This window comes from Gymnoscopelus braueri (assembly GCF_963280865.1).
Source record: "Gymnoscopelus braueri genome assembly, chromosome: 23".
In the NCBI taxonomy this organism is placed as follows: domain Eukaryota; kingdom Metazoa; phylum Chordata; class Actinopteri; order Myctophiformes; family Myctophidae; genus Gymnoscopelus; species Gymnoscopelus braueri.
The window spans coordinates 21,667,823-21,812,001 of record NC_137625.1 but is presented as its reverse complement, the minus strand read 5'-3'; the positions used below and the strand labels follow the sequence as shown (position 1 = coordinate 21,812,001).

Below are 144,179 nucleotides of genomic sequence, written 5' to 3'. Positions count from 1 at the left end.
ATTAAATAACAGCTAGAATGCAATCATGACAGCTCAGATACATGCAGGGTAGAAAGAGGAATCAGAGAGAAAACCCCAAGAGAGAAATTACATACTGTGCAGAACTGTACTGCATCACTAGCACAGACTCTCTCTCTCTCTCTCTCTCTCACACACACACACACACACACACACACACGCACGTGCGCAAGCATGCAGTCTCTCTCTCACACACACACACACACACACGCGCGCGCGTGCGTGCGTAAGCACGCAGTCTCTCTCATACACACACACACACACACGCGCACAAGCATGCAGTCTCTAACACACACACACACACACACACACACACACACACACACACACACACACACACACACACACACACACACACACACACACACACACACACACACACACACACACACACACACACACACACACACACACACACACACACACACACACGCTCGTCTCGTCACTTTGACACTTAGGGAGAAGAAGTGTGACAAGTCATGATAAAACTGTACTTCTCTCATTATAGCCATATTTGAAGTGACCTACTTGCAGAGAAAAGACTGTCAGGAAAGGGGGAAATGCCTAGAGTGGCATCTCTGTGTCCAGTGACAGCCAAGTTTTCCTCATCTCCTAACACACCTGCACACACACACATTTTCACTTCTGTGCTTAGGGATGATAGGCCAGAGAATGATGCTGGACCATGGAAAAAACGGCCATATAGTGGATAATACTCCTTTTTCTCTCCATTTGCCAGAGCCTCTTGGACTTTCTTTGTCTTTCTCAGGTATTAACCTTATTTCCACTGAAACCCCCCATAAAGCAATGCCATTGGCTACTAAAATATGTTGTCATTTCAGAACGCAGCCCTAAATCTTCTGTGTGACTGGCTGCCCTCAAATTAAATAATGTCAAACCTCTCCAGGCACCGAGGTCTACAGTAATTTCCCTTGTTTCTACAGCGTTGCCGGTAGACTTTTATGCAGCGCAAATGTGTCACTGTCGCAGAGAAGCTCATTGAACAAACGATGAATAATTGAAATAGGTTTGTAGAAACATGGCCTCCTGATTCAAAACAGACTGTGGCAACATTAGGAGCAGGTTAAACTCCATTCAGCCATGGCAGAAAACAGGGCACAGATGAGAAAACTGGTGTGATCTAACAATAGTGTCTGTCGTTAAATCAGTCGCATTAAATTTCTGTTTAATCCATTTAGACCAGGAAGGCATCTATGTGTCATTTTTAGATTTGTTTGGCTATTCAAAAATAGCAGATCTACAAGCAGTGCGGCACCGAGTGCCGCGCTACGAGCTTGTAGATCTGCTATTTTTGGAAAAGAATCGTGAAAATGTGTGCAAATCTTTGAATATATATATACATTTTTAACTCAAATCTTTGAATCTGGGGGGTCCCTGGAACAAAATATTTTGAGATGGGGGTCTACAGCCAAATAAATACATTTTGGGGTTCCTTGACATGAAAAAAGTTTGAGAACCACTGATATTATAGCAACATACGTTTTTTCAAAAAACTGTTAGTATTTAGAAGACATTTGTAAAATCCCCCAGAAGCAAAGATTTGAGTTACAAATGTTCACTTTAAAAATATATATATATTCAAAAGATTTGCAAAAATGTTCACGATTTTTCAAAAATAGCAGATCTACAAGCTCATAGCGCGGCACTCGGTGCCGCGCTATGAGCTTGTAGATCTGCTATTTTTGAATAGCCAAAGAAATCAAAAAATGACACACAGATGCATTCCCGGTCTTAATGGGTTAAAAAGAGTTGATGAGCAAATAAATTGAGGCTGAGATCCTAATCCATGACACAGCGCGTGCAGCATTACAGGACAGGTAGGCTCTCTGCAGGGAATGTTTTATTTTTTTTACTTTAGTCAACAACTTTTAGAGCAGGAATACTAATGAGAAATGCATAGCTCGGATTGCAGCCAAAAAACAAGCTCTCTCAAAGCTTCTTTCTAATGGGCTCTGATGTCCCTGCTCGGTCTGGTAATAAGAAGCCGGAATTAAACACTGCAGGCTGAGAGTGATGTGAATTTTCAGTGCAAAAAAAAACAGTTTCTCTTTCCTATCTAGTATATGAGAGTTGATAGAGGGTTAAGTGGGCATATTAGCCAAAGAACAAATAGACGATTAAGATGTTGAAGTTACTCACTTCTAAAACTGATAGAAAAATCATGGCCATGCACTAAACGGTACAGAGCGAGGTTACCGAGGTATGAAACGATGAGCGGTTTTCAGTTCTCTTCTAAAACATCTATCTGAACAAGAAAAGGTCATCACAGCCTTTACTTTCATTCACCTCAGTTAGAGGAAGGAGGCAACATGAAATAATATTCAAAACATGTTGCTCTCAAGAGGGCATGCAATGGTGGAAAAAGTACTCACAAATATTACTTAAGTAAAAGAATCAATACTGCAATATAGAAATACTCTGTTACAAGTAAAAGTCCGGGATTTAAAATGTACTTGAGTAATAGTACAAAAGTATTGGCATCCAAATGTGTTTAAAGTACCAAAAGTAAAAGTACTCATTACGCAGAATGTCCCATTTCAAGTTTTCAAAATGTATACAAATCTTTTGAAAATAGCAGATCTACAAGCTCACAATGCGTCGCATCGTGACGCATTGTGAGCTTGTAGATCTGCTATTTTCAAATGGCTGAAATGTATGTAGGGCTGAAGTGGTTAGTGTAAGGTTTGTATTACTTGAAAGTAATAGTAACTAAAGTTTTCAAATAATTGTAGTGGAGTAAAAGTACAATATTTGCCTCTGAGATGTAGTGGAGTAGAAGTAAAAGTATTGGAAATTGGAGATACTCAAGTAAAGTACAAATACCTCAACATTTTACTTAAGTAAATGTACTTAGTTACTTTCCACCACTGAGGGCATGTGAAGTAGCACTAATGCTGTCATCTTTCATGATGCGAGCATCTTTTGTCTCATACAGCATACAGTGCCACATTGCTATGCCTCCACCTTTTTGTCATTGTGTTTCAATCACTTTGCTATTATACTGTAGTTGTATATAATTATATGTACATGTGCTCCACACCATCCTGGGAAAGGTTATAGTGAGATCCCATAATTTAAAAGCTCTTCAACACAGATACAGTAGAAATGACCTCCATCTGCTGCTACCTTCCACTCCACTCTGCTTCATCATGTTGGTTGATCTCTCTCCCTCTCTCTCTCTCCCTCTCTCTCTCTCTCTCTCTCTCTCTGTATCTCTCCCTTTCTCCGGTGAAATGAAAGAAAAATCAGTCCAGTGCATTTCCTTTCACAATCTTGTCACATTTCGGAAAAAGGTGCAGAGGTTGTGAAGAGGCTCCATGAAAGGGCACCGCGCGCTTTGAGTGTGTAGTAAGACGGAAGGAAGGAAGGAAGGAGGATGTGAGTCCAGTTCAAGTTTGCCAAGAAGTTTTCAGATGAAAGTACAGACATGATGAAGAGGAGAGATTAGATATGGCAAATACAAAAGGGCATTCACAAACAAAAGGGCAGCCCCCTATCTTGTGTGTGTGTGTGCGTGTGCGTGTGCGTGTGCATGCGTGCGTGTTCTGCATCCTCTGGCAGCTCCATGGACCACAAAAGGGATGACAGATATGTCCGTCCTTGAGTGTCAGGGCTCTGGTCTCTACATATCGTTGCCGTCTATGTCCAAATCTGTTGCTTTTCAGGAAATGGAAATGGTTTCTGCCCGAGACAATGATATGTGTGCTGATAACAAAAAAGGAAAGGACACGGAGATAGACACCTCTTTCACTCTGTCAAATATGACGTCACCCCTCCCTATGACACTTGCCAAGTCAAAATAATATGTACCTTGTGCCTACCAACTTCGGCAGCAATTACAATGGTATTGTTTCCCATAATCTTCTGATTTACCCAGCTGTTCAGTAATGCACTGTATGGCCTCATATGGCCTGTTCTCCATAGTGCTGTGGCTTTGATATTGCCTTCGTAATTAGGTTGCACCCCCTTCTCCTAACCCCACACATAAGCCATATAGCTCAAGTTAATCACCGCTGTAATATACATAGTGATGACTGAGATGGATCCCAGTATTTGTGCTGTCGGTATAGCACCAAGCTCAACTTTCTTTTTTCATTATCCCAGAGAATAAATACCTGTCTTTGCATGCAGCAAGCAAGTCCCCAATCCTGTTCGGATAGGAATATTTGACAGTGTTGTAGATCTACACTCTTTGGGATAAGGAGCTATAGGGAGGGAGTAGTGGAGAAGCATGACTCTCAAACCAAGGGAAAGAGATGATGAAAAGAAACTAATAATTGATGGTGTAATCAACCAGGCGTTCTGGGCTAAACAACAAGCTTGCTGAAAAGTAAGTGGGCCCTCATGGCACTCGCATTGGAGGAGCATTAGTATAAAGTGTGGCTACATTACTTTAATCAGTGTTCCCTTTTGCAGTCACTGCATATGTTTGTAGTTTGAACTGAGTCAAAAGGGTGCCTTAACTCCTTTTATCCTCCATCCTTATAAGAACATTTTTACACTTGGAGTTACACTGACACTCAGGACTTTGCTGTGTAAAAGTGTTGTAGAAAGAGATGGAATAGTTCTACACCGACATTCAGCAGATGCCCTTTTCCAGAGCGTGACTTACAAAAGTGTAAGTTTGGAATATAGTGTAAGTGCCAGGCTCAAAGAAGAAGCATCGACATTATTCCGGTGTTTTGGAACCCATAAAATTGAGACAAGGCTGGGTTAGCTACCCGTGGCCCGCAAACTCTGATACATGATCGACATTGTTGTTACAGACAGTGCTTGATTTGGGCCAGTACAGAGTGTCAATTCTGCTGACCTTTGCCCATGCATCTGTGCACCTTTATAACTTAAAATGATGTAACATACATTTCCTGGTGAAACTAGGTACGCAATACGCATGTTGGGGAAACCAGCGAAGGTCTTACCATATAAAAGTACTAAAATATTTGAAAATAGCAGATCTACAAGCTCACAACGCGACGCGTTGTGAGCTTGTACAGTAGATCGGCTATTTTCAAATAGCCTAGGTATAAAATAGGGCTAAAGTGGTTAATGTATGTTTTATAATGTAATTCATATCTGCAAAGTAACGTTTTCAAATAATTGTAGTGGAGTAAAAGTACAATATTTGCCTCTGAGATGTAGTGGAGTAGAAGTAAAAGTACTGAAATTTGGAAATACTCAAATAAAGTAAAAATACCTCAATATTGTACTTAAGTAGCCTACAGTACTTGAGTAAATGTACTTAGCTACTTTACACCACTGCTAATAATGGGAATTAATTCACTCTCTGTACTACTAACACAAATTTCCTGGTGAAACTAGGTACGCAATACGCATGTTGGGGAAACCAGCGAAGGCCTTACCATATGCACACAGACGCACGCACGCTTGCGCGCTCGCCCTTTTTCAACAAGGCAATGTTTCATGCATTAACACATGAGAGATTCCCAGCAGCAATTCACTCTATACTGCTTGTCCACTATGCAACTCCAAGGTTAGGATGACAGGTCCAGGCGCCTTGCTTAAAGACAATCTGTTGTCTAACCTTTAAACTGCTGCATAATGTTAAATCACACAGAAAAAGGATAGAGGGTCCAATAGTGGAAACTGCAGAAAAAGAATGCTGTGGGGGATAGCTAGGAGGGGGAGAGAGCCGATGCAGTGTCTAAATTGCTTTCAGAGGGCATTCCATATTGTTTACACAAGCTACTTCTACTTATCACAAAGTCATTACAGCCTAAAGCAGATTATAAAATGAAGCATTATCCAAACAGAAACATGTGTGTGTGAGAGTGCAAAGCGCAACAAATGGGTCTCTGTGTATTTGTGTGAGTATCAACTCGTTGACTCCCGTTATCCTCCTTCTGCGTATTTGTATGCGTCGCGCACGACTCCACGCGCACGTAACAGGGTGCAAGTGAGGTCCCCCGCTGAAGAGAATGCATGTTCTCCTCCTCGCGCTCCACTGAAGCACAAGAAACACTGGCTGGCTACTATAGCAGCCAGTGTTGGTTAAATCAACACAGTTGGGCAAACTTTAGCTTTTAACCTTCCCAACTGCACACGACCTCAAATACCTACAAAATACTAAACTAATAATGGGATCAATTCACTCTCTGTGCTTCACTTTTTCTTTTGTACATCACTTAATTTTAAGATTTATTTGGGCTATTCAAAAATAGCAGATATTCAAGCTCATAGCGCGGCTCCGAGTGCCGCTCTATGAGCTTGTAGATCTGCTATTTTCGAAAAACCGTGAAAATGTTTTTAACTCAAATCTTTGCTTTTGGGGATTCTACAAATGTCTTCTAAATCATAACGTTTTTTTGAAAAAACTTATGTTGCTATAATCAGTGGTTCTCAAACTGTTTCATGTCAAGGACCCCCAAAATTATATGTATTTGGCCGCAGACCCCCATCTCAAAATATGTTGTTCCAGGGACCCCCCCAGAAGGAAAGATTTGAGCAAAAAATCTTCGCTTAAAAATATATATATATATTCAAAGATTTGCACACATCAAAAATAATATACAAGTATATACAAAATAAGTATATAAGTATATACAAAATAGATCTACAAGTTCATAGCGCGGCACTCGGTGCCGCGCTATGAGCTTGTAGATCTGCTAAGAAATCTAAAAATGACACACACACGCGTAAACCAACTGTCATTGTTTGGCATCAAATATGCCACGGCATGTCCACAACTCATAAACATATAATGGTATATTTATACTGATAACATGTTAATTTTATATGCTGTGTGAGAACATACCCAGCCAGCATGCTCAGGTTGAGCATCCTTTTGTTTAAATTTGACTCATGGCTCAAACACTGCCCTTTAATATGCTCTGTGGAAAAACACAGGTGTTTGAACCGATGAGAAACAAACATACTTGCAGAAATATATACTGTATATAGGCAGTAGACCCCCCCCCCCCCAGTCTCACATCATGTGTAGGAGGAGGAGGAGGAGCGGTTTTACCGTTGCTGCCTGTGGGTCAGAGTGGGCGATCAAACAATAGACTGCTGGTGCTGGGATTTAGCTATAGCACTAACCAGAGGGAACCACACATAGCTCCACCTGCACTCACAACATCACCTACACACACACACACACACACACACACACACACACACACACACACACACAACTTCACCTAAACACACAGTTCTCCACCCTATATACAGTAGGTCAATGGTTCCCAAACTCGGGTCCAAATGGTCAAATAATACATCTACAATTGTGAGCTTGTAGTTCGGCTATGTTCACAATATTTGTCTGTGGAACGGAGTAAAAAAAAAAGAAGTAATCCCTCGCCTACAATTCTGTGTGCTTGTCAGGGTGGGGGGTCCCCAGTTCAAATATGATTATTTTTGGGGGGTCACGACCTGAAAAGTTTGGGAACACTTGCAGTGGGCCACACATTAATGCATTGAAGATAAACAACAGGAAGCTTCATGGGACTGATATATTTTTCTGCCGTTGTTCATTCTAGCTGTGTCGCCTAAAAAAAAAGAGTGAAGCATCCATGCTGCCATCTACTGGTACAACAGCACAGCACATGTTAGGGAGAACACAGGGTCTCCTTTCAGCCTAGGATTATGTGCCGCATCATTTCAAACTATAGCCGGTGGCAGCAATGGAACAGAAAGTAGGCAAAAAAAGCCATAATATGTACAGCAAGAGGAATAGCAGAAATGTTGGGATGAAGGAGAAGGCATCGTTGCCACACACACACACACGTTGGGAAAGGCATAGGCCCGCATTATCATAAATAATTATCATAAAATCCTTTATCAAGAGACAATGGTAAAGTAATACGTTCATGTTCATAGTAGCCTAACCCTTCTCAAGTAGGCTTAACCAGGTGAGTGGTAAATTAAGGAAAATGGCTATTCCAACTCCAAACAGCCCAAAGACACGATGCCAGCCCTATTTGACCCCACTAATTCTGAAAACAGACATAAAAAGGTCCGCGGACTGTATTCGGCATTACTGATTTGCTTGCCAGGAACTGTCCGCCCCCTTTTTCTCAGACCAGGTGAGTGGTAAATTAATAAATAATAGCTATGCCAACTCCAAGCAGCCCCAAAGGCATGATGCCAGCACTATTTGAGAGAGCCCACTGATTCCAAAAACAGAAATGAAAGGAGGTGGACTGTTTTTGTCAATACAGATTTGCTTGCCAGGAACTGTCCGCCCCCCTTTTCTCAGACCAGGTAATTGGTAAATTAATGAAAATAGCTATGCCAACTCCAACTGATTCTGAAAACAGGATTTAAAGGGGGGCACCGGGCGGACTGTATTCTGCAATACAGATTTGCTTGCCAGGAAGTGTCAACCCCCCTTTTCTCAGACCAGGTGAGTGGGTAAATTCATGAAAATGGCTATGCCAACGCCAAGCAGACCCAAAAACACGATGCCAGCATTATTTGAATTTTGACCCCACTGATACCGGAATCAGAAATGAAAGGTGCCAGAGGCTCTATGCACAGCAGCCATATTATCACTTCCTTCACAGGTGTTACCAATGATACTAATGAAGGCTCTGTTCCATTTAGTGTCGCACAGAGGTTCTCAGATTTTTCAATTTCCACGACCCCCATAACATTTGTAAGTGTACAAATGTCTTCTAAATCCTAACAGTTTTTTTTAAACCTATGTTGCTATGTCTAGTGGTTTTCAAACTTTTTCATGTCAAGGACCCCGAAATGTATATGTATTTGGCCGCGGACCCCCATCTCAAAATACTTTGTTCCAGGGACCCCCAGAAGCAAAGATTTGAGTTACAGATGTTCGCTTTAAAAATATATATATTCAAAGACTTGCTCTCGGTGCTGCGCTATGGAGCTGCGCTATGAGCTTGTAGATCTACTATTTTTGAATAGCCCAAAGTGTAAAATAATGCTTTTTAGCTCAGATCTAAAAATGACACAGATGCGTCCCAGGTCTTAATGGGTTAAGCCATCTGTCATTGTTTGGCATCAAATATGCCAGGCATGTCCACAACTCATAAACATATAATAGTATATTTATACTGATAACATTTATTTTTATATGCTGTGTGATTTTTCAATGTCCACGACCCCCATAACTCTGAGAGTGTGTCCATTTGGTTCCATTTGTACACTCTCAGAGTTACACACCCGTAAGGGGCCATTTGGAAACCCCTTAAGGAACCATGAGGGTCCCTGGCTGGACCCCAAATTTAGTCCCACTGGTGTAACAGAGAGTGTTTCCAGTGGGCCAACATGCACAATATCAGCACCATGACTCTGTTTGACCAGTATGGAGCAGAGCCTTCATTAGTATCATTGGTAACACCTGTGAAGGCTGCGCATAGAGCCTAGTGTCCGCCCCCGTTTCTCAGACCAGCCATGACTTGCCACCATTTGTAGCTCGAGCGAATCCACAATTTTAGTATCCACAAGTTTCCTAGGCTGTGTGGGCATCACTTCCTGTCGATTTCATTGGATATCATTGGATTTCATTGGATCAAATCGACAGGAAGTGATGCCCACACACACAGCCTAGGAAACTTGTGGATAGCCTAGCCTAGGATCAAATAAAAAATGAATATGACTGCCTTTCTACACCAAAGGTTAATGGAAATATATACTTGAAGAAAACAAAACTTAAACTCACCTCTTGTCGCTGAAAACCACTGGTCCTGAAACTCGCTTGTCTCTAAGGTTGCATTCACACACAGGTGATTATATTTTTAAAAGTGGAATCATTCTGAAGAGTTCTCTGGTCCTCCTCAGCCTTTTAGTGTCCCTCTGCTGGAGGAAATAGACCTCTTTCTAGTTTACCACAGTGTTTTTTTTATTTGGATATTTGAACATAATGTGCATTGTATTTTTGGTGTGTAGTGTCCATGTTTCAACCATAAAATGGTTCAACCACTTAAAGGTATAGGTTAAGTGATATTTTTTGGTTACATCTTTTTTATTTTTTTTAAGGTTAAAGCACTATTATGATAGCAATAATTGCTATAGACCATATTCACACGGCGGCCATATTGCCATTAAGTCAATGAAATGCCACCCCAGTTGCCACAGCAACGCAATGTTAAATTCCAAAATGGCCGCCGTGTCAATATGGACTATAGAGTGGAATCTCCCCATCTCTCCTTCTCTTTAATAAACAGAAAATACAGTTTCAGGTGGGTTGACAATTTCAGCCAATCAGGGGACGTATAAGCTTAAATTATATAGTGTTCCAATTGTGTCTGCTCATTTCTTTTTTTCCATCACTGCCAATTTTACTTGTTTATCCATCCTGTTTGAGTTCTCTCCTGATTGGAAAACTTGTATCCTGGCCTGAAAATGCATTTTCTGTTTTTTAAAGGGCTGGAGAGACAGGGAGACCCGTTACTGAACAAATACACTATAGCAATGATTACTATCACAATATAGAGATATTTAACACTTATTTTAACTAAAACATATCACTTACCCTACTTTTAAACCGCAGCATATTCTGGGGAAAACTTTCGCAGAAAATAGAAGATCTACAAGCTCACAACACCTTACAGAGCGAAAATTGAAAACAGAAAAAACAGAAAAGTGACTAGTAGGCCTATAGAGCCCTGAGGAACTCCGCTTAACAAAGTATAGGGCTTAAGTGGTTAAAGAACATTTTCTCTCAAACTCAAAAGCATGATGTGGGAATCTGGGAATCTCAAGTTCAAGCAACATGACACACTATTCAACACAATGAATTGCTGTAACTAACTTTTGGAAACACAACGTTATTGATTTAGAGAAGGTTCACACGCACACCAATGCTGCGGATTCACGCTTTAGTTTGTTTCTCCTATTGATTCCCGTCCCCCATCATACATCCCAGTGATCGGCTTATCAGCAAACTGATGAAAGATTATTCCTTATGGCCACAGTACTTTCCCAGGCCGAGCAAACCTTAATCCATTTATGCTTTCCAAATTACTGGAGTGCATCAATATGAATGCAATGCAGCAAAATCAAATTCATTTTTTTTTCTCAGGTGTGACCTGCATACTGAAGCAACTCCTAACACATCCCTCTATATATTCCCAAGGAGGAGATATGATATGATTTCCAATGAGCTGCTCTGTCAGAACCCAAGAAAGAACACCTGTGCAGAAAGGAAGGCAGCAGACGACAGATGTGGTATAATCCACATGAACCCCTCTGTGGGCAAACAATGGGGTGTGCTGTTTGATATAATCAGATCAGTGGGCAGAGAGGGGTGAGTTAGAACAAGCCTATCTATCATCACAGCACACAGATCGATGGCCAACGTGGCAGCTTATCTGATAACCAGTGGTGGAAGAACTTCGCGATGCGACGCGTTGTGAGCTTGTAGATTGGCTATTTTCAAATATATATATATAGATATAAAATAGGGCTAAAGTGGTTAATGTATGTTTTATGATATCATAATTTATATCAGCAAAGTAGCTAGCAAATAAAGTTTTCAAATAATTGTAGTGGAGTAAAAGTACAATATTTGCCTCCGAGATGTAGTGGAGTAGAAGTAAAAGTATTGAAAAATGGAAATACTGGAGTAAAGTAAAAAATCACACCCTGTGTGAAGTGGGCGGTGTCTTCCTAGCTAACCACAATACTGAATGGAGTCAACCAATATATATGCTTTGATCTTAAAGAGCCACTTAACATCTTGACATCAATGCTATTTGTCTCCTGCCTGAGATGGAGTTCTCGGAAGAGTGTGCAGAGTGTTCATTACATCATTGTCTTCTATGGGAATATTAATAAGTCTGTCTCGTGTAGCTGGCATTAATGAAGTGGGAAGTCTAAATATCTTTTGAAACAAAATCTTTTTGGCAATAACATTGTTTGCATTCTTGATAGCATTCTTGCTTTTCTCAAACATCTTCCATTTACCGATTATCTTGGCTACTGTGTTCCAGGAAATCTTAACTGCAGCGGCAATTATTTTGTAAGTTTGGCCAGATCTGTGCTTTGCCACAATTCTGTCTTTGAGCTCTTCTGGAATACCCTTTGATCTTACCATTATCATTTTATCCTTTTGCTTTTCCTTTTTTGGGTTCTTCTTTACGTTTCTCACCAAGTCTCGTCTCTTACATTTATGGATTATGTTGGTAACTGTGTTCTTAGAAATCTTAGGTTTGCCTGATATTCTTCTGTAACCTTGGACAGATCTATGCTTTGTCACAATTCCATCTTTAACCTTTTCTGATATATGCTTTGATCTTAAAGAGCCACTTCTAGGAAGACTTTCTATTTTCTTCTCAATATCGGTTTTCCCTTTTCTCATTTCAGCCATAGTGATCTTTGACTTCTACTTTACTGTTCTCACGAAATGGACAGTATCTAAGTAATATACTAGTGTTACATCACAGTGGTTTTAGATTAGTTTCGTCATATGTATCACTAGCCAATCACAGCATGTGTCTTGCTAGCTAATCACAATACTGAATGGAGTCGATCAATCATGTACAAAAGATAAATACATTTATTGAAACACTCTTTATGATGGACAAAACCATAACTTAAAAAAAACCAATTTATGTTTTTTTTTAAGTTATGGTTGCTTATATAGGGCTATGCACATGTGTCATGTGACACTGGCCAATCACAGTCCTGAATAGATTGTGATTGGCCAATCACAGCGCAGGATAATTGTACAAATTTCCAAACCTCACTTTTAGGGGCGGTTTCACTGCCCAAGATATTTGTACATTTTTCCAAATCTCACTTATAGGGGCGGTTTCACCGCCCAGAAATACCTCAAAGTGTACCTAAGCACAGTACTTGAGTAAATGTACTTAGTTGCTTTACACAGGAAGTCATACGCAAACTTGACTTTGAAATCTTCACTTATTCAGTCCATCAATCACAGTCTGTCTCTCCGTCTTGCTTTCTCTGTCACACGAGCCCTGAGGGACACAAGGTGAGATGAATAATTGATTCCAGAATATTGACCTGCTGATGTAATAGTCTCACAGCAAGACCCTGCTTCTCTTGCACCACTTGGTACAAGCACAACATTACATTGCAATGTAAAGTTAAGTTAAACCGCATCTGAGCCATGGAAACCTGCATCTAACTGCATGCAGTTTAAACCATTAGACTGCAGTTATGCAGTTTGAACCATTAAACTGCATCTAAGTCATGGAGCGACAGAGTATGCTGGGAAATGGGAGATGGATGACTGAACATCAAAAAACGAGTTCTGCTTCAAGAGGACATTTTCCTTACAGTACCTCTTTCTGCTTCTGAACAAGCAGATGGAGTGTTTCATTATACACGCATGTGTGAGCGCTCTCTCTCTCTCTCTCTCTCTCTCCATATATATATATATATATATATACACAGTATATATATATATAGCCTGAAAATACCCATCCAATTTCGTGCCTGGTGGCACATACAGTAAGGCCTTCACAGAGTGCTTCCACTTTTCACCATCAGCTGCTGCAGTCCTCTGCACTTCAGACCATGATTTCCCCACCAGCATCTTTTCTTTCTTTTTCAACTGTACGCCTGCAGGTTGTCTTTGGTCTTCCTTTTCTTCTCTTCCCTTCTGGAGCCCATGTCTTTGCAATGTTGCAGTCGTTGTTGGTCCTGCCTTAGTATTTGTCCAGTTATTTTCCATTCTGCCAATCACCTTCCGTTCTTCTTGTGAGAGATATATAGATGTATAGATATATATAGCTATACATATTGGTATAGATAATATAGGACTAGTGGAGAAGAGATCCAGTAGAACTAAAATACTTTGTTTGGTTGCGCTCGGGTGTTGCGCTCTGAAAATAGCCGATCTACAAGCTCACAACGCGTCGCGCTGCGACGCGTTGTGAGCTTGTAGATCGTCTATTTTCAGCATGCAACCAAGTGTAAAATCAGCCATTACGACACCATCAAGGCACCGCCAAAATACATTTTAGTCGACTAAATCAACTGTAGATTTAGTCGACTATAATCTTATGATATTTAGTCGACTAAAACTAGACAAAAACTAAAACATTTCAGAATGACTAAAATATGACTAAAACTAAATGGAATTGTATTCAAAAGACTATGACTAAAACTAAATCAAAATTTGCTGTCCAAATCAACACTGACACACACACACACACACACACACACACACACACACACACACACACACACACACACACACACACACACACACACACACACACACACACACACACACACAGTGTATAAACATCTTTTTTTCTCTATTCTTCTGACTGATGCCAACAACGCATGTCCTTGGTTGATGTACCGTTTCCAGAGCAACCGGGGTCTTATCCTCACCACACAGAGCATGGTAACAAACCTTTAAATAGCCATCTGCTGAACAGATTAGGCTACTACAGTTGTGCTCCATACAAATACCTTGAATTATTTTCTCAAACATCCAGTATCGCTCTAAACAAATGATTTTAACATTGTAAAAGTGCAGAGGGACAATTTCAATGTTCAATATGAGATATTCAGCAACACGTAGGCCTAATAGTAATTATAGGCGTAGTGCTTTGCAGTGGACATTAGCAGTGGTGGAAAGTAACTAAGTACAATACATTTACTTAAGTACTGTACTTAAGTACAATTGAGGTGTTTGTACTTTACTTGAGTATTTCCAATTTCCAATACTTTTACTTCTACTCCACTACATCTCAGAGGCAACTATTGTACTTTTACTCAGCTACAATTTGAAAACTTTAGTTACTATAGTTACTTTTCAGATATAAATTATTACATTATAAAACATGCATTAACCACTTTAGCCCTATTTTATACCTAGGCTATTTGAAAATAGCATATCTACAAGCTCACAACGGGCGACGCGTTGTGAGCTTGTAGATCTGGCTATTTTCAAACATTCGAGTACTTTTACTTTTGGTACTTTAAGTATATTTTGATACCAATACTTTTGTACTTTTACTCAAGTACATTTTGAATCCTGGACTTTTGCTTTTAACAGAGTACCAGAGTACTACAATGCAGTATTGATACTTTTACTTAAGTCAAACATTTGAGAACTTTTTCCACCTCTGGACATTAGGTAACGTACTGTAAGTTCAGACATAATGACACCATCTACAGTACAAGGTCCTTATAAGTATAGACAAAAGATTTAATGCCCTGTTATTCAGAAATGGTTATTGTACCTTTTCATTTGAACAGTGCCATAGATTAGCCATTGTCAGGCTGAATAACTGCACTGTGACACCTCTCACATTCAGGGACAAATCATGAACATTTTCAAAAATGTATTGAAAATGCGTGTTTGAAAATGTAATTCAGGCTCACAGCAAAAGGTTACAAAGGCCTTTAGAAAGATGCCATATTGAAGTAGTTTGCTTGTCCCGACTTGCAAGAGAGAAAAACAACCTGAGTGCATTTTAAACAGCGATTCTATCAATAGCTTGCTTCCTTCACAAAACAAGACGGTAATTGTGCAATTATGTATTATTAAGTAGGGTGAGAGTGTCTGAGACTAATGAGGTTGCACAACTTTACCTTGAGCTCCTGTCATATTATAGGCCTACTATACAATACAGACTGCAGTATTAGAATCACAGTGGCTGAAATGTATGCTTTTGTTGAGTTTTATTTTCATTTAATTTCTTTTCAACCCGCCTCCACCTTCCTGCTTTGATATCATGTTGTTTTTCAGTGTTCACTTTTGCTTCCCTACCTAAATTCTGACATTTTGTGAATGTGTGAGAAAAAACGAGAGGGAGAAAGCGCAAAGTTGCATAAATGTGATCTACACCTCTTTTAATTGTGAGACAGAAACACGCAAATCATGAGCTGCTTTGAGCTGCAGTGGCCGGTGTTTGTTTGGGGTCAATTTACAACCTTGTTTGGCTCACAGGAGTGGACCATGGAAAATGCTCAAGGCTTGGGATGAATTGTTGTTCTTGTGGATGGTGGTGTGAGACCTCAGTAAATTAAAGAATATTAGAATTCAGAGGAAACGAGTGGGTGGCTGATTACGTTTTAATGAATAATTTAGGGAGGGACAACACATGAAATTAACAACGGAGATCTAAGGACTTGAGAACAGTCAATCTTTGAAATAAGCAAACAAACAGATACAGGCAAGCATGTGCTTGTTTTTGGCCACACACACACACACACACACACACACACACAGTTGGTGGTGTAGTTGTGCGTGGGTTGAGACATGACTGCTGAGGAAATAAATCTATAAGGGATGCATCAGCATCAAGGTCACATAGATGACACCTGCAAAAAGAAAAAGCACGCCATCATTTTCCACTCCAATCGTCTGTGTGGTTTCAGAATATTGCAATGGTTATGAAATAATTACTCAGAGAAGTTGGTTTATTGAGAACCACCATGTTGCCTTACACAATGTACACAGATGTAGTGCCCAAACTCAGGCTCAAGGGGGAGCCATGAGTCTGGATGACCAGTAGTGAAGCTAATGTTGCATGAAGGATATTGGAAGCATATGGCCACCACGTCATAAATCATATCCTCCGTTGCATAATTATTTAGCTACGACTCAACCTTACCTCACACTCCGAACAGAACTCAGTCCTGCCACTCTGTTCTCCTAATACAGTGGTTCTCAAACTTTTTCATGTCAAGGACCCCCAAAATTATATGTATTTGGCTGCGGACCCCCATCTCAAAAATATTGTTCCAGGACCCCCAGAAGCAAAGATTTGAGTTACAAATGTTCGCTTTAAAAAAAATATATATATACAAAGGTTTGCACACATTTTCACATAATTAAAAAAAAATAGCAGATCTACAAGCTCATAGCGCGGCACTCTGTGCCGCGCTATGAGCTTGTATATCTGCTATTTTTAAATAGCCAAAGTATATAAGGTTAAAATTATTGTGACACATTTTGCTGGGGACCCCCTGGAACCCCCCCAAGGACCCCTGGGGGTCCCCGGACCCCACTTTGAGAACCAACGTCCTAATAGATAAACTGTTGTAACACTACTTTGAAAAGGGCTCACAGCAATGGCTCAATAAGCCATTATGCGGACAGTGCATGCCATGCTTAGTGTAAGTGGCCACAGGCCACTTCTGCCTCATGCGTTGGAGAGCAATTTCCAGTTCCAGAGCTGTGTGGTGGGCAGAGGAGGGGTGGGGTGCAGTAAAGGGCTGGGTGGAGTGATGAATAATAATTTTTTGAGTAAAAAAAAATAACAAACAAAAACCAGATGTGGGAACTGAAACGTTTCAGGCAGACACAGGGAGAGAGTGGACGATCATTCCGGCTGCTATTGATTTTTGTACTTTGACCTCCTCCCCTTTTTGTAATTAGGCTAAAGGTTCTAGTTTAAGTTCCTCTGAACGTGCATTTACAGAATTAAATATAGATGAACCCCCCATCCATTAACGCCAACCGAATACATCTTTATGTGTCTAAGAACAAGCCAATGAATGGAGATGGTAACTTGTATGTGTGAAAGCAGTAGTGTGGCCAATTCCATATTAACTGCCTGTACATTTGTTTATGGCTGGACATCAGTGTTGATTTCGTCGACTAAAACTATGACGGAAAATGTTGGTCGACCACCTTTTTTCACTGACGAAAACTAAATAAAAACTAAGCTATAATGACTGAAACTACAGTATGACTAAATATATTGACAATTTCGTCAACAACTAAAAACTAGACTAAAATATTAGGGACTAGTGGAGAAGAGATCCAGTAGAACTAAAAGACAAGTCATTTTATGTTTGGTTGCGCTCGGGTGTTGCGCTCTGAAAATAGCAGATCTACAAGCTCACAACGCGTCGCTCTGCGACGCGTTGTGAGCTTGTAGATCGGCTATTTTCAGCACGCAACCAAGTGTAAAATCAGCCATTACGACGCCATCACGGCACCGCCAACATACATTTTAGTCGACTAAATCAACTGTAGGTTTAGTCGACTAAAATCTTATGGTATTTAGTCGACTAAAACTAGACAAAAACTTAAATATTTCAGATGACTAAAATATGACAAAAACTAAATTGAATTTTGCTGTCAAAATCAACACTGCTGTACATTATGGCAGCTTCGACTGGGTGCTTCTGGAAAGGCTTTTGTCCAGTTGTCGTCTCCGCACGTATTCCCCCACACCGCACACAGGTACACAGGTTAGTATTCCGACAATAAGGCATTGGAATGGGGGTGACGTGCAAATAAATGAGTGTTTGCCAGAGAGCTGCTATTGTCCTACTTGTGGAAAGTAGGCCAAAACAATCATTTGTGCCATGACCTATAAATAATGAGTGATTCATTCATAAGAAAAGCAGCAGAAATCCACCCACGAACAGAGTGAGTCAGCCGGGGGGTGGGGGGGGGGGGGGGGGTGGTCTCCTCTTAGCAGAGACCTGCTCTAAGGAGGGCCAACATGAAATTATCATATCTCCTATGAGCAGTGGTGGAAGAAGTACTCAGATATTTTACTTAAGTAAAAGTAGCAATACCAGAATATAAAAATACTCTGTTACAAGTAAAAGGCCTGTGTTAGAAATTGTACTTGAGTAAAAGTACAAAAGTATTGGCATCAAAATATAATTTAAGTACCAAAAGTAAAAGCACAAAAATGTTTGAAAATAGCCGATCTACAAGCTCGCGATGCGACGCGTTGTGAGCTTGTAGATCGGCTATTTTCAAATAGCCTATATGTATAAAATAGGGCTGAAGTGGTTAATGTGTGTTTTATAACATGACAATTTATATCTGCAAAGAATCAAGTAACTAAAGTTTTCAAATAATTGTAGTGGAGTAAAAGTACAATATTTGCCTCCGAGATGTAGTGGAGTAGAAGTAAAAGTATTGAAAATTGGAAATACTCCAGTAAAGTAAGAAATACCTCAAAATGTTACTTAAGTACAGTACTTAGAGTAAATGTACTTAGTTACTTTACACCACTGCCTATGAGCAGTGAGTGAAGTCCAGATGATCTCAGGTGGGTGTTGGGAGTCTTTCACCCCTGTGAGGTCATGTGACTGGGTGGGCTGTTGGTGTGCCTCAAAGCCTGCTTATATATTAGTCATATGACGGTGTTCCCCTCCCGCACTGAAAATAGCCTATCTACAAGCACTACAATGTGTCAACGTGCAGTGATCTTGTAGATCTGCTATTTTTGGACCCAGGACACCATCGTACAACAACGCAGTCTGAATTATAGGCATCGCCAGTGGGCATAGAGGAATGTTAAGAGGGTGGAAAATTCTGTTTAATCCTGAGCAGTGTGCATCAAAGCCCACAATGCTAGAGCTCTCTCACTGGACCATTGTTCAGGGCTGTAGAGAGAGAGAGGCACAGAGGAGCCGAGAAACCTTTCTCAAAAAGCAACTGACATTTCTGGTAAGTAGGGGGGCTTCTGTGGCGATGGGCTTCACTTAGCATGGGTTTACAGTACACATACATAAAATGACAAAAAAAGTGTCAGTGGACAACCTTTCTAATTAGTGTTTCTAATTAGTGTCCTGTTTATTCAGTCTCCTGTTCCAGACAGTGAGTGTAAATGTCAATGCCACAGCTACAGTGACATTCTCTACCAGTGTTTCCCAAACATAAGGACATTTAGGAAACAAAAAAATACCCATAAAATGGATCCGCGGCCCACAAATGGGTCCCCAATCCATGGGTCGCAAGTAATTATCCCTTTATTTTTTGTTTCCAAAATTTTGTTATTAATTATTTTCAAAGATTTTGAAAAAGATTCCACATTTTCATGGGTTAAAAGAATTTCACAACGTCAGATTTCTCTTGTGGGTATTGAGCTAAAACGTTTGGGAACTACTGCTCTAGACAATTGTATGTCTCCATGTTTGTGTGGCAAAAATTTGCAGAAGGCTATTTTCCTGTTTCCAGAATGACAATCTAGCTGTTCCCCCACATAAATGGTTTGTTCTTTTGGGATCAGTGAGTAAGAACTTGACTGGCCTGCACAGAGCCCTGAAATTAAGCTTAAACACTGTTGGAAAGAATTGGAACGTCAAATGCAAGCCATGACCAGTGGTGGAAAAAGTACTCAAATGTTTTACTTAGGTAAAAGTAGCAATACTGCAATGTAGAAGTACTCTGTTACAAGTAAAAGTCCAGAATTCTAAATTTACTTGAGTAAAAGTACAAATGTATTAGCATCAAAATGTACTTAAAGTACCAAAAGTAAAAGTACTAAAATGTTTGAAAATGGCAGATCTACAAGCTCACAACGCATCGCGATGCGACGCGACGCGTTGTGAGCTTGTAGATCGGCTATTTTCATATAGCCTATGTATAAAATAGGGCTTAAGTGGTTAAGTTCTCAAATAATTGTAGTGGAGTAAAAGTACAATATTTGCCTCTGAGATGTAGTGGAGTAAAAGTAAAAGTACAGAAAATGGGAAATACTCCAGTAAAGTAAAAAAATCCTCAAAAGTGTACTTAAGTACAGTACTTGAGTAAATGTACTTAGTTACTTTACACCACTGCCCCACAGAAATGGTTTGTTCTTTTGGGATCAGTGAGTAAGAACTTGGACTGGCCTGCACAGAGCCCTGAAATTAAGCCTAAACACAGTTGGAATGAATTGGAAATGAACGTCAAATGCGAGCCAGACGCTAATGACCCAACATGAAATTGCAGAAGCAATGTTCCAACTACTGAAAAACAGCCATCCCAGAATAGTAGAGAATGCTACAGTAGCAACGGGGGAAACCAACTCAATGCACATAACAAAGGTATTTCTAATAACCAATTATCATTTACAAATTGTGAATTAAGGAGAAACTAAAAGAGTTTATCAGTAGGAAACTAAAGTAATGGTTGTTGAAAAGGCGGGGGGGGGGGGGGGGAGTTTTATGTGAATAATGATGAGTCATTATATTATGAGTCATTTCCGGCAGTAAAAGCCAGTAAAAGCCATTTGCCATTTAAATAAATGGAATGTCACCTTGGTTAATACTGAGTAAGTATCAATTTGAAAAACGTTTCACATTTCAGGGTGAGTATATATGTATACACTACATAAATACATACATAGCATATATGTAGCCTATACTACATAAATAGACAATGGCACAGTATCTCACATGCAGAGACATGCAGTTGCATTATTTGGGCAGCACAAAATAAACAAGAGCACTAGGCGGTGATAAAGAAATGAAGCAGATAAGAAAGGAGATTTGAGGACAAGAACAATAAATGGTCTGAATATAGAGGAAAATGTCAGGGAAATAATTTGTAACGTCTTTCGTTTTACAGACAGGCAGCACTCTTTGGGTGATGATCAAATCTAAAATGAATAACCAGAATAACCTGCCTATTTCTGACAAACAGCTTCCCCTAAAGGCCATGGACGATTGGCGTCATTCTTTGACTGCACGGAGGCTGCTGAGATAAATCATTTGACAGAGAGCACAATGTTCCGTTTAAAATAACCCAATAACGCCGACCCTGCCTTAGATCTACCCATCAGCCACCACTGTCGGACACTTGGAAACATCAGGCGCTATTTATAACAGCTTCATCCCCCGAGCTGAAGGCTATGCCAGTCTAGGAATATCTGAGCCCCCCCCCCCCCCCCCCTTTTTCTCTCTCTCGCTCACTGTTGCCATGGAGCCCAGAATCAATGACATCACAGCGAGGTGTGTGTGTGTCTGTGTGTGTGTGTGTCTGTCTCTGTCTGTGTGCGCATGTCTGTGTTGTGAAGATAAAAGCTGGGTTCTGAGGACTGACTAAACATGGCCAACAAAGATCAGGTGACGAACAGGCGCACATGCCACATGCATGCAGCAGACATCCAGCTGGAACACAGAGCATCCTGCACGTTACATGGCATGCACACTCTCACTCACACACACACACAAATAAACACATCATCTACTGCTCATGCAGCCACCCGCCTACACCAACATAATCTGTCAAGCACATGATGCAGATGCACACACACACCAGTGTTGATTTCGTCGACTAAAACTATGACGAAAAATGTTGGTCGACTACCTTTTTTCACTGACGAAAACTAAGTAAAAACGAAATAAAAACTAAGCTATGATGACTAAAACTATGGCTAAATTTCGTCAACAAATAAAAACTAGACTAATGTTAGGGAGGGATCTAGTGGAGAAGACACCCAGTAGAACTAAAAGACAAGTCATTTTATGTTTGGTTGCGCTCGGGTGTTGCGCTCTGAAAATAGCCGATCTATAAGCTCACAACGCGTCGCGCTGCGACCGTTGTGAGCTTGTAGATCGGCTATTTTCAGCATGCAACCAAGTGTAAAATCTGGTATTACGACGCCATCAAGGCACCGCCAAAATACATTTTTGTCGACTAAATCAACTGTAGATTTAGTCGACTATAATCTTATGGTATTTAGTCGACTAAAAGTAGACAAAAACTAAAACATTTCAGATGACTAAAATATGACTAAAACCAAATGGAATTTTATTCAAAATGTGCTGTCAAAATCAACACTGTCACTCACACACACATTGGTCAAAGATTATAACCGGACATCCATTTAGAAATGGTCGCTCCAAATGTAATGTCCCAAGACACTGTGTATACGACAGTGGTTATCAAAGTGGGTCCTTGTGGGGGGTCCCCCTGCTAAATTATTGATAGTCAGGAACCAAACGGACACTTGTAGACCTGTACCTCTGAGAGTGTACAAAATGGAACCAAATGGACCCGTCCATTTGTACACTCAGAGTTACGGGGGTCTGTGGCTTAATGGATTCGAAACTGGGGGTCCTTGAAATAAAAAAAAAGTTTGAGAACCACTGGTACCAAGGTTCAAGGTTCATTTTTATTTGCCATTTGCAAGTTTACACGTGAAACGAAAATTGTACTCAGGACCAGCAGTGTACAGTAATAGTATATGGTATACGACATAAAGAAGAGGTCGTCTGATTTGTAATTTCACAGGGAATATGATACCGTTTCAAGCTCCTCTCACCTCCACAGGTTCCATTGTGGTAATAACTTTGCACAACGCTTGGCAAATTAAAGAATGCAAATACAATTATATGCACTTGTCATTGGGATCCCCTGTATTTGTCAAAATATCGTATTTTCCGCACTATAAGGCGCATCTGAGTATAAGGCGCACCTTCAATAAATGTATTATTTTCATATATAGGGCGCACCGCATTATAAGGCGCATCCGCACTATAAGGCGCACTGACGGTGCGGCTTATAGTGCGGAAACCAAGGGGAACCAATATTGATACATATATAAGGCGCATCGGATTATAAGGCGCATCCGCACACTAGTGCGGAAAATACGGTACTTCCAAAACGTTAATGAAGTCCACGATCATAACACCAGAGGCAGCTCCACGAATCATGTTCAACACAGATTTGGCTCAACAAAGGGAAAGAAGTCGTTCTCATGCTATTCATCAAAAATGTGGAATGCCCTACTAAAAGGAGGAAAGGTGTGTAAAACCCTACTCACTTTCAAAACTGCCCTAAAGATGCACCTTCAGGAGGCTGTAATTCGAAAATGGCCCCTGTCTAAGTCTTAAATCTATTTTAGATTTGAGCTATAACCATTATTTTATACTTTGGCTATTCAAAAATAGCAGATATACAAGGTCATGAGCTTGTAGATCTGCTATTTTTGAAAAATCCTGAACATTTGTGCAAATCTTTGAATATGTGTATTTTTTTTTAAAGCATTTTTTTTTACTCAAATCTTTGCTTCTGGGGATTCTACAAAATGTCTTCTAAATCCTACAGTTTTTTGAAAAATTTAGGTTTCTATATCAGTGGTTCTCAAAGTTTTTCATGTCAAGGACCCCCAAAATTATATGCATTTTGCCACAGACCCCCATCTCAAAATGTTTTGTGCCAGGGACCCCCAGAAGCAAAGATTTGAGTCAAAAATGTTCCCTTTAAAAATATATATATATATTCAAAACATTTTCACAATTTTTGAATAGTCAAAGAAATCTTAAATTGACACATAGATGCGTTCCCGGTCTGAATGGGTTAAATGAACACTCTGGATTTGACGGTGTATTGTGTCTCACAGAACAGACACACAAGCGACTGGAAATAGAACGCAGTTATAAGGGCAGGGAATGTGTGAAAAAAAAGAACATGGTCTGTTCGACCATAAATAACACATGCACGCCTGCTCCAGAGACAGGATGCTGGCTGTCTGTGTCTGTGTGCACGTAGCCTGCTGATGGGTTTCTCCATGTTTAATGTATGTGTGAGAACCTCTCTCTCTCTGTGTGTGTGTGTGTGTGTGTGTGTGTGTGTGTGTGTGTGTGTGTGTGTGTGTGTGTGTGTGTGTGTGTGTGTGTGTGTGTGTGTGTGTGTGTGTGTTACAAGGCAGACAAATGTGTGTTTTGCTAGGCAGAAAAATGTGCTACAGAGGCTGGCCGTGTAGTTATTAGTGTCACAATGCTCCCTGTCCAACATGGCTGCAGGACTGATAAGACCGTCTTATCTCGGTTTCCAAATTGCTGCCCTCAGAGAAACCAAGACAGAAAAGCAGACAGTAAACAGCGGGACGACACTAGAATGGCTCTGTTGTTCCAATTCCCTAGTACACCCCTTCTTTCTCTCCGTCTCTCTCACAGTGTCTTCAAAAAATCCCCACCCTTTGTTCAGCTCTTTGAGAAAACCTCAGCAGTAGTTTTGCTGGCGTTGCTTTTACAGTGCAATTAAATGGCCACCCCATTCATTGTTATTTTCTCTCTTCTCTCATCTTTGAAGGTGCTAAAAATACAACTCCCTTCCCTCACACACACACACACACATCTTCCAAATGGTAGGGCCCATGGGAGCCAAATCCCTAAGCCCTGTTTCACATGAACACACATTCTCTGCTCTTACTCTCTCACACTTTTTACCCCTTTGCGAAATGGTCAGTGTAGCTAAAACATGTAAATGTTGGGTCGACATTGCTTCGCAGGCAGCTGAAAGGGCACGCACGCACGCACGCACACACGCAAATCAGTGTTGTGCATGTGCGCAGCACAACCTACCTACACATGCAATTTGTTTATTTAGTCAAAGCAAGGTAAGACCGAAGAATAAACATGGGCTGAATGGGTCAGTAGCAAGGAGTCATGTGAATTTAGGATGCAATAGTTGATGACTTAATCGAGATATATATATATATATATATATATATATATATATATATATATATTTTTTTTTTTTTAAAGTGTTGTGCATTAAGATGTGTGATACAAAATGCAAGCTTATCATATAAACACAGTCATTGTTTAGTTGACTGTTGACTTCCATCCTACGTTCATGGACTTCTGGAGAAACTAAACTTTTCAGTTTGTGCACTAGGGGAGGGACAGTCCATTATTATAGTAACATATAGTAAGAAGGGGGATATAATGTTTTTTGTGTCCGATTATTAGTAATTATTTCTAGTCTCGAGTACTTGTGATATCTACAGATAATGTTTGATTGGTATAAAATACATCGACATAATATACATCCAATGCTGTTTGTACGTCTTTCGGGATCACTTCTCCATTTTTCAACCTAAATTCACTTTATTGGTCCTCACTAATGCTAATTCTAAGATGGTCCATTTTCTGTCTACTCACTCTGTCTCAAAGGAGGGCTGCGGACAGTTCAGACACCTGCCTACAAATGACATCATCGGTAGGCAGGTTTAGTCATTTCAAAGATTTCAAACATATTTAATTCTTTATTGATGCAAGAACAATGGCTTCTATTTCAGTTAACGTTCCAGGAGGATAAAAGGCTGTAGTTTCTAAAAGCTTGGAATCCCCATCGATGAGGTCACTGGTAGGCAGGTTTCTGAACCGTGTGTAGCCAGCTAATGAGACAGAGTGAGTAAATGGAAATTGTGGCATCTTATTATGAGCATTAGAGAGGACCAATTACCTGAAGAGAAGGCTTAAAATGGCTGAAGTGCTCTTTTTAATACAGTAGCACATACATGGGCAACTGGCGGCCCCCACCTTCACTTAATGCGGCCCGCAGGTTCAGCTGTTCCAATTCCAAACATGCAAACATGACCCGCTTTAATTACTTCAGTTTATATTAGTAGCTTAATTACTAGTATTAAAATGCTATTGTCTTTTTTACATCCAATGTATTTGTATTTAAGTTCATAAAGTTAACATAAGTATACCTTGAATGCATTTGAAATTAAATAAAAATGTTACTTTCAGGATTCCAATAAAAAAATTGCAAAAATAGCAGATCTGCAAGTTCAAAACGCGTCGCACTGTGATGCATTTTGAGGTTGTAGATCGGCTATTTTTGCTACTTTTGTGTGACATAGTATGTGCAATGTGGCCCTCTGGAGTGAGTGAGGAAATATAGTGGCCCCTCTCCATCATCAAAGTTGCCGTACCCCTGCAGTAGCATAAATGAGGACCAGAAATTCAAATAGGACTGAAAATAGTACATTGGACTAATTGATTAGGTCTATTATAAAAAACAAACAAGTAAAAAAGGTGCTTCAATTATTTGATTCATCTATAAAAGTATCACTAAGACAACAATTGATAGCTTCAGCCCTGATGAACAGAGACATGGCTTCAAGCTAACATGCTGGTGTGCCATAATGGTTCTCATGACAGAAACCCATGGACATGCTGTCACAGGAGAGGACACCAATGGCACATGTACAGTACTGTATGTAACCCATATTTACACTGCAAATAGTCTTAGCTGGGATGACATTTAAAAATATATTTCATAATATACATTTGTCTGAGCATGCAAATGGTTTGTATTTAAGCATTTAAGCGTTAACCATTACAACTGCACAGAAACAGGTTTGAATTTGCTCTCCTTTCAGGCAAATTTTAGCGTGTGACCAAACATGCTAGTGTGACCAAACTCAATTTCTCTGTGCACAAGTCCCTCACTGTGAAGTACTGCCAGGAGTAATTTAACCCATTAAGACCGGGAAAGAATCTGTGTCATTTTTAGATTTCTTTGGGCTATTAAAAAATAGCAGATATACAAGCTACGAGCTTGTAGATCTGCTGTTTTTATTTATTTATCGTGAAACATGTGTGCACATTTTAATATATATATTTTTAAAGCGAACATTTTTAACTCAAATCTTTGCTTCTGGGGGGTCCCTGGAACAACATATTTTGAGATAGGGGTCCGTGGCCATTTTGGGGGTCCTTGACATGAAATAGTTTGATAACCACTGATTATAGCAACATACGTTTTTTTCCAAAAAAAACTGTTAGGATTTAGAAGACATTTGTAGAATCCCCCAGAAGCAAAGATTTGAGTTACAAAACTTCGCTTTGAAAAATACATATTCAAAGATTTGCACAAATGTTCACGATTTAAAAAAAAAATAGCAGATCTACAGCTTGTATAACTGCTATTTTTGAATAGCACAAAGAAATCTTAAAATGACACAGAGATGCGTTCCCGGTCTCAATGGGTTAACTTCAAAAACAATCGAGGAAGTAATTGACTTCAAAAACTATCGGGGGTATACAAGTATAGCCTGAGGCTTGTGTGTAGAACTGATTGCAATATCTTTCAACTTTGTCTCAGGCTGTAGGGAGAATTGATACCGAGAGAGATAATATTCATTGCAGATGCAACCATAATTGTACAGTAGCCTGCACTGGACTGCAAGTTGATCTGTATGAGCATGTGAACTGGCATGCAGTCAGTCTGCACCTATTGAGATAAAGACCTATGAGTGTTCTACGCAGACATCATTTTTAAAAGATAACTCTCACATCAAGAAGGCAAACATTACAATGACTCGGAGGTATTTGAGCAGAGCCTGTGACATTTATATCGCAGGTTCCAGAACTCCAAATGAAGAGCAGACGAATGATGGCTATATTCATGCAGTTACACCATGTCAGCTAATTATGCTAACATTGCAATAATTTTTAACATTAACCACTTAAACCCTATATACTTAGTTGACCAGGGTCCCCCACGGTTCTATATTAGATCCTCTAGCATTTCCCTATACACAAAATCTCTTTGCCGAAAACAGCCAACAAGCTTACAACTAGAATAGATCTGCGATTAACATTTTAGTGAGCTTGTAGATCTGCCATTTTCGGCAGATGTTAGCGCCTGAATAATTAGGGACGCTAGGGTTCAAGTGGTCAACAGACCTTGATTAATGACGTGCCTGGTGAGAATACATATAACGATACACCAATTTTGTGCGATTTGTAAATGGTTTTTATTAGCAAAATAAGGGAGATGAGTCTACAAAGATTCTCCATCCATGGAGAATACACACATAAACAGTTGTGGCAGTTTCTTTAGGTTTACAGACCAAGGCCCACATTTATCACCCCTTTCTGGCATAGCAGTCCTGAAATCACCGACCAGGTCAGTAGTAACAACCAGATGAACATTTGCTCCTACGCCAGCAGTCCTAGTCCGAAAGGCTTGATAAATAGAGGCCCTAAGAACCGTGTTTGAACCCCAAACCGTTTCTCACCTCCTGCTTCGCCTCTTTTACAACCGTCTCTTCAGAGGTTCAGTCTTTCTGTCGGAAGCCGAAAGGCTCCGTAATAACGCTCCTCCAAATACATTAAAATATACAGTAAAATGTGCCTATTCTGGCCTTTGTAGTTCATTGAGCGCATGAGCGTAATATAAGCCCGGCGACTCTGCAAAAAACATTTCTCTCCGAACGGTTGAATAGAATGATACATTAGTGTACAGTTTAAAAACCAGAATCCCTGACAGGCTAAATGTATACGACATACATCTCCGTTTGTACTGTGGGACCGGCCGCCAAGTGAGGCCTTCCATCGTCATGGGGGGGGGGGGGGGTTATATGGATATATGGAGAGGGGCGTGGCTACATGATGGTCACCATGGAGACCCATGTACCTTTTTAGACCAATGGGAACGGTCCTCCCACCAGCACAGTGGTTGTGCATACACATAAGATAAGCAGGGACATCAACATGTGACGGGGGGTTTTACCTCTTATGTTTGGAACGATTCAGCAGGCAAAAGAACAAACAAGCATTTGGGCTACGACGACCACAGTAAAAACGCATGCGAAGGCACAAGTACCGACAACCCCCCCTACCGCCCACCCCCACTGTTGTAGGAAGGGAGAAAAGAAGAAAAAAAGTGTGTTCCCCCCCGCTGACGGCAATGCTTCTTTTTTTCTCCAAGAGAGGGAGGTGAAAAGAAACCGGGAAATACAGGAGCTCCTTTGTCGCTTTTTTCTTCTTCTCACCAATAAAAAGAGAAAGAAATATGTGCGGGAGGGGGGTGGGGGGGTAATGGTGTAACGCTAGTTCAAAATGTTCCAAGACGAAAAAAATTAAAAAACAAAAAAAACATAAATAAAGCAGGTTAAAAGTGGCGTATAGTACAGCACCGGTCCGTCCGTGACGTGGTCCTCCAGACTCTTCCCCACCGAAAAAAGAAAACGCACGTTGCGCTGGCTCCGTTTTTTTCCTGGGGGAAGAAAGGAGGGTGGGGGGGGAGAGGGAGAGAGAGAGAGTGTAAGATGCAGATAAAGAAAGAAAAGGAGTCAAAGGGAGGGAGGGGTGGGGATACGGGGTCATTTTTAATGAGGGGAGCAGGAAATCTCGACCTTGTCGCTATCATTTCACAAACCTCTATAAATGGGGTAGAAAATCTAATTAAACCTCCAATAAAAGAAGGCAGTGATTTTGGCAGATTTGATTATGTAAAGCGTCCGATTGTGATGATTGTGCAGTGTCTCTGTGGTCAACTTCAGCCACGCCACAACTAGTAGCGGGCATAAAGTAACTGGCATAAAAGCATTCATATGGTTTTTGCATGCCAAATTTAACTGATTTACTTGAGCATGAATTCATGTTTAACCCATTAAGACCTGAGACAGATTAAAACATATTTTTTTCCTAAATCCTAACGCTTAAAAAAAAATGTTTTCAAAGATTTTCACAATTTTTCACAATTTTTCAAAAATAGCAGATCTACAAGCTCATAGCTTGTAGATCTGCTATTTTTGAATAGCCAAAGAAATCAAAAAATGTCCCCCCTCCTGTTTTCCGTACACTAAATATCTTCACCGAAAATGGCCGATCTACCAGCTCGCAGATCTACTACATGCTGTGTGAGCTGGTATATCCGATGTTTTCGCTGACTGTTCAACCCAGAATAGGGACGCTATAGGGTTCAAATGGTTAAACATAAATTAGCCTCAAAGCTTCCTGAGAGACTCCGCTGTGTCTTTTGACCATAGATCTTTGTATGCCATGGTGAGTGCACGCACATGGTTGCCATGCAGATTGCAAAATGTGCCCTTATATACACAAACACACACACACGTGATGCAGGCTGTGGATGAGCACACTGGCTGTGGGCTGAAGTCAGCAGGAAGGACCACCCCTTACCAGGACATCAGGACATCTCTGTCACCATTCGTCTGCTTCTCAGAAGAGACCGCAGTCCTTCAGGTTGTTCTTGATGATGACGTCGGTGACGGCGTCGAAGACGAACTGCACGTTCTTGGTGTCGGTGGCGCAGGTGAAGTGCGTGTAGATCTCCTTCGTGTCCTTCCTCTTGTTCAGGTCCTCGAACTGACACTGAATGTAGGCGGCCGCTTCCTCGTACGTGTTAGAGCCTGACCAAAAGAAACAGCAAAAAAAATACACCTCGTACATGTTAGAACCTGACCCGAAGAATCAACTAAAAACACTCCATACATGTGTTAGAGCCTGACCAAAGACACAGCAAAGAAAACACCTGGTACGTGTTAGAACCTGACCCGAAGAAACAGCTAAAAACACCCCATACACACGTGTTAACACATTGGGTGCCAGCATTTTTTCATAACAACTTACGTTGGGTGCCAGCATTCTCCCCATTGACTGCGCTTTGATGTTTAAAGCTCTAAACTCCACGAGGAGCAAATCCATGTAAAAAAAAGCATCCATTCATGTAGCGCGATGACCCTGGCTACAGCCTGGAACGATAACATTTCACTTGCGAGTTACAATGGGGGGGATCGCGCATCGCGCATGACCGGTTTTCCCCACCGGAAACAGATTCGGAGATATAGGCGTTTTAAAGAAGGAAATAGACAGGAAGTGGATGGGAGCCATGTTTTTGTTTCCGGTGATCTATCTGGCCGATCCTTCTCAAGATCACAATGGGTACTCCCAGAGCTGCTCTAGCCCCGCCCGTGTGGAGAAAAATGAAAAAAACAAAAAGACATATTTCACGGTCTGGACCGTGTTCGGCACCAATGCGCTACTCTGTGAAAACACGGTCCAGACCGTGTTCGGCACCCGATGTGTTAAGAGCCTGAACCAAAGAAACATCTAAAACCACAGGACGTCACTGCATAGGAAAAACGTTGAAAATGGATATGCTTGCAGATGTGACTAAAGGACACTGGGCAGACAACATCCTGCTACAATGCTCTTTCCTTCCTTTGTTCTCATAAAATAGATTTTTTAAAAAAAGGAACAAACAATTGCCTGAAGTTCTTGAGATTTCGATTCCATATGTTTAAAGTTTAAAGTTTCTGGGGCAGATGGCTGATTCCATCCACTTCAAGGCAATACATAATATATAGCTTTCATACGGTCAATTTCTCATATTAGTTTAATGATTGCGATGAGTTTCAGTAGACAATTTCCATGCAAACTTTTGGTGGACAGGTGTCGTCAGCCTCACCGGCATATTCTGGGTAGCAGATGGTGAGGGGGCTCTTCTTGATTTTCTCCTCGAACAGGTCCTTCTTGTTGAGGAAGAGGATGATGGAGGTATCCGTGAACCACTTGTTGTTGCAGATGGAGTCAAACAGCTTCATGCTCTCATGCATTCGGTTCTGGTGAAAGAGGGAGCAAAAGAACACAACGCTTTTAGTGCTGGAAAGGCATGTCGTGAATGAGTGCTGACCTTTCATTTGAACTTTAACGGATAGACTAACCAAGCACAATGCTCCTGTATTCTCAATGCCTGTTTAGGCATCACAGCCTAGAGCCTACTGAGCTGCATTGAAAGAGGAAGCACCCACAGACAAGAGGAGCAATTAAATAAATACTTTATTACTTCTTTTTTTTTAGAGTACCCAATTATGTTTACCCTCTTTTCTCTCCCAATTCAGTTGTTATGCCAATTAAGTCTGCTTATTAAAATTTCCCCCCCAAGATTTTATTTGAAAATAGCAGATCTACAAGATCACAAAGCGTCGCGATACGACGCTTTGTGATCTTGTAGATCTGCTATTTTCAAATGGCTGATGTATATGTCTAAAGTGCACATGTGGCCCATAGTCGCTTCTTTTGGGCTTGTTTTCCTAGACCTGGCTGCTTGTTTCTCTCACAGAATCTGGCAACACTGTCTGCCACTGCTTGCCGCTGATGTAGTATCCTACACGGTGAGAAGCCCCCACCTGGAGGATGTAGACCCTCCATCCTGCTCCTCCCGTTCAACATTCCCCGCTGACAGGTGCTGCCCCAGCCCGCTAGGAGTATGTGGCGAGCAGCGACAAAGACCGCCATTGCCGCCCAGCTTCTCTCCCGCGAACACGGCAAATTGCATTCGTACAGATGCTCTGTCAAGTTCCACGGTTCCAAGTACTCAAATTATTTACTTAAGTAAAAGTACCAATACTGCAATATAGAAATACTCTGTTACAAGTAAAAGTCCAGAATAAGAAATTGACTTGAGTAAAAGTACAAAAGTATTGGCATCAAAATGCACTTAATGTACCAAAAGTAAAAGTACTAAATGTTTGAAAATAGCAGATCTACAAGCTCACAACGATGCGACGCGTTGTGAGCTTGCAGATCTGCTATTTTCAAATAGCCTAGGTATAAAATAGGGCTAAAGTGGTTTATGTATGTTTTATAATGTAATACATTTATATCTGCAAAGTAACTAAAGTTTTCAAATATTTGTAATGGAGTAAAAGTACAATATTTTGCCTCTGAGATGTAGTGGAGTAGAAGTAAAAGTATTGAAAATTAGAAATACTCCAGTAAAGCAAAAGTATCTCAAAATTGTACTTAGGTACAGTACTTGAGTAAATGTACTTAGTTACTTTACACCACTGGTGGGCAGGTACTTGACCACTGCGCCGCCCCCAAGCACCTTTAATCTTTGGTAACATCTGAATGGCTCACCATTTCCTCGTCCTCTGCCAGCACCAGGTCGTAGTCGCTGAGGGCGACGCAGAAGATGATGGCGGTGACGCCCTCAAAGCAGTGGATCCACTTCTTCCTCTCGGACCGCTGACCGCCAACGTCAAACATTCTGGTGAGGGAAAAAACAAGCAGCAGGGTTAGCTCAATGTAAACTCAGCACGTTTCCCAGCTAGCAGAAACAAGTGCATGATTAGTCCCTAAACGCGTGTGTGTGTGTGTGTGTGTGTGTGTGTGTGTGTGTGTGTGTGTGTGTGAGTGAGAGAGTATCAGTGCTGGAAAGTAAAAGTATCAATACTGCAATGTAGAAATACTCTGTTACAAGTAAAAGTCCGGAATTCAAAATGTACTTGAGTAAAAAGTACAAAAGTATTGTACTCATTATGCACAATGTCCCATTTCACAAGTTTTCAAATGTATGAATTGTATACAAATCTTTTGAAAATAGCAGATCATTGTGAGCTTGTAGATCTGCTATTTTCAAATGGCCAAAATGTATATAGGGCTGAAGTGGTTAATGTATGTTTAGTAATAATAATCAAAATCTACAAAGTAACTAGTAACACATTTTTTCAAATAATTGTAATGGAGTAAAAGTACAATATTTTCCTCTGAGATGTAGTGGAGTAGAAGTAAAAGTATTGGAAATTGGAAATACTCAAGTAAAGTACAAATACCTCAAAATTGTACTTAAGTGCAGTACTTAAGTAAATGCACTTAGTTACTTTCCACCACTGGTGTGTATACACCTTTGTAGGGGGCAGGGGGGGGTTAACATTTCTACGATAAATATTTGTATCAACAGCCTTGTATTTTTTTGCTCACTGAATTATGCGCTGTAGCGTAGAAAAAGCATTTTCAGGAAAGGAGACGGCAACTAATGGTTTTTAAGTAGAGAACACACTAGTTAAAGCTTCTGTATTGTATTGTGCACAGAGAGAATTGTGTCACAAAATGTTCAGAACAGATGGGGCTTACTTTCTTACTTTCCGTTCCCCATTTGCTTGGCATGAAGTCGGGGGTATTTTGTCGCCTGCTTTGGAATGCTTAAAGGGATATTTCACTTTCAAAAAAACTTTTGGTATTTTTGTCATCTACTCAGGCCTTTGTGAGCCCCCCAGACAGTTTTTAAGTTGCTCGATTCAGTATTTAGATATTTGATATTCATTTTATCAGACACGCCCCCTTCCTATACAAACCCATTGTAACTTCAAACTCCATTTTAACCATGTTAGAATCATCGAAACACCCGTCCTTGGTTCTGGTGACTCACCCTGCCCTCCTAATGTGTGAGGGGGCCGTGTTCTTCCGATATTTATTTTCATTTATTTTATTAATTTTTTTTATTGAATTCAAAATTATTATTTTTTTCAAAAGAAATATCAAAAATAAATGAAAAAAGTAATTGAAAAAACACGGCCCCCTCGCGTATTAGGGTGGCGGTATGAGTCACCAGAACCAAGGACGGGTGTTTTTGATGAATCTAACATGGTTAAAATGGAGTTTGAAGTTACAATGGGTTTGTATAGGAAGGGGGCATGTCTGATAAAATAAATATCAAATATCTAAATACTGAATCGAGCAACTTAAAAACTGTCTGGGGGGCTCACAAAGGCCTGAGTAGATGATACAATGACCAAAAGTTTTTTTGAAAGTGAAATATCCCTTTAACGTACGTATCACAGTAATGTAACACAGAGCCCAGCTAAGGACCATAGATTTGCATTAAAGCATGATTTACATTTGGATGTGGATCACACAGGTTTTTCAGAGGCGCACTCCACCGATTGAGCAAGAGTCTACGACGGAAATCAGATTTCCGTAAGAACACTGTGTGAAGAAGGAACAACCGTAAATGCTCAAAGTCATACACTTCCCGTCTACTTTAAGCCGACTGAAGGTCACACACGATACTGAATGAGTCATCACTGATGTCGTCACTCCTGTACACATAGCTCTGTCGCAGACATTATCACAATGCATCACTGCTGGATGCATTTGTACCGTACAATGGGAATCTCCACAGCTGCAAACAGGAAGGTAAACTAATTGAGTCACGGTGGAAGTTTCTCACTTGAAATGCAGGTCCTTGAATGTGAAGTGTGTCTCCACAATGCCCGTGGTCTTCACTCGGGTCCTCAGGACATCCTGCTGAGTGGGGATATAGGTGGCCTGGGATATCCTGTCCAGGTCGTTTAAGTAGCTAGAGAGAGAGAGAGGGGGCGCACAAAGAGACAAGCAGCAAAGAAAGGGGGAGGAAGAAAGAAGGGGGGGGGATAAATAAGAGGGAGAGGATGCAAGTGGGAGAGAGAGAGAGAGAGAGAGAGAGGGTGTGAGAGTGTCAAGGTCAAGTGTTTAGCTGCCAGTAAAAACTAATAACTCTCAACACATTCTCAATGTGTTGATGAAACAATAGGGCCACACAAAGTCAGATAAAGTCTGTTGGATTCCCTCGTCTCTGTTGGATTCCACATCTCAAACTGAACAACTGAGCATTTATCAAATCCCCTGTGACAGTGGTTCTCAACCAGTGGTCCCCGGGGACCACCAGTGGTCCTTGAGGGGGTTCCAGGTGGTCCCCAGCTAAAATGATGGAAGAGTTGGTAACCAAATGGACCCTTAAGATAGATCTTTAACTCTTGAGAGTGTAAGATGAAACCATACCAAATGGACCCTTAGATAGATCTATCTAAGGGTCCAAATGGACCATTAGATCCAATTGAACTCCTGAGAGCGTAAAATGAAACCAAATGGACCCTTACGGGTCCATTTGGTTTCATTTTACGTTCAATTATTGTTAAACATCTGTATTACTTAATGAAAGAATTGTTATTTTCAACGTTTTGCCTGTTATCTCTCCTATGGTACCAAGATCAATACAGCATGGAATTGTGGACACAATCTTATCCAATGATAACAAAAATATTCTAAGTCTTGGGGTCTGAGAGTCTAAATCTCATACAAAATGGTGGTCCGTGCCTCAAATGCTGAATAAATAATGGACCTTGATATGAAATGGGGTTGAAAAACACTCCCCTATGAGATGATGCTATTTTACAGCAGATAGAAATAGTAAAGAAACAGATCTACAAGCTACGAGCTTGTAGATCTGCTATTTTTGAAAAAGGTTGAAGATTTATTTATTTTTTTCTCTTTTTTTTAACTGTTAGGACTTAGAAAACATTTTTAAGAATCGCCTCAGGTCTTAATGGGTTAATGACCCCCCGCCCCCTGGAAACCATTTGTATAGCGTAATCCCTGGCACAACAAACTGCAGTTCTCTGTGCCAACAGGGGAAATGGTGACGTTTCTTCTTTCGCTGCAAAACAAGGCAAAGGGGGGGGGGGGTTCCACCAAACAAACACAGGAGCTAACCCTGTGATGACATAATTTGTTCTAACACCAAAGACCCTTGCACAAAACACAACATTCTAAATGTTTCAACGAATAAATGAGGCGTTTAGCAGGAGGGAGGTTAAGAGGGGGGGAAAAGGCTCCAATTTCGCCACCGATCTTGCTAGCCTTGAAAACATTCCAAACGTTGAGGTCAAAGACTTAAGCGCTCTCTCTCTCGCAAGCTACCATTCTATGAGGCTTGGTGGTGCGAGAGTGCAAGTATTGACGGTTCGAGTTCACGAGTCAAAGTTCAGACGTTAGACGGTCGCATGGCAGCCGTCAAGCTCCCCGAATGTTTGTTGAGGTAGACGAATGTTTGACTGAGGTGCAGTAGGTGAGTAGGAGTCCTGCGAGGTGTCTGACTGGGGACACACAGCCTATCTAAGCAGCACCTTTGCTTTGGGATCTATTGGTCTGCAGAAGGCCCTGGACAGACCTTCAGCATATCATTAAAAGCAGTGTGACTCAGACAGGGTTGTGTGAGCAGTGGTGGAAAAGTACTCAATTGTTTTACTTAAGTAAAAGTATCAATACTGCAATGTAGAAATACTCCGTTACAAGTTAAAGTCCGGGATTCACAATTTACTTGAGTAAAAGTACAAAAGTATTGGTATCAAAATGTACTTAAAGTACCAAAAGTAAAAGTACTATTTAATGTTTGAGAATAGCAGATCTACAGGCTCGCGACGCGTTGTGAACTTGTAGATCGGCTATCAGGTATAAGATAGGGCTAAAGTGGTTAATGTATGTTTCATAATATAATAATTTATATCTGCAAAGTAACTAGTAACTAAAGTTTTCAAATAATTGTAGTGGAGTCAAAGTACAAAATTTGCTTCTGAAATGTAGTGGAGTAGAAGTAAAAGTTATAGACAATTGGAAATACTCCAGTAAAGTAAAAGTACCTCAAAATTGTACTTAAGTACAGTACTTGAGTAAATGTATTTAGTTACTTTACATGCATTGGGGATCTATTAGTCTATTGCAGAAGGCCCTGGACAGACCTTCAGCATAACATTAAAAGCAAGAGTGACTCAGCGCTGTGTGAGGGAGGTCAGGACGGCTGCCATGTCTGGGATTGTGGCGTTTCTGGATGTGTGGATCTTATGTGTGAATAGACTGAAAGAACGAGCCCAATCGATGGTCTTGAAGGGCGGATCCAAACCCAGGCGCCCGGATTCGTGCGGCGCTTCCCATTGCTTCACCAATCTAGGTCCCCGCCTCCCCTCCCCTCCCCCCCGGCCTGTGCACGGAGCACGCTGACGTCACCAAATTTAGAGCGACGCCCCTCTGCACTCTGATTGGTTAGGAGATAACAAGGTCCTAAGACCATCGTTCCTGCATCATGGTTCGCCCAGGCTTTTTTTCTTTTGTAACAAAAAAAAAGGCATGGGTTTCCGAGGCTAATGTGTGAATGACTCACTGTCATGGTGAGTCTTGACACTGTTGTCTAAATTGTCTCTGCGTGTGTGTGTGTGTGTGTGTGTGTGTGTGTGACTCACTATGCTGCCGAGTCATTGAGCTGGTACTCTCGGGAGCGGCCGAAGCAGGCGTGAACCCCTCCATCCTTCCACAAGCGCTTAATGACCCCGGCCAGCTCTGCCGTCATGAAGCCCTCCTCCGCCGAGCCGGCCAGCACAAACAGCTGCCTCGCATCGTCCTGTGAGAGAAGAGTGTGTGGAGGGGTGAGAGTGTTCATTTAACTCTGAAACACCTGTCAAATGGTCCCATAACAGCCCATTTTTAACTCCTGTCAAATGGACCAATGCGAGTCCATTTTTAACACATTAACTGCCAAGACCGTAGTCCTACGGGCCGTTAAATCCAACTGTTAAGCGCCGAGACCGTAGCCCTACGGGCTGCGGTCTTTTCGCGCATGCGCGGTCCGGGTGCACTTTCGGAATTTTTTTGATCCACTTCCGTTTCCGGTTTGATGACAGGAAATAGAATTATTTGGGATCCGGTTTTCACGATCACGCCCGCTCCCATTCTACAGACGAAACTGAAACTCAATTCTCTTCCTGTAGTTTTTTCTCCTCGCATTTCACTGTTTAACGTAATCCGCTCTAACTCAAACATGGATGCCCCGTTTGACACGTGGTTTTCACTGGGAGATACAGGGAGATCTCGCGGATGTAAACAGACTGTGTAGCGCTCAATCTTAAGGATTTTAACAAGATCTATGGCGACATGAAAAAAACAAAAAAACAACAAAAACACCTTGGCACTGGTGAGTACATTATGAGATTAGCCCTTGGCAGTGGATGTGTTAAAGTAACACTTGGGATTTTGCACCGTAGCCAACGCTGGCATGACATTAAACTGAAAATGCGCCAACCATGTCATTTTGTCAACACATTTTGGAGGCTGTTTATTACCGGAGACGACGCGTGGGGGGGTCAAATTATCCTAATTATTGTTCCTCATACTTCCTTGTGTTCAACAGCAGGAGGCAACAGCAAAAACAAACTCTGTCGTGTTCACATTAGGACGCTGAGCATACACTAGTATGCCCCCCCCTGCCCTCCCAAGGAAAGATTCCTGGCGATGTCACACTGAATATCCCATTAAGACCTGAAGCCGATTCTACAAATGTCTTCTAAATCCCAACAGTTTTCTGAAAAAAACGTATGTTTCTAGATCAGTGGTGCTCAAACCTTTTCATGTCAAGAAAATTATATGTATTTGGCCACCGACCTCCATCTCAAAATGTGTTGTTCCAGGGACCCCCCCAGAAGCAAAGAATAGAGTTAAAATGTTTGCTTTAAGCAATATATATTCAAAGGTTTGCACTAGGGGTGTGCCGATTATTATTTATTTTTTAAAGAAAAAAAGAAATGTCTTTAACGCTATTTTATTTGCCCAAAACGATACATATCATCATGAAAACGTATCGCGATATATCGCGGGACGATATATCGGCACACCCCTAGTTGCACACTTTTTCACGATTTTTCAAAAATAGCAGATCTACAAGCTCGTAGCGCGGCACTCGGTGCCGCGCTATGAGCTTGTATATCTGCTATTTTCGAATAGCCAAAGTGTACAATAATGCTTTTTTTAGCTCAAATGAAAAGGTGACACAGATGCGTTCCGGGTCTTAATGGGATATACAGTATAGTAGTAGGTATTCAAAAGGGCCCGCAAGTCTAGGTTTCAGTTGAGTTTATACTCACGGCTCTGGCAGCGTCTCCAAAGTCGATCTTGAGGCGGCCCATGGCTCTGATGATGGCAATAATAGACTGGATGGTGTTGCTGTAGACCACAGCTTTGTACTGCTTGCACTCTTCCTCCGAGTAACCGGCCTCATGAATGATTCTGAAGAGAGAGGAGAGCGTTCATTTTAAAAAGGAACTTATTCCAGGGGAATACAACGTTATTTTTGACCAACCTGTACGTTAATACAAAATAACTAGCTCAACTGCAGTGGTTGGAGGTGGACTCCACTACTCTTCTATTGAGAAGCAGTGGTGGTTGGTTGGTGCAGGTCTCCGCCATTCCACAGAGGAATTTAGAACCTGATGTCAGTAGTAGTACTACCTGAAGTTCATATGCACAATATCTCCCATGCCCAAGGAGGGTGTCTGCCTGTAAGGTAGACGTTATGAGACCTGGGTAGGACTGTGAAACGTATGGACTGCAACTTTAACTCAGTACAAATGCAACCAAATTTCAATTGTTAGAAAAGTCAAAAACTAAACAAATAAAAAAATCACACCCAGTGTGAAGAGAGTGGTGCCTTTCATGAGTTCATTTCATTAGTTGCTTTTACAGACTTTGATGACTTCAAAGTATTTTTACTCATTTTAAGTACTTGAAATGTTTTTACAGATTTGTACGTGTTTTTACTCATTTTTACATCTTTTAAGTATTTTTACTCATTTTAAGTATTTTTACTCATTTAAAGTATTTTTACTCAGTTTAGGAACTTTAAAGTATCTTTACTAATATTTAAGTATTTTTAATCACTTTAAGTATTTTTACTCACTTTATGTATTTTTACTCATTTTAAGTATTTTTACTCAAAGGTGTGTGTGTGTGTGTGTGTGTGTGTGTGTGTGTGTGTGTGTGTGTGTGTGTGTGTGTGTGTGTGTGTAATTAGTGTAACTGGTTGCATCTTTGTGTTGCAATCAGCCGCAGCTGTTGAGGCTGTGCTCAAACATACAGAGAGGCCGTGCTCACACAGACGGACGGACGGACACACACCAGGACAAAGTCAAGCGTAGGAGTGGTTGGCACCACTCAAAAAATCACACCCTGTGTGAAGTGGGCGGTGTCTTGCTAGCTAATCACAATACTGAATGGAGTCAACCAATCATGTACAAAAAATAAATACATTTATTGAAACACTCTTTATGATGGACGAAACCATAACTTAAAAAAAACAAATGTATGGGTTTTTTAAAGTTATGGTTTCTTATATAGGGCTATGCACATGTGTCATGTGACACTGGCCAATCACAGTCCTGAATAGACTGTGATTGGCCAATCACGGTGCAGGGTTAGGCGGGGTACTTTTTGGCCAATCACAGCGCAGGATAATTGTACAAATATCCAAACCTCACTTATAGGGGCGGTTTCACCGCCCAAAAATAAGACAGCAAAATCGGAGCTACTGCGATTATATTTTTATTGATTGGTACCGACTGGTGGATGGATACTAAAGCTTTGAATCACATAGACGAAGGGAGGCTTGTCAGACAGTGCAGCATGCGAGTGCGGCGAGCCTGAGCAGTCTGCCAAACGCATAATGAACACCTGCCCCCTGTACCAGGGGCGCCGACTTATGTGCGCGCTACTGGGGGCGCAACGCACACGCGCACAGCACGCGTGCATGCGCGGCCGGGTTTGTTACTTTCTTGTTTTTTTTGTTGGTACTTTAATACAGTTAATTCGGTTACTTTAGTACAAAATAATTTACTCCATGAAGTGTAGATGTCGGATTTTTTTTCTTTTTCTTGGATGAGTTTGTGATGGGTGCTCGACTGCTCGTAATTTCTCCTGGGGGCTTTAGCTCAGTTCCAATTGGGCTCAGTTCCAGCTCAGTTCCAATTGGGCCCAGAGACACGGGCGTGGCTACACTATACTGAGTTGGACATTTGAGGATGATACACGAAAGAAGATGATCAGCTATTTTCAGACTTGTCAGTTAATGCGTTTATTTTTGTAGTCTTTTGGCGACGGCAGTAGTACCGTAGTCATCTGGTATGTTGAAAGAGAACTGCGATTCCCAGAAGTCTTTTTCGAAATGAAACCAAAACAAACACAGCATGGTTTGAGCTGTGGGGCCATACAGCTATAAAATCACTTATACTGTATGGAGATGCTCACTTAGCACATACTCCCCTTTTCACCCCTTCTTCTGTATTTGTTGATGGTGACGTGGTGGGGCTTATCTGTGTCATTTTGCGTCGCCTCGCATGCACAGTAGTGTCACCTCCGTGCGCAACCCGATGCGCAAGCTCCTACGTCTAACAGTAAGAGCGTTTTATTCATTGTCATATAACCTGTACACACAATGCACTGCTGCGTTCACAGTTTAGTGCTAAAGCCTAATTTAGACTCTGTAGACGTGCGTGCATGTGAGCGAGTGTGTGCAGTGAACAAGCAAACTGAAAACATTTTACGTACTTAAATTGAGAGATTATTTTTTTTATTCCACAGATTTAAATTGTCACATTTTAATCAGGTTTTTTTACCGTCACATGATGAATTGTTACAGCACTAGCTGCCAGCCTATTTAGAGTGCTGTCTATTCTACTGCATTGTGGTGTGCCCTGTATAACTCATGATTCATCATTCTCGTTTGTATTGTGACTCATTCTCGCTTGCGTTGAGATTCAAAGACCATAACAACGCCGTTCATATGCATATCCATCGAAAAGGACTATCTTGTACCATACTGTTACTCATATCTGATGGCAATAGTCTTGATGGATCGGTGCAAAAAGGATGGATGGAGAAAAAAAAGTTGTTTTAATTTACATAGCAGCAAAATGGACTCACTTCATCTGCTTGACAATTGTGCTCTTCCCCGATTCACCGGCACCTAAGAAACGGAGAGAGGAAGAGAGGTAGAAGGGGTTGGAGAGAACACAAAGAGGAGGAGAAGAAAGGAGAAGTGAGTTGATGGACATAATTAACTATACATACATGGGGACCGGGGTCCCTCAGGAGTCTATATTTGGCCCATTAGTTTTTTCCCTCTACACCAATTCATGTGGTTAAGCACATAAAAGACGCGTTCAGAGTGGAAAACTGGGTCTCCAATACATTGATGGAATCTAACATGTGACACAAAGCTATCAGTGGTGAAAGGTAAGCCATTGGCTTATTTCCACGCCCCCGTTGGCAATGTTACGATGTCCTGTTTGTTACTCCGATCTGCGATTGGCTCGGGATGATCGAGTGGCGGAACTACATCCCAGTTACACCATATTTGTTTACCCATCGAATTCAGTTTACTTCCCGTTGTGTCCTGCCAACTGCACTGAAGACAGGTCACAGAATCGGACGACTTAACACATTTGGTGTAACACCAACCAGTAATTTTAAGAACGTGTTGCTGTCGTCTATACTAAGGAGGGAATTAGCGCCGTTTTTTTTTGTTAAGCGTGCGTTGGTAAAAAGAAAATGTCTGGCGCACCAAAACCAAAACAGTAACCAAAACACTTCACACTGACACAGAGACAGTTATAAGATGCACATCTTTGTCCAGCTCGCTGTGATGCGTTTGTATGGTAAATACAACCGTTGCAAACTAGGCTTTCATCAGTCAGCTCAAAATAGTTGACCAGCACAGTTGTCCTAAAGTTACGATAGCCTGCTCACTCGCAAATATTACAGCAGCCTACACTGAATGTCACATGACAGAACAGCAGCATAAAAACAAATAGATCTAATGCAGTTGGATGACAGATGGATAATGAACGTGCACACACGGATTAGGCCGACGAAAAAGCCATCAGCGCATGATCTCTACTGTCTCTGTCTCCGATGTGCGGGCCAGGCTCTAGTTATTTTACCATAACCATACAGCTCAGAGTTGATTAATCAGTTATACAGTACATGGCTACTTATTACCAACAATTAAATATTAGCAGTGTTTGTTCATATGTTGGGGTAAGAAACTCTTCATAAACCTGGGAATAAACATTACAGCACTACTCCAGCAAGTGGGTAAATGTTGGATAACAACCCTTTCTTGTGGCAAGCCCTCTGCTTTTATTGGCAGTGCAGTGCTTTAAACATCCTAATGCAGACCCTCAGTGGTGGAAAAAGTACTCAAATTCTTTACTTAAGTAAAAGTACCAATATAGAAGTCCAGAATTACAAATTTACTTGAGTTAAAGTACAAGAGTATTGGTATCAAAATGTACTTAAGTACCAAAAGTAAAAGTACTAAAATATTTGAAAATAGCCGATCTACAAGCTCACTCGTCGCGTTGTGAGCTTGTAGAGTTGCTATTTTCAAATAGCCTAGGTATAAAATAGGGCTAAAGTGGTTAATGCATGCTTCATAATATAATAATCTATATCTGCAAAGTAACTAGTAACTAAAGTTTTAAAATAATTGTAGTGGAGTAAAAGTACAATATTTGCCTCTGAGATGTAGTGGAGTAGAAGTAAAAGTATTGGAAATTGGAAATACTCAAGTAAAGTACAAATACCTCGATATTGTACTTAAGTACAGTACTTAAGTAAATGTACTTCGTTACTTTACACCACTGAATGCAGTCAAATGATTATTTTGAGCATAACAGCCCCTGGATCAGATTGAACTGAGACAATTGCATTTTAGAGCATTGAGAATGATTTGAAGCCATGTCCGTATTATGTATAGGTCACACACCGGGTCACAGAGAGGCCTCATTATCAGTCATCATGTCACTCACATTCCCTTCTGTCATGTCCTAGTAAGGACATGGGTTATTCACTCTGGCTCGTTTCACTTCAAGCCATCTGACTTAGGTCAAATGGCTCGTTTCTGTATTGTGTTTGCGTGTTCGCACTGGCCATTTCCTAAAGGAGAACGTGGCCTTTGGAACTGAATCAATTGGCAAACGAAACTTTAAATGAACAGCACTCCTTTTTTTTGCCTTCATGGGCTTCCGTCTTTAAGTACCACGCAATTGACTCGATGATTAAATAGGTTACTAGTGACAATGCTACGAGCCACCTCAGGAAGCGAGACACACCACTAAATGGATTGGATATGCGTAACTCTACTTTAATGACATGCAAAACCCTGCAATGGGAGGACAGAGTGAGCGATTAGGGAGGATCCTGCCTTTACATGGCGACTTGAGGCTCACTCTCTCTCCCTCAAACGTCACACTTCCATGGCAACGACTAGCGTGGCTGAGTGTGAGGGAAACATTTAGATTTGGAAGTCTATATTTACTACTGCATCTACACTACAGTACACAGCATCTCTGTGACTGGTAATATGGATGCGATTGTGCCCTTAAGGAAATATTTCTGTAATCCAATTTTCTTTTCTCTACTTCAATGTATGCTCTTGTTAACCACATGCATTATCCTCATATCCCACGTGCCCTAATGGCTGTTTCCATAAACTATATTAGATCTGCTAATGCGCACTCATTGTGCTCATATTACAGGGGAGCAGACTCGGTCATAGGGAGCCAATGAACATTTCCCCAGTGACGTAAAACGCACTCCAAATAGGGAGCTGTTTTTAAGCCACTGGGAAACGGATAGTCCCCCAAGTAAACAACAACAGTCCTCCTGACGCGCACGTAATTATTTCCATTTTCCAGTGGACCTCCTAAAATGACCCTAAACGGCTTTTCCCCCGGTTTATAAAGCCTGGAAGAGAGAGAGGAAGAGGAAACACTCATTATAAAAATGTGGCACCATTTGTTTCCCCCCGTGATACACTTAGCAGAGCCGCGGTGGCCTGGTCTTGCATAATGAAATCACCTCCCTAATCTAGTTCCGTCTCGTCTCGGTGTTACTGAACAAATAACCTGTGATAGTAACGTCCTTGACACATGCCACAAAAAAAGGTCTTGAGGGCTTGCTCCATGTCACAAATCCAACATGGCACCCCCCCCGCCCCCCTGCATACTTTTCTCTAAGACGAATCAGAGATGAAACAGGGAAGCGATGAAGCCAGTAGGAGACAGAGAGAGGGTATAGTTGGAATTCCTATGAACAGCCTCCAGGGGCCCTGAGCAGCAGCGACTGCATGCTGACACCAGAGCACTGGCACCTCACCTTGGGTATAATTGGATGAGATGCACCTGAGGACACATCGTTTTAATTAAGTGCCAATGTTGTGTCGCCGGAGTGGTCCCAGGAGGTGGTGGTGGTGGTGGGGTGGGGGGGCATTACTGCCAGCAGACATGCTGTTAACCCTTTAAGACCTGAAGCCGATTCTACAAAATGTCTTCTAAATCACCAACAGTATTCAAACTTTTTCATGTCAAGGACCCCCAAAATGATATGTATTTGGCCGCGGACCCCCATCTCAAAATATTTTGTTCCAGGGACTCCCAGAAGCAAAGATTTGAGTTAAAATGTTCGCTTTCAAAGAATATATATATATATATTCAAAGATTTGCACACATTTTCACAATTTTTCAAAAATAGCAGATCTACAAGCTTGTAGATCTGCTATTTTTTAATAGCCAAAGTGTAAAATAATGCTTTTTTAGCTCAAATAAAAAAGTGACACAGATGCGTTCCAGGTCTTAATGGGTTAAAGTGAGATGGAGCATGGCCGGGGCAGTGGGCCGGCGGGCACGGGCACAGCAGGATCCCTGACTCTACCCGCCACTACTCCATGAACACCGCGGCCACTTCAGTTCACATACCCACACAGCGGCTCTCGAGGCCATGTGGAGCTCATGATGAAAATCCACTTCAGACAAAGCTATGAGCTCACTCTTGAGAGTTAAGACCCCCGCCCTAGGAAAGTTTGAGCTAACTGATCAAAACTTGTCTTCTTGGAGGCAGTGTTGATTTTGTCGACTAAAACTATGACGAAAATGTCGACCATCTTTTTTCACTGACGAAAACTAAATAAAAACTAAATAAAAACTAAGCCACAATGACAAAAAACTAAATATATTGACAATTTTGTCAACAAATAAAAACTAGACTAAAATATTAGTGGAGAAGAGATGCAGTAGAACTAAAAGACAAGTCATTTTATGTTTGGTTGCGCTCGGGTGTTAAGGAAATAGCAGATCTACAAGCTCACAACGTGTCACGCTGTGACGCGTTGTGAGCTTGTAGATCTGTTATTTTCAGCATGCAACCAAGTGTAAAATCAGCCATTACGACACCATCAAGGCACCGCCCATATACATTTTAGTCGACTAAATCATCTGTAGATTTAGTCGACTATAATCTTATGATATTTAGTCGACTAAAACTAGACTAAAACTAAAACATTTAAGATGACTAAAATATGACTAAAACTAAATGGAATTTTATTCAAAAGACTATGACTAAAACTAAATCAAAATGTGTTGACAAAAACAACACTGCTTGGAGGAACTTGGGAATCTTGTCAAAGATTCAGTTTTATTTTCTGATTGTTGATTATATTTTCAAAGTAGTTCACTCCCACATTATTGAGAATACATAGTAAATGGTGTAAAAATCGAAAGGAAAAGTGTTTCACGCAGTGATTCATCAGATCTCATTCATCGTCATTCATCGTGTTCAGAATGAGATGAATCACAAAGGATTGTGATCAATGCACAGACAGGATGACTTGATGTAGGAGGCAACAAATATAGGATTTGTCAAAAGGTATCAGGCTGTCGTTCACCTATACCTGTACCCCTACCAGCGTTGCCAGATTCTGTGAGAGAAACAAGCAACCAGGTCTAGGAAAACCAGCCCAAAAGAAGCGACTATGGGCCAGATGATTACTTTAACATATACATCAGCTATAATAGCAGATCTACAAGCTCACAACGCATCGCGATGCGGCGCGTTGTGAGTTATCTTCAGAACAGCAAATAACGCACATCCTCCGTTCTTTGGTGCTGAGCTTTAACTGTAAATAAACAGTAATATAGAAACAAAACGAGGCTCTCGCAGTAATATAGAAACAAAACGAGGCTCTCGCAACTCACTTTATGCTCCAAGGTTTATTAACAAACAGCAGATACTTGTATCTGCTGTTTGTTAATACAGGCAGTTATCTTGGTCATGGATTACTAAAATGAACTATCAAACAGTTCAAGTTGGGTTCAAGTTCTGTAAAAGCATTGTGTTCAATGCGGTTGGAGGAGTTCAGGCCTGTGGCGTGTGACCCGCCTTGGGTCTATTCCCAAGTTTGTGACATCACAGGGGCGTGGCCCCAGCCAGCACCTTCAAAGCCTCCTGCTCTCTGGCCTGGGGTATAGTGCAGAGTTCCCCTGATTCAGCACACATGGCCTTTTATAGGATATATGGAACCACACAGTCCTCCTGACCCGGTGGCCTTCATGCAGAGTCATGTTACACACGCCCACTCCTTTGATACCCCCCAAAAAAAAAAGCCTCTGACCAAAAACCACTGGACCAGCTGTTTTCTGTTTCTGGTGATCTGCTGAATTTTTTGAGACGATCCCAGCCAACCCCCTCCATTGAATATGTAGCCTTTTTTCTTGGCCTTCTTTCCCCCCCCCCTTTCAAACAGAACAGAGCTGCTTCTATCGCTTGCCACCAACGCATCATTCCTCCTGGAACTCCTCCTGGGTGATTTTCCTCTCAGCGGAGAGAGGAAGGGAGGGAGTGAGGGAGAGGAGAGTGAGGAATGCGTGATGACAACAGCGGAATGCTAGCATAGGCCACAAACGTGATTAAAATGGCTACCGAGTCTACTCTGTATTATAGATTAGCCGCGCCGCGAATGCCAAGTCATTCGAAGCGTTTATGTAATGCTGGCAGGGCCGCCGGCCGGCCCCGCCGCCCCACATTTTAACACATTACAGGTTCTCTTTTTGTTTGGGACCCGGTGTTCACATTCCAGCTCACGGTCGATAAAAGGGGGTCAGACTGAGGGCTCGTCCCTCGTCTGGGTCAGCAGATTCAGGTTGCAGGGGTTGTGGCTGGAGGGGAGGGGAGAGGGGGGGGGGGGTTGCTGGACTAGCGCAGTGTTGATTTTGACAGCAAATTTTGATTTAGTTTTAGTCATAGTCTTTTGAATAAAATTCCATTTAGTTTTAGTCATATTTCAGTCATCTGAAATGTTTTAGTTTTTGTCTAGTTTTAGTCTACTAAATATCTTAAGATTCTAGTCGACTAAATCTACAGTTGATTTAGTCGACAAAAATGTATTTTTGGCGGTGCCTTGATGGCGTCGTAATACCCGATTTTACACTTGGTTGCATGCAGAACATAGCCGATCTACAAGCTCACAACGCGTCGCAGCGCGACGCGTTGTGAGTTTGTAGATCTGCTATTTTCAGAGCGCAACACCCGAGCCAAACCAAACATAAAATGACTACTGGATCTCTTCTCCACTAGTCCCTCACTAACATTTTAGTCTAGTTTTTATTTGTTGACGAAATTGTCAATATATATAGTCTTAATTTTAGTCATCATAGCTTAGTTTTTATTTAGTTTGACATTTTTCGTCATAGTTTTAGTCGACGAAATCAACACTAGTCTAGCGCAGGGGTTTTCAACTGAACCAGGGACCACCACCCTGTCTAAGAATCAACCTGGGGACCACCATTGTATTGTGTTGGAAGGGGTGATATGGGTGTGAATTAAATCAAGTCGTTAACGGCAACTTATGTATGAGCGAGCAGACACAAGCGATTGATTATGAGCACATTTCCTAATAATGGTGACACAACCAGACAATCCGGTACAGTTTCCCTTGAGATTCTAACTCCCATTTCTGTGGAAGTTCTTCACATCAGATTTCCCATTAACTGATAACATTGACGCGTCATTATACGTACCGCGCTGTTTCTCAACAAGTGGTCGATAAAATGAAATACAAATCTTCACTAACTAAACTGACTAAATGCATGGTCAGGGACCACATGCACTACCTTCACGGACCACCAGTGGTCCACGGACCACCAGTTGAAAACCCATGGTCTAGCGCATGCTGTCCACGGGGCGCTTCGATATGGCAGGTTTAAGGACTGAGGAGGATGGCATGTGCTTTGGCCCCCAAAGAGCCACACAGCCACATTAGTAATGCCACATTAGCACCCTGACTGAGCTGGCACCATCCATCCCAGGGTTGACTCTTTGTAGTGAGAGGGTAATGACGACGGGCAGTTTACTCCTCACTGTTGTGAATATCACTCTTCCCCCTTGTACAGTTATATTCCCTTACTTTAGTTTTTTTGCTTTCAGTCATACTTTCATTTCCCCATCATGATTCATTTTCTCCTCCTCCACTCACTATCAAATTCCTCTTTTCTTTTCCTTTCAGTCCCGCTGGGGGACTTAAGTATGAGTCACTTAGAGGATTCCAGGATCTGGTTGGCAGCACTACCCCAGTGAGGAAACAATCAGACTAAATCACTGGCATTGATCTGCAAACAAGCACAAAAAGCACATCAATGGCTAATAGATTGTTTCCAGCTCGCGTTGGCACAGACCGATCTACTCTGAGTGAGGTAGCTAGTGATGGGACAGTGACCAAGGCATGCAGGTTGTTTCCATGTTTAATCTTCAATGTGAGAAACTACTGCTGTAAAGTAATGTCAGTGGCACTCAGTATGAACCATAAAACAGCAGGATGAAATGCTAGGGATAGGTCTATTTCATCTAAGACTATTCACAAAAACCTTTCTACAATGTCCCACTAAGACAATTATAGCTAGATTAATTAGGCTGGGGAGATTATGATCCATTTTAGACACTAATAGTAGGGAAACTGAGGCTTGGAGATGATGAGATAAAATTAGTGTCAATTAAAAGTTTGACAGTTAGCCTAAATTGGAAATAATCCAGTTTTTCAGTAGAAATGTCAGGTTTTCCGTAAGAAATACCAGGTTCACCAACTGCAGAGAGAGGACCTGAGGCTGTCAAGCCTGTTCAAACTTTAAGGTGTGTTTACATGCGTGTACACACACACAAATCACTTTTCATGCAAATGAAGGCTTCAATGTCAGTGTGATGATTTCATGTTGCTACTGGTACAGACAGCAGCTCACTCCTTAAGGCTCATTTATACTTCTTCGCTCGCTGACAATCAACTGAAATATTCTTTCTATTTTCGGTTGAAAATCCGTTATTCTACGCGAGTGACACAGTTGAACAACGGCGTATAAAATGAGGCTTCAGGTCTGAACCCATAACAGGCAGTTCTGCAGAACCAGCTGTCCCACCACATAAAACACCCGCTGCCACAACCACCCCTACCATACCAAGCCTTTACTTTAAACAGACACATTGCCACAAACTGACTGGGTGACCACCCTGAGTCGACTAGAAAAAGCTGAAGGTTTTCAAACAGTAGTTTGACTCCTTTCTGCGGTCATGCTTACCCTTGTTGCTAACAAATACCAACCGATTTTTTATAGACATGGGATCGTAAAAGAGGAGACATTCATATTTCAGGGAGAAGCAGCTATATTTGTGCTGCAAACGGAACGAGAACACTTAATGTTTACCGTCAAGGTAAATAAAGCGGATTCCCACTCCGGGGTCTGCTCTCTGGCTTCACTGCAGCAGTGTGGAGCTTTTCCATTTTTAATGCTTTAGTCATTAGCAGCACGCTCATCTTACTGGGTACTGTGTTTCCTTTCTCCTGGAGTCGCTGGCTGCCTGTTACATCACTTCTCTGCCAGTAACCTGAACAGGCTGTGTGTGGCTGTGCGTTACCTGGCTACCAACTGAATGGATAAAAGACAAACGGCATGCCGTGGTGCCAAAATGTCCACCCATAGCTACACATCATAGCATACAACTTAAAAAGGGCATCAGGACTTGACACGCAGTCTGCGATACGTTGTATGCGTAAAGTGTGTGTGTGTGTGTGTGTATATATATATTCATTAATTCATAAATGAAGACAAATTCCCTCTACACACAAACACACAACACTAGAATGTCAGGTATTTTGTGTCTGCAAAATCTATGTCATCTGTATGATGGGTGATAATAATAACCCATGTTCCTCCCTGCAGCAAGGCAGCTAAAACTTGACCCAACTTGCTTGCTTTGAATTGACTAGCCCCATCTGTCCTACAAGAACCTGAGGAATGCATTGGAGCTATTAAAGAAAAATGTATGGGTGCTCACCGCTCGCACAAACCCAGTACACAGAACACTCATACAGTTGTTTCCAACAACTGATCAATGTTGTACAATATGCCTTATAGTTTCCCAAATCGGATTAAAGTGGAGAGGAAAATGGTTACATGAAACCGTGAAAAGAATACAAATTAATTCTGATTAACAAACTATGTTGGCTCTAAAAAGCCACAGCCATGGCCTCTCTGTTGGCCATTTAGTTGTAGTGGATTGAGAGCATTCGTCCTGGTAACCCACATACCATGTGTGTGTGCATGTCAACAGTTCCTAAGGCGGTCTTACTGAGAGCCTGATGGAAAAGTTTTTCACCCAATCTATATCGTCAAGGGGAAAAATTTTCCTCATGCAAGCAAGTATGAGCAATAAGTTTACAGCACTGGCCTGTAAAATCTCATGCATAATATTAAAGACACACACACACAAGACATGGTCTGCAGTTTCCTAAGAAGTAAACCTAAAAAAAATAACGCTTCCTAAAGTACACACTAATTGATAACCCATTTCCATGGCATGTTTATGTAGCATTTTCAAATTAAAGTTGTAGTACTTTTTGAGTGTGTGTTGTTGTAACATTACACCATTCACTTTCTGTGTTAGGCCATTCCCCTACGTTAATTAAGCATAGGCCAGTGGTGGATAAAGTACTCAAATTGTTTACTTGAGTAAAAGTATCAATACCACAATGTAGAAATACTCTGTCACAAGTAAAAGTCTGGTATTTAGAATTTACTTTAGTAAAAGTACAAAAGTATTGCCATTGGTACCAAAAGTAAAAGTAGGCTACTCATTATGCAGTGTCCCAATTCAAGTTTTCAAAATGTATACAAATCTTTTTAAAATAGCAGATCTACAAGCTCACAACGCGTCGTGATGCGTTGTGAGCTTGTAGATCTGCGAAAATATATAGAGAAATATATATAGAGCTTAAATGGTTAATGTATGTTAAGTAATACAAATCTAAAAAGTAACAAGTAACTTAAGTTTTCAAATAATTGTAGTGGAGTCAAAAGTACAATATGTGTCTCTGGGATGTAGTGGAGAGTAGAGGTAAAAATATTGAAAATTTGAAACACTTCAGTTAAGTAAAAACACCTCAAAAGTGTACCTAAGTACAGTACTTGAGTAAATGTACTTAGTTACTTTCCACCACTGAGCATAGGCCTCTACAGAATACAGATGGTGATGTTCACTTGATTTGAGCTAAAAAGTATTATTTTACACTTTAGCTATTCAAAAATAGCAGATATATGAGCTTGTAGATCTGCTATTTTTGAAAAATCGTGAAAATGTGCAAATCTTTGAATATATATTGTTTAAAGAGAACATTTTTAACTAAAATCTTTGCTACTGGGGGTCCCTGGAACAACATATTTTGAGATGGGGGTCGGCGGCCAAATACATATTATTTTGGGGGTCCTTGACATGAAAAAAGATTGAACACCACTGATATACAAACATACGTTTTTTTCAGAATACTGTTGGGATTCAGGAGAGATGTAGAATCGGCTTCGGGTCTTAAAGGGGTTAACAAACTATGTTAACCCTTTAAGAATACAGATGGTGATGTTCACTTAGCTCTATGGGCTGCACAGAGAGGAAATGTAACCATTGTTGAGAGGGTTTTAGTCGATGACAATGATCCATTATGCGACCATTTGTTGCAGAGACAAAGCAGGATACTTTGTATCGAGCTGATGTCAACGCAACGGGGCAAAAGTCATGACGGTGAATGTGGATTAAAAAGCCTGGGATGGTTTGTTAATGTCGCTTGTTGCCGAAAAGAACAGATCTACAAGCCGATCTGTCCTTTGCAGCAGTGGTGGAAAGGAAAGTAACGAGAGTAACTAAAGTACTGTACTTAAGTACAATTTTGAGGTTTTTTTTTGTTTTACTTTACTTGGAGTATTTCCTATTTTCTGTACTTTTACTTCTACTCCACTCTCAGAGGCAAATATTGTACTTTTACTCCACTACAATTATTAGAAAACTTGAGTCACTGGTTACTTTTTACATTTAGATTACTATTACAAAACACACATTACAACTTCAGCTTGATATATACTTGTAGATCGGCTATTTTCAAAGCATTTTTAAATTTTTTATACATTTGGAAACTTGTGAAATGGGACATTTTGATGCCAATACTTTCGTACTTTTTTTTTACTCAAGTACATTTTAAATTCTTGACTTTTTACTTGTACCAAGAGTATTTCTACAGTGCAGTATTGATACTTTTACTTAAAACATGAGTACTTTTTTTCCACCACTGCTTGTGCCTTGTAGATCTGCTCTTTAAGGCATTAACCCATTGATGTCACTCATTGTGTCACTTTATATGTCTTTGGCTATTCAAAAATAGCAGATATACAAGCTCATAGCGCGGCACCGAGTGCCGCGCTATGAACTTGTAGATCTGCTATTTTTGAAAAATCTTGAAAAAATTATGTTAGGAAAAACTGTTAGGATTTAGATTTTTTTTAAAGAATCGCCTCAGGTCTTGATGGGTTAAAACATGAGTACTTTTTTCCACCACTGCTTGTGCCTTGTACTTGTAGATCTGCTCTTTTAAAGGCATTAACATGGTGAAGTTCATGTACCTAGGAGCAGCAGCTTGACCTCCCTGGCCGCCTTCTCTCCGTCGTCCCGCAGGTTCCTGTCGATCATCTTGCTGCGCTCCACCGCCGCCTTGTCCTCCGTGCTCAGCGTGCACCCCATGATCCTCACGGTGGGTGCTCCTCACTCACAGTGGGTGATCGATCCTCACAGTGGGTGATCCTCACCAGTGGGTGCTTTTGAAAATCAAATAAAAATCCGATAAAATTGACTAAAATACCCACATTCAAGGGTTTAAAAAAATGCTCCCCGAATGAGACCCGCGCGCACGCCCTTTTTATGACAGAAATGTGGCTCTTTTTCTAGGAAAGAAAAGAAAAGAAAGAAAAGGCTGAAAACCGGTGGATCTTTTCTTCTAAACACCTCCCAAAAAATAAGATCAGTGTAATCTCGGTCGTTGCATCGGAAGCAGCTCTTTGATTGATGATTAAAATGCAATTAGAAATCCCTCGGCAGATCGCTGTGTCTCTCTCCTTACAGAGCGTTAAAAGCCTCCATTCGCTGCAACGCTGGATACTGTGCTTCTGCTGCTGCTGCTGCTGCTGCCGTGCGCGTTGTGAGAGCTGTCGATCAGTGTTGCCACGTTTTGCAAGAGAAATAAGCCAGTGGTTCTCAAACTTTTTCATGTCAAGGACCCCCAAAATGTGTTCTCAAATGTGTTGTTCCAGGGACCCCCCCGGAAGCAAAGATTTGAGTTACGAATGTTCGCTTAAAAATATATATTAAAGGTTTGCATATATTTTCACGATTTTTCAAAAATAGCAGATCTACAAGCTCATAGCGCGGCACTCGGTGCCGCGCTATGAGCTTGTAGATCTGCTATTTTTGAATAGCCAAAGTATAAAAGGTTAAAATTATTGTGACGCTATAATATGTTAACACATTTTGCTGGGGACCCCCTGGTACCCCCCCAAGGACCCCTGGAATAAGCAACCAGGTCATTGAAAGCAAGCCCAAAAGAAGCGAGCCCTTCGCTTTTTGATTGATTGATTGATTGAATACTTTGTTAATGTTAACAGTTTCCCAAAAATATGCATAGAAGGTACAGTTCTATACAAGGTCTGCTAAGAGGATTAAAACCCAAGAAAGCACTATGGCTTGTTTCCATTGGGGTCTGTGTAGGGCAGGGTATTCAATTCATCGAAACATTTAATGACAGACTGATAAATATAGGCCTACAATATTATGCAAAAACACAGTAAAAAAAAAGTAAAACAAAGAAGCAACTATATGCCACATGAGGATTTTAAAATCTATATACGATCTACAAGCTCACAAGTGAGCTTGTAGATCACAAGTGAAGTGAGCTTGTAGATCTGCTATTTTCAAAGAAGAATCTAGAAAGAAAGTGGAATATTTTACAAATAGGCCTACATATTAAATATATGGGGGGTCCTTGACATGAACATGTTTATGAACCACTAGTTTAAACGACATTAGGAAACAAGCCCAAATAAGCAACTACACTTTAGAAACAAGCCAAAAAAAAAGGCAACCCGCAACTACCAATATTTACAAGCAACTTTACAAGCCCAATGTCGCTTATAATAAGCCGACATGGCAACACTGGCTGTCGATACAACCACCCTAATAGCTGCTGTATTTACACTTCCTGTTGCATTTTCTGTTTTCACAATAAAAGTATTTATCTGATTTATTTAGGCACCATAATAGCACTTGATGAAGCTGTTTTAAAAGATGTATCATTTAAACACCACTTTCACAATAAAAGTATCTGAGGTAGTATCATCCCTCTTCACAAACTGTGGCTCCCAAGTAAGTGAACTGGTCTACCTCTTCAATATCTTGTCCATTGATCTGAATTATTTCCTGGTTTCTTGCATTAATCCTCATTGTTTTTGTCTTTTGTATATTAATCCTGAGTCCTACTCGCATCGCCTGGCTTCTTCATCCATTTGTACATTTATATTTATATTTATTGATAGGTTGGACTGTACATTATTTTAACTCAGTCAATCAGAGACCCAGTGCAAATATCTTACGTCTGACTAAGCTTAACAGTTCTGTTTTATTTGATTTGATTGTATTAATAAATTTCTTACTGCTTTTATGACACCTGAATTTCCTCACAGGGATCGATAAAGTTGTATCTTCTCTGATCTGATCTTAGGTTTATCTTATCTGATCTCTTATCTTATTTAAACAACATATAAAACGTATATAGCAGGGGTCTTTAATGTTAAGGACAGGACCCCTTAGCTGAGACAGACATGAAGCAGGGAACCCCACTACATATTTTATTGCAGATTAAACCTTTTCATAGATTTCATAGATAGCTTCATAAACTTGTTTGACAGCACCATCATCAGTGTTGTGTAAATTCATGTTTTTGTTTGTTTGTTTACACATATGTTTTTCTAATAATAGGCATGTAAATTAGTGGTCACAAGTCCTATTCTAATCCTGTCATTCTAATTCCTCTCTTTGTCATGCAGGTCAGATGCATGGGAGCAGCCCAGCGTACTATCCCTAGGCAAATTAGGTGTCTGTCAGTTTATTTAATGTAGGAACCCCTCTAGAGCAGTGGTTCTCAACCAGTGGTCCGGGGACCACCAGTGGTTGAGTAAATGTACTTAGTTACTTTCCACCACTGAGCATAGGCCTCTACAGAATACAGATGGTGATGTTCACCCGCGGCTGCACAGAGAGGAAATGTAACCAAATGGACCCTTATAGATCTTTAACTCTTGAGAGTGTAAAATGAAACTAAATGGACACTGACGGGTCCATTTAGTTTCATTTTACGCTCTCAAGAGTGAAATTATTGTTAAACATCTGCAATACAGGCAGTATAGGTGGTGCCATGGTTTTGCATGGTTTTGCACTTTTTCTGTTTTTCATGTGTCTATGAGGTTGATAGAACTTCATTAAGCCCCCTGGGTGGTGTTTTTATGGTGTTTTATGTCTTCTCTGACTATTTTGAGTTTCTACCTGGAGGCTGAAACCTTGAGGGTCAAACATGCCAATAGAAAAACAGCACTTTAATGACAGTACAATTATACCCTCCCCCTCATTATCATAACACAACAGGTGTGGGCATGAGGAGGAGGAGGGACTAGGACAGGTGGGTGGTGCTAAGGTGGTGTAGGAGGTGCTAAGGTGAGAACCAGGCAGGTATACTTAATGAACTGGAGGCGTGTCCACATAAAAACATAATTTTAACAATTTCTGTACACTTTTTTGAAAAACATCTTCCTCCTAGTATAACCATAATACCTGATGATTATGTTTTAGGTGGGGGGGGAATCACTGAAAATCACGGCACCCCGTCTTTAATTAAATAAATGTTATTTTGATCAACGTTTGCCTGTTATCTCTCCTATGGTATACCACATCAATACAGCATGTGGAATTGTGGACAAAATCTTATCCAACGATAACAAAATATTCTAAGTTTTAGGTCTGAGAGTCTAAATCTCATCAAACGGTGGTCCGTGGCCCAAATGCCGAATAAATAATGGACCTTGATATGAAAAGGGTTGAAAACCACTGCTCTAGAGATAAAGGCACACTGGTGATCAATCATATAAAGTAAAAATACTTCAAAAGTACAGTACTTGAGTAAATGCCTTTACACCACTGGTAGCGGACAACCAAGAGTGCTGATCCAATGGTCCTATGGGACTGAGGAAGCTGCCATATGGATGGCACTGGCACCAGCTCAGCGGCCTTGTGGTTAGAGTGTCCTCTCTTAATTTGGGAGGTTGGGGGTTCAATCCCTGGCAGAGTCATCCCAAAGATGATAAAAGGAGGTACCCGATGCCTGCTTGGCACACAGCATCAAGGGTTGGATTGGGAGTAAGTCCCCGAGATATGCTAGTGTCATGTCCATGGGGTTGTACTAGTACATCCAGCTGTACATCACGCTAAGGAAACAGGAGATAAGCTCCTGACCTATGCCATGGGCCACATGGCCCGGGAACCATCGATTCCCAAGGATACTTACTGGCACAAGTCCCTGTGAGAAGGAGGCAGCTTTTATTTTGTTGACAAGTAGAGATACTGTACTGTAGAATAGTCTTTAGAAAAACCTAATTAGAAAAATATTCATGCATAACATGACCAGTCCTGCAGTCTCCTTCACAGTGTGACTTTCCATAAAAAGATCCACTTCAAAACGATGATACACACAAGGGTACACAGTTAATTTATTATTTACAGTATGATGTTAAAATGATCCTACGTTCTGTTAGAGAGAAGCCGGGTAACATGAACAATCTCTGCTTAGCTCCTCACAAATTCAGCTACTGCTATAACGACCGAGTCCTGTGCTTACACAAGGATGAAGCATTGGAGATGTGTATCCAATAACTACAAAGTAAAGCCATTAAGGTCACACGTATTCTCTTTTAATAAGAATATAGAAAAAATAGTGACATTTATGCATGCTGCGATGTGTGAACTAGGCCTTTCTGGCCCTGAGATGATGAGGATGATTATGATGATGTTGATGATGATGATGTGAGTGCTGCCCTCATGTGGTTTGAAAAGGACCTCTGCAGTGCCACAGAGGAGGTAGTCTCACATTGACTCTCACAGCTCCGCCTAGTTGGCACCAGTGGTGGAAAAAAAGTATTGACGCTATTTGAAATTCCTGAATCTAAGGGGCAAATATTGTACTTGTACTCCACTGCAATTATTTGAAAACTTTAGTTACTAGTTACTTTGTAGATTTGGATTATTATTACAAAATATACATTAACCACTTCACAGCCCTGTATACATTTCAGCCATTTGAAAATAGCAGATCTACAAGCTCACAATGAGCTTGTAGATCTGCTATTTTCAAATAATTTGTTTACATTTCAAAACTTGAAATGGGAAGTTCTGCAATGCATAATGAGTGCTTTTACTTTTGGTACTAATTAATACTACTACTACTAATAATAATAATCATCATTATCATTATCATTATCATTATTATTATTACCCTTATTATTATTAATTAGTACCAAAAGTAAAAGTATCAATACCACAATGTAGTACTTGTACAAGTACTCTGTTACAAGTAAAAGGCCTGTGTTCAAAATGTTACTTGAGTAAAAGTACAAAAGTATTGGCATCAAAATATACCTAAAGTACCAAAAGTAAAAGTAATAAAATGTTTTAAAATAGCAGATCTACAAGCTCACAACGTGTTGCATCGCGATGCGTTGTGAGCTTGTAGATCGGCTATTTTCAAATAGCCTAGGTATAAAATAGGGCTAAATTGGTTAATGTATGTTTTATAATATAATAAATTATATCTGCAAAGTAACTAGTAACTAAAGTTTTAAAATAATTGTAGTGGAGTAAAAGTACAATATTTGCCTCTGAGATGTAGTGGAGTAGAAGTAAAAGTATTGAAAATAGGAAATACTCCAGTAAAGTAAAAATTTCTCAAAAGTGTACTTAAGTACAGTACTTGAGTAAATGTATTTATATACACCACTGGTTGGCACAGCTCTCTGAAAGTCTATGCTGGACTGGTAAAACCCAGTTATGGTAATTGTGCCGTACAGCGCTACATTCATGCTGTAACTTTTGCAAGTGGGGTTGGGAGATCAGAGAGGACATAGTTCATGAAAATGAGACCAATAATTTGCTGCCAAACAGACCTGGCGTGCAACTTGTATACAATATATATTTATTACAGATCATTTGTAGTTTTATTATTGGGAAGTGGAGGAATCTAAGGACTTTGTCAAAGAACATGTGTAACACTGCAATAGTGATTCCATGGCAAAATAGGGAGCATGCCAGTATACGTTGTGATTTAGTAATCCTCTTTGGTGAGCCTAGAATGGACATGGTCGTTTGAATTCCCCTTCTGCAAGCAAGTGTGAGCTCAGAGAACAAGATGACAACAAGGTAGAGTCACATGACATGTTGAGTGCCATTGACGTGTTTCATGTGTTTTACCGCAATGGCGCAACGTGCCAATGACGTGTTTGACGTGTTTTTGAAAAAAAAAAATGTAAAAAAAAAAATTTGCTGCTCCATTCACTTCTTGTTTAACTTATTACTGAAAAAGGCTATATCTCGGCTCCTGAGCACTTTTTTTTTACTATGTATTTTTGGCCCAGACATGTTATTTTCAAAGGCAGACAATTAATGTCAACAAGGTCGCGATGACCTCGTTGACATTTGTGAAACCACACAGTGCAACCCTCAGTGATTAGCACCTATCAGGGGATCGATTATACTGGAGATAAATATTCTGTGACTACTTGGAAAATTGTAAGAAAATTGAAAAATTGCTGGCACAAACATATTTTCTTATTTGACATTGGCACTGAATGAGTTAAGATTATTAACACAGACAGAAAAATACATACATACATTTGCACAAAGCCACATTACGTGACCGCAAGACATGCATGTAAGCCATAACATTGAGAAACACGAAGTTCTGGCAAGCAGATGCCTTGTTGTGACATCCTGTATCCTTGGATCTGCAGTATCGTGATAAAGAAGAGCACATGGTGTCAGAAACACATATCAATGTGCTTTACACAGTCTACGAGTGAGTAAGTATATAAGATTATGTACAGATACTGTGATTTTTACGACACAGTATATGACCCACCTTTTATGTTGGAATTACAGTACATGATAAAGAACAGCTCGAATAACCAGCAAAGGGTTTAACTCATCTAACCCCTGCTCGCTTTGCTAGGGTCGGATGGCTCAGGATATAGAGGACAGAGTACAGCAACTCGCAACTTGATGACGTCCACAATCACAACACCAGAGGGAGCTCCACTAATCACGTCCAACCCAGATTTGGCTCTAATAAGGGGTTACATTTGTTCTCCTGCTATGCAACTAAAATGTGGAACGCCCTGCCAACAGTCATAAAGGAGTGTAAAACCCTACCCTCCTTCAAAACTGCTCTAAAAGAGCATGTACAGGTGGCTGCAGTTCGAAACTGGCCCCTGTGAAAGTCAAAGCCTACCCCCCCCCCCCCTCGAACTGTTTACTGTACATATTTGTGTTTGATGTTTGATATTGTTTTCAAACTGTTTATATGTTTTGCATAGTAGCCTATATTTATCTGTCACTAAATGTTTCTATGAATTGAGTACAAAGGACCCCATTGGAAACAAGCCATAGGCTTTCTTGGGTTTAAAATCCTCTTCGCAGACCTTGTATTGAACTGTACCTTCCTATGCTTTTTTTTTTTGGCAAACTGCTAATAAAGTATTCAATCACACAGGGTGGTGGACTAGCGGTGGTGTTGGGATGTTTTTGTCAGGAATGGTGATGGGGGTTTCACTTTACAGTTTACCAAGAAAAGTGACATTATTATATATAATAATATTTAGTGGCATAGACACAAAATCTTGCAGATCCTTTAATATAGTCATATCACCTTCATAATCTTATTTCCTATCTCCTCCTGAATCCTCAGATAGCAAAGATTCTGACGTTCCAGCCTTTCTCCCGGCCCCCCGTTATCAGGTGTACTGATAACCAGAGGAGGAGGAGGAGTAGGAGGAGGAGGGGGAAGGGGGCACGTGGGAGCTCCTTCCCTCGCCAACCTTCAACCCTTTAATGTCATTAACTTCCATATCAGAAGAGTCCCTTGGCTGCTGCCAGGGGTGTCTGTACCTTTACCTGGCCTCCTCCGACGGTACTGCCTCTCCTCCTGATCCCAACACACACACACACACACACACACACACACACACACACACACACACACACACACACACACACACACACACACACACACACACACACACACACACACACACACACACACACACACACACACACACACACACACACACACACACACACACACACACACACACACGTACATACACACACACAGGCCACACATAGAGGCACACACCGACAGAAGGAGTACAGGAGCAGACGGACGGACAGAAGGACGGAGCAAGACACACCGCCATGGGCTGCTGTAACAAGGAGTGTGGGCTTATAGCTGGCGCTGTGATTGGGGCAGTGGTAGCGGTCCTAGGAGGCATACTCATCCCACTGGGTAACGGCGTCATTGAGGGGACAGTGGAGAAGGTACGGTGCTCAGTTTCACCCCGGGAGTGTGTGTGTGTGTGTGCATGTGTGTGTTTTTTGTGTGTGTGAGTGCATGCGCGCATAATATGCATGCATCCGCGTGCAGTGCCAGTGATCAAGGTGAACCCGGAGAAATAGAGGGAGAGGTGCGCCTCTTGGAATGCCGTCAACTTGCTGGTAAACAGGAGACCGACCACCGTGCACGAGGGAAGTGTGTGGTGTTTATTTACCGTCAGCGTGCATGAATGTGAGTCTGTCTTGTGTCAGTGCAAGAGAGATGACAAAGAGCGCACATGATGGTTTTAGCCGGTGTTATTTGATGTTCTGCAATAAAAAGAGAGCCAACCTTGTTCAGATGCCGGGCAGCGGGGGGCATGCTGACCTGCTGGCAGCCTTGGAAGCTGGTTTTAAAAATAGATTGTCTGTGTTGTCTGGCTGCGAACAGGAAGCTGTCATTGAGAACGGTACGACGGCTTATGACAACTGGGTGTCCACGGGGGGAGCGGTGTACAGGCAGTTCTGGCTCTTTGATGTGCAAAACCCCACGGACGTGTGGAGAAATGGCTCCACGCCGGTGGTGATAGAGAAAGGACCTTACACGTACAGGTACAGCATACATAGCAATTATTTTGTATCTTATTTCAGCGACATTTATAACCGTGTTTCAGTAATTGTGTTTTGTTAGAATGTTTTCTTTTTCTGGGAAGTTTTGCAAGGAAGTTTATTACCTGATATGATTAGAGAAGTAGGCGATAACCCAGGTTAGTGGTACAAATCGTTCTCTGCATGTTACACATAGATAAGAGTGGAGAGCTGTAATCATACTGTAACAATAAACATCAGGCCAGCATGCAGTATATAATATATACTATAATATTCAGATTGTTAGGACAATTATTATATTTCATATCATAAGGTCAAAGATGAATAACTACCTCATATCCATGCTTATTACAAGACACACAACCGCACACAACAGTGTCATTCACCCTGAGCACTATAACTATAAAAACATAGTTTTAAAAATCGTAAAAGTCAAGTGGATGTCACAGTTCACACTGACTATTACAAAAATATATAGTGCTCAGTGAATGGCACTTTAAGTGGCACTTTAATTGCCATTCACACTATAACTATACAACTATACAAAATTCAATGGATAAACAATATAGTTAATGGCACTTTCCCTTTTTGCACATGTTCCCTTAACAATGAATTGAGAAATGATTCACACAGACTGTCAGACAGACTGTCAGACAGACAGTCAGACAGAGACAGACAGACAGACAGACAGACAGACAGAGACAGACAGACAGACAGACGGCCATAAATTCAATAGTATGTGGTGATGATAAATCTATATCCATATGTCTCTTCCTCAGAACAAGGTATCTCGCGAAAGAAAACATAACGGCCAACCCCAACCACACCATATCCTTCTTGCTACCCGCGGGCGCCATCTTTGAGCGGTCCTTGTCAGTGGGACCAGAGGAGGATGAAATCACGTCCCTGAACCTGGCTGTGGCTGTAAGTGTGAGCCCCCCCCCCACACACACACACACACACACACACACACACACACACACACACACACACACAGTGCTGTGATGTCTGATGCTCACTCTGGGGGTTCTATGGCCCGCATTCAGCTGCTGTACAATTAGTAGTCAACAACAAGCTAAAAGCCACATCAAACTAGGCTGCATTGCAGTAGGTACTGTACAGTACAGTAGCTCTGGTATGCAGCCGTTTACTAAAGCAGGCTGAGAGGTATGCTGGTAAGGACTGTGTGATATGACAAAACTGCTGTGCCAGCACAGTTCAGTTCAGTGCAGAATGGCCCCAAAAAAAGAAAAGGGGGGAAGAAGTGAAAAACGGAAAGTGCGATTTGCCGTACACATTAAAATCCCCAGTGTCAATTTTCTGGGGCCATTTGGTTCAATTTGTACACTTCCAGAGTCACAAATGGATAAATGAATACTGATTAATCAACACGACTTACTTTTACCATGTCCTTAGTTTACTTTGATTTGAACTTACTGTGTAGGCTAGTATTTAACCACTTAAACCCTATTCACTTCATTGGCTGGGGCCCCCCAGGGATCCATGCTTGGTCAACTCCTTTTTCCCGATTTGACTGAAGAGACGATTTGACTGAAAGCTTGTAGATGCCCAGAAATAGTGTTCTTGTGGTTAATTCTGAATATGAACTAAATAAAAATATGAACACAAACAAGGTTTTACTGTTCGTGTAATAAAACTAGAAGCAGGAGGAAGCGAGGGGTAAAAATAGCACAGATAAAAAAGGGTATTGCTGTGAGGTTATACTGTACATATGAGCTAGTATCATGCTGTACTTTGCTTTCATTCAAAGGGTAATGTTGAGCAATTAACTGTTGACATACTGATGATAGAGCTGATGTTCGAATCATATGAAATTGGGGCTAAAAGGTCATGATTTTATAACTATAGTCCAGTTTATGGGTCTATGTACGTCGCAGGTCTGCTCTTACTGATACTGATAAGATGAAATTGTGCGTCTCCAGCATGCCATTATGCATTATCTGCTGTCATAAAGTAGCATCATTTTCCACTCTTATCTGCCAGAGCCGTGGTGCCATTTATCAGCACTTTCTTTGCAGTTTTGTTTGTGTGTTGGTGCAGAATTATATCAGTGTTTATGCTGTAGTTAACATTGGTGAAAAAAGTATTCAAACGTTTTACTTAAGTAAAAGTATCAACACTGCAATATAGAAATACTCTGCTACAAGTAAAAGTCTGGAATTCAAAATGTACTTGAGTTAAAATACAAAAGTATTGGCATCAAAATGTACTTAAAGTACCAAAAGTAAAAGTACTCATTAGGCAGAATGTCCTATTTCAAGTTTTCAAATGTATAAAAATCTTTTGAAAATATCTACAAGCTCACAATGCGTCGCATCGTGACGCATTGTTGGCTTGTAGATCGGCTATTTTTAAATGGTCAAAATATAGTATATAGGGCTGAAGTGGTTACTGTATGTTTTGTGATAATAATCAAAATCTACAAAGTAACTAGTAACTTGTAAGTTTTCAAAAACATGTAGTGAAGTAAAAGTACAATATTTGGATCCGAGATGTAGTGGAGTAGAAGTAAAAGTATTGGTAATTGGAAATACTCAAGTAAAGTACAAATACCTCAAAATTGTACTTAAGTAATTGTACTTAGTTACTTTCCACCACTGGTAGTTAAAGGTTTCATGACATTCACTTTTACACCACATTCAAAGTCTTTGTCCTGGTCCTTCAAAAGTGTACAAAAAGTTTTCCAGTGATCCATGGCAGGTGTTTTTCTCTCACATTTCTAAAGCCTTTTCAACTGCAATGAAAAAAGAAATCTTTGCCTGCGGGTGTCGCTGGTGAGGGATTTTGCCTGTCAATCATCGCCTCTGCTCCGCCCCCCCCCCCCCCCCCCCAAGGAAAGGATAGGGGAGGGTAGGGGCGAGGAGGAGAGTGGGCGGGATTAATCGACTGTGACCTCACTGTCGAAGGGCCAAGCTCAGATTACTTTTCAGCCTAATTATTCAGAAAACCCCAGACCACAGAAAATCCACTGAATGTTCTAAGTTCAGGTTTTTTGGGTGTAATTGAGGTCATAAAACCCCAAATAAAACATTGAAAATAAAAAAAGTGAAAATGAATGTCATGATACCTTTAATGGCTTCAAATATGAACATTTATATTTCTCTTATTGTTTTTTTCAGGGAGCTTATTCACTCGTTCCCAAGCTGCTGCACTTCTTACTGGAGGGGATGATCCAGAAAAGCAACTCCTCGCTGTTCCAGCGCCGTCCAGTCAAGGAGCTCCTATGGGGATACACTGACCCCATATTAAAAGACACCTTGGGCATTTTCTCACCTGTAAGCAAACAAGACTATCCTAACTAAGGAGAGTAATGCTTAATGCAGGGGTCTTCAATGTTTTTTTCAGGTCAAGGACCCCCTAGCTGCGAGAGAGATGAAACAGGGACCCACTACATATTGTAGAAAATAGTGTTGCAGAACTTTTTAATAGATTTCATCGATAGTTTCATAGACTTGTTTGACAGCGCTGTCATTGTGTAGCGTTGTATTTTCAGACAGTTAACCACTTAAACCCTCAATACTTAGAAAAGGTGTACTTGCTCTGCTCTTTTTATCCCCCTACACCAAACCTCTTTGCTGAAAATAGCCGATCTACAAGCGCATAACGCCTCGCAGCGCGAGGCGTTGTGAGCTTGTAGATCGGCTATTTTCGGCTAAGGTTCAGTGGTTAAAGGGATATTTCACTTTCAAATATACTTTGGGTCATTTTATCGTCTACTCAGGCTTTTGTGAACCCCCCAGACCGTTTTTAAGTTGCTTGATTTAGTATTTAGATATATGATAATCATTTTATCAGACACGCCCCCTTCCTATACAAACCCATTATAACTTCAAACTCCATTTTCAACCTGTTAGATTCATCAAAAACACCCGTCCTTGGTTCTGCTGACTCACCCTGCCCTCCTAATACGTGAGGGGGGCGTGTTTTTTTTATTACTTTTTTCATTTATTTTATTACATTTTTTTCATTTTCCAAAAAATATATAAAAAATAAATGAAAAAAGTTATCGAAAAAACACGGCCCCCTCGCGTATTAGGAGGGCAGGGTGAGTCACCAGAACCAAGGACGGGTGTTTTTGATGAATCTAACATGTTAAAAATTGAGTTTGAAGTTATAATGGGTTTGTATAGGAAAGGGGCGTGTCTGATAAAATGAATATCAAATATCTAAATACTGAATCAAGCAACTTAAAAATGGTCTGGGGGGCTCACAAAAGCCTGAGTAGACGATAAAATGACCAAAAGTTTTTTTGAAAGTGAAATATCCCTTTAATGTAAGAAAAAAATAATCCTATCACACAAAGATTTGGCGGCCCCCCTGTTGTAACTCTGAGGGGTCCCGGACCCCCTGTTGAAGACCCCTGGCTTAATGCATGCTGAAAAATAGCACGTCTGCAAGCTCAGTTGCGAGCTTGTACGGTAGATCGGGCTATTTTCAGCAAGCAAACTGTAGTAGGACAACGTATAAATCAGGCTTGAAACCTTTTTGTAATGGAATTTCAGTGCAAATGTAATGACTTCAGCCTCCTGTGTGTTTTCTCTAGTACAATGGCACCTATGATGGCCCCTATAATGTATTCACTGGCAAGGATGACATCTCTAAAGTGAATATCATTGACCGGTGGATGGGAATGAGGTAAGCAGTATTGAAATAACATTAATGAGGTGCTGGGGTGGTATCGGCAATTATCATTTTAAAACACCAATCCCCTGCAGGGGACAAATATTTGATGACTGAATGAAACTCTATCTCCTGGCCTTAATCACTGTTATCAACATATAAATCTTAAATGGTTTATTAGATGCTGCAACCACGTCACACCACATAATTATATTACATCACACAGATACTGTTCAGGTTATTTTGACCTTGAAGTGAAAGGCTAAAAGGGTTCAAGGTGACACTACACTATTTCCCCCCATGTTTATACCCAATCACAAACACACACATGCATGCACGCACGCACGCACACACACACACACGCACGCATGCATGCACGTAAACTATGCACGCACGCACACACAATCTCCTTTGGGAAACATGGGACACAAATACCTGCTCCCCTCTTTCTGGACAAGAGTATAACTAAACTGTATAGTAATTTACTTTTATTTTGTTCTCTGTTCTTTTTTTCTCTCCAAAAGGCAGGTACCTTTCTGGAAGGACCAGTACTGTAACCTGATCAATGGGACAGGTGAGGTTCATACATGTAGTACTGGAGAACTGTTTAATGATACAAGAAAAGCTTACATGACTCAGCTATACCAAACCACCTAGCCTATTGGCTGTAGCTCTTACGGTAGCTGTAAAACGATATCTTTCTCTCCCAGATGCCGCCTCATTCCCTCCCTTTGTGGACAAGAAGAAGCCTCTCTATTTCTTCTCTTCAGACATATGCAGGTGACGAGGAACTTTCTGTCTATAGTTTTTGTAGTAATGTAGATCAATAATCTTCAACAGGGGGTCTGGGACCCCTAGGGGGTCCTCAGAGTTACTACAGGGGTCCCCCAAATCTTTGTGTGATATGATTTTTTTTTTACATTAACCACTTGATCCCTTGTATCCCTTTTCTGAGGAGAACTTTAGCCAAAAATAGCAGATCTACAAGTGCACAACGCCTGATCTAAGAACATTTTCTTTGTTAGATATGATTTCGACCGATATGATATATGTCATTTGGCAGAATTATTTTACTGACTATGCACTGTATTGAGATAACAGTCAAACTCTGATCAAAATAGACATTATTGTACATTCTGTAGTCATATTTACTTATGCAATCATGGTGAAGATTAACATCAATCATTTAGCTGGGGACGGGACCCGACATTGCAGATCACCAGTGGTGTAAACTAACTACAAATATACATTTACTCAAGTACTGCACTTAAGTAAAAAATTTGGTATTTTTTACTTTACTGGAGTATTTCCAGCTTTCAGTACTTTTACTTCTACTCCACTACATCTCAGAGGCAAATATTTTACTTTATACTCCACTACAATTATTTGAAAACTTTAGTAGTAGTTACTTTGTAGATTTTGATTATTATTACAAAACACACATTAACTACTTCAGCCCTTTTAAAAATAGCCGATCTACAAGCTCACAATGCGTCGCGATGCAACGCATTGTGAGCTTGTAGATCTGCTACTTTCAAAATAATTTGAAACATTTTATACATTTGAAAACTTGTGAAATGGGACCTTCTGCATAATAAGTACTTTCTACATTTTTATACAAATACTTTTGTACTTTTACTCAAGTAAGTTTTTAATTCCGGACTTTTACTTCTACATTGCGTTATTGATACTTTTACTTAAGTAAAGAATGTGAGTACTTTTTCCCACCACTGAGGACCACGGCCCTCTTGACTTGACAGACACTCACTGTTCAGTAGACCTCAAATCTGAACCTGTCTTACTTGCAGTATCCACTAGAGGTCAGAGCTATCCAACAACAAAATCTCAGCCTGGGACTTGACTTAAAGGACAACTTTGTTTTTTTACAACCAAGGTTTATGTTTTAGATTGTAATTAAAGTAAATAAAAGATGAGTGTTAATTTTTTTTAATTTACTGCTTTCTATAGTTTTAGCAATTTTTGCGTCATTTTTTACAGTGGGCGGGGGCATTCTGTCCGGTGGCTAAATATGTATTTTTTTTACACAAGAACCCGGCGTTTTCTTTATTATTATTTACAGTAGCTCTTCTAGCCCCCAGTAACTCCCATCTGGCCATCAAAGACCACAGGACCTTTTTTATTGTGTAAAAAAGGCATATTTAGCCACCGGACAGAATGCCCACGCCCACTGTAAAAAAGATCGCTAAAATTGCTAAAACTATAGAAAGCAGTGAATGAAAAAAAATGAACATTCATCTTTTATTTACTTTAATTACAAGCTAAAATATAAACCTTGGTTGTAAAAAAACAAAGATGTCCTTTAAAGGGGTAGTTCACCCCCAAAATAACTTTTTTTCTATTGATTACTGACCATCTGGAGCCTTGAATTCATAGATATTTTTTTGTTTTTGTCACATTCCTAAGCCAATAATTTGATTATAATAAATGTGTCCCCATTGATTCCGGTAGGAGACACAAATGCATTTGTGTCTCCTACCGGAATCAATGGGGCTAAATTTATTATAATCAAATAATAAAGGAAGGAATGCGACAAAAACAAAAAAATATCCATGAATTCAAGGCTCCATGGGGTGAGTAATCAATAGAAAAAAAGTTATTTGGGGGGTGAACTACCCCTTTAATACTCAAATGAGTCAATCTGATTCTCAACCAAGTTATATTGTAGGTGTGGGAAAAAGAAAGATAGCAAAAAGCATTTTCATCACGTTAGAACAGGGCACATATGATGAATGCGGTTTCTTCATCAATCAACTATTTGATCCAGATCGCAGTGGTGGAAAACATACTCAAGTTTTTTACTTATAAGTAAAAGTATCAATACTGCAATGTAGAAATACTCTGTTACAAGTAAAAGTCCGGAATTAAAAATGTACTTGAGTAAAAGTACAAAAGTATTAGTATCAAAATGTCGAAAGTACTCAGTTATGCAGAATGTCCCATTTCACAAGTTTTCAAATTTTGAAAATTTGAAAATAGCAGATCTACAAGCTTGCGACGCATTGTGAACTTGTAGATCTGCTATTTTTAAATGGTCGAAATGTAGTATATAGGGCGTTAGTGGTGTGTTAGTGGTTAATGTATGTTTTGTAATAATAATCCAAATCTACAAAGTAACTAGTAACTAAAGTTCTCAAATAACTGTAGTGGAGTAAAAAGCACAATATTTTCCTCTGAGATGCAGTGGAGTAGAAGCAAAAGCACTGACAATTGGGAAATACTCCAGTAAAGTAAAAAATACCTCAAAATTGTACTTGAGTAAATGTACTGTACTTTACGCCACTGCTGTTAAGACTGGTTGACCTCTGACCTCTCTTATCCTTGTGTGTCACACAGGTCGGTGTCGGCCAGCTACGAGTCCACTATGAATCTGAAAGGGATCAAATTGTACCGCTTCACCCTCCTGAAGTCCACCATGGCCGCCCCGAACGTCAACCCAAACGACCCGGACAGACCCAACAACCCGGACAACCACTGCTACTGCATAGACCAACTGGTCACCAAAAACTGCACCTTATCTGGAGTGCTGGATGTCAGCCCATGTCGAGCGGGTCAGTATATAACTTGATAGGTGCCTATTCTTCACCTTAATCTTGGCACATCTCCGGGCAGCGCCATTGCCCTTTTCTGCTGCTTCATTCAATACCTGTCCACTTCCTCCCTATTAGGCTACAGGTGTAAAATGCAGGTAATCATTGTGTTGCCAGATTTTGCAAGAGAAACAAGCGGCCAGGTCTATGAAAACAAGCCCCCCCAAAAAGCTTTAAAGTAAAGTTTTACCACTTTACATCAGCTATTTAAAAATAGCAGATCTACAAGCTAACAACGCGTCACATTGCGACATGTTGTGAGCTTGTAGATCTGCTATTTTCAAAAGATATTGGGGGAAAAAGTTAGATTTTTTTTTTTTACATTTTAACAACAAGAATCTTGTATGGGGGTTGATATCAAATGTGTATTCTTTATTATCTGCGTGCTTTGTAATGTATTTTTTAATATAATAATAAAAATAAGTAAGAGTAGAAGTAGCAATTGTACTGTACAGTGTAGCTGATCTTTGTGACTAACTAAGTACATTTACTCAAGTACTGTACAATTTTGAGGTATTTGTACTTTACTTGAATATTTCCAATTTCCAATACTTTTACTTCTACTCCGTTACATCTCAGAGACAAATATTGTACTTACTATCTTACTCCACTGCAATTATTCAAAAACTTTAGTTACTCGTTACTTTTCAGATATAAATTATAATAACATACACTAATAATTTTAGCCCAATTTTATACCTAGGCTATTTAGACACGTTGTGAGCTTGTAGATCGGCTATTTTAAAACATTTTGAACTTTTACTTTTGTTGCTTTAAGTACATTTTGATGCCAATACTTTCGTACTTTTTGAATTCTGTACATTTTGAATTCCGGACTTTTACAGAGTATTTATACATTGCAGCATTGATACTTTTACTTGAGTAAAAAATTTGAGTACTTTTTCCACCACCGATCATTGCGCTCAGATGCTTGTCGCATTAATCGCTCATTTCTCCCTGGCCTTCTGAACAGGGTCTCCTATCTACATTTCTCTGCCTCACTTCCTCCATGGAAGCCCTGAACTGACCGAGGCTGTGTCAGGGCTCAGTCCCAGTGAAGAACATCATAAGACCTTCCTGGACGTGGAGCCTGTAAGAGCATAGGGACTTCTCACAATTATGTCCTATTTACTGCAAGTTATATAGGCCTATACCGTATGGATATGCTGGACTATAAATGATTCCTCAGACTGAGATTCATGTACAGTAGCACAGGGGTGGGCAACCTTTTTGGGCACGTGATCAAGTAGCTATTTTTCAAGGTTGGCGTGATCACCCAGTGCTAGACAGTGAAAACCACCTTTCACTTTGATCTTATCTCAGTCATAATATAGGCAATAATTTAATAATAAAACCTATAAAAGAATGTCAATAATCTTAATCTTAATTAGTAATAAAGATAAAATACCTTTGTGACGTGGCATATCAGGTACATGGTAAAATCCGGAATGTTCATTTAACTCTGAGATGTTACAATTGACCTTTATGGGTACATGTTTTATGCTCTGGATTTATAAATACTCTTATCATGCATTTTCTCCACTCTGACACCTCCCCATGCTTTCATGGACAGTTATTGTGGTGCTAATTTTATTTTTTTGATGTGGTTTTGTTTACTATCAGACAACGGGGTTCACCATGAGGTTTGCCAAAAGACTGCAGGTGAACATGATGTATGGGCCGTCACGGGTTATCACGTAAGTTATTAGTCCTTAACATCTCAACCCATCTCAAGGGACCTTAATCAGTAATCACAGATGTAATCATTCATTGAATGTACAAATAATGTACCTTTTCCCTCTAGGGTGTTGAAGAAAGTAAAGGATTACACCATATTCCCCGTTGTTTGGCTGAACGAGGTAAGACGTAATAAGTTATTGTTAGTTGAACATTTCTCCTGGGAAATGTGTGTGGTTCCATTTTCTCTGTACCACTCTCTCTGCTGCTCTCTCACCAGTGGTGGAAAGTAACCAAGTACTGTACTTAAAGACGGCGTGCCGTGATTTTCAGTTATTTCCCCCCCCCTAAAACATAATCATCAGGTATTATGGTTATACTAGGAGGAAGACTTTTTTCAAAAAAGTGTACAGAAATTGTTAAAATTATGTTTTTATGTGGACACGCCTCCATTTCATTAAGTATACCTGGTTCTCACCTTAGCACCTCCTCCACCACCTTATAGCACCACCCACCTGTCCTAGTCCCTCCTCCTCCTTATGCCCACACCTGCTGTGTAATGATAATGAGGGGGAGGGTATGTTTTTACTATGTCACTAAAGCGCTGTTTCTCTATTGGCACGTTTGATCCTCAAGGTTTCAGCCTCCAGGTAGAAACTCAAAATAGTCAGAGAAGACATAAAACACCATAAAAACACCACCAGGGGGATTAATGAAGTTCTATCAACCTCATAGACACATGAAAAACTGAAAAAGTGCAAAACCATGGCACCACCTCTTTAAAGCTGCACTATGTAATTTTCCTCGTCTACCCCGGATTTGAACCCGGTTTCCTGCGCAAGTGCTGATTTTTTTTACCATTGAGCTAATAGAGCCGGCCTGCTTGCTCAGGGGATACATTGAATTTTGACCATCAGGTCAAAATTTGTGTCAGATCCTGTGTCTAGGTCTAGGTGGGACATGACCTTTGACATGATCTAAATGTCTCAACTTATTCTGGCACAAATTACATCTCTAAAGTGGCTTATTGACCGGTGACAGGGATACAATTATTTGAATACTTGAGTTACTAGTTACTTTGTAGATTTAGATTAATATTACAAAACATAACAGTAACCACTTGTTTTTATGCTTAAGCTATTCGAAATATAATCTTTTTACTCAAGTAAAATTTTTAGTACAGACCTTTTACTTACAACATAGTATTTGTATATTGTGGTATTCATTCATACTCATTCTGTCTCTCTCTCTCTGCCCCCTTCCCCCTCTCCATCTATGTGAATCAGACGGCCTCTTTGGACGATGCGACGGCGGACATGTTTAAGGCAGAGCTCACCTCGCGTATACAACTGCTGGAGACGGTACAGCAGGCATTGTTAGGCATGGGGCTGGCCACCTTCGCCGGCTGTCTAATAGCCTACCTGTGTGTGAAGAGGAACGCAAAGAAAAGCATTGCATGAGTTAGTTCACGTGTGGTGTGGAGCACAAAGCGCGTTCACGCTGCTATAGCCTATTGGACCTCGGATCTTTTGATATCTTATCGACCTGCACTTTATTTTATAATGTTAGGATTTTATTTGATACCAAGGGAGGGGGGAGGGGGGGGGGGGGGGTACTGTGATTTTGTTAAGTCTGAGAGTTGTATTACTTTGGCAAATTATGACTTCATACTTTGTTCCTTTTGATTGCTGTCTTCACTGCTATGACCACATCCCCGTTGGGGATGTTGAAAGCGAGAGGAATCCCTTTATGACCATAGTGTAATTCATTTGAGATCTTCACACACAGAGAGAGAGAGAGGAGTGAGTTTGTTATCCATCCCATACATAAAATGTACACAAACAGTAATTTATTTTTTATCTTGAAACTCATTATTTCTATTCTGGGCTGGACTTGAGCCTTCAGACTGAATAAAACGTGAATGAATGACATTTTGTATTTCTATTGCATGCAAGGGAGTGCTCTCAAGGGAATAGTCACTTTAGTCATGACACAGCATGGGTTTGTCAAAACTGATCCACATTCCCTGTGGCCTAAAAAAAATGAAAAAACAGTCACAGGCTCTCTTGCCGCTGAAACAAACCTCTCTATTGTGCACTTTAATACCCAATTATTCAGTTTCCTTTTCACCTCAAGTGGCCCGTAAATCAAAATAAGAGTAAAATATGGTCTCAGGGATGATTACGCTGCGGTTGTGTGTGGTACTTGGGTTTGTTTAGTGAGAAAGCAGTATTTCTGCCCAGCAGGAGCCCTCTCTTGAGTTTTATGGCTTTTAAATGACCCTCTGTAGGCTCCTGGGGCCTTTAAAGTTAAATCTGGAGGGTACAGGTCAGACACACCAGGAAGTATTTAATTGCGATTACAGGAGTCTGCTGACTTTCTCTGAACATGATATTTGTCAATCTGAGGTATTGCAGGTACCGAACACTTTGGTTTTACTTTTGTGGAAATTAATTTCCCCTTTAACCCATTAAGACCGGGAACGCATCTGTGTCATTTTTTGATTTGAGCTAAAAAAGCGTTATTTTACACTTTGGCTATTCAAAAATCATGAAAATGGGTGCAAATCTTTGAATATATATATTTTTTTAAAGCAAAGACTTGTAACTCAAATATTTGCTTCTAGGGGTCCCTGGAACAAAAGTATTTTGAGATGGGGTCCGTGGCCAAATACATATACATTTTGGGGTCCTTGAGATGAAAAGGTTTGATAACCACTGACATAGTAACATACGTTTTTTTTTTAAAACTGTTAGGATTTAGAAGACATTTGTAGAATCGGAACCTCAGGCCTTAATGGGTTAAATTAATCTGGTCTAATGCCAGAACAATACTGATATTACACTACATGACATAGTCGGACAATGAATTCCGCAATCAGATCCAATTCATTTAATCGTTTTATTCAGGCTGTCATGACATTAATAAATAGATATACACACGCAGGTTTCATAATAACACTGAAATGACACCGACCTGGACTTTACATAATGCTGGTCTCGCTTGTTTCTCAAAAAGGGACATGGGGACCTGTCATAGGAAAGGTTACACTGGAAAGCCATTTGCATTTCAGAATGAAAACTTACCTCTGCAATTTGCAGATACGGTCATGGTTATTTGGTAGACTAGGTTGAAATTCTATGTACACGAGGCTCACAATGTAAACAAAAAAGAAAGAGAGGACGTGACATTAAGTTAAAAGGATAAAACAAGAGAAGCACTGTACACGAACAACAAATAATATTTATCTACATTAGCTATGCTTACAAAAAAAAACAGGATTCTATTCACATAAAATGGGGAAAGCCAACCCTGCAATATCGCAAACTATGAGTACAGTTCATTATTTCATTAATACCATCGATGAAGTATTCATCACTAGAAAATATGATTCTCCAGAGATATTCTTCTCTTTCAGCGTCAATCGAGAGTACTCCGATGTTCAGGTACTACTAGCATACATTTACCCGAAGAAGAAAAACTAAAATGTGCGTGTCTGCCAGCTGAACTGTTCAAAGGGCTTAAAATAGCCTGTTCTGTTGTCAATGATGCGTTTCATACACATACTGTGTAAACATGCATCTGTGCTGGAAACAAGAGGGTATATTACAGTATGGATGGATAAAAGGGGATGCTGCTATGTACAGAGATGATGATGTAAGGCGTATGCAACAGAACAGAATGAATTGTTCAAAGTGGTGATTCTGGTCAACATCTGAGTTAGAGACGTGGACTTTGGCCTACCCTGATGTTTGAATTTCTCAGCTATTATTTTATTGAGGCCACTTATCAGGCAATCTGTGTCTTGTAAAGACAGAGCTAGTCTAAGTATATGGTGCAGGAGGAAAGACTAGAATGACAAATGTTTCTCAGGAATGGAACGCTCTGCATAATGTTAAATATGCCCACAACGGTCATGACTGACCCTGTTAAGTTTTGCTGAGAAAACATACTGTACAGTATTGTTGCTACAGTATAATGCAAATGTCTGTAGAAACTAGTGAAGCACAATGTAGCGCTTGGCGTAAAAATCAATAACATTCATCGTAAAACATGCATCTCTCGCTATCTCTTTCATTTCCCTTAAAATATCCATAACTTATTTATTTGCAGGGTTTCAACTTACCTCGCTTTATTGGATATTAACTTGTTTAGGACATTGGCTCAAAAATGACGACAACATGTCCACGTCGTGCCAATTTCCTGTTGGCCCAATTTCTTTTCCATTGCCTATCATACTCTGATCATCAACCACACCCATGTCTTAAAGGGATAGTTCACCCCCAAAATGACTTTTTTTTCCTATCGATTAGTCACCCCATGGAGACTTGAATGAATGGATATTCTTTTGTTTTTGTCGCATTCCTAAGCCAATAATTTGATGACGGTTCCGGTAGGAGACACAAAGAGTCTCGTTTGTGTCTCCTACCGGAAGCGCTGCCTACCGGTCCGATGGTCATCAAATTATTGGCTCAGGAATGCGACAAAAACTAAAAAATATCCATAAATTCAAGTCTCCATGGGGTGACTAATCGATAGTAATAAAAATCTTTTTGGGGTGAACTATCCCTTTTAAGGTGTATTATCGTTAGTTATATCAGCTGAGACCACACAGTTTGTTAGTATCATCACCTATAAACCGACAGGGTCACTTCAGTTTGCCTTGTGACCGCAACAGGACACCGACATTAAAAAGGATTGTGTGTGCGTGCGTGCGTCTGTGTGGAAGTGTGTGTGTGTGTATCTCACAGTCTTTCAGGTCAAAGTACGTCATGCATACAGAATGAGATAAGCGAGGAGATAATCTCAGAATTCTCTTCTGACTTCCGGCAAGTACAGCACAGTGGGGTCAGGGAGCTGGCTGGCTGATCGAGGTTCCTGTAAATGTCCTTTAGAAATCATCAGAGGAATATGTGGTTATCAGTCTGTCTCTGTGCCAGCTTTTTGCTTGTCCTTCCTGTCAGACATCTGGGAGGTGGTTGCGTCGGTTCCGACTCCTGCGGTCCAGCAGGGGCTTGAGCTTGGCCAGGTCCCCCCGCAGGGGTCCCGGGGCCTGGCTGGTCTTCTGCTGAAGCTGCTGGAGGTTCTGGAGCTGCTTCCTCTCCTTGCAGTACTGCTGCACGGCCAGGCTCTCGGCGGGGCTGAACGCGGCCAGCAGGGACTTGGGGTGCAGCGAGGTGGCCCACGCCCAGGGCGACTGCTGCTTGTCCGTCAGCACGCTGACCATGGCCTCGCTCAGCACGCGCAGGCGGATCTTGGCCACGGTGCGCTTGAAGCCGTTCTCCGTGGTCAGACAGTAGTACAGGCCCTGGTCAGACAGCTGGACGGAGCGGACGAGGAGGCCGTGCTCGGTGGAGACGACGCGGTCGCCTAGCTTCACCTTGCGGAGGGAAGACACGGTTGGGTTATTGGCGCCCTGAACCTCTATAAATGATCATTCTGATTTATTTTCAAAAATTCAAAATGATGTGCAAACGTTCATCTTCAGTAGCCTCTGACTAACAACTCCATGACCAGCAACATGATGCCATCAGCATTCAACACCTGAAGCCAATTTACTGGCTACAAATAATATTAAAAGAAATGAATTGCCCCTGTGCGGTCCATGTTTAAAAAGATTTGCGAAATTCCTTGGGATCCTTTACCGAGAAAAGGTTGACTGCAGAAGCAATTGTTACTCAAGTCTGTCAACTAAATACTACTTAACTAAATATGTGAGACTTAGACTTGATTGTGACCTAAAAATATGCACTCATTTATTCAGACCAATGTTTCCCAAACATAGGGCAGTGACCGATTTTGGGTAGCAAACCCGTTTGTATGGGTCGTGGGTAAATATCCCAGTTTCTTTTTTATTATCCCAAAACAATTGCTTCCAAAGACTATATTTTCAAATAAACCGAACCATTTCCCCCCCCACATTTTCAAAAATGTTCTACAATATAGAAAATAGCTGATCGTTGTGAGTTTGCACATGGGCTACTTTCACTATTTTTGAAATAGGGTTTAAGAGGTTATTTCGTTTGGGAACCCCTTTACACAATAAAAACATTGGGAAATCAGTCATGAAAGAACTTGAACAGCATTGTGCCACAAAACTATAATAATGCACAGTAAGTAGGTCAGCGAGACTTAATGTCAGTATTGGCTGAGAACGAGGGCGTCTATCCCCTTCAACGCACAAGAGCGCAACACCTTCCATGAGCTCCCGATACTTACCTCACGACTGTGCTACTCATACACAGAGTTGGCTGTTGCCCAGGATCCAACCCAGAGACACAACAGTACACACAGTATTTCAAGGCGAAATCCTACACTTTAGGCTACGATCCATCAAAGCACTGATGGCCAAGTCTATATCATTTAGGTGCTCTGTTTGCACACTTTCAAGGACTCAAGCTGTTTAAGGGGTGTCAAATATTTATGAAACGTCTCCCTGCTGAGAATCCCCTCGTTAGTCGAGGTCCATATCACATTTTATCTGTATCAACACTCATTAGAATATGCTGCAGCCAATAAAACACTCCCAATGTCATTCCCCAGGCAATGCGAGTCCAGATCAGATTCAAGGCAGTAGGCTCATGTGATCGGTATGACATACTTGATGTTTGATGTAATAATGTGTGGATGGATCGCTGTGATGGATGAAAAACAGATACCTGCTATAACTGATACCATTTATCACCAGGGATTTTCATATTGAGCTCCGCGCGCGCTCATTACTTTGTGATAGATCAGAACTCAGGCAGCTGTTAGTGTTGCGCGTTAAGACCTTGAACCGACCTCTTTCCTCCTGTCATTGTCCCTCTGGATGAGCCAGCGAATGGAGGCCTGGGGGGACTTGGGTAGACACTCCAGGAAAGTGGTGTTGTTTCTCACACCGTATTGCGTCATCTCCACCGCATTTCTGTAAGCTGACGCACACACACGAACACCGCACGCACACGCACACGCACACACACACACACACACACACACACACACACACACACAAAGAGTACATCACTTGCTGACAGACAGAAAAGCCACAGATGTCCCAACAGTGAGGGTGGAAAGCTGACCTTAAGGTTTAACCTAACCTCCACCTGCACCAAAACCCCCAGCTGCTACACCGTTGCCAAAACGACCCTAATTATTCAAGTATCGGACAGTAGCTGCTTTCGCTGTCAATTATGTCATTTGTTGTATCACTTAAGAGCCACATGGTTCTTCACTCAGCAGGATGAATGACAGGAAGACTCAGTAGTGGCGATGGCCATATGGCTGCTTCCACCAGGCTGGTGTTCATTTAGAGATGCCAACTGTTTGCGGAGATAGAACTCTCTCTGGGACAAGAGCTCCTCCTTGCATTAAACTACACCGGATATTCATAGTCAAGTACTGTAAGTCGCAGCCTTAATTGCCAGGTGCCAGCAGTGCCCACGCATGTGCACGAGTTCACGTACACACACACACACACACGCACGCACACACACACACACACACACACACGCACACACGCACAGTTGCTGTGCTATTAGCTTTTACATAAACACATATAATCTCTGTTATAGCCTTTCACTAGGTGAATAACTAATCCCACCAGCTGTGTATTGTTTTACAATGAGAGGATGTAATGGTGACGTGAGAATGTGAGGGTCTTGGTTTTCATGTGAATTAAAGTCTCTCAAGCCAGACTATCTTTTCCACAATCGAAGAATTGTGGAATTACAGTCTGTAATTCCGCCTCGGAAACGTGGACAGGAAGCTGTCATCACCTCTTCAAAGGTATGCCATCAATCACAACATTCTGTTCACAAAAATGTATTTTAAAATATCGTTGGAATACATTTCTTTCTTTTTTATTTCTGCTAGATGTGACTGAAATGACAAGACATTAGCTTTATTTTCTACACATTTTCAGAGCTTCCAAATTACACACTGTTAAAACGACTGAAAATTGTGGGAGACAACACGTCTGTCTTGAGAGACTAATGTGAATCAGTGGGAATAAGCGCAATGCCTTGCCAATAATACAATGCTTTGCCAATAAAACAATGCCTTGCCAATAATACAATGCTTTGCCAATAATACAATGCCTTGCCAATGAAGGCTCGTTCGCCGAGTTTGTGAAATGCAGTGGCTTTGTAATTGCATACCTTTCAGATTGAAACCTCTGCACTGCGTGAGGGGATTGCCATGCATGATGTCCTGTCTCCTGCTTCTCCTAAAAAAAAAAAAAGAAGACAGATAATATTATATATTATTATTACTGAAGGGCAATTTCATTGTTATTTCACTCAGCATGGAGGACACTCATACTGCATGCATCAGGCAAGGGGAAAATACTAACATAAGCAAGATCATGTTTTTGTGCAGGAAATTGGGTGGCTTTGTGTTTTGGCTCTACGACCCAAGCTAAACCTGACCTGTGGCTGACAGGAATGTGGAGACTCACACTCACACAGCTGCTTTTAAAGCAGAGCAGAGAGGTGTCATGTGTAAAATGAGGGCTGTCACTCAAACCTCGTTGTCTGTGTTATGTCTACCGGGGGAGAGGATATGCCAGGGAGAATAAAATGTTCGTTTTGGTGACAGAGATTAACATTAAAGTGCACGCTTGGAAAGAGTGCCAGGACTTTCAATATTTTTGCCCTCCTCACCCTCATGCTGACGTCTAATTTAGATGCTACCTTGTGTCGACGTGTTAAACGTGTCTTTTCCGCTGAGAAAGGTTTGTTGAGGTATCATTTAGCCTCAAGAGCTGTCAGTTGCTATTTTCATATCGTCTGCGTACATGCTTGCAGTGGTGGGAAAAGTACTTAAATGTTTTACTTAAGTAAAAGTACCAATGGTGCAATGTAGAAGTACTCTGTTACAAGTAAAAGTCCGGAATTCAAAATTTACTTGAGTAAAAGTACAAAAGTATTGGTATCAAAATGTACTTAAAGTACCAAAAGTAAAAGTACTATAATGTTTGAAAATAGCAGATCTAAAAGCTCACAACGCGCGTTGTGAGCTTGTAGATCGGCTATTTTCAAATAGCCTAGGTATAAAATAGGGCTAAAGTGGTTCATGTATGTTTTATAATGTAATACATTTATATCTGCAAAGTAACTAGTGACTAAAGTTTTCAAATAATTGTAATGGAGTAAAAGTACAACATTTGCCTCTGAGATGTAGTGGAGTAGAAGTAAAAAGTATAGAAAATTGGAAATACTCCAGTAAAGCAAAAGTATCTCAAAATTGTACTTAAGTACAGTACTTGAGTAAATGTACTTAGTTATTTTACACCACTGCATGCTTGTTCAAAAGGATATTATGTAACAGTATATATAGCCTGTTTTTGCTAGCTTACAACAGAACCAACCTAGGGTTGCCAGTTATGCCTTGAAAAATGAGCCTTACAAATGTGGTGCATTGGTTTGAAATCCACGTGGTATACCTTTTACCCGTGGGGTAGAAACGGGAGCAACTGAGTCCGTCCCAGGCACAGTAGGGGTCTCGTGCCAGGCAGCAGTCGGCGCAAGCCGAGCCGTAGGCCTGACAACGGTGCAGCGAGACCTGGGAGACCCCGTACTCCGAGCTCACGTACAGCTGTTGCTGCAATGTAAACACAGGTCAAAATGTCAGCAGGCCCCATTTAGTCCTGTATAATGAGTGGAACGGCTGACAGGAAAAAAAACAGGCCAGTCGCTCAGCAATTATGGCTTATTATGCTTCATTTATACTCAGTTGTACAATAAATAGCAGATATACAAGCTCATATAGCATTGCATCGCGATGCGTTGTGAGCTTGTAGATTGGCCATTTTCAGCACGGGAAACTAAAGTATGACATGGTATCAGGCCTGTCCACGACTAAGGATTTCTATAGTCGAATCTGATTGGCCAATAGTTGCCTATAGTCGACTAATAGTCGACTAATGCAACACAAAAAAAACTCTCAGTCGAATCATGCCAAAAATATGTTATGCAATAGAGGAACTTTCCATTTGGGCTGTAGGGGTGCTTAATGTCTGATTTAACATATACTTGCATGATGTATATCCTATTTTTGGCAAAATATTAGTGAATTAAAAAATCTTTTTTTCCATAATTCGATTAAGAGATTGGCAGTCGACTCAGACCCCCCTCGACTGATTAGTCGACTATTCGAATAATCGAGGTCAGGCCTACAAGGTATAAATCAGATTCCAGCATTCCTGCTTTTTTCAGCAGTTTCATCAGCAGCCAAAGATATTTCTGCACAGTAGGCATAATAGAATCTGGACGGAAAGTCACAAAAGAATGCATGAACTCTTACTTTTTTTGAGGAAATCCTGAGGTTTGTTATGTAAGCTTGGTCCTGAAAAACAAACAACAATACCATGTCAGGTTTTCATCAACGGTATTTACTAGTCAGAGACAATCTGTCTTTCTCACACATTTATCTCATTCAGTGGCACAAACATCTCGATCTCTGGCTTTCTTTGAATAACAGCTGGCTAGTCATTGTAAACAGATCGTCATGGAGGACCAAACAACCATGAGAAAGCTGCAGAAACAACATTGTCCTCTGTTGCCCAGATGTCCATTCTGGCTCCGCTGTAGAACCAGACTCGTCTGCCCGACGTGTACCAGTATGAGTCCAGGTGTGTATGTGAAGATTAAAGCCTTCTGACCATGACCGTGTCTCTCTCTTAAGGCAACAAGGCTGAGCTGGAATCGGCGGGCAAAGAAGATAAAATGGCGTGCCGGTGATAGTTCACCGGGGTCAGAGCCAAGGCGCTCGCAGGGCTGTTCGGTATGTTTCCCCATCACCCCTCGCTTCAAATCATCCACCTCCTGAATTTCTCTCTCTCTCTCTCTCTCTCTCTCTCTCTCTCTCTCTCTCTCTCTCTCTCTCTGTGGTGTAAAGTAACTAAGTACATTTACTCAAGTAGTGTACTTAAGTATGATTTTTAGGTATTTTTACTTTACCGGAGTATTTCCAACGTTCAGTACTTTTACTTCTACTCCACTACATCTCAGAGGGAAATATTATACTTTTACTCCACAGCAATTATTTGAAAACTTTACTAGTTAGTTTGTAGATTTTTATTATTATTATTACAAAACATACATTACCCACTTCAGCCCTATATACATTTCGGCCATTTGAAAATAGCCGATCTACAAGCTCACAATGCGTTGCGATGCGACGCATTGTGAGCTTGTAGATCTGCTATTTTCTAAAGATTTGTATACATTTTGAAAACTTGAAATGGGACATTCTGCATAATGAGTACTTTCTACTTTTGGTACTTTAAGTACATTTTGATACCAATACTTTTGTACTTTTACTCGATTACACTTTGAATTTAGGACTTTTACTCGTGACAGTATTTCTACATTGCAGTATTAATACTTTTACTTAAGTAAAGAAATCGAGTTATTTTTCCACCACTGCTCCCTCCCTCTCTTTCTCTCTCTCTCTCTCTCTCCTGTGCCAGAGGCCTGTGTGTTGTGGCCAGGCTCGCTCGCCCCGCTCTCTGCTTTTGATGTGAGGTGTGCTGGGAAAGGAAAGGAATGAGAGACAGACCGACACGTAGACAGAAAGGCCGACATACCTTAAACACTTCCAGCTCCTCTAAGATCAGATCTTCATCCAAGGAACGATTGGAGGGCAGTACGATGACCTTCTGCACTGTGCCTTTATCTGGGGGATTGGAGAAAGGACACACACACACAAAGATTGAAATAAAATACACAAAAACTCATTTGGAGACGGTCATTTTAACCACATGAGACGCATACCTATACCCTCATGACCGCGGTCGAGAGAGAGACCTCGAGATGTGGTCACTGAAATATATTAGAACGCGACTCAGAAACCACCCGGGGAAAAAAAATAAACTCTGCCCAGTCTGTTTTCCTTTTCTCGCCCGTGTTTGCTTATGAATTAGACATGATAGCCACGACCGACCGGCATCCGCAGCAAAGTCAGCTGTGGTGGAGAAAGAGGGGGGGAGGGCGGGGGGGTAGTTAACCCATTAAGACCGGGAACGCATCTGTGTGTCCTTTTTAGATTTGTTTGGGCTATTCAAAAATAGCAGATCTACATGCTCATAGCGCGGCACCGAGTGCCGCGCTATGAGCTTGTAGATCTGCTATATATTTTTTTTTTATCGTGAAAATGTGTGCAAATCTTGGACTTTTTTTTTTTTTAAGCGAACATTTTTTACTCAAATCTTTGCTTCTGGGGGTCCCTGGAACAACATATTTTGAGATGGGGGTCTGCAAATATTTAATTTTGGGGTCCTTAACATGAAAAAGTTTGAAAACCACTGATAGTGTATATACAGTACTGTAGCAACATAAGTTTTTTCTTAGGATTTTTGTTGCGATTTAGAAGACATTTGTAGAATCCCCCAGAAGCAAAGATTTAAGTTACAAATGTTACAAATGTTTAAAGATATATATTCAAAGATTTGCACACATTTTCACGATAAAAAAAGCTCATAGCAGATCTACAAGCTATGAGCTTGTAGATCTGCTATTTTTGAATAGCCAAAATAAATCTTAAAACGACACACAGATGCGTTCCCGGTCTTAAAGGGTTAAGGGGTGGAAGTGCTTAACTCCACACAGGGGAAGGACAAGGGCCACGGGGAGGGCAAACAAAACGTAACACCAGCATCATCATCAATAACTCCAACTGTCCCTGGGAATGGGGAACACAAAGAGGGACGGAGGAGGAGGAGGAGTTGCAGAGAACAGCAGCTCCTGGAAACATCTTCATAATAAGAGTCTCTCGCATCCCGAAGATAACCCCCCCCCCCCCCCCCAGCCTCCTGGTTAGACAGACGGTCCTCCTGGCATCCGTTCAGTGGTGTAAAGTAACTAAGTGCATTTACTCAAGTACTGTACTTTAAAGTACAATTTTGAGGTACTTTTACTTTACTGGAGTATTTCCAATTGTCTATACTTCTACTCCACTACATCTCAAGAGGCAAATATTGTACTTTTACTCCACTACAATTATTTGAAAACTGTAGTTACTAGTTACTTTGCAGATATAAATTATGATATTATGAAACATACATTAAACCACTTTAGCCCTATTTCATACATAGGCTATTTGAAAATAGCCTATGTATGCGACGCGTTGTGAGCTTGTAGTTCTGCTATTTTCAAACATTTTAGCACTTTTACTTTTGGTACTTTAAGTACATTTGGATACCAATACTTTTGTACTTTTACTCAAGTAAATTTAGAATTCCGGACTTTTACTTGTAACAGAGTACTTCTACATTGCAGTATTGATACTTTTACTTAAGTAAAACATTTGAGTACTTTTCCCCACCACTGTTCGGTTAGACAGACGGTCCTGGCATCCGTTCAGGAACCCAGGCAGGAGAGAGCAGAATCAGAAAGGAGAGGCTGGCCCCGATAAACACAAGCAGCTGTGAGAGAGATAGAGACTCCCTGGCTGCGTACCGACTGACAAACATGTTGACGCACACAGCACACACACACACACACACACAGGTGCACTCACGCTAGCAGATCTACAAGCTCATAGCGCGGCACTCGGTGCCGTACTGTAAATGTGCACATTTGTAAAGCGCACACACGCAAAAGGGCACACCAGCTCAAAACAACACAGTGAAATCCTTGGTGTTAAAGCCATACTTAGTAAGTCCAAAAATAAAGATTTTTAGCAACCTCTGCTGGTCACTACTGTCATTGCAGGTCTTTAGCGGATTCCTGCATTACCCAGAATTCCATTTGTTTTCACCGGAAGGCGGAAGCGTTTCAAAAAGCGCTCTTTTAGTTGTTTTATACTATCTGCGGATTGTTTCTCTTAGCGAGTGGAGCTCCATCTTCAAATCCTATAATGCCATAAAAACAGCGTGAAATTCCTTTTTGTTACTAGCGCGGTAGTTCCGGGCCAAACAGGAAACGTATGACGTCATTTTCATGGGAAAGACGCCCCTGTCCTTTCAATAGAAAATATGTTTATAAAAGGCTTTCGGGGGTGAAATTCATGGAATGGGTGTTGTGAAAAATTAGCCACTCACAAAAGATAAAAATTGTACTTTTGTTTTTTTGAAAAAGTTACCTAGTATTACAGTAGGCCTACTTTAATTTAAGTCAGAAGAGCGTACAAAGTCCGAAACGTGTACAAATGGAACCATGTCATTTGTACACACTGGAGTTTAAGTAATTTACATGAATTCTAGTTTTTGTCATCTCTGAATGACCTCTCCCTATCTGTGACCCAACAATATTGTTCTACTTACCAACTTAGTGTGTCTGTCACACAATTCACTGTTCCACCCACTATGCAAACCCTCCTCTGTTAGCTCTTCATCAGCTAGCCCCGCTATAGCTGTGGGACTTAGGATCCCTCTGCAGTCATTTTGCTCGTTAAATGCCTCATAAAAAACAAGGATTATATTGTAGTAATATATCATATTACAGCGAAGAGCAGCTGCCTCCGGGATGACACTGTAAATTACAAATTGGTTTTCAAATGACCTCTAATTAGAAGAAAAAAAATGAAGCCACTGCATTCAATTAAGTGGAGAAGGAGGGTCATTATATTTCAATTTGCTGGGTGGTTCACAGTAGAACAGATCGGCCAATGGGTCATTATGATTAAAATCGCTCATGTAAACACTTTATAATTAAAGCAGCAGTATAGCAGCAGTCGATGTAAGAAGAAGAATATAAATATATATTAAGAGTCAGGGCCGTACAGTGACAAAATTGACAGTGCTGATTATTTTGCTGAATGATTTAATCACGATTATTAATTATGATTATTGATGACTAGGCTGGTGCCAGTTGCGCATCGGCCTCCTCAGGAACGATGCAAGTCAGGAACGCATCGGAATACCCGTTGTACCCGTCTGTCTGTCCCTGTCCCTTTGATGCCCATATATGGAGATCTCTGTATCTGAATGTCTACCTGCCATTGTCCCTTTTACGCCCAGATATAGAGTTTTGTGTCAGGTGTCAGCCATGCCCAAATATGTCCAGTCCAGACTATGACGTCAATACTATGATGTCATATTGATCATAAGGATCATAAGTCCCATAGCTATGGCGGGGCTAGCTGATGCAGAGCTAACAGAGGAGGGTTTGCATAGTGGGTGGGAAAGTGATTTATGGGACGGACATTTGGAAAGTTGGACAGTAGAACAATATTGTTGGGTCACAGAGACAATTCAGAGATAACAAAAACTAGAATGTAATAAGTATATACTTCTACTCCAAAGTGTGTACAAATGACATGGTTCCATTTATCCTCTCGCTTCTCATGGAATACTACAAAAATGTGTGCGCACGAAGAAAAAAAATTCAACCGCCACACCTAGGTGATGTGAAAATAAAGCTGATAAAGTCTGAATTAACTGCCAAGTTTCGCGATTACATAATAATTATGTAATGTGAAACCTAAAATCACAACTTTAGATTACTTTTTTTTGTGTGTGCACCCATAACCAGAAATATACAGTATGTAGACTATTTCCTGATTGTAGAGTCCCATCAAATAAATCCACATCTAAAGTACTAGCAGGTCTAAACACAAATTTGAAATAGTAGCTGAACCCTGAAGTAAACAAGTAGGCTATAGTAGAATTGAGAAATAGAGACATTGTGAGGACCAGTGTGTGTGTGTGCGTGTGCGTGTGCGTGTGTGTGTGTGTGTGTGTGTGTGTGTGTGTGTGTGTGTGTGTGCGTGCGTGTCAGTGTTGATTTTGACAGCATATTTTGATTTAGTTTTAGTCATACTCTTTTGAATAAAATTCCATTTAATTTCAGTCATATTTTAGTCATCAGAAATGTTTTACTGTTAGTCTAGTTTTAGTTGACTAAATATCATAAGATTTTAGTCGACTAAATCTACAGTTGATTTAGTCGACTAAAATGTATTTTGGCGGTGCCTTGATGGCGTCTTAAAGGCTGATTTTACACTTGGGCTGAAAATAGCCAATCTACAAGCTCACAACGCGTCGCGCTGCGACGCGTTGTGAGCTTGTAGATCTGCTATTTTCAGAGCGCAACACCCGAGCGCCTTTTAGTTCTACTGGATCTCTTCTCCACTCGTCCCTCACTAACATTTTAGTCTAGTTATTATTTGTTGACGAAATTGTCAATATATTTAGTCATAGTTTTAGTCATCATAGCTTAGTTTTCTTTTTATTAAGTTTTCGTCAGTGAAAAAAGGTAGTTGACTAACATTTTTCGGCATAGTTTTAGTCGTCGAAATCAACACTGGTGCGTGTGTGTGTGTGTGTGTGTGTGTGTGTGTGTGTGTGTGTGTGTGTTTGGGGGGAGGTCCATACCTGTGCCGAGGAAGAGGACTTGGTAGTTTCCGTCTGCGGCCATGACCTGGTCCACGGCCACGGTGGTGTATTTGTAGTCGGCGTTAGTGCGGACCACCAGGGGTCTCCTGCCCATGGGGTAGATGGGGTTGAACATCACCGGATGGTTCCTCACGAACGTCACCACGTCGTCCGGGAACTCCTTGGTCGTGTGGATGTCTGGGGTGAACGCTCCACCGGGACACTGGGGAAAGACAGTCACAGACTTTATCCTGATATAGGGTTAAGATAGGATTTAAACGATCATATCGCTGCTGTGGGGCAGAAACCTTCCAATGGATCCAATGTAGTTATTATTTAAATCACAAGCTCTTTTTAACACTTTTCATTGGTTATACACGTTTATAAAACCAATACACACTTAACCCATTCAAACCGGGAAATAATCCGTGTCATTTTAAGATTTCTTTGGGCTATTCAAAAAAAAGCAGATCTACAATTTTTCTAAAAAACTATCTTGAAAATGTGTGCAAATTAGGGGTGTGCCGATATATCGTCCCGCGATATGTCGCGCTACTTTTTTGTGACGATATGTATCGTTTTGGGGGAAAAAAATATCGTTTTGAAAAAAAATAAACCCTTTTTTTTTTTTTTTTTACAATAATGCAAACAGCCCCGAGGTGAAAAGGGTGACAACATGTTTTTTTTTTTGGGGTCAGGTGTCACACTATTGCCCTATTTGGATTCAAAACGGCTATTGTAGCTGAAAAGCTACAAGTTTGCATGTCTGAATAATGCAAAAACAGAATTATTTGTTTGCATTTTTACTTTTTTTTCTCCCCCCTATATATTTTCATAATAAAAAAGTGCGTATCGTATCGTATCGAAATCGTATCGAAGTTGTGAGCCCAATATCGTATCGTTTCGTGAAATTAGGCACACCCCTAGTGCAAATCTTTGAATATGTTTTTAACTCAAATCTTTGCTTCTGGGGGTCCCTGTAACAAAATATTTTCAGATGGGGGTCCGTGACCAAATACATATCATTTTGGGAGGTCCTAGACATGAAAAAGTTTAAGAACCACTGATATATAGCAACATAAGTAAAAAAAAAAAAATGATTTAGAAGACATTTGTAGAATCCCCAGAAGCAATAAGATTTGAGTTACAAATGTTAACTTTAAAAAATATATATATATTGAAAGATTTTCACAATAATTAAGAAATAGCAGATCTACAAGCTCATAGCGCGACACCAAGTGCCGCGCTATGAGCTTGTATATCTGCTATTTTTGAATAGCCAAAGGAAGCTAAAAATGACACACAGATGTGTTCCCGGTCTTAAAGGACGTTATAAAATGGCTTTTTCGCTAACAGATTTGGTATAGAGGGGGGAAAAAAGGAGGGGGCCTAGTATAGATCCCTGGGGGAGTCCAGTAAATGAAGTATAGGATGTAAGTGCTATAATGTCATTACATGCATGATGACCCTGAAGTGAACTCACCGTTCCGGGCCTGGGATAAGGGATACGGCCCTGGAAGGCTGCCCACTGGAAGTTGGGCCCCTCTCTGTGAGCGAAGGGCCCGTTAAAGACGGTCAGGATCTCAGCCATGTTGTACACACACACTGCTGATCCTTTAAAGACGGAGCTGAGGACATGAGACACACACACACACACACACACAAAATGTCAGGTTTCCGTACTTATGGGGACATGTTGAGAATAAGAGGGAGCAGCTAAGTGGTGGCCTCCTAAAGTACTGCTACTGTACGTGTTGTCCTCATAATGTGGGTAGCTAAACAGATAAAAACACACAGCGGGCCAGAATCTGTATCTCCCCCCTGCCCTATTTTTTCCGTGGACCGAGGACGCCGGATTAGACCCGGGGGCGAGGGTGTTTTAGGACGACGGTTCTTCTTCTATTCCATTTCTGAATGGAGAGAGGTGCGCGTCTCTGCGCGATGGAGAGAAGGACAGACGATGTTTCCTTTTTGCTTGATATTGTTTGATGGGCGAAAAAAACAATCATGACTGATACACATGAAAGAAGAGTAGACCCTTCACGGCTAATAGAGAATTTCGAATTTTAAGAATGGGTTCAGAAAGGAATGAGTACGGCTATAGTTAAATGTGAAGCTCTTTCTGCTATAAATATGCATCCATGCGTTCTGCGCGCCTGTCGGCGGCCAAACCCCGTTTTCAAATGGTCCTCATTTACAATTCGGCCGCAAATGAGGGCCATTTGAAAACAAAGGCGACTTGCTGTGGTTGGCTACAACAGAAGAGGGTGAGGCTGCTAATGTTTTTTTTTCTCCCCTGGCGAATCTTGTCCTGCAGTTTGAGCAGACGGGGCAGGGTTTTTTTTTTTTACTGACCGGGCCGTGGCCCCAAAATTGGCCCTCATGACGCTACGCCTCTGACACACACACACATACCATGATACACACAGGAGAGAACCCAGCATGCACAACATCCCGGACCCCACCCAGCTCAAAACAGCATAGTTCTTGCCGGACCCCGCTGTTTGCTGCGGATACGTCCCGAGCCATACAATCTGGGCGGACCCCGCTGCCACGCTCTAGAGGGGACACTTCGGCCGGGGGTTCCCAGGGAAGTGGGAATCCAATGTGGTTTTGGCTCGGTCATTTAAAACCGCGCCACGTTAGCACATAACAGAGGCTTTTGTTGCCGGGGTACAGGTCACCCCAAAAAAATCAGAGCGGGAGGAAGAAACAGTGTGGAGAGATAGGAATAACAAGAGTGCACTGGGACCTCAAAGACCCGACTGTTTGGTTTGGCTGTTCTTAGAGAGCCAGGCTATAGACTACTGTAGCCTTGATGTGATCCTTGGGTAACAAGTGGATCAGGGGGGCCTGTGGCTGCATCACCCTGGGTTAACCCTGACCAAACCAATTATGTTTCAGAACAGATGGATCAAATGACCGTTCCTAGAAGCCTGCCGTTCAAGCCTATAAAGGCCCGTGATAACCCGGCGTAATGTGCAGATCTGAATCCATTTGGTGTCGAGTTCCTTCATCTGGGTGATGGAGGTTGACATGATATGTAAGAAGTACATTAAAAAAAGATGAAATAGACCTAGTATTGTACTTTTTGATGAGTGCCGTCAGCTTTAACCCATTCAATCCGGCATCTCTGTCATTTTAGATTTCTTTGGCTATTCCAAAATAGCAGATCTACAAGCTCAATCAAATGTCTCATAGCGCTCATAGCGCGGCACCGAGTGCCGCGCTATGAGCGCTATGAGACATTTGATTCTACAAATGTCATCTAAATCCTAACAGTTTAAAAAAAAAAATTAGGTTGCTATAATATCAGTGGTTCTCAAACCTTTTCATGTCAAGGACCACCCAAAATGATATGCATTTGGCCGCGGACCCCCATCTCAAAATATTTTGTTCCAGGGACCCCCAGAAGCAAAGATTTGGGTTAAAAATGTTCGCTTTAAAAAGATATATATATTCAAAGATTTGCACAAAATGTCAAGATTTTTCAAAAATAGCAGATCTACAAGCTCGTAGCGTGGCACTCGGTGCCACGCTATGAGCTTGTAGGTCTGCTATTTTTGAATAGCCAAAGTATAAAATAATAGTTTAAGTGGTTACACAGATGCGTTCCCGGTCTTAATGGGTTAAGATATCACACTCGAGCTAGCTCGAGAGCCAAAAGAGAAATTTGGTGTGTCCACCAGGTACTAAACTAGTGAAAATAGGCGATCAACAAGCTCACAATGCGTCGCGATTTGTGTATTTATGGAATTTCTTAGAATTAGTATAACATTTTAACCACGGCACTAGAGAGTATGATGGAAATCAAAATGTCCCCGGGTTGATTTCAGCTTGGGGACGTTCTTCCCTCTCTCTACACTCACTTTCCTGTCATAATACAGCAGAAATACAGAGAAATAATCACCAGGAGGTAAGGAAGCTCATTAGTCACGGTGCAGTGAAATCCATGTGTGTGCATAATGTTTCTGGGTGTGCTATTTATTTTCTTGGGCGAGCAAATGAGGTGCCTTTGCTCGCCCAAGAAAATAAGTCTTAGAAATCCACAGAAAATAATAGAATCTAAATAAGTGGGATACATAAGTTTGCTGTGAGAAACTCATTAAAAGGGTGCTAGATGGAAAGGAATTATTTTCGTTGACGCCACAGTAAATGGACTCAAATGTATGCCATTATGCATAATATGATACAGTAAGTACACCTGTTATTAATAAGGATCAGGGTTGCATCGCTCATGGGACGGCCTTGCACACCGTGCAGGAACCTATTTGACCAGGAGGAGCACGCGCAGGCACGCACGTAGATTTAAAACGACTTTAAATTCACACCTCAACAAAGTTTACAAAGGCTCCCGACTCACACCAGGTGAATTAACATAGGAATGAGCCATAGATGCATATCAATTGTCCATTGTGTGACCTGTAGTGTAGGTGTTAAGCAACGTGCGCGTCCCGTCATTAAAATACAGTGCAACCACGTTCCAATTCAGCAATGCAACACTGACAAGGATGGAGCACCAACATGAAGGCCATGTGGTGGAGATGCTGTAATTGACAGTATGTCATTGTCACCTGAATATTGTTGCTGTCAGGTGGAAACCTTGCATGTCCAAAACCGTTTCTTTTTTATTATTATAAAAAAACATTTCAAAATAGCGACGAGTGTGACTGTCCACACTGTTATTTGCACGTGATCAGATCGGATTTGTGTATTCAGACATTGTATATATATATATTGTATATATCAGGATTCATTGTCCGAATGTCCAGACTGAGACTTTAGAAATAAGTTTGAATCACATTTCAAACCACCTAGGTATGGGGTTCAAATCTTCAGCGCAAAAATCCATTAGGCTTATTTCTTTTTTTTGCTGTTTTTTCTCTTGTACATATTTCTTATTTTTCATACCAGTAACCTGTAAGCTGATTGTATGACGTTCTGTATAGTAGTGTGTATATCTGTCTGTCATCATGATTTGTGCGCGTGGGGATCTAATTTTAAACAAGCTTAGTGCTTTATGAGCCTTCCAGTTTAGTAGACCTTGTATTGTGAACCTGTACTTCCATGTACTGTTTTTCTCATGTCTTACTAAATAAAGTACATCATATCAATCAGACTTAATAAAACCAGTATGATATCAATCTGGATAGGCCTTCGTCTGTCAGTCTGAACATAGCCTTATAGTGCCTGGCACATCCACATACTGCCGCTGATATATAACACTTAAAAATGTGCACGAACACCAGAGGCTATACAGGAATGTTGCGGTTTGCCCCTCGGCATCATGGGGTCTTACCTTGTGGATGTGAAGACGCCATACACCAACAGGCCCTTGGGCTGATCGGTTTCCAGCAAAAACACACTCTCTGGATGGGAAAACATATGCACACTTTAATGAATACACACAGACACTCACACGCACGCGAGCATACACACACACACACACACACACACACACGCACGCCATGCTCTTGTTTTAACCCATTGAGACCGGGAACGCATCTTAGCCAATTTTTTGATTTCTTTGGCTATTCAAAAATAGCAGATATACAAGCTCATAGCGCGGCACCGAGTGCCGCACTATGAGCTTGTAGATCTGCTATCAGAAAAATCGTGAAAATGTGTGCAAATCTTTGAATATATATATCTTTAAAGCAATTTTTTTTACTCAAATCTTTGCTTCTGGGGGGTCCCTGGAACAACATATTTTGAGATGGGGGTCCGCGGCCAAATACATATAATTTTGGGGGTCCTTGACATGAAACAGTGTGAGAACCACTGATTAATAGCAACAAGTTTTTTCAAAAAACTGTTAGGATTTAGAAGACATTTGCAGAATCCCCAGAAGCAAAGATTTTAGTTAAAAATGTTCGCTTTGAAAAATATATATTCAAAGATTTGCAAAACAAATCATGAATTTTCAAAAAAAAATGCAGATCTACAAGCTTGTAGCGCGGGCACTCGGTGCCGCGCTATGAGCTTGTATATCTGCTATTTTTGAATAGCCAAAGTGTAAAATGCTTTTTATAGCTCAAATCTAAAAATGACACACAGATGCTGCGTTCCCGGTTTAAATGGGTTAATGAATGACTATTCATTAAGCGCCTGGAGTGGAGACAACAGGCGAAGAAGTGACGGATGTAGGAATTAATAAATGTCCTTGTTGACAGGCCCAGTCTGCTGAGCAGAATGGAAAACAGTGAATAAAAAGCTGCTCGATGATGGTTTTCTTTCAACAAGATAGAGGTTAACCCTTTCAGACTGGGAGAGAATCTGTGTATTTTTTTTGGGTTTCTTTGGGCTATTCAAATGAGCTTGTAGATCTGCTATTTTTTTTTAAATCTTGATTTTTTTTGCAAATCTTTGAATATATATATTCTTCAAAGCAAACATTTGTAACTAAAATCTTTGCTTCTGGGGGGATTCTACAAATGTCTTATAAACAGTTTTTAAAAAATATATATGTAGCTATAATCACTGGTTCTCAAACTTTTTCATGTCAAGGACCCCCAAATTATATGAATTTTGGCCGCGGACCCCCATCTCAAAATATTTAGTTCCAGGGACCCCCCCAGAAGTTGTAATAAAGTTAAAAATGTTCGCTATGGAAAAATAGATATTCAAAGATTTGCACACATTTTCACGATCTTTCAAAAAAAATAGCAGATCTACAAGCTCATAGCGCGGCACTCGTGCCGTGCTATGAGCTTGTATATCTGCTATTTTTGAATAGCCTAACGGAATCTAAAAATGACACACAGATGCGTTCCCGGTCTTAATGGGTTAAGAAAATCCCTGGGAAAATCCATGCATAAACCAATAGGAACTGACCAACAATAACACAGAAAGTGTTATGAAAAAATGTCAGTGAAAGACGGTCTCGTTCCAAATTAAACAGGGTAACCTTCCGAGGAGGAACTGATCGCTACCGTTGGATGAAAACCCAAGATGTTCAAAAAAGCAAGCTGCCGGGGCCTGAATAAAAACGATTCCTAGTTTCTTTTGTTTCCAGTCCATGGACTCTGACAGAACAGAGCATGTTTTTGAACAGATTACATGGTTTTGAGGGCCTTGAAAATCACTCATAACATGTGTGACGTGTTCTAAGGGAACACATGCTGTACTAGAGCAGTGGTTCCCATGAACTTTATAGCTCGAGAACCAAAGGAGAAATTAAGACGTTGGCCCGGGACCCAAACTAGTGAAAACAGCAGATCTACAAGCTTGTAGATCTGCTATTTTCACTACTTCTAAAATAATATATATATATATATATATTCAAGGGAATTGTGTGATTTTATTTATGAAATACTTTTGAAAAATGTTTTTAATTGATGAAAAGTTGTGATTTTTAGACTTTTTTTAATCTTTTGAAATAAGATAATAATTTTCTTTAATTTATTTATTCGCGACCCATACAAATTGGTCCGCGACCCAAACATGGGTCCAAACCCACTTTTTGGGAAACAGTGTACTGTAACTAGAGCAGGGGTCTTCACCAAGGACCCCTCTATATTGTATAAAATTGTGTTCCAGATTCAACTTTTTTTGTTTACGTGGTCTGCTCTTTTTTCCCTCTACACCGATAGCTCTTTGCCAAAAATAGCCGATCTACAAGCTCACAACGCCTCGCGCTGCGAGGCGTTGTCAGCTTGTAGATCTGCTATTTTTGGCTAAAGTTCTCCTCAGAAAAGGGATGCTAGGGTTCAAGTGGTTAACGCAAAAACAAAATCATATCACACAAAGATTTGGCGGACCCCCTGTAGTAACTCTGAGGACCCCCTGTTGAAGACCCCTGTACTAGAGAGTACAGGATATGTTGCCCTCTTTACCACTCACCCAGCTCATCAAAGTGGGTCTCGGTGCCGTCCTCTTCCAGGACAGAACACACCATCCTAGCCTTTAGGAAGGTGGTCCACTTGTTCACCAGGCTCCGCTGGCCCCCGATGTCGCTCTGCAGAGCAACGGACAAAATACCTGCTGTTATCATGTTGCCTCAGGGCATGCATCAAGCACCACACGTTCCTATCATATAGTTACTCGCTCTGACCAGGAAAACTAATATTGCGTGTTTTGAAGGTTCTGGACAGGACTAAGTTTTAATATCTTAACCCAATAAGACCTGAGGCCGATTCTACTAACACATTCTAAATCAGTAGTTCTGAAACTATTTCGTAATTCAAAATTATTCAACACTTTTCAAAGATTTTCAAGATTTTTCTAAATGTTTTCAAAATAGCAGACGTACAATCAAATAAAGATATACCGTACAGGCTTGTGCCGCGCTGCGAGCTTGTATATCTTCTATTTTTTTAATAGACAACTTGTATATCTTCTATTTTGTAATAGACAACTTGTATATCTTCTATTTTTTAATAGCCAACGCTAACCCTGACACAGATGCTTTCCCGGTTTTAATGGGTTAAAAAAAGCTACAATTAAATACTGCTTATCCATTAAATACTATTATAACAATACACAGTCCACTAATTATATATAATATATTGTTTTATGTATCATAATAAAAGATATCATTCAGTATCATATCATAAAACATATATCAAATCACATCCTTCATATTCTGTATCATATTCTTTATCATATGATATTTATCATATCATACAATATACTGTGTATCATATCCAAAAATATACGTGTATATCATATCATTCATAGACACTTACTGGACACACTCTGGCCACCATGGTGTGGATGTTTTTAGTGTTTCCACTGTTATCTGTGAGCCTCTCGCGGAAGAAGAAATACAGTTTGGTATCATTAGGGTCCGTTCCATCTGGTATCAGCTGGGCATCAATGAAGATCGGCTCTACAAGAAAGCACATCGTAAGCAGTGTTGCCAAATTTTGCGAGAGGAATAAGCAACAGCAGTAGGTCTATGAAAACAAGCCCAAAAGAAGCGACTAGGCCACATGAGCATCGGATATTTGAAAACAGCTGATCTACACGCTTATAACACGCGCCCAAAAAATCTTGAACATTTTAACAAGCGACTTAACAGGACAAACAAGCAACCAAAGTCGCTTATAGTAAGCACACACGGCAACACTGATTGTAAGTGGCACAGCTACACTATTCTACAGTATATGCATTCAATTGGGTAATGTCTTCCAGTATTCAGTAATACAAATCTATTTGAACAAATGTCCTTGATCAGGACCATAATATGAATGCATGCTCACCACTCAGCCACTTGGAGTTGTGCTGGTCTGTCCGCACTGCGTTCCTCTTTGTCAGGCTCCTGAAGATGGCAGCATCTGTCCCCATGAAGTCAATGTACATCCCCGAGAACAGCTCCTGGTCTGGACACACACACACACACACACACACACACACACACACACACACACACACACACACACACACACACACACACACACACACACACACACACACACACACACACACACACACACACACACACACACACACACACACACACACACACACACACACACACACACACACACACACACACACTGAAGAAATGATCTTGCAATCATAAAGGCTGTGACAAAAAACTATCTATTTCTCTTAACAGCCAATTACGTACCGTGCCATTTCCCTCTGTTTAATATATGTCACCATATATAACAGAAGTGTATATTTTAAATGCAGCAGCCTAATTTTCCATTGATTAATACCCCTGAGACTATTTAAACAAGGGAAATGGCAAGAGTAAATTCTGACAGCGTTAACAGTGGATTTACAGCCCCCGTTGTTTGACTGCTAATAACCCGACTTTGCACTCTGCACCGCCACGCCATGCCTTTTATCATTCCATTACTAGCTCCCTCCATCATATCATTAGCACCAGGGCCATGTGTTTCGGAAGATGCGGGGAATGTAGGGGTATTGGGGGGCGCGGGGGGAAGGGGGGGGGGGGGTATGTGGCCAGCGTCCAAGCCCCAGCCTGCTCTAAGGGGAGCATGTGTCGACAGCACCCAGACAGCCTCGGAGGGTCACAGGGGAGGATGGGGCGATACAATGCAAATAGAGCCTTTTTTTATCAGAGCCAGACACTGGCTGGGATTGTCCTCTGTCTGAGTCAGAGAGAGAGGCTTGGGAGTGCTGCATCATCACTTCCACAGCACTGACATTGACCCGAGCTCTATTTGGCAGGCAAGAGGCACAGGACCCCTCCGACCCCCCCCCCCCCGTCCCCCTCCCCCCGTCCCACACGCGCCCTAGTAACTTTTCATCCCGAGCCGGCTGATTGGCCGTCCGCTGCTGGCTACTGACATAACGGTGCTCGGATGTCAGAAAGGCGAGATGTGTGCGTGCGACGTGACGCCTCGGGCGGCGTCAACAGCCACCCGACACCCTGTTGACCGGCCGCAGATCAAAGGACAACAGGGAGAGTGTGTAGCCTGACCTGTGAGGTCAGAGATAAGGAGGTTGCACTGTGTCTCTGTGTCGTTGCTGTGCGGCAGAAACCAGCTAACTCCATTTTGACGCTTTTTTTTTTTTTTTTGTGGGGCCATTGAACACCCTTTACGTCTGTGTGTTGGTAAAAAAAAATATTGAACCAATGAAAAGCATTAAAAAGCGCCTCTGACAAAACCAGCTAACTCCATTAGATCCTCAAACTTTCTGCTAAACCAGCGAAGTCCACCGGAGTTAGCTGGTTTTGCTGACTCCAGGCTCCACCCCCTTTTGACCTCCAACCTCTGTAGATCTGCTATTTAACATTTTAGCACTTTTACTTTTGGTACTTTAAGTACATTTTAATACCAAAACTTTTGTAGTTTTCCTCAAGTAAATTTTTAATTCCGGATTATTACTTATCTATGATGAGCAAAACCTCCTAACCACTTTTTTTTTCATTTCCTGAAAAATGAACATTATGGAGTTAGCTGGTTTCTGCCAGACAGCAGAGACATACAGTATGCATTTGCATGTGTGTGTGTGTGTGTGTGTGTGTGTGTGTGTGTGTGTGTGTGTGTGTGTGTGTGTGTGTGTGTGTGTGTGTGTGTGTGTGCATAGGTGTATTTTATAGAGGGAGGAAGCACTTACTGAGCATGACGGAGACTGTGTTAACTTGGGGATTGAAGGAGCAGCGTCCTTTTCCAGATTCGGCTCTGGAGTCGATGTGGAACACTTGCTCCTGCCGGGGAGGAGGGAGGGAGGAAGGAGGAAGCGAGAGACAGGGAGAGACAAACTTTATATGGGAATATCTAATGCAATAAACATGACAATATGAGCATACCAAATGTTCCACAAGGTAGCCCTGCTCTAAGTTTCCCTTCCTTTTTGGTATGAAGAAATACAGAGAGGCAGTCCTGGGCAATGGACCTTAACTGCCTGGCCTGCACGGGACATTAAAAACAACATTCCGTCTATAGGAGGGGAGGGGGGGTTTCCCTGCTAATGTGTTGGATCGCTGTTGTTCCATCTCAGGTCTCATCTTCTAATCCCACTCCGGGCGCAGGTTCTGCTGTATCCTTGGTGACTGTTGTATACTGTGTTGGAAGCCTCTGGTTTCATCTGAATTTCAATCCAACAGACGATGATGCAACCCAGCCCCCCCCCAAGTGCAAGTGACATTGGCCAAGGAACATTTCTTCCAGGAGACAAGTGTCTGATCTAATAGCCTGTCTGTTTATGTGTTTTTGCAGACCTCTGGAGGTGGACCTGATGCGTCTGCTGGACCCTGGATTCTGCAGTGCTATTCACCATTAAGTCTGAGCAGTGCAGACGAAGACAAAACATAAAGTTGCTCAAAGAAAGTCTCTCTCTCTCTCTCACACACGCACACACACACACACACACACACACACACACACACACACACACACACACACACACACACACGGAAACACCAGCATCCTGCCTTATCATCAGTTCCAGCTGATCTGATGCATGTTCACAGGCCAAAGGGCCAGTGGCGGAAAAAGTACTCAAATGTTTTACTTGAGTAAAAGTATCAATACTGCAATGTAGAAGTACTCCGTTACAAGTAAAAGTCCGGAATTCAAAATGGACTTGAGTAAAAAGTACAAAAGTATTGGTATCAAAATGTACTTAAAGTACCAAAATAAAAGTACTGAAATGTTTGAAAATAGACGATCTACAAGCTCACAACGCGCCGCGAAGTGAGCTTGTAGATCGGCTATTTTCAAATAGCCTATGTATAAAATGAGGCTAAAGTGGTAAATGTATGTTTTATAATGTAATAAATTATATCTGCAAAGTAACTAGTACAGTAACTAAAGTTTTCAAATAATTGTAGTGGACAGACTCCAGTAAAGTAAAAAGCACCTCAAAATTGTACTTAAGTACAGTACTTGAGTAAATGTACTTAGTTACTTTACACCACTGCAAAGGGCCACAATGTGAGCCTGCCGTCAATATCTCACTGTGACAGCTTGTTATACTGTATTGATCAGTTGTCAGAGACGCTGCTGGCACATTTGGGCTCAGAGAGGTTTAAAAACGGAGCTGTCTGCCTGTCAACCCCTCCTGGAAATGACAAAAGGCACTGCAGCGTGGAAAGAAAACCTGATTTGGAGGTCTTTGCCCATTAGCGCTTGGCAGCAGCATGGTTCTGTGGGCTAAAGTTTGCTCTTTCAGTGAGCACTTTTCTCCTGGATGAGTTCCTCTCCCTCTCACTTCCAGAGAGCTATGCGGCCGGAGATGAGAGGCTGTGCCCAGAAACCAGCTCTTTACTCTGTCTCTCCTTTCAGTATCTCTGCCTATTATACCCTATAGGAACTGATGTGCCAGTGGTGTAAAGTAATTAAGTACATTTACTCAACTACTGTACTTAAGTACAATTTTGAGGTACTGGAGTATTTCAAATTGTCTATACTTTTACTCCACTACATCTCAGAGGCAAATATTGTACTTTTTACTCCACTACAATTATTTGAAAACTTTAGTTACTAGTTACTTTGCAGACATAAATGATTACCGGTATATTATTAAACATAGATTAACCACTGTATCCCTATTTTTTACCAAGGCTATTTGAAAATAGCAGATCTACAAGCTCACAACGCGTCACATCGCGACGCGTTGTGAGCTTGTAGATCTGCTATTTTCAAACATTTGAGCACTTTTACTTTTGAAACTTTAAGTACATTTTGATACCAATGCTTTGGTACTTTAATCAAGTCAATTTTTAATTCCGGACTTTTACTTGTACTTCTACATTGCAGTATTGATAGTTTCACTTTGAGTACTTTTTCCACCACTGCTGATGTGTAAAGTCATGGTGACTCTGCCCAGCAAGTATTACCTCTTGAGACTTTGTTTCAAACATGTGTTGAAACTTGTGTTAATTCCCAGTTTTGACTTCATTGAGAAGGTATTTGGCTACGGCAGAGCTGCAAGATATGATACCATCACATTGTAGCACATGCAATTCCTTCACTTTTACGGTCTACTTACAGCAAGTTGTCACAACATCATAACTCACTCATCGAACTCGAATAAGAGTGGAGGAAGCTATGGCCTACTCAGAGGTGGAAAAAGTACTCATCGCGACGCATTGTGAGCTTGTAGATCGGCTATTTTCAAATGGCCGAAATGTACAGTATATAGGGCTGAAGTGGTTAATGTACGTTTTGTGATAATAATCTAAATCTACAAAGTAACTAGTAACTAAAGCTGTCAAATAATTGTAGTGGAGTAAAAGTACAATATTTGCCTCTGAGATGTAGTGGAGTAGAAGTAAAAGTATTGAACATGGGAAATACTCCAGTAAAGTAAAAAATCCTCAAAAGTGTACTTAAGTACAGTACTTGAGTAAATGTACACCACTGGGCCTACTATTGTGAACCATCACATACTGGTATTAATAACACTCTTAAAGGAAATGACTGTCTACCTCTGGCCTGCGACCTCTGTTGACATAGACACAGACTGGACTGTAGGCTCCACTGCCACACATGAACAGATGGGTGCGGTTGTAGGGCTGCACCACTCGGATGAAGTTCCCACAGCCGTGCTGGGGAGAGAAAAGAGACAAAGAAATAAGATTTAAAAAGGTAGGGCAGCAAATAAGGGACAACTTCATATATTTACACTAGTCCATATCTAGACAACAATATCAGTTCTTTTTAGAAATAATGATATGGAAATGACTTAAAGGTTTAGGTTTCATGACATTCAGTTTCACAACACATTAAAAGTATTTATCATGGTCCTTCAAACGTGTATTAAAAGTTTTAACTGAAAAATCCACTCCAGTGATCCATGGCAGGATTTTTTCTCTCTTTTTAAAGCCTTTTCAACTGCAATGTCAAAAGTAATCCGTCACTGTTGAGGGATTTTGACTGTCAATCATCACCTCTGCTCCCCACCCCCCCCCCCACCCCCAAAGGAATGGATAGGGGACGGGAGGGCGGAGAGGAGAGGGGGCGGGATTAATGGACTGTGACATCAAAGTCCAGGGGCCAATCACAGATTACTTTTCAGCCTAATTATTCAGAAAACCCCAGACCACAGAAAATCCACTGAACATTCAAAGTTCTGTTTTTTTGGGTGTAATTGAGGTCATAAAACCCCCCAAAAAACATAAAAACTAAAAAAAGTGAAAATGAATGTCATATAACCTTTAAAATGACAAAGGTTCTCCATAAAGCAGCAAAAGCAGGTAGTGGAGGAGGTTGATATATGAACATACTGTATTGACTGTACTTGGTATAATATTGGCCTATAAAAGTACATTGTAAATGTCTTGCATTTGAAACCAGCTATATTTGCAATGCTCTGGAAGCCTCTATGCAGTTAACTGTGCAATTAAATGTATATTGATGGTATTAAGTGTCCTTGTGTTTGTTTAAACTTGGGTGGGTTTAACAGGTGGACTTCTTCCACTCCTGACATGATAAAACTGCTCTGCAGTGTGTTTTCTGAATGTTGGGGGCAGGGCAGATTTAGCTGTTCAAACACTTATCTCCAACATTTATATAACATATACAGTTTTTTGATAATGGAAAACTATAATATAGTTACAGTTGTTTGTAAAACAAATTTAGTTTCCAGCATAGTTGCCCTGTCTAACAAAACAAAAGATAAATGATGATGAATCATCATTAGTTTATCAGTGGAACGTCCAAATTTTACATCATTATAAATCTCATGCCAAAACATATAAAACAAAATGGGCTCATAAAATTGTAACATTAAACGTTGACCTTTTGGTTGATTCAATTATGACATAATTGCAAAACAAATATCACGTAATTGTTATTCCTTGCCAGAGTGGCATATCTTCCTTGCATATCTTTAGAAATCGGATTTGAATTATATTTCAAACCACCTAGGAATGTGGTTGAAATTAGCAAAAATCTGTTTACCAAATGTTTTTGTTGTTGTTGTGGAATTAATGTTTTCAATTATTGTCAATATGACAAGACCAAGAAAAATAACCCCTACTCAAGTGTGTTTTTCAACAGCACGGACACAACAGCGGTGGATGAGGCCTATATTTCCTGTGTCTGGGATTGGGCCAGGTCTTGTTTATCAGCCTTCCAGTATCCTATTCCGCAGGAGTAAATGTAATTCAAACGTATCTCTCTTGTTATGAAACAGCTATACGGATATACAATCACATACGGCGCAATCATTTGAGGCAAGCCCATGGACCAGGAGAACCAAGCTTATGCTGATCTCTCATCTGATTACTTGTCTCTCTCTCCCTGTCACTGCCTCCAACTCCATAAATCTGCCTGGAGTGGCATGAGTGCTGGGCTTTGTGGGTAATTAAAGTCTAAGGTTGTGGGGAGGCAGAAGAGGAAGAAAGATCAGGGTAGAAGGAAGGAAGAGGAAGGGTATATATAATCTTTATTTCAGTCCTGTGGGTCCATATAAAAAAAAGAGACAAAACAAACAACAAACAAAACACAACATCACTCAAATGCTCCCACCCCCCACCCCACCCCACTCACACATACACCAATTCATGAGGCGGCTGTCAAGCGCCTAGTCAAAATGTTCAAGTACGTAGATTACTTAAAAAGTGTAGAGGCTATTACGCCAATGCTCTCTAAGCCTGGATGTGTATCTATAACTGCTTCTCATAGGGTTGGTTAGAGCCTCTATGATGCTGTTCTCGGACACATCAAGCCGACACATAAAACTGTACATCAATTGTCTTAAAAGTGCATCACAAGTAGGCACGCCAGTGGACACAAACAATTGACTGGCACAATGCCAGTCAATTGGGGGAATCTGGAGCAACAACATAGCATCATTATGGCTGGTATAGAAAGGAGAGGAGGAGAAAGGGAGAGAGAAGGAGAGAAGGGAGGAGAAACCTCGAGAGGAGAGGAGCAAGTACCCAGGGAACGGTTAGGAACTTGGCCATCGCAGTGGAAATAGCAGCTGCTGCAGCTCACAGAATGCATAAAGCTCCGCGGAGAGCTGGAAAACAACTGCATTTCCAGCATCACACACCCATATCTCTCTCTCTCTCTCTCACACACACACACACACACACACAGACTTACAAACACACACACCGTTAACCTGCACACACGCTGCAGCCCGCCCGTATCCAATTTCATATTCCCATAGCGACATATGAGAAAAGACATCACGTCTGATTTCCTCGTGTATTTCCGATCCAGGCACACAACCTTTATACCCTGCCAGATGCAGCAACTAGCCTCGTCATGGCCCCATGTTCAGGTGGTGTTTGCACCGTTTAGAGTCGAGAGGGGAGGTTTTGAGCAAAGGAGCCAACAGATTTAATCAGTCTGGCGTTCTTGTACTTGAAGAGGTTAACCTACATTTCTCCTTAAATGCCAACCCTCCGTTTGCAAAGAACGTGTGGTCTCTCTCTCTGTGAGTCCCAGCGACCGCAGATTCTATCAGGGAAGAGGAACTGAATATATACAGATGGGGAGGGTAACCATAACAAACTGACAGAGGCTCTGATTCAGGACCCACAAATAATAAAAAAGTAGAAGCCCTGCCTGTAAGGAAGGACGGACGACTGCTTTATGAAAGTTTAGAGAGAGAGAGAGAGAGAGAGAGAGAGAGAGAGAGAGAGAGAGAGAGAGAGAGAGAGAGAGAGAGAGAGAAAAAACCCTTGAAAGGTTAGAAAGAGTAAAAAAGATGTAGGGGCCGAATTAAAAAGACAAAAAGGCATACAGAGGCACAGTAGGAAAAAGTGAGTGAGAAAGGGAAGGAAGGAGTAAGACAGGACGAAAAAAAAAGTACAGAGATAAATTGAGAGGAAGGGACCTGGCACTGGTGCTGGTTGACAGAGGAGAGGGAAGAGCAGAGGAGAGAGAGGGCCACTGAATGGCTCCACACAGAGACAGCTCGCCCAAATATTTGTGGGAGCCTGTCCACAACAGCAGGGCTATGACTCAAGGCAGCACAAATCACACCGTGACTGAAAACAGCTTCTTCTCTGCTCCTTACAATGCTGTGCGTTGTCCTCCAAACCCTCGGCTCCGTTTCTTTGGCTGTTGTGAGGGACCGGGAGACCGATGGACATGTTGGCCTACAGCGCTAACAAATTGGGCGTGTTGGTGGTAACACAATAATCTGTGGTAGGACGAAACTTTGTGGGGGTAGCGTAGTTCTATTCCAGCTTTCATTTGTGACATACTGTACGGCTCTACTTGCAGGGAAATGCTTGGTAGCATACTCCAGTGCTATTAATAAGGACAGTAAAATAAACATCTAGAGATAATTAAGAGATAACACACTCCGAGAAGAAAAACTCTCTTCTATTCTATTCTATACACCACTTGTTTGCTCTTGTTTTCGGAACTACTCATTTAGCTCTAGTTTGAAGTGTAATCCCTGCAGATTTTGTTCTTTTTCAGAGTGGCCCAATTAGCGGAGGAACAGAGGCACTGACGGAATCAGTTCGCAGGGCCTCCGTGTCTTCATTAAAGTCTCGTTTCTGCCCACGACCGCATCTCTTTTCGGTGTGTAAAATCAGGCGTTGCGGTTATGAATTCTTTAGAAAAAGACACGGCAATGAGCTTGTGTCCAATTTGTGCAGCTTTGATGCTGGTTTGTTATTCTATAGTGGTCTGAGGCACTCCTCCCACGTCCTCATTCTCGTCTTTAACAAACAGAGCCGATGCCAGGAGGACTCCGTCGTGTCAGTGACCCTCTCTAGACATCTGCTAGCTGCTACGACATGTGGCTGGTGGACCTGGGACACTGAGGGAGAGGACAGCAGCACGCACTGTGTTTCCGGCTTGAATCGCCCCAAGGGACACCGATCTGGATGCAGATTATGCTGCCCTAAATTAAACCCATTAAGACCTGAAGCCGATTCTACAAATGTTGTCTAAATCCCAGCAGTATTCTGGAAAAAAAAACGTAGGTTTCTATATCAGTGGTTCTCAAACTTTTTCATGTCAAGGACCCCCAAAATTATATGTATTTGCCCGCCGACCCCTATCTCAAAATATTTTGTTCCAGGGACCCCCCAGAAGCAAAGATTTTAGTTAAAAATGTTCGCTTTAAAACAATATTTATTCCAAGATTTGCACACATTTTCACGATTTCTCAAAAATAGCAGATCTACAAGCTCGTAGCGCGGCACTCGGTGCCGCGCTATGAGCTTGTATATCTGCTATTTTTGAATAGCTAAAGTGTAAAATAATGCTTTTTTAGCTAAAATCAAAAGTGACACAGATGCGTAAACCCTTATGATCATGATCCTAGATAAAGCTATTTATTTAATCATACATTGTCGTACGATGAATTGCTATTCTCGCAAATGAAATAATGAATTTAAAGTATTTTTTTTAAATCTTCCCAAAATAGGGACGCCTGGGTAAATTTGATTCAAAAGGACATGTGATTTGATTGTTCTCACCGTAGGGTCCTTGCCAGCCATTTGACATTCCTCTATCTTGGTGGTAGACGCAGGCCAAAACACCTGCAGGGGGGAAAAAACAGAGAGAGGGGGCAGTTTAACTAGAGATCAGTGGGAAAAACCTGGTCTGGGAATGCTAAGTGGAAAACCACAGGTCACGCTGTCAACAAAATGATCACCTCTCAGAGTAACAAGTAATCTAATCAGAAAATTGTTGAGAAAGAAATCTAAACGTAAAAACGTAGTGTTGATTTTGACAGCAAATTTTTATTTAGTTTTAGTCTTTTGAATAAAATTCCATTTAGTTTTAGTCATATTTTAGTCATCTGAAATGTTTTAGTTTTAGTCTAGTCTTAGTTGACTAAATATCATAAGATTATAGTCGACTAAATCTATAGTTGATTTAGTCGACTAAAATGTATGTTGGCGGTGCCTTGATGGCGTCATAATGACTGATTTTACACTTGGTTGCATGCTGAAAATAGCCGATCTACAAGCTCCCAACGTGTCGCACTGCGACGCGTTGTGAGCTTGTAGATCAGCTATTTTCAGAGCACAACACCCAACACCAAACGACAGACTTGTCTTAGTTCTACTGGATCTCATTTTAGTCTAGCTTTTATTTGTTGACAAAATTGTCAGTATATTTAGTCTTAGTTTTAGTCATCGTAGCTTGGTTTTTATTTAGTTTTTATCTAGTTTTCGTCAGTGAAAAATGGTAGTCGACTAACATTTTTCGTAATAGTTTTAGTCGACGAAATCAACACTGATGAATACTAATTCAAAATGTGGCAACAACATGAATAATCCGTCTCGTGATGTAAATTTATTTTTTACTGAATTAAAAAAAAGTTACAAAATAGTGGTAGCCTTTCTTTCACCGTCCACGATGACAGACTGTCACAGCCAGGAGAAAATGCTGTGGTTTCAAATGTGGAAGGGGTACTTAAGGGTCTGGTGCTATGAATATATCAGGCAATTTACTCAGGCAAAATGGACGTGGCAGAGCACTCCCTAGAGAAAAATAAATGCTTTCCCCATGTGTATTATGCTCTTCTCGGCTGTCAATTACGCCAACAACACCTCCCTCTCGGCATACGAGATCATAGTTATCAGTGTGAGCTTATGAATCCTGCCCACGGCAGCACTATTAAGTGAACCATTTTAGGCTCTGCTTTGTTTACCTCAAAATGGGTCTGATCTTGGTTAATCTGTATGGTAATTTGCATAACAACACACAGATGGTGTTAACATCGTTGTACATGTCTTCTTGGTCTTTTGATGTGCACGTGTGCAATGCTATCAGGGGCCTAACTGAATAATCAATGCCTTTTACATGTGCACCTTTTTGCTTTTGTGAGTTGAAGAAACCAATTAAACAATGTCAGCACATTGCATCTCATCGATTAAAATGACCTATTTAACCCATCAAGACCGGGAACGCATCTGTGTGTCATTTTAAGATTTCTTTGGGCTACTCAAAAAATAGCAGATCTACAAGCTCATAGCGCGGCACCGACTTTGCAAATCTTTGAAGATACATATTTTAAAGCGAACATTTGTAACTCAAATCTTTGCTTCTGGGGGGATTCTACAAATGTCTTCTAAATCCTAAAGGTTTTTTGAAAAAACTTGTTGCTGTAATGTGGTGCTCAAACTTTTTCATGTCAAGGACCCCCAAAATTATGTGTTGTATTTGGCCACGGACCCCCATTTGAAAACATTTTGTTCCAGGGACCCCCAGAAGCAAAGATTTGAGTTAAAGATGTTTGCTTGAAAAGATTATATATATATATATATATATATATATATTCAAAGATTTGCACACATTTTCACAATTTTTCAAAAACAATTGCAGATCTACAAGCTCATAGTGTGGCACTCGGTGCCGCGCTGTGAGCTTGTATATCTGCTATTTTTCAATAGCCAAAGGAATCTAAAAATTACACAGATGCATTCTCGGTCGTAAAGGGTTACGGTAAAAGGACATGTAATGAACATTAGGTATCAATATGGCAAAAAAATATCCCTTTTTATTTCATTTGACTCAAACGTGGTGGCTAATGTTGACTTGGGAGTATAATAATTGTGTCGAGTTGTAGGTGTTGACCTTCAGCGCGCCGTGGGTGATGTTGTTGATGTCCATGGAGAGAACATGGTCCTTACTGCCCACATACATCCTGTCCTGGTCCTCGTCCATCTGCAGGATCCTGTAGTCCATGGCCTTTTCAGACAGACTGAAGTGTTCAAAGGAAGGAGACACCTGTAGGTCTGAGAGAGATAAACATGACCCTCAGCCAGTGCAGCAATACCACAATAAAAAAAATACTCTTTTACAAGTAAAAGGCCGGTGCTCAAAATGTTACTCGAGTAAAAGTGCAAAAGTATTGGCATCAAAATATACTTAAAGTACCAAAAGTAAAAGTACTAAAATGTTTGAAAATAGCAGATCTACAAGCCCACAGCTTGTAGATCGGCTATTTTCAAATAGCCTATGTATAGGCTATGTATACATTATAGTGGTTAATGTATGTTTTATAATATAAGGATTTGCCCACTGTGTGCTTGCACTCTTTTTTTTTTTTTTTTTTTACTGTATTCAAAGTTGTACTTGAGTAACAGTGCAAAAGTATTGGCATCAAAATATACTTACAGTACCATTATGCCGAATGGCCCATTTCATAATCATATTATTGGATTGAATACTGCCTTCATGTGTTCAACACTTTAATCGCAGCCGGAAAAGTGGGACTGATTTAAATTACATTATGTGCTGCTAGATTGTTTCAACTTGATACTAATCACAATTTATTACTTCATGTCAAGGACGCAGAGAGCATTTTAGAACCGAAGGGGAACCGAAGGGGACGCATGCGTTCTGTGCGATGTAGTGGGAAAAATTGAATTGTTTAATTTGTGTCATATTTCTCTCAATCGTATGTTGATTGCCCTAAGTGCTAATCTAGCTGGGTGTGGCTTACACCGTGGTCTGACATCCAATGTCGAATTAGCCTCGATCTCCAGGCTTTTATTGTTTAGTTTTGCTAAAAAATAAAAGCCTGGCCCAGCGAGTCGGTGAACTCGGTATGAGGAAGTGTTTCATTTCCCAACCAACCAGAGTGCAGTGGGCGTCGCTCGTAATGTTGTGTTAACGGGGCGGGGGTTGACGGACAGATCGGTGAACCAATGGGATCAGGCGCAGTCTCTCGCCGGCTCTATACACCCGCCCCTCTATACACGAAATCAGGAGCGTTGGGGCAGTCTAATGTCGAATTAATCAAACCTTTTGCACATCAATGGCTTTTGTTCTGACCAAGGTGTCGGTGACACTCCCTCACAGCCAACAGTCAGATCGTCTGTATGTTGATTTGGATGGTCCCATTGTAATAATAATTATCTAGTCAGGAGGCTGGCTGTCTGGTCCTGTGACAGTTTTCACTCCTCCTACTTTGAGAAAAGTGTATAAAAAGTAACATGTATTGTTCTGGAGCTCAATCATCCCACATGCTGGACGGTGGTTGTTCTCTAGGGATCCCTAATAAATTGAATTGAATGTCTCATCACATCCTGTACTCTCCGTGTGTAATTTAACTGTTGGATACCAGACGTTTGAAGAGGAAAAGATGTTTGCACCTCCTGTAGCCAATGGAAAGCCAAGACCGACGACGCTCGCTAGCAGTCAGTTCAGCGGATCAGGTCTAGATGAGCGCAGTGGCTCTGGGTCCTGGGGCTCAGCAGAACAGAACAGCCCCTCTTTTAACCAGGGACGGGGCTATGGAGAGGGATCCCATTACAGCGAGCATGAAGGCCTGTCCTCCCCATTCCTCAACTCAGGGATTGCAGGTCAAAACGAGAGGCCACCATATTCTTCCTTTGGAGGCCAGCCTGGCTTCCTGCCCAGCGACATCTCATTGCCCAGCCCTGATGCCATGTCTCCCTCTGGCCTGACGTCTGCCTCCCAGTACTACCCGTCATACCCCAACAACCCCAGGAGGAGACCTCCCGATGGAAGCATAGATACCCAGCCGAAGAAGATCCGAAAACCCCACGGCCTGCCGTCCTCGGTGTACGCTTCCACATCTGGTGATGAATATGCTAGGGAGAATGGAGGATATCCTGGCGCCGAGCCTGGAGCCGTTTACCCTGGCTCCTTCTACATGCAAGAGGACCCATGGTCTTCATCCGGCTACTCTGCCATGCTGGGCAACTCCCCTCACATTGGACAGCCAGGCTCCTTCTCTGCTATCAACCCACAAGACAGGATGAAGCGTCAACCCCTGCCTCTGTCCCCACAGAACTATCCTTTACATGGCAGTGAGGTCAACGGCTTCCACTCGGCTCCGTCCAGCTACAACCACACATCCCTCCATGGAGATGGCATTATGGCGAACCGAGGTACCACGGCTGGCAGTTCAGGAGATGAGATCGGCGAGGCTCTGGCCTCGATCTACCCCTCGGACCATAACAGTAACAGCTTTTCTTCGGCTCCTTCCACCCCTGGTTCTCCTCAGGGAATTGCAGGGGCTCAGTCTCAGTGGCAAAGACCACCCACACCCAACTACGAAGGGCAAACTCATGCACTGCAGAATAATATGGAGGATCGTTTGGAGGAGGCCATCCATGTATTGCGTAGCCATGCCGTGGGCCAGGGCCCAGGCTTGGGGGGCCCTCACTCTGACATGCACGGCCTGCTAAGTGCTGTGTCCTCGGTACATAGCGGCCTCGGAGGCCTGTCTCCTGCCTTCTCCAACGCTGGACTGGCCCTCGGCAACAGACACCCGGCAATGGGAGGGAGCCGTCATGAGGAGCCCACGGGCCTTCCACCTAGCAGCACCCTGCTGCACGGTCACCATGCCTCTGGACCACCACAGACTGCTGGTCAACCTGAGGGATTTACCAATCTCCCCGGTGGCGTAGCCCGTTCCACACACTCCTCCGGCAATTCAGACGTCAAGAGAGAGGACAAGGAGGACGACGAAAATCCATCCGTTGGAGACAAGTCTGAGGAGGAAAAGAAGGAGGTCAAGCTGGCACGCACTCGAGCAAGAAAGGAGGCGTCGGCCCTCCAGATCCTCTCTAGCCTTTCAGACCAGAAAGATGACGATGTGGAAGACGAAGACGACGAGGACCTTCCCCCCGAGTTGAAGTTGGAGCGCGAGAAGGAGCGCCGGGTGGCCAACAACGCCCGCGAGCGCCTGCGAGTGCGGGACATCAACGAGGCTTTCAAGGAGCTCGGACGGATGTGCCAGCTCCACCTGAGCGATGACAAAGCTCAGACCAAGCTGCTTGTCCTGGATCGAGCCGTCGGCGTTATTCTGAACCTGGAACGACAAGTGAGAGAACGTAACCTGAACCCCAAGGCAGCGTGTCTGAAGCGTCGCGAGGAAGAGAAGGTGTCTGGAGTCGTGGGAGACGCACCGATGCTCTCAGGAGGCCATCCTAGTCTGGGTGGAGATGGCCACAATCCAGTCAGCCACATGTAACACCAGATCTGGTGGGATTTCCTTGGCTCTGAGGATGTGGCCTTAACAGATTCTTCCACCCATTATTCTCAGTGTGTGTGTGTGTGTGTGTGTGTGTGTGTGTGTGTGTGTGTGTGTGTGTGTGTGTGTGTGTGTGTGTGTGTGTGTGTGTGTGTGTGTGTGTGTGTGTGTGTGCGTGTGTGTGTGTGTGTGTGTGTGCGTGCGTGTGTATAGATATGGACGTGTCTGTGTATTATCCCTTTCAGTTTTGAGATGCACATTCACACAACCTTGTACACACATGCATACTGCCAAAACTGACACAGCCTATTTGCCGCACTCCTGACCATGACTACCAGCTCAAATGTGAAGAACTTTTAGTTGTCTTTTCTTTTTTATATACATGTAAGAATCTTTTTTTTTTTTTGGCTTCCATACCATGATGGCACACCAGAGTACGTTTTGTCCTGCCACAAATCTGGGACTTCACACACTGCCGCGATATGCTCTGGTGAAAGACAAGAAATATGACACAAATTAAACAATTCCATTTTTCCCACTACAATGTAGTGGGAAAAATGGAATTGTTTAATGGCATAAGAGTGATAGTACATGAATAAACTGCAGTATTCATGCGTTATATTCTTTGAAGTTTGAAGGTCATCTGCTATGCCATGCTATATTGGTTTAGTTTTTAGGTTGAAATGTTTTGTTTTGTATAAAAGTTTGTTTACAGACGTTTTTCTTCTTCTACCATTTTTCATCATATTGCTGTAATGTCGACAACATTGTCAAAATATGTTTCTGCTACAGTATGTCGACAAAATTGTCGAAACGGGGGAATGTAGTGGGAAAATTTTAATTGTTTAATTTGTGTCATATTTCTCTCAATCGTATGCTGATTGCCCTAAGTGCTAATCTAGCTGGGTGTGGCTTACACCGTGGTCTGACATCCTATGTCGAATTAATCAAACCTTTTGCACATCAATGGCTTTTGTTCTGACCAAGGTGTCGGTGACACTCCCTCACAGCCAACAGTCAGATCGTCTGTATGTTGATTTGGATGGTCCCATTGTAATAATAATGAATTTGGTACAAAAAATGTACTCCATGAAGTGTAGATGTCGGAAGTTTCTTCTTTTTCTTTTTTCTTCATCCCAAAGGTGGGGGGGGGATATCCCTCACCCAATGGGAACTGAGTATGTCCAACCCCCCTCCCCCCCCGACCCTCCCTGCGTCCCTGCTTCATGTAGATCTTATATTAATAATCTAAATCTGAAAAGCAACTGGTGACTAAAGCTGTTAAATAATTATAGTGGAATAAAAAGAACAATATTTGCCTGTGAGATGTAGTGGAGTAGAAAAGGAAGAAAAGGAAATATGCAAATAAAGTAAAAGTACCTCAAGTACAAGTACAACACTTGAGGTAAATGTACTCAGTTACATTCCACCAGTGCCCTCAGCTAACACTGGAAAATAACGACAATTGAATTGGGTTTTTGTGGTATAACTTCTTCCTGTATAGAAAGATAGTGCTGTCTACTTTACATAACTTTCGGTCACTTAAAGAGTGTGGGGAAACCCACACAGTGCATATTTTGGGGCAAGGCAGTTATAAAATACATTCTTCCTCCAGCTCATTAAAAAAACATGCATTTATTGTCAATACCACACACACACACACACACACACACACAGTTATTTTTTTGAGTCCATTCATTTCAAAGATAGAGAACTCTCCATCATACCATCAAAGTCCCCTCACTGTTGCAGCCAAACTCATGCATATTTATTCGTTTTTCAATCACTATTGAGCGCTCTGGGGCCGGGGGGGTCGGAGAGGGTAGGGCGCTGAGTAGATCTATATGCTCCATCTCCTCCCCTCTCTGCTTTGACCCTCTCCAGGTCTCCTTTTGTTTTGCCCCACCGCTAATCAACAAACAGCTCTCTTATGCTGTCCCGTCAATGCCTGCAGGGCTAAAGTCACATTTTTTCATTATTGTGCAGCCGTATAGACTCTTGAGACGACGGAGAGGCCTTTTATCTTTGAAGGGAAGTGGCTTTTCCTCTGCCACCCCTCTCTCTCTGATCACAGGCTTTTGTCTGGCACTGCTTCGACCTATATGCCACAGAGCCTGGGCTGTTTAATGTTAAACAAAGATGAGCTTACCGTGTGAATCATCTGTGGATTGAATGTTTCCCACGATTCTTTACTTTGCACCTATACTCAACATCGCAAGAAATAGCCATACTGTATGTGATGTACTAGCCTTGTGGTGGTAGGTAGGGCTGTACTGTATAACTGAAGTCGAGAGCATCTTGTGCGGACTAATGAGGAACACACAAGAGTTGCCTTGTTTTCACCTGACTCGGCAGAATTTAAATTGGAATTGAGGGGCTCCCCCTTCAAGCAGACAAGCAAGTCTCTCCATTTAATAAAGCAAAACCCTCTGTAAAAAAAAAGAGATACCATCTGCCATATAGGCTTCAAAGCCAAGGAGATAGCATCGAATAAGGCCCCTGTTCAGGGGTTGGTATTATCCCAGCTCCAAGGAGGCCTAAAGATGTTACATAACTAGCTCTGCCAAAGTACATGGAAGTTGAGGCATGCCACCAAGGGTGAAGTGGTTATCTCATAGCTAATTAGAAACACGCTGGGTTTCCGAACGAAAGCCAAAACCACATTCTTACATCTTCCCCAAAAATAAGCAGTTGGGAGAGATTTTACAACCCTTTTTTAGAAGTTTTCGACACTCGGGGGAACATTCTTAATTTAACAACCCTTACAGCTTGAGCTTCTGTTTCAGCCTGGAGTGCAAGCTGGCAGAATGCCGTCATTAATGATGGCTGATTCCAATGGAGCAGCTTGACTGACTTTAATCAGCCTGAGCTTAATCACAGTTAAACCTCAAAGTTAATGTGTGCGGTTTATGTTCTGGTATGGTCCAATACCCCTGCCTCATCTCCCCTTCTACCAAATGTCCCTCTTAGGACTGGGGACACTCCAGGAGTCCTTGAGGAGGTCCCAAGCTAAATGATTGACATTTAGGAATCAAATTGAGTGTCCCTTTTAACTGATATGTAACTGAGTGTATACAAATGGATCCAAATGGTTCCATTTGTATACACTCACAGAGTTAAATGAACATTACAGTGTAGAATGGGGTCCCATGGAGATCAAAATCATGTCAAACTGGGGGTCCTTGGAAATAAAACCGGGCCGAGAATAACTTGCCTTAGGACATTCCACAGGGGCAACAATGTGTCCACCGTGCAGGGTGTGGTGCAAGGTGAAATAACTGTTAATATTATGGTGAACTTTGTATTGTTTTCACAGTGGTGGGAATTGGAGACTTTTCATGTTTCCTCCCAAGGGGTGGAAGGGAGGTCTCGAACCGCAAGCTCTGAGATGGAACACAGCAAGGGTGTGTGTGTGTCACATGCAAACCGGTATGTGGGGGTCCTATTCTACACTTTCAGAGTTAACCCTTTAAGACCGGAAACGCATCTGTGTCATTTTAAGATTTATTTGGCTTTTCCAAAAAATAGCAGATATACAAGCTCATAGTGCGGCACCGAGCTATGAGCTTATAGATCTTCTATTTTCGGGGGAAAAAGTTGTGAAAATGTGTGCAAATCTTTGAATATATAATATATATAAATTTTTTACTAAAATCTTTTATGCTTCTGGGGGTCCCTGGAACAAAATATGTTCAGATGGGGGTCCGCGGCCAAATACATATAATTTTGGGAGTCCTTGACATGAAAAAGTTTGAGAACCACTGATATATATTGCAGCATAAGTTTTTTCAACAAAAACAAAACCTTTAGAAGACATTTGTAGAATCCCCCAGAAGCAAAGATTTGAGTTAAAAATGCTTTAAAAAAGATTTGCACAAATTTTCACGATGATAAAAAAAATAGCAGATATACAAGCTCGTGGCTACGAGCTTGTATATCTGCTATTTTTGAATAGCCAAAGAAATCGTAAAATGACACAGATGCGTTCTCGGTCTGAAAGGGTTAAATGGACACTCTGGATTTGACTGTGTACTCTCGAGAGGCAGGCCTTGCCCTGTGGAACATGCTCATTCCATGGGATCCAATATCTACAGAGTGTTTATTCCCCGGGTTCCACACAAACATATGAGTCATCCATGCGCTGCATACTGCAGATTAAAGCCTCTCACAGAACCAGGACCAAAAGTTTGCGATGCCAGATGCTGCACCTGCTCTCTCAAAAGGGAGAGAGAGAGGCTGCTGTTATGAATTGTCAAGGTTTTTCATAGAAACACAATACATCCACAGGGACAGTCTAAACTAAAATAAAAACCTAACGCCACGACCACCTAATGGGGAACGCTTCAAATGGGATATGGTTGCAGCTACGGTAGTGTTAGATGCGTGCAGTGGTGTAAAGTAACTAAGTACATTTACTCAAGTACTGTACTTTAAGTACAATTTTGAGGTACTTTTACTTTGCTGGAGTATTTCCAATTGTCCATGCTTTTACTTCTACTCCACTACATCTCGGGAGGCAAATATTGTACTTTTACTCCACTACAATTATTTGAAAACTTTAGTTTGTAGATATCAATTATTACATTATAAAACATGCATTTACCACTTTAGCCTTATTTTTATACCTATAGGCTATTTGAAAATAGCCGATCTACAAGCTCACAGCGCGTCGCATCGCGACACGTTGTGAGCTTGTAGATCTGCTATTTTCAAACATTTGTGTACTTTTACTTTTGGTACTTTAAGTACATTTTGATACCAATACATTTGCACTTTTACTCAAGTAAATTTTTAATTCTGGACTTTTACTTGTAACAGAGTACTTCTGCATTGCAGTATTGATACTTTTATTTAAGTATAACATTTGAGTACTTTTTCCCATCACTGATGCAAACTCCTAGCCGACTTAATTCATTCATCACACAAAATTTCATGCATCTCACCAAAGCTGTTCCCATCGACTCTCTTACAAACACAACAAACTCTGGCTTATCACTGATTTTCACGCTCACATCCTGTAATGACATTATAACAATGGCTGGCCAATGTCATAAAGCCCCTATTACGCAATTACACAGAAATCCACAGCTTTTGAAGTGATTAGCAAAGGGGACGATTAATTACCAAACAAACAAAAGAGGAAAAAAAAGAGCGGTGCGCTTGCCCATTAGGACCAAATCCACTCGCTCATAACGTTCCCTGACCACATGTGCTTTATTAGTCATGAGTTTATAAGCGTTCCTTGCAGTTGAGATCACAACACAGCTCATAAGAGGAGGAAGAGTGTCAAAAAAGTGTTTGTGGGTGGCACAGCTCAAGCATCCTCGAAGAGGCCGTTGTTTTACGATAAGATTCGGGCCACTAATTAACCGCTTTGGCCCTGGCATCCCTATTTTGGGGATTATTTAGGGATTTTTGTGTTTTGTACAAGCTCAAAACTCACCGCAATGAGATGCGTTGTGAGCTTATAGATCGGCTATTTTCGAAAGAAAGTGGTTGAACACGCTGACAGCACAGAAGGTAGCTGATATATTGCACTTTTACCTTACTGCTAGGTATACTCTTAGTTGCTTGTTCTAGAAGAGAATGCACTTAAGACTTCTGGTGATTAGTAGTTTCCTTCCCGACCTATGTTGAATGCACATATTGTAAGTCGCTTTGGATAAAAGCGTCTGCTAAATGACTGTAATGTAATGTTTAACTGCACTGGAAATCCATGGACACAGATTTTTTTGTCCAGGGAGAAGGCAGGAGAGCTGAATTTCTTTCTTTTTTTCATTTGCACATCATCTTGAAATGTAAAATAAATAGTGAAAGGGCCATCCAGGTGGTGCAGGGGTAAAGTTCCTTCCCACCACCACCTCCGGCTTGGCCGGGTGTTCCAATGAACACAATTGTTGTTGGCGGGTTGTAAGCTGACATGGGAGGGCGAGGGCCTCTGTTGCTGCACTAGCGACTCCTACAAGTTGGTCAGTTTGCCTGTTCAGCATGGACAGGAACTGGGAAGGATGGCGTGTTCCTTCACATGCGTTAGGTCCTCTTTACTTTTTTTGTTTAATTACGGGACAGTGTGCGTTAAATGCTACATGTACAAGAAATGAATCAATTGAACATGATGTCAGTTAAACATGCCAGATTTAGCAACATGACAAAAACAACAGCTTAAGCTTCTCACTGTCAGGTTAAATAATAGTGGCTGGTGACTCCATGTAAGGAGACATGTTGCTGCCTAGTGCTTAGTACCTACACCCTCCCCAGACCAACAGTAGATGTCGGCAGTGACAGGAACTACAGTACATACATGGAGGGAATTGGCAATGACTTGAGGGAGGTTGGGGGGTGGGAGAATAAATACTGAAAGAACTTAATCATCTTAGAGTTTGGTGAATTTCATATCAATACCTTCCTGGGAATCAATGCCAATAAATGTCATTAAATGACACTGCCTTTGATTAGATTCCAGAAGCCTGACATCGTTTGGCTTGCTTTATTAGAGTGCTCCCAATCCCTATATCAACGATGTCATAACATTGACGCAAGTTTGATAAAAAAATCCTGTTGCTTCTTTTATGTGTGTCAATAAGTAATAATACTAATACATGGGTGAAATAGCAGCAGTTTCGCTTTGAGATGACACAGGATTAAAGCACTGCCTCCTGTGAGGTTGTTACACAGCTCTCAGGGCATACTGTACACATAAACGAGGGGAGGGTATGTTTGAAATGGGTTAATACTCACTGAGATGAGATAGAATAACAGGACATTGAATATTCACCTCTGGCTTTTTAATATTCACCACTTCCTGATAGTGTGCTAGTTTACCATTCCCAAATTCCCTAGATATGCAGTTTAACTATTGTTGATGGTATTCATAGACTGTGTGTACAAATTGGGAGGGCATTTTTGTTTGAGGCTAATTATGTTCATTAATCTAGATATAACAGTATTACATATTCTACTGTTGCTCTGCCACTGTACTAGTAGACTGTGTGCCAATACCAAAATACCTTTCCAGGAATGACAGGATCAAAGAATGCAGACCTATTCATTCCCACTGGTCTGAGCAGTGGCTTGTGTTTATTATCCACATCATTTAACCTCATTAGCGGTCTCACCCTGTTCTGGCAAACTTGCAGTATACAATACGGCGTAAGCCTGGTATTAGGACAGAAATATAGCAATGTCAAAACCATGAAGAATGTTTATTTGAAAGTGTGCGTGTGTGCGTGTCTATGCACGTATGCATATGTATGCACACGCTCACATAATGCTTGTTTATGTATCTTTTGCCTCTGCGTGTGGACTCGCCTTTGGAGCAGAGCCTGGTGGAGAGAGTAGCTCCAGTCTGCAACGTGCGAGAGATCGATGATGATTACGTCTGTTGTTTGAGTGAGTGCTCCTTCATACTGGAATGGGCCGTGTGGGCTTTTGTTCTCAGCCAAGGGCCTGAACAGAACCAGGCATGGAGATGAGGAGGAACCATACATATCTGTCTCAGCTACAGCTTATCAACCCAACAACCCCCACCCCATCAAACAACGCATATACACCCACTCCCTCTGCTTCCCCAGATTAGACTTCACTTTTATCATGCCTCATTAAAACCTTCACTCACCCCTCATTATTCATATGAGATGGATACTGTTCATATACCGTAGGCAGACACCAAGCTGTTAAAGATGTTTACTTGCTGCGTGCATGCATGCGTGCACGTGTGCATGTGTACGTGTGTGTGTGTGTGTGTGTGTGTGTGTGTGTGTGTGTGTGTGTGTGTGTGTGTGTGTGCGCGCACGTGTGCGTGTGTGTGTGCGCGTGTGCGTGTGTGTACTCACACAAGTGTGTTAATCAGTTGGACACACATTCCATGGACATGATTACATTTTGGTGGCAAAACGTTCCGTTGATTCACCGGTGAAACTGGGTCCACAATTTTCCACACTGGTTTAACATTATAAAACAAGTCCACACACCATTTGTCGGGTGGATATTTTTATAATGACTCAAATCTGCCGCTAACATCTGAAAGTTTTTTCATCCATTTGAATTCCACACTACTTACTCAACAAAAACTAGCTTCAGTAAGACCGATTCCTTACCAAGGTAAACTTTCTCTCAATTGTAACATGAAGGTTACGCTGCCTCAGCCAATATTACATTCACCTCTTGTAAGGTAATGTCTCGGGTGTAAATCAAAGAGGAAGGTAATGAACAACAGTTCAAAGTCTTCTTTAGCCAGATCCTTAATAGCTCAGGTTAAATGTTACTTCCCAGCTCTTAAAGTTGTGTTATGAAAACGTCTTCATTAGTCGATAGCGTTCAGACTATATTACCCTGTTGCAGCGGCAGACAGCAGACCTGCATTGCTCAGAGAGGCAATATCAGGCGACGGCATGCATCCTTTGGGGGTCAACAAAAGGTCAGAAGTCATGGGGGGGAAAGGGCAATGGTGAAGCGACCAAAAGTGGACCAGTCTCACTTGGTGTATGGGTTGGGGGGCTTAAAAGTGGGAAGAAGCATCTTTTTACTGTTTAAAATTAGGCACCCACTGTAGTAGATGGAGCTGAATGTTTCTGCTGGTAAAATGAGTGATGTTCTACGCACACGCGCATGTGTTTGTGTGTGTGCACCTGTGTCTGTATCTGTCAGTCCATCAGTCTGTTTGTCTGTATCCATGTGTGTGTGCTGGTCTGTGTCCACATGTGTGCAATGCCTGCATGCATTAATGAGTGTACGTATGTTCCTCTGTGTGTATTGTATGTGTTAGTACGTGCATATTTCCCCGTCAGCGCCGTGTCCTCAGCTCAGACCTAATTGACAGAGATAGAACGTGGGCCCTCGTCCAGCCGGAGGATAACAAGAATGCACAGAGCTGCGGCTCGCCATGCCTCGGGGCTGCATGCATGTCTGAGAGATATCTGACAGCTCGTCTGTCCGCCTGCTTTTCTCCGCTGTTGTTTTGACATTCCTCTGTCTGACCTTGCCAACCCCCCCCCCCCCCCTGTTGAATGTTTTATTGTTCCTCGTCAGCAACATGCTGAAAGGTAATCAATGAGCATCAATACGAACGAAGACCCCTGTCTTTCTGAGGATGGACGAGGTCAGATGGAAATTCTCCATGGCCTGAGCCTTTGAATTGTGTGGAGTCAGTTAGTATTTTATGATGAGGCAGCTTTTACAGATGTGTTTTAAGACTCTTTTCTTTTCAAACGTTGTGAATCCTCCCACTTTTGGCTGTTGGATTGTTTGAAGAATTTGTCACATACTGGGTGTATTAACTGCAGAGTTTTTACAAAGGCTTAGCCAAGGTGTAAAGTCATAACAGACGGAAAAGAGGCATATATCCAACAACACCAATATATTCACTATCACTGGATAAAGATTTAGACAGAGTTCCTTCCAATCATTACAAAGTCTTATGTTTCATGGCACATTTCTTCACAGTGCCCTATCAATACGAGACATTATTTACCAAGAGCGAAAGGACTTTCAAAGAAGGAAAAAAAAAAAAACACCTTGACTGACAAACAGATGCATTCGGGACTGTTACCCAATCCACGAACGCCGGCCATCACTCAACACCACAGAAAGAACTATTTGGCCCTGGCCATATCTAAATGTCAGTTGCGGAAACATAGTCTTTTCAATCTGACAAAGACATCATGCCTCAGTGGCTGCAGGGACCTACCGGGTCCCATTTTACCTTCCTTGTGGCTCTCCGCCGTGGCCAGTAAATTCATAAACTCAGAGAATTCTCTGACCCATATCTCCTGCCACCCTCCTGTAGACTCTGTGTAGTCTCTGTGTGACTGTAGCTCATCTGACTGTAATATAAAAAACACAGTGATTTACCAGCTGCCAGGGGTGAAAGGTAACGAGGGGCTCCTGGTGTGGGCAAGTGAGAGTTCACCTGTAAAATGTCTAAGCTTATCACCAGAAATGACCCCCCCCCCCCCACAACTGTTTACTGTACATATTTTTCTACTAGTATATGATGTTTTGCATATTATTGTATATTATTGTTTGTCTTTAAATGTCTCGATGAATTGAATACACAGGACCACAATGGAAATAAGCCCTTTGTGTTAAATCCTTTTAGGACCTTTTGTATGTATCTGTACCACTGTACCTTTTTTGCAAACTGTCAATAAAGTATTCAGTCAATCAATCAATGAAACAAACCGCTTGAGAGAGAGAGAGAGAGAGAGAGAGGATAATGCACGTTTTTAATAAGCTGGAGGAAATGTTTATATTATAACTGGGTTGCCCAAAATGCACTATGGATTCCCTATGGGTGTTTGTGAGAGGGGAGAAGGAGACCAGGTGCTAATTAGGACAGGGAGAACGCAGACCGGCCAGCTCGTGGGCTTGTCTGATGGACAAGCCAGTGTCTCAGGTTTCTTGCTCCTAGAGGGACTATTAGCCAACACCTCGGTGAACTCGCCACGCGGTGAAGACCGCCGGGGTACTGGATAACATCACCCTGCAGAGTGTCTCATTAGCACAGACACACGTACAGTATACACACAGCCAAGAACGTATACTCTGAGCCCGCACGATTATTTAGATATAGTGATGTCTGCTCGGCGACGTTGCACAGCAACGTTTCACTGTGTGTTGTGAGGAACAGGCATACATACGAACTCAGGCATCCCACACAGCCATATGATTCCCATTACATACGTCTGGACATAGATAATAGGCTGAAAGACAACGAGGGGATTAATGAGATGCACTTTATTTTAGAGAGTCGTTCGGCTGAGCCTTGGCTCTTGCTCACGACGAGAAATTGCAGCGAGTCTGCGGAGGAGAAGTGTGCGTCTTGGTATTTGGAGCGAGCACTGCTGCCCGCCTGGGAATGCGGAGCATGTCTGTTGTACAGACAATCAGACGACCCTTTAGCTGTTGACTTGCACAAGAGACGTCCTCCTGGGTGGTCGAGAGGAGCTCCTCGCTCTGGCATGCCACCTTAACTTACCCCTCGACCTTATACCTGAACATAAATCTTTCAGCCGTTACTGTATCACTGGTGGGCTATGTCCCCAGGGAGATGGAACAGACATCCCCCCCATTCAGGCCAATGCCTTTTTTTTGTTGCATTCCCAGAGGGACTCTTGTTATAGTTGCCAGGACAAAGTCTTCTACATGGTGTAAGTATGTATGAGTGTACCAACGCTTGCACTAGATGAGTGCAGCCATCCAGAACTCCACTGAGGAGGCTTGTCGCATAATCGGAAAAACAAAGAGCAGCGGTATTTTGGCAGAAGTTTTGAAGTCAGGGCCTTCACAGTGAAGCCCACTCCATCTTGTGAGGAGGGATGAATTACAAGTGGGGGGCACAGTGTGTGTGTGTGTGAGCCCCCCGGCTTCAATATTTATCAAGGCGAGTGATTGGGGTCCTCCCACCAGGCTGCCCTTGACAACCACGGAACGGGTTCCCCCGCACGTTAACCTGTTCAATCCGGGAATGCATCTGTGTCATTTTAGATTTGAGCTATATAACCATTATGTTATACTTTGGCTATTCAAAAAATAGCATATATACAAGCTCATGCTTGGAGATCTGCTATCTAAAAACAAAATATCGATAGTTTGCGCAAATCTTTTGAATATACTGTATATATTCATTTGTAACTGAAACCTTTGCTTCTGGGGGGGGGGGGGGGGGTCCACGGCCAAATACTACATATTACAACATACGTTTTTCAGAAAACTGCTAGGATTTAGAAGACGTAGAATCCCCAGAAGCAAACATTTGAGTTAAAAATGTCCGCTTCCAATAAAAAACGTGTATATCTGCTATTTTTTTAATAGCCAAAGAATCTAAAAAGCCAATCTAAAAACGACACAGATGCTCTCCCGGTCTTAATGGATTAAACGGGGACCAGGGCTCGTTAGCATGAAGATAATTTATTTGTGGTGCCCTTTTCAGGTATAGCAGCCAATTGAAGAGAGCTGATTTGCATGGAAGACACAAAGGCTGTTTTAGAAGTTGGCCCGCAGCCTGTCCCTGCGGTGTTAATGGGGTGTGGAGACCTCTTGGCTTGTGTTCAGTGGCTGGTGTTTATCAAAAAGACTTAACACTCCACAGGGCCATTCAATTTAGCTCCTAAATTAATCTCTGCTCCTTATAGGTTGAGGGGATGTTTCAAACTGAGTGGACAAGATAATCCCATATTGTAGTTGTTGGGGTTTTATCACTTTGTCATGACACAGTGCAGCCTCATAATGTGATAGAAGACTTTGTAGATGGATTTTCATGAGTGACTCTGGTATATTTGACAAACAATACTGGAAATATGCAAAGAGCAAATTGCCCTACTGTGGCAAACTCGTCTCCAGCCATGTTTACCTTCAAAAAACTAACCATGAATACAGCAGAGTCAAATTTTCCCACGCTTACCACCCCCCATTGTGTCCTCTGGGGAATGTATGATCATTTCAAATACGCAGACCACACAATTAAATCCTTAGTGACACATAAGAATCCATTATGGTTCCATTTGTACACTCTTTGGAACTCTACACAGAGTCAAATTGAGGCTGTCAAAGTCACAACCTTGGGCCACCCAGCTCCAGTGCCTGAACTCAATCCAGGGTGATCCAAATTTACAGTCGACACATACTTTCAGGCTCCTGCAAATCGCTATCTCTTTACGATCCAGCAACATGAGTCCTGAGCCTCTCTCTCCTTGTATGGGGAAACCAAAAACCACAACCATAACAGTGTTGTTTACTGCGGGGAAACATTGCTGTTGAACTTCGTTTCTTTGATCACACTAACAATTTCTGAAGGCCTAGTAGTCTGTCAGACATTGTTATGGACTTAGAAAACCTGGGGGATGTTTTCTTGTGGTGTTGCCTTTCCCCCTGTAAGCTATAATGATCACAACAGCAAAAAGGAATCCACAGTTCCACTCTCTCATCACAGAACGTGAGCACTGCAATCTCCTCTGCGATCCCCCAAAGGGGCACAATGACAAGTCCCTCCCCGGTGCCCACACATCTCTTTCTGTTCCCAATTGGCTCCTCACCACAATCACATTAGAGAGACTGCTGTTTCTTTCCCTTTTTTTCTTTTAAACTCTGAGTGACTTGGACGCTTGCTGCTTTTGTTACCCCCTCAGCCTTGTGTCCTTGAAAAATCGATTCCCTCACAGTTTACAGAACATTGAATTACACGGGACAGTGATTGCAGCTTGTAAGTCCCTTTAGATACGTTCTCTGGGAAGTAGTATCGACAGCATCTACTGTATTCTCCCCTCTTTAGATCCCATTTCCGTCAGAGGATCCTCATTGTAGGCTACTGTATGGCTTTATAGCAGTGAGCCAAATGCCTGTGAGAACAGAGTAAGCAATGTCCTGTCAGTCAATCATAGATCCACTGGCATGGATTTATGCTGATGGACAAATCGGTTGTCTTGCCTACAGACCTTTGACATGAACGCTCTATTGTAGCGCTTATACGTTCCAGCTGGTCTTGCTGCTGAACATGCGAGGCATATTTTCCACTTTAAGATGAGATACCACAGAGTTATGCTCTACAGCACTGCAGCAAAGGCAGCAAGCGACCTGCTGTTTAATATTGAATGCCCCCAGTGGTCTCTTGGCCCAACAAAAGGCTTTTGCACTGCTTCTGCTTGACCAGCTCACACAAATAAACTACTTCAAAGGCAGAGAGAGAGAGAGAGAATCACAGGTCTCTAAAGGTTGCCAACCTTAATCTTTCTGTTCATCTGCCCGTCCATTGTATGGATCTGTGTGGATAGTGACTACTCACCCTTGGACCACCGACCCCCCCAATAGAGCTCAGTCAGTCAATGCTTATAAAGTCAAAGAAAAGACCCGTTGGGAGTCTTGCCAAGTGTTTGATGGCCGACCGCAAGGTCCACCGGCTCCCATACATAATAGAATACCCAGCAAACACCACTGTTCAACCCCTGACGTCGCCCTGCCTTCCTCCTTCACACCCTCCCTGCCCGCAACGAGGACATAGCGGCCATTATGGTCCTCCCAGTGGCACCAGACAAGACATTTCCTCATTGACGTCCTGTCCTACTTGCAGTGGTGTAAAGTAACTAAGTACATTTACTCAAGTGCTGTACTTAAGTACAGTTTTGAGGTACTTTTACTTTACTGGAGTATTTCCAATTGTCTATACTTTTACTTCTACTCCACTACATCTTGGAGGCAAATATTGTACTTTTACTCCACTACAACTATTTGAAAACTTTAGTTACTAGTTACTTTGCAGATATAAATTATTACATTATAAAACATACATTAACCACTTTAGCCCTATTTTATACCTAGGCTATTTGAAAATAGCCGACAAGCTCACAACGCGTCGCATCACGACGCGTTGTGAGCTTGTAGATATGTTATTTTCAAAATTTTTTGTAAATTTACTTTTGGTACTTCTGCATTGCAGTGTTGAGACTTTTACTTAAGTAAAACATTAGAGAGATTTTTCCACCACTGTCTACTTGCCCTTCAAACCTCTTTCCCGTCTCTCTGTCGTGGTGCAACATTCTCACATTTTTATCTGCCCTCCAAGTGTCATCCCCGAGAACACAGTCTCTCTCTTATACACCGAGCTAAGAATGCTAACAGATGAGACAAATAGGAAAATCAAATGAGCAAGAGCTAAAACAAATAAGTGTATCGCGTAAACAAGATCCAATAAACCTTGCATAGTTCCCTATGAATTATTGTTACATCTCATTGCAAGAATATTCTATTGGATCTGCAGCATATGGAATTGAAAATAAAATGAATCATAACAGCAGGTTTAAAAACAATGACAGTACACACATTAAGTGATATTCTGATGATTTGCGTTGCCCTTTTTGGTTGCCAGCTTACTGCACAACATTGATTTTGGCCAATTCAACAAAAGCAATACAACTATAGAGATACAAAATTCACCCGTTTTCAGTTATTCTCTTTCATGAGCTGTGTGATTTCACCTTGTTTTGAGATAATTTCTCAATGGGCAAATGAAAATAGGGGCCAGGTTAAACACTCAAAGAAAAAGATATTCAAAGCAGATGCAGAAGTGTAAATATCCTCTATCAAAGGGTTAACCTCAAAAACGGCTCGAGCTGAAATAATGCAAGCCGGTGTTTATTATCTCACCAAGCTGAGGAAGAATGGTGGTGTTTGACTGTTTATTATTTGGGGTTTAGCTGCATTCTGGAGGCGGTGTTTTTCACCGTTTTAAGTATGCGGTTTTAGTCGCCGCCTCGCACACATTCGCCTCCGTGAGGGAGAGAAGAATGTCCGAGACAGCAACTTCTCCGCTGGTCTATGATGTACACTTGGGAGCGCCGTGAACCTGCCTTACCCCTGGATAGGGTTTCAGGAGTGACAGAGGGAGAAAGCGGAGGAGGGTATTCCTGCTGTCTACATCCACGTTACGACCCCCAACCCCCACCCTCCACCTGGTGGTTTATTTTCTTTTTTCAAGGCCTTTGTTTAGTTAGTTCCAGGTCATGATAATAAAAATGGCTTTACATCTGGGAGCAGCAGAATCCGGCCACCAGGATTGACCCTTTGACCACCCCGGCAGGTGCCAAAGCCACCTGCGTCGTCGCAGCTTCCTGACCTTATTCCTGATATCGCCTCTTTGAGCAATGCAGGTCTGCTGTCTGCCGCTGCAACAGGGTGATAGCATGAATGCTAACGACAAATAAAGACGTTTTCATAACACAACTTTAAGAGCTGGGAAGTAACATTTACCCTGAGCTATTAACCCATTGAGACCTGAAGCCGATTCTACAAAATGTCTTCTAAATCCCAACAGTTTTCTGAAAAACGTATGTTTCTATATCAGTGGTGCTCAAACTTTTTTCATGTCAAGGACCTCCCAAAATGATATGTATTTGGCCGCGGACCCCCATCTCAAAAGGTTTAGTTCCAGGGACCCCAAGAAGCAAAGAATAGAGTTAAAAATGTTCGCTTTAAACAATATAGCCAAAGTGTAAAATAATGCTAAATAATTCCAGGTCATGATAATAAAAATGAAGGAATGACCCTTTGACCACCCCGCAGGTGCCAAGCCACCTGTGTCGTCGCAGCTTCCTGACCTAATTCCTAATAGCCTCTCTTCATTCCTATAGCCTCTCTTCATTCCTATAGCCTCTCTTCATTCCTCCCTCTGGATCATGCAGGGCTTGGAGAGAACCCAAGCAATCCCGAATGCTTCCCTCGTCAGCGAGGAGGACTTCCAGATAAGTTGTTTATGGGGGAGAGAAGCCTCCACCCTTGGGCCTGATGAGTGTCTCTACGGCCTCTCCCTGCATCTGGAGCTCACCCACGGTGAACTTTCAAGGTCAGCCCGAGAAATATGAGCCTCATTTTCCTCGACTTACCGTGATTTCTAACTCGCAAATAAAGTGTAATTGCCTGCCCCTTGTGCTTGAGCTCAGGGGCTGTGGACAGCCTTAAATCACAGCTCGAATGGAAGCCACCTCTGGAATCTACTGTCTCGCTTCTAATAATCCCACTGAGCAGCTATTCCTCTGCAATTCCTCTGCCGTCTTTGTCGTAAATGTAATGAATGTATGCCAGGTTTATTATGCCACAGTAAAATAAACGCACATCTATAATATAGTGACAGATATTCATTACGTTTCACGGCCCCACGCCTTCCATTACAAAATGAGAACACTGCAGTTCCCAAAATTCTAACCGGAGGCCATACCATCCACCTAGGTTCCCTCCCCAGCTAAACACAACTACGGCAAGAAAGGAATTCAAATCAAATTTGCACCTGGAAAAGGAATTAAGCCTTCAAGAAATGGATTGGCTCTCTTACAGTGTCTACTTCCTTCTTTGGCCTATTAAGCCAGCCATTTGGAAGCATACAGGAGTCAGTGAATAATTTCGCTCAGCGTCGACAACCAAAGTAAGGGATAGCATTGTTTTTCCTGTCTGCAGAAACGACTGTCGGAGTACTTTTTCCAAGCTAATATGCTCCACACCCAGCACCGACAGCCTGGGTACGATAGCTCAATGTCTATTCTGGAGTCAAGGGAAAAAAACTAGGTGAAAGCAGAGAAAGATAAAGCAAAAATATTAAGGGAAGAATGAAGCAGGTGTGAGAAATTATGACAGAATATGAAAGAGACAGTTTTGGAAGAAGGGAGGGGGTGAGGAGAAGGGAAAGTCTGATGTTGTGATACAGGAAAAAATAAACCAATATGGCCTCTCCTGCAGACTCGTGCAAAATGCACTTACCACAGACACACATTACAGACAGTCACTCTCATCTGCTCAGTCACTGTTAAAAGCACGATGCGTGTGCACGCACACACACGCACGCACGCGCACACCCTTGACCCTGTGCTCCACGTTCCAAGGGCAACATCAAAGACATTACATACAACGACAAAATGAAAACCAGAAGCCCCCCGACAATGCCCACCGGGGCCTCCTTCCATTATGGTGTATAGCGTGGTTAAAGTTTAACAAGGACCATGGGGCTCAGGGGTCATCCTGACAAACGGTACCATCCCACAGAGACGTACGGCCCACCACGGCCTCGACACACAGCGGGACAATAGAACAAGCACTGCCAAAGCACTCTCAGACATGACCCCCTGAGTATAGGAGGTAAGTGTGCTTCCTCTGTGATTTGTGCCTGAATGGAAACTTTGCCCTTTCATTATGAGACTATAACGACCATAATGTTCATGATCCCCCAAAGACAGTATATAGTTGCTTCAAGATCTGCAATGACATAGTCATAGTAATACTGTACCCAGTGGTGGAAAGTAACTAAGTACATTTACTCAAGCACTGTGCTTTGAGGTATTTGTGCTTTACTTGAGTATTTCCAATTTCCAATACTTTTACTTCTACTCCACTACATCTAAGAGGCAAATACTGTACTTTTACTCCACTACAATTATTTGAAAGCTTTAGTTACTAGTTACTTTTCAGATATAAATTATTACATTATGAAACATACATTAACCACTTCAGCCCTATTTTCATCGCGACGCGTTGTGAGCTTGTAGATCTGCTATTTTCCAATATTTTAGTACTCTTACTTTTGGTACTTTAAGTACATTTGGATACCAATACTTTTGTACTTTTACTCAAGTCAATTTTGAATTCCGGACTTTTACTTGTAACAGAGTACTTCTACATTGCAGTATTGGTACTTTTACTTAAGTAAAACATTTGACTACTTTTTCCACCACTGCTAACGACCATAATGTTCATGATCCCCAAGACAGTATATAGTTGCTTCAAGATCTGCAATGACATAGTCACAGTAATACTGTACCTATCCTCTCTGGCATGCCTTAATTTTCAAACATTTGTTAGGCATTAGCACACAATAAACACATCATCAGGAGGTCGAGCTGTAATGCTTTACGCGTGTGTGTGTCTTTGTGTGCATAATAATGCTCTGGGGGCATTGCGAGGGTCACAATGAGGTTTATTTTACCTTCAAAGGAGAGGAAGACTCTGGGCTGAGGCTGAGAGATGCTGGAGACACAGCCGAGGAGGAGGACGGAGAGAGCCAGGAGGAGGGTCATCGTTGGCCACGGAGGTGGTCTGGTGGTCAACCCCTCTGGCCAGCCCATGATGACTGCACGGCTCAGGAACCACACCAGGTCACCACTGCCTGTTGGGGAGGAGGAATATACAGTACATGTTGTTTTTTCAGAGACCAAACAGTGCATGTCCATGGCCCAAAGCCATGCTGTAAACTAGTGGTGTAAAGTAACTAAGTACATTTACTCAAGTACTGTACTTAAGTACAATTTTGAGGTACTTAATATTGTACTTTTAATCCACTACAATTATTTGAAAACTTTAGTTTACTAGTTACATTGCAGATATACATTATTACATTATAAAACATACATTAACCACTTCAGCCCTATTTTATACCAAGGCTATTTGAAAATAGCCGATCTACAAGATCTTGTAGATCTGCTATTTTCAAACATTTTAGTACTTTTACTTTTGGTACTTTAAGTACATTTTGATACCAATACTTTTGTACTTTTACTCAAGTAAATGTTTAATTTGGGACTTTTACTTGTAACAGAGTCCTTCTACTATGCACTATTGATACTTTTACTTAAGTAAAACATTTGAGTACTTTTTCCTCCACTGCTGTAAACTTAGCAGCCTGGTGTGAAGGAAATTATAAGTAATGGTGTCAAAGGTTGAGAGGGGACAGATTTCCTCAATAGTTTCACTGACAGTTGGATTTTGAGTTGGATTTTTTTCTATAAAAGTTGAAGCTTCGAGTATAAAGCCAGAAACATAAGTTATATATTTAAAAACAGCAGGGTCACGAACAATGATCACGTCAGTCTTGGCCCGTCTTCCCAGGAGAACTCATTTAAAAATCCACTTGCCCTAAAATGCAATACGATCGATTGAAAAAAAAGACAATGCTGAGCAAAGATCAGAGCTTAACGAGTCAGTTCAATTCCGTTGTTCACTTTTACCCAGTCAGATGGCCATGTCTTAAATATGGATGAGATAAATCTGCACAAAGGGGCTGCCAATGAAAACACTTCCTCTCGGCCCCCGTCCGCCAATCTCTCATTCCATTACAGGACAAGAGCATCTCAATTATTGATAAGGACAGGTACTGCCTGGGGGCCATGTCCTCCTGCAGTACATAGCCAATCTCCATGGCTCCAGAAAAAGGCCTTCTTCGCCTTATCTCACCCGTCCCGGAGAAGAAATTGCCCTGCAATGCTGCCTGAGCTGTGAAATACTACACCGAACCGAAGCAGATAGAAAATTGCCTTTTTGCTTTGCGAAGAAGGAATGTGTATACAAGAGGTTGTTCTGTGTTCTTGTGGTTTATAGATGAGCAGTAAAAGATTGATGATGCAGAAGACCACAAGCTGTGTGATTTCTATGAAACTTTAACCCATTAAGACCGGGAACGCATCTGTGTCATTCTTAGATTTGAGCTAAAAAGCATTATTTTACACTTTGGCTATTCAAAAATAGCAGATATACAAGCTCATAGCGCGGCACAGAGTGCCGCGCTATGAGCTTGTAGATCTGCTATTTTTGAAAAATCGTGAAAACTCGTGCAAACCTTTGAATATATATTTTTCAAAGCGAACATTTGTAACTCAAATCTTTGCTTCTGGGGGTCCCTGGAACAACATATTTTGAGATGGGGGTCCGCGGCCAAATACATATAATTTTGGGGGTCCTTGACATGAAAAGGTTTGAGCACCACTGATATAGAAACATATGTTTTTCAGAATACTTTTGGGATTTAGAAGACATTTGTATAATCGGCTTCAGGTCTTCATGGATTAGCGCCATGCTGATAAGGCGGAGTTGAGAGTGTGAGGCGTGGATCATGGCATGAATGACATATTGGTTTATTACACACTCTAAACTTTACGATAACACACAGTACCATGTGGGGAGTGGTGCATGTGTGTGTGCCCACGCATGTAGCCTATGAGCAAGTATGAACGTAGGGATCACATATGGAAAACTTCCACAGTGAGATATCTTTTTGGCTGCACTTTAGAGAAACAAAACAGCCCCATCCTTTTAGCTCCAACATACATGGCTCCAAGCTTCCGACGGCTATGACCTATCCCAGGCCAGCCCCTGAGGATAAAGTCCTGCTCCAACCCCAGCCTTCTTAAGCCGCTAAACTTCTACCTCTGGCTCTCTCTGGACAGAGAGAGAGAGAGAGAGACAGAGAGAGAGAGAGAGAGATTGGGGTGATCTTCCAAAAGGCTCTCTCTCTGCTGCGGCCTGAAGACGTCAGGCTCACAGCTGCTCAAGTCATCACAGAGAGAGAGGCCGTGCTCCCGGTGGCCCGCTTTAACTGAGTGTCAGGAGTCGTTGACTGAGATAAGACACAGGCCTGCCATGACACCCTGGATGGGTCAGGATTAGACACTTGCGCTGTAGAGTTCCCCTTTCTTCAGAGCCACCGCAGTAATGCAGAACTTCCACTATACCGAGGGTATGAATGACCTACGTGCATACGTTATTATAGAACCCCTGAGCTTGCTTGACTTAATTGGTCCCTTAATAAGCAACACCTTCCGTATGCAGATGAGGTCAAAAGTAATAGGCCTAAACATTTTGTCTGGCAGAGCCCGGCACAATCCAGAAATAACACCAGGGCTCGGGCCAGGAATCTCGGCGATGACAATTAAATCTGTCCGCACAAAAGAGGTCGGTTTGATTGAGTGGAGTCATATACTACGGGAGCGACATAATGATAATTGAGTTCACTGTGTGTTCCTTGGCTGACGGCCTAATGAATTTTTCGATCTTGGCATTTCAGAGGCACTGTCAAAAACTAATATTGATGAACCTATGAAATTTTATGGCTGAAGTGTTTTTCTTCGGCTGCCCGAACGGGGTCTGTGTTCATTTGGTTTTCCTTTCTGTCCCCTGTTATTGCCTCACACACATGAATACGATTTAGTCCGTTTACACTGGGGCAACTGAAGTAGAAAGCTCTGCCATCTGCTTTCAGGTTTGATAGATGTGTTCTTTTGGTCTTTCCTAAATCATTCTTCCTGTATATATTCGAGGAGAGATAGCCAACCGCATTGAAATTGAATGTACATAAATTACTGCAGGAGACATCTTGTAGTCATCTGGTACATAAATACAAATAGATGGTGAACACTGAACAGAGGAGCATTTTAGCTCAATTAGAGAACGGAACTTTCTAACCATGTGAATGATCTGTAGTGTATACTGTCAGTTATAGCTTGTGTGTACACACTTTCCCCTGCTTCTAAACGTGGGGCTCAGTGCGTGTGTTCACACCCCACCCTGTCACCAACCAGTCAACAGCACCTTTCCTGCTGCATGTTGCCAAACACATGCATACTGGAACAAGACAGACGCAGCTACACGTAAAGCTGAATGAGTATATAACAAAACACCTTTATTTAATAGATCTACCATATTCAACCAGTATTCAAAGCTAATCAGACTTGATGTGTGTCGACCTAATGTATGTGTGGACCAAATTTGTCCATAGAAAAGATCAAAAACATAAGCACTGGATAATCATAAAATACACATGACATATTTAAAATAGATTAGAGCCTACACATGTTCTATTGAAGGGAGACCAGAAAGGAGTTATCAAAGTTGACTTTCAAACACACAGCATCTCATAGGAGAGCCACTGTTGAAATATAGGGAGACACTCCTTTAACTCAGTAACACTTCACTCTGATTTCCTGCATTCTACACCCTGCACCTGTTAGCCTCCTGCCTATCACTTCCTCCCTCTCTTTCCCTTTCCTCTCTCTGTCCAGTGACTCATCCCTCTCTCTCTCTCTCTCTCTCTGTCTCACTCACGGAGGTTCCCTATACACCATCCAGACAACAGACATGCCTGTCCCGGTCCCCCTCTCTCTCTCTCTCCCTCTCCAGGACTCACCTTCTGAGGGCTTCCCTCGGCGCTGCCTGCCGTGGTCTGACAGCCCCGCAGGTCGCAAATGGAACCCGTTCCTTATCCCCCCTTCAAACACTTTTGGTTCCACACACAAGATCCCCGGTGACTGAATATCCCAGAGGGGAGAAAAAATGCTGCTATTCCATCTAACTGTCTATACAGGACAGGCTTGACTGAGAGAGTAGAGGAAAGAGAGAGAGAGGGAGGGAGGGAGAGAGAGAGAGAGAGAGAGAGAGAGAGGAGAGGGGGAGTAAGAGGAGGAGAGTAAAAAGAGAGAGGGCTGGTGTCCTATTACACACTCTACTGAAGTCCCCCCCCTCCGCCTTCTCCTCCTCCCCCCATCCCCTCCCTCTCTCTATCTCCCCCTCTCTCAGCTAACTAGACAGCATACAGATCACCTTAACTCTTTATAGCGGGACACAATCATCAGCAGCGACGTAGAGCATTGGTTCTCAAAGTGGGGTTCGGGGACCCCCAGGGGTCCTTGGTGTGTGTGTTAATATAGCGTCACAAATAATTTTAACCTTTTCTACAAGCTCATAGCGCGGCGCTATGAGCTTGTAGATCTGCTATTTTTGAAAAATCTTGAAAATAATGTGCAAACCTTTGAATATATATATATATATATATATTTTTTTTAAGCGAACATTCGTAACTCAAATATTTGCTTCCGGGGAGTCCCTGGAACAAAATATTTTGAGAAGGGGGTCCGCGGCCAAATACATATCATTTTGGGGGTCCTTGACATGAAAAAGTTTGAGAACCTGACGTAGAGGACTTCTACCTTACACAGACATAGAGGAAGAGAGTCTGTAGAGGGAGTCGAGAGACTGTTGATGGCCATGAGCCCACAACCAACTCATTGTGTAATGTAAATTAAACTCCGACACATATTTTCCATTCTCTCCCACCCCCCCCCCCCCCCCGACATTCACTCTGATATTAAATGGTAAATCTGTTTGCACGTCTGTGCTCGGGCAATTAAAAAAAACGAGAAAAAAAAACGCAAATATTTCAAACTACTGTGTACAGTGACAATCGTGCGTCGGATATTAAAATGTGATGATAAAACACATGTGTGTTGATTCAAGCCTTTTATTACTATGCCAATTTTAACACACTCGTTATGCTTAAATTTCCTCCGTTTTATTCCATGACTCGCCATAACCACAGCAGTCCCATACTTTATAAAACGTTTTTATTAAAGCGAGGCAATAAAAAAAGGTCACAGGCCAGGCTTCATCCAATGTGGCCAACCTTAAAGAGAGATATATGCTTTTATGCTTCCAGTCACAGCGGTATGCTCCATCTCCATCCAGGAGCATGCAATCCCCTCGCACACTCAACATATCACTTTCAGACAAAAAAAAAAGAAGAAGAAAGGAACCAAAAAAATGCACTTTGCACTCAACACACCTCGACTTGAAAAAGGGGGTCAGTGAATAAAGCAAACTCAGCATGGGGGGTAAAGCGGTTAAAATGCTAAAGCAAAAGGTTCAAATCTATGCCAAAAAGCAGCACTGACACACAGAATGTGTTCCACCACAGACGTGGCTCAGAGCCTGAGATGGGGCTGCTTTGTGATGCCAGAACACAGAGACCACAGGATGGGATGTGTTTTATGGCATCACCTCGTTCTGGACATGTTACCGTACGACCGATGCGGGGTGCCAAAACCAAAACCGCACAACTTAGGGGTCTCGGACTATAAGCGTGGTCCTTGGACAAATCAATGTTATAATGTGTTACCCCTCACCACACATACTGCCCACTCACCAAATGCCTTTGTGCGTACTCTATTTCCATGCGCGGCTCCAAAAGAAGTAAATTATGCCCCAGCTTGTGTTTCCATGAATGGGCACATTTGTGTTAACTGTTGAACTGCAGACTTGCTGTTCATGCCTTTTTTACAGAAAGAGCTGCGATGTGAAAGACGGAGCACTTATGTGTACAGACTAAAAGGTCACACGAAAGCCGACTCCAATTCAGGTAAACACACAGGAACTTACTAGCAGTGTTGATTTCGTCGACTAAAACTATGAAGAAAAATGTTCGTCGACTACCTTTTTTCACTGACGAATACTAAATAAAAACCAAATAAAAACTAAGCTATGATGACTAAAACTAAGACTAAATATATTGACAATTTCGTTAAAAAATAAAAACTAGACTAAAATGTAAGACAGGGACTAGTGGAGAAGAGATCCAGTAGAACTAAAAGACAAGTCATTTTATGTTTGGTTGCGCTCGGGTGTTGCGCCCTGAAAATAGCAGATCTACAAGCTCACAACGCGTCGCGCTGCGACGCGTCGTGAGCTTGTAGATCGGCTATTTTCAGCATGCAACCAAGTGTAAAATCAGCCATTATGACGCCATCAAGGCACCGCCAAAATACATTTTAGTCGACTAAATCAACTGTAGATTTAGTCGACTAAAATCTTATGATATTTAGTCGACTAAAACTAGACTAACAGTAAAACATTTCAGATGACTAAAATATGACTAAAACTAAATGGAATTATATTCAAAATGACTAAATTTTTTTTTGCTGTCAACACTGTCAAAATCAACACTGCTTACTGGTATTGAGAGTGTGAGCCTTGTTTGAAAGATAAAAAAAAAGAGAGAGCAAGAGATGCAGATATGCGGGGCCTGCAAAGTGAAGTGTCGGGAGGGGGGGTGGGGGGTGGCAGGCTTCTGGTACTGTAGCTGAAAACAGAAGGAAATAATTACCCCTCTCCCTGACACACTGGGCTGATTTACGCCTCTCCAATTAAACTGTCAGGATGGTACAGCCCGAGCAGCACAGCCTCTTCATTGGACTGTAAAAGCCTTGTGTGCTCATCACTTGAGATAGAGAGAGAGAGAGAGAGAGAGAGAGAGAGAGAGAGAGACTGAGGACACGGACAAAGGCAGAGGGACAGACAAAGGAGGGAAGAGCTTCAGAGAGGGGGAGAAAAGAGAGAATTTGACACAGAGAGTAAAGAGAATTAAGGCTTATCTTTTACTGTATACCCACCACAGGGCTCCGGCAGTAAATTACCTTAATGAGTGAAATGAGCCAAAGAGTCACTAGGCGAGGTGAGAGTAATATTAGACAGGAGACATGATTATAGAGGACATGAGGAGGAATTACCCTTCAGCTGGGAGAACCACAGCCACATCCATTCATCTCAACGTTATGGTTTTGATCGTGCAGTTCACACAACTCCCTGCAGGCAGCCGTGAGCCAAGAGAAATCTGAAATTTCTTCTGCTGTCAGAAGGCGGTGTTTTTATGTAAGCTATGGGTGGATCCTCAGTGTATATAAACCCTCCTTCGATAAGGCTGGTAAAACACTTGTACATTTCATATGTTCAGAATGTGGCTTCAACACGCAATCTGTTTGAACAATGCCTGAACCGATGTGCCTCTGATGCAGAAGACGCAGGTGGTAAAGGGATATAGCTGCGGTGCACACAGACACACACGCGCACACGCACACACCACACACGCAACCTGTCCCTTGTTAGTACTGCAGATGTTTCGTATTTGTCACCCTGACATTAAATGCACACAGGGCCAGGGGGTGGTTCCACTCTAATTGTGACGCATATCTCCTTCATGGGATATGCTCCTCTCACAGAGCCACATTAGTTTAACATGCTAATTTTCTGTCACCACTGATTTACTACATAATCCCTCAGACTTAAACATACATTTCAAACCAAAATAAAAAAAAAATTCTTAAAGGCTATTGTTCATCTAAATGCATTCTGCTCATACTTTTAACTCGGAATGTATTCACTGGGTCAAAACCACAGCACAATTTACATGTACAAAGTACTATAAAATGTCCTTTCATGTGGTAACCACTACAAAAGGCCAAATACAAGTCATTGCAAGTGATCCAGTTAAACACACACGCACACACACACGCACGCACGCACGCACGCACGCACGCACGCACAGTGCACACACGCACGCACGCACGCACGCACGCACGCACGCACGTCTAAAAGCTCAACATTGCTGAGCACATGCAATGAAGCATCCAAGCAACTGTCTGGAAATGATTTGACAGCTATTATTAATGCACATCAGAATCAATAGGCATTGACATAAACCAGCTTGTGAGTAACAAGATGCCTGAATCAACTGCTGATTGATTGATTTGCATGTTGCGTGAGGTTTCCTGCTCGAAATAAGGCTATATTGTTTCTCATCGAGGCAGCTGCTTTGATTTCACATGGCGTCTCTCCATCTTATGCGTCAGGCACTTCAAGAGACCCGTGAAAAAGGCAGGAAAAACGAAAAAAGGCAGAGACATGAATAATGGGATACCTAATAAGCTGCCAGACACCAAAGAGCGGATCTGATGAATGCTTATAAGCAAAGGCACCGGCGCTCATTTTCAACTGTTCACTATGTGAGATTAATAGAGAGGTTTAGCCACCCCTCCAACGAGAGAGGTGAAGAATTCTGCCAAAGTCACGCTCCATGTCAAAACAGCTCGAGAGAAATCACCCCGAGCCCCATTTCTAGCTCTCTGAAACGGTCGGCTGGAATCCATACATTACTGTAAAGTATGAATACAATGTTATGCCCTGTTGGAGTCAGTACCTCTGATGTTGTCCACACTCCGTAATGTAAAGGGAGAATTTGGCATTGGTGGGGGGGGGGAAGAGAGAGAGAGAGAGAGAGAGAGAGAGAGAGAGAGGCTCTGCCAGAGGGCATTGCCATTACAGAAGGACATCAGCCGAACGAGATCTCACATAGCACGCAGTGGTGGAAAAAGTACTCAAATTCTTTAAAAGTACCAATACTGCAATATAGAAATAATCTGTTACAAGTAAAAGTCCAGAATTCAAAATTTACTTGAGTAAAAGTACAAAAGTATTGGCATCAAAATGTACTTAAAGTACCAAAAGTAAAAGTACTAAAATGTTTGAAAATAGCAGATCTACAAGCTCATAACGTTGTGAGCTTGTAGATCGGCTATGTTCAAATAGCCGATGTATGGTTGTATGGTTAATGTACGTTTCATAATATCATAATTTAGTTTATATCTGAAAATGTAACTAGTAACTAAAGTTTTCAAATAATTGTAGTGGAGTTGATAGAGTTAATCTTGATTGATCTTAATCTTGATTGATCCTAATTTGTCTAGTGTCATAAACCTGCTTAAGATGTCAAATTAAATATAGTGATGTCTTTTTGGGCCTGTACTTCAGTCATGTTAAATGTATTCTGTACTCCCAGTCTCTCTGTCTATGCAAGCCAAGGTCAAACTAAGCTGCAGGCTTTCTGTGGCTATCTATTGTTTTGAGAACACTGTATCTAGATGTTCTTTTCTACAGCTCCCTTCCTTCAGTGTCACCAAATCACCACTGACCAGTGACAGGTCAGAGCCGATGTCAACGTGTTGACCCAGACATGGGGACGCTGTTTTTCCAAAGATAAACTGTCATACCATCATCATCATCTTCATCATCTACCATCATCATCCTCATCTGACGACGACGTAATCATCACTCTCATCCAATCCGAGAAGTCCACCTTCGCCCGGAAACTCATCTATGTCACATCCTATGATGTCATATGTTTATGTTACTGGACGCTGTTAAAGTCCAGTGCTTTCTCTGTCCAACCACAGAGAGACGCCGACCGATGATGCCTGCCATACCTGTGACACTGTAACCTTCCATATTCTCTCTGTCTGAATAATAAGATGTTTCATTATACCCAATCGCTGCCTGTGTTCTGAGTCTGGTTTTTCCTTGTTGCCTCCTTATGAAAGTATCTGGTACTTTGTGTGGGTCATAGGGAAAAACAACTCTATTAGGAGTAAAAGTACAATATTTGCCTCTGAGATGCAGTGGAGTAGAAGTAAAAGTACTGACAATTTGAAATACTCAAGTAAAGTATAAATACCTCAAAATTGTACTTAAGTACAGTACTTAAGTAAATGTACTTAGATACTTTCCACCACTGCATAGCAGATTATACGGCGGCTCCAGAAATAACAACCACTGCCGAGGCTGGATGCAGAGAAGAAGGGATGAAAGGAGGAATGGCTCAAGACAGGGGAGAGAGAGGAGAAGAGTGGATGGAGAAAGAGACGAAAGAGCATGATGGGTCGAGAAAAATGGACGCAGCCTTTTTCCGACTCATCTACAGCATATGAGTGACTCATTCCCATTTATAAACCAGCTAGGTTCCCTGTCAACGTGAGCAACCACCCCCCCCCGACATGACTTCTGTTTGGCTTCTATAAAACCAACATGATATCCCTGTACACCTGATTGTTGTCTGATTACACAAACCACTTGTCTTTAGTACAGAGGTCTTCAACAGGGGGTCCGGGACCCCTAGGGGGTCCTCAGAGTTACTACAGTGGGTCCGCCAAATCTGTGTGTGATTTTTACATTAACCACTTCACCCAAGCATCCCTATTCTGAGGAGAACTTTAGCCGAAAATAGCAGATCTACAAGCGCACAACGCGCGTTGAGCAAAGTGGTTTGGTATGGGGGGAAAAAGAGCAGACTAAGTACAGAGGGAAAGGTCAGGTTTACTAAGTATTGTTTAAGTGCATGGTTAAATGTCTGGAAATACACATTAACATGAATCCAACATGATAGTGTTGTGAAACAAGTCTATGAAGCTGCCTATGAAATCTATGAAAAAATAAACATTTTATACAATATATAATGGGGGTCACTGCTTTATCTCGCTCTCAGCCAAGGGGTCCTTGGCCTGAAAACATTGAAGACCCCTGCTTTAGTATATCATCTCTGTTGGGTGGAAACCTTGCATGTCCAAAACTTACTTACTGTAAAAAAGTTATTTAGTCACAAGCTCTTATTAATGCTTTTCATTGGTAAAACTAAATAAAACCCAAAGACAAACTTAACGTGCAGCTGCAATGGCTTTTTTGCAACATTTATTTTGAAACATGAAAGTAAACCAGAGGTTAGTTGTGTCTTAGCCACAGTCTCAGCTGACCGTCTCGTCCCCTCAGGCTATGGGATCATCATGTTTTCAGATACATATTTTAGTCTACTGTTTAAGTTTAAAACGAGGATGTTTGCACCTTCCGGCCGTAATCTTGAATTAGATTCAGAACAGAGTAGCAGCCCTGTAGTGTCTCCATAAGAATATTCAGCAGTGTGCGGAGGAACATTGAGCTATATGGGAATCACACAGGTGAATGAAATTATGATTCATGGAAAGTTTCCAAAATGTCCGATAAATCGAGCACAGCGATAGTTCAGGTAGGCACGGCAGGCAGTACGTGTACACACTCAGCCTCACACTTCTCCCCCCCATTCTCATTCGCTAACAAGTTAATATATAGATACACATAGATATAGAAACCTAGATACCTCATTGGCCTTTGCAGTTCGTTGGATCGACCTGTATCGCGGCCACCATTTTAGAGGAGGCACGCTGCCATTCAAAGTGACTACCGGCCAATCACAGCGCGTTGACCACTGGCCAATCACAGCGCGTTGACCACTGGCCAATCACAGCGCGTTGACCACTGGCCAATCACAGCGCGTCTAACTGAATAGTTGCTGCGCGGCTGCCTCTTAAAGGGTTAAAGGCTGGGTTATGAAAAGACCCACCCCCATCTGCCTCTGATTGGCCTACCGAACGCCCCCTTCTGTGACACACGAGGAAGGTTGCCTCCTCTAAAATGGCGCCCGAGATACAGATGCCTCAGAGCCGGAGGAGGCGTCTACCTTTATATGTCTATGGATACACCCACTACAATCAGATGGCCTTTCCATGTTCAACCTCACTCAGATCCCTTTATTCCCATTCGCTAACAAGATAACACATTCGCCCTCAATCTAATGGTTCACTTATAGGCGGCCTTTTTTACTTTTTGGGGGCTTTTATGCCTTTATTGACAGGATAGTAGGCTGACAGGAAATTGTGAGAGAGATGAGGAATTTTTTCTTTTTTTTTTTCTTTATTTACCCAGGGTAGTAGCTGAGCACAAGTGCTCATTTTCAGCAACGCCCTGCACATAGAAACACACAGACAGACAGACATATTAAAACCTGGGAGCTGACTAGTACAACCACAGTCTTATACTGTTGGCCATAAGCAGCTCCACTGGAGCAGTTGGGGTTCAGTGCCTTGCTCAGGGGCACTTCAGCGGTGTTGGGGAAGTGGTGAACATTCACTTCCCCA

The 144,179-nt window shown here is 41.6% G+C and overlaps 4 protein-coding genes across 7 annotated transcripts; 2 read left to right on the top strand and 2 right to left on the bottom strand.

The window, feature by feature from the left end:
• Positions 1–30,363: 30,363 nt before the first annotated feature.
• gnai1 (guanine nucleotide binding protein (G protein), alpha inhibiting activity polypeptide 1) lies at positions 30,364–54,917 on the bottom strand. The gene is made up of 8 exons (XM_080420958.1): positions 54,369–54,917; positions 42,526–42,568; positions 39,696–39,837; positions 38,022–38,179; positions 35,198–35,326; positions 33,106–33,235; positions 31,652–31,805; positions 30,364–30,593 (listed from the first exon to the last, which is right to left on the bottom strand). The coding sequence occupies exons 1-8, from the start codon at positions 54,484–54,486 to the stop codon at positions 30,403–30,405; spliced, it is 1,065 nt and encodes a 354-aa protein (XP_080277084.1). The 5' UTR covers positions 54,487–54,917; the 3' UTR covers positions 30,364–30,402.
• Positions 54,918–62,304: 7,387 nt separating this feature from the next.
• On the top strand, positions 62,305–74,416 carry cd36 (CD36 molecule (CD36 blood group); the record flags this gene model as incomplete). The annotated part of the gene is made up of 12 exons (XM_080420558.1): positions 62,305–62,427; positions 62,873–63,033; positions 63,810–63,954; positions 66,171–66,326; positions 67,595–67,686; positions 68,196–68,245; positions 68,382–68,451; positions 71,026–71,240; positions 72,253–72,371; positions 72,903–72,976; positions 73,084–73,138; positions 74,243–74,416. 12 exons carry the CDS (start codon positions 62,305–62,307, stop codon positions 74,414–74,416), a joined length of 1,434 nt encoding a protein of 477 aa, XP_080276684.1.
• A 1,417-nt stretch (positions 74,417–75,833) lies between these two features.
• Positions 75,834–136,163, bottom strand: sema3c (sema domain, immunoglobulin domain (Ig), short basic domain, secreted, (semaphorin) 3C). The gene is made up of 18 exons (XM_080420928.1): positions 135,983–136,163; positions 132,014–132,193; positions 110,184–110,344; positions 108,074–108,136; positions 103,106–103,225; positions 100,291–100,381; positions 98,457–98,576; positions 97,941–98,083; positions 97,096–97,210; positions 94,553–94,622; positions 90,737–90,881; positions 89,254–89,476; positions 84,526–84,614; positions 83,241–83,282; positions 82,381–82,538; positions 81,095–81,162; positions 79,740–79,870; positions 75,834–78,336 (listed from the first exon to the last, which is right to left on the bottom strand). Exons 2-18 carry the CDS (start codon positions 132,150–132,152, stop codon positions 77,917–77,919), a joined length of 2,298 nt encoding a protein of 765 aa, XP_080277054.1. The 5' UTR covers positions 132,153–132,193; positions 135,983–136,163; the 3' UTR covers positions 75,834–77,916.
• Positions 111,666–114,054, top strand: LOC308079803 (transcription factor E2-alpha-like). Of its 4 annotated transcripts, none has more exons than XM_080421404.1 (2): positions 111,666–113,655; positions 113,770–114,054. In XM_080421404.1, exon 1 carries the CDS (start codon positions 111,697–111,699, stop codon positions 113,554–113,556), a length of 1,860 nt encoding a protein of 619 aa, XP_080277530.1. In that variant the 5' UTR covers positions 111,666–111,696; the 3' UTR covers positions 113,557–113,655; positions 113,770–114,054. The 4 variants fall into 4 exon arrangements, with proteins under 4 accessions (XP_080277530.1, XP_080277529.1, XP_080277527.1 ...); XM_080421403.1 differs by having other exon boundaries at positions 111,666–113,659; XM_080421401.1 differs by having other exon boundaries at positions 111,666–113,663.
• Positions 136,164–144,179: the final 8,016 nt, after the last annotated feature.

Bases quoted from the DNA above. Each gene is read 5' to 3' on its own strand.
- sema3c (XM_080420928.1), bottom strand. From the start codon at position 132,152: ATGGGCTGGCCAGAGGGGTTGACCACCAGACCACCTCCGTGGCCAACG. The intron at 98,577-100,290 runs GTAAGTGCTTCC...GTGTGTGTCCAG, and splicing joins CACAGTCTCCGTCATGCTCA to ACCAGGAGCTGTTCTCGGGG. The intron at 83,283-84,525 runs GTATGTCGGCCT...TTTGTTTTTCAG, and splicing joins AGGAGCTGGAAGTGTTTAAG to GACCAAGCTTACATAACAAA.
- gnai1 (XM_080420958.1), bottom strand. From the start codon at position 54,486: ATGGGGTGCACGCTGAGCACGGAGGACAAGGCGGCGGTGGAGCGCAGC. The intron at 39,838-42,525 runs GTGAGTCCATTT...CTCTCTCTTCAG, and splicing joins ACAATTGTCAAGCAGATGAA to AATCATTCATGAGGCCGGTT. The intron at 31,806-33,105 runs GTGAGCCATTCA...CTCTTTCACCAG, and splicing joins TGGCAGAGGACGAGGAAATG to AACCGAATGCATGAGAGCAT.
- LOC308079803 (XM_080421404.1), top strand. From the start codon at position 111,697: ATGTTTGCACCTCCTGTAGCCAATGGAAAGCCAAGACCGACGACGCTC.